This window comes from Anas acuta, chromosome 4, assembly GCF_963932015.1.
Source record: "Anas acuta chromosome 4, bAnaAcu1.1, whole genome shotgun sequence".
Classification (NCBI taxonomy): domain Eukaryota; kingdom Metazoa; phylum Chordata; class Aves; order Anseriformes; family Anatidae; genus Anas; species Anas acuta.
Window position 1 is genome coordinate 52,596,106 of NC_088982.1, and position 144,179 is coordinate 52,740,284.

A 144,179-nucleotide genomic window follows, 5' to 3' on the forward strand; every position below is an offset into this window, starting at 1 on the left:
AATTGCCACTTTGTCATGTGCTGCTCTCAGGAAAACTCCTCTTCCCTGTGCTCTGTGCATGAAAATTATGTTATGGAGTTTATCTTTGGACTTGTTTTTATTTCATAGTGTAACTTTTCCTTTCAGTTCTGGCCTTTAGGCTTCATTATAAAACCTTAAAAATACAGCCCCATCACATTTGCTGGAAGAATGTATGCCTGAGTCTGGTGAAGTAACAGTGAATAGTTACTTCCTGGAAGTAACTATTCACTGTTAAACTGAACTAGGGAAAAGCTAAGAAAATTACATGTTTGGCAAGACATTCAGCTAAATTATTTATTTTATTTCCAAAGGTTTTTCTCCTCTTTCCAAAATGTTATTCTGATAATGATTTAATTTCTGAAAAGCTTCCGTTTACTTGAAAATAACATAGGTGAACTGAATTCATGTGTTTGTTGCTGTTGTTGTTTTTTAGTATTTTTTCTTGATATTAAATTTAATTAAAATTTTCCATTTCAGTCACTAAGTATGCCTTTACAAAGGTACCAGACCATGAAGGGTTAAGGTTCTCATCTGCCCTAAAGAGCAACCCTTTATTAATAACCCTCAATTATTATTTTAGTAATTAATTTTGTTCATATTTGTAATAGTCATAGCCACTAATTAAAATTTTATTACTTCATATCTGTACTTTAATCATCTGTTAAGGGGAAATGTTCTATCAAGAGCAGTGCTATATGTGCAATGTATGTACACGCTGTTCCTCTGGCTGGGATCCTGTGAGAGCTGGAAGAGCCACAGATGGGTTTGCTTTTGTTGTCTTGACAAGGAGCCCAGACTAGAGGGCTGAGGCAGAGACAGCAGCAGCAAGGTTGGCTCTACAGCCTTTCCTGTGCTGAGAAGCCAGAGCCAAAACACTGGGGATCAAAAGATGTAAGAGTCAATTACCTAAATCTAGTAACTTAGTGTCATTGCGCATGTTTTAGCATATCTGATACCCTTCACAGTGCTAACAGGTGGAAGATATATCCTGTCTGAAACCCTATCTAGAGTGGCAGCTGAAGACCAGAAGAGAGAGCCTAGGGCATCCAAAATGACCATAGGCATCATCTGGTCTAGTCCCCTTAATGTTTAAGTTTCTAGTTATAACTCAACTTGTTTTTGAACAACTGTTTGACTACCTAGCTGTCGAGGTAACATGTAATTAACTTCCATGTCTGTGAAGGTAACACCACTTACTGCAATTCTTATGAAGCAGAGTTTTCTCATGGGATGTCACAATCTCATCACTTTTGTGAACCAACCACACCCACTGCTTCAAGTGAGTCTAGATTTTTGATTGTTGTTTTAATAGCAAATAAGGTTACATAAAATAGTGGATAGTGCCATACATTGATTTAAATTAAATGTATGTTTATTCCAGAAAGTGATAAAATAATTTTTCAAAAGCCATCATCCTTGCTTCCCATCAGCTAACATAAGTAATCATCATAAATACAATTTTTTAAATAAAAAACAACATATAAATTAATACTTTTTATTATTATTCAGATAATTTTCCTGCAACAATAACTATTAACAATTGTTATTTTTAAAGTAGGTGGGAAAAAAATGCTAAAAAATAAAAAATAAAAAAAAAAATAGAATAATAAGAAATGACAAGAAGTGAAGTTCACCACTGAAATTCTTTTATTATTCATTTCCTGAAAATTTACCAATTATGACTAAGACTTAAGGATAATTCTACCTATATACTTGTAGAAAGAAATACTGTTTTGACAGTTATTCCAAATTCCAAATATACAGAACTAGAAAAGGAATAGATTATAATAATCTACTGAGAGTCATTATTCCAAGTCATACTCTGAAAGTGACTAAATCTTCAAACACAGCTTTCTGCTTTAGGTGTTTTCTTCCACCAGATGTCAGTATTTTACAAATTTTATTGAGATTTAATAGTCTCCCATTCAGCCTCTTCATTATCATTAAGCTGCAAAATATTACCTTGCATGGATAATCTCCTTGTGCTGCGTTTTTTATGTAAATCATACGTAAATTTAGTATTGAATAAGCATGAAGATCAAAGACTTTATCTACAAGAGTGTCTTTTATTGCTTTTACTGGAACACTCATCTGTCATAAGGACAAAAAAATAAATATATTAATTCCATAATATTTTTACTGCTTTTAAGGAATTAATTGATGGTTATTTAACTTACATCAAACAGAGTGGTCATCAAGGGAGAAACTGCCTGAATTTCATAGGAAGGTTGTTTAAACAGCATATTGTTCCACAGGGCAGCTGCACCAAACACTGACATGTAGCTCAGAACAAACTTATATGTCTAGAATTTCTGTACTGCCACTGTACTTTTACTTGATCGCATCCGTTTTTGTGTAAATTAAATCATTTAGGTGAAAGATTCACTTTGAACTTCAGACACCTGAAAATTGTAATGCTTTAAAAGGAAATGGTAAGCACATTTAGTTAGATTTCTCAGAACAAATTCCTTGAAAGAAATAGACCTGAGACTCTTGATTTTTCAAAAATTTCATGTAGAAAAAAAATCTATTTCAAAAATAATCAACAATGGTTTTAAATGATGAGAAACTTCAGTATCAAACAAATGGAATCCCACTGAAAAAGTCTCCTTACAACCCAGAATAAATTAAATCAGGTCAGTATATGAAATCAGAACTGCAACTGTCAAAATGAAAAATATAAAATAAGGGAAGATACCTTCTTGCAGGAAAATGAGATTTCTGACACCATATTTTCAAGGCAATATAGTCTTTTATTCTGGTTGAACATGGTCTTTGCTTCATAATGAAGAAGAATAATCTCCAAAACATTTAAACATACAAAATGAATTGTAATATGAGGTTATGTATTTTTTGTGTATTTTTTTCTGAAAACAAATTTGTTTTCACTCAGAAGACTCTCTATAATTTATTTATTTATTCATTTTTTTTTAGGAAAAAGCATGACTACAAAGAATGGATGACCGTGGAGTTAAACCTCCTGGGAAAACCTGTACTGCTGAATTTAACAATAATTTTACTGCAACTTTTTATTTGCACACAGTCTCAAGTTCTGGACCATAAACAATCAAACTGTTTGCATGTCTATTCATAAATACCTGTTTTACAGATCTGGCCCATATCCTAGTCCAGGAGCTGAGTAGAGTTGTTTATCAAGAACTAAACCCTGTAAAGAGATTAACACAGATAAAAACCTCTCCATGAAACACAAAGAAACCTTAGGTAAGAGGAGATGACTTTCACGAAGTTTGATGGCTCCTTCAATGCATATGGTTCTCTATTCTATTTTAATGAAAGGAAATAGAAATGGATGTATGAATCTGTGTATTTATTGTTAAAATGCAAAAATATCACCTCCTACACAATTTATCAAAACATTACAATGTGTGTAATTCCTGAACACTGTTATCCAGTTCTGTATTTTAAACAGGGAGATTTTCTTCTTTTTTTTTTTTTTCCTTTTATATAAACATTTTTCTGAGATAAAACAATGAATATCTACTACTGTTCACTTAATTGTATCATATATCACTATATTGTATCTTATATCTTGTGGTATAAACTCACATTGTTACTTTCAACTAGTGTATTTTTTTTCATGAAAAAAAGTTTTGTTGTTTTGATTATCAGTTGCTTTGTCCCAGTGTAACTCTCCACCCAGTTTTATGAAAATAATCTATTTTCAAATCAAACAAAATCATACCTAATAATGACCTAACAATGTTAGAAAGAAAAGCAATGTTAGAAAGAAAATTCTGATTAATTGGGAATTAATCAGAATAGCATTTGCATAGTATCTAAGGTTTCTCTATTCCCCTCCTTCCTGATTTTCCCATGTTTTTACCTTAAGAATAATGAAGGACAATAGAAATTGCTTTAAGAGGCTCAGCTTTTTCTCCTTAGTTAACAGGTTCTCCATAGCATTCACAGGGTAACAACCTTACCATACTGAGCATATTCCCCAAATCTAAACAGTAAGGATGAGAACATTCAGGAAAAAAATATGATGAATGATTATGGCAGGGTCTTAACTGGGCACAGCTTCACATTTGCTCAATCAGGTAACATCAGTCTTGATACCATTTTCAGGTACCTGGGGCAGCCCTCACTTGCACAAATGAAGGTGACAGGCACAGCAATGGTTTGCCTGAGGACAGTGATGGTTTGGTGAAGGAGCTACCAGGAAAAGGACTGGACGCAAGTAAGCATGACGTTCCAGCACCCAGGGTTACCCCCCAGAGACTGTAAGGGAAGGGGAAGAACAGCATTTAGCTGGTTAAATTAAGACAGAAAAAAAAAATTTTGCTCATGCACATACACATTAAATTCTGGGAGAAATCCTAAGTAGTGGCATGCTTAACATAACTGTCAGGTGGTTTGGAAGAGCTAAAGGGGGAAAAAAGAAAAAAGAAAAAAGAAAAAAGAAAAAAGAAAAAAGAAAAAAGAAAAAAGAAAAAAGAAAAAAGAAAAAAGAAGAAAGAAAAAAGAAAAAAGAAAAAAGAAAAAAGAAAAAAAAAAGCATGAAGGATTAAGGTCTAGAGGCCTGCTATTAGCAGGAATCAAATCAAGCCGAATAGACCCATAGAGAGCCAAAGCTGCTATTATTTTTATAGATGATCATATCATTTGCACAAATATCTGATGATTATAATAGAGTAAACGCTATTTTTAATAAGAAAAAAAGTTCACCTTATCATTGAATTTTCTATGGCAATAGAAATGGTGGGTCTTCAGTGATGAATCTGGTTGCTGCTCACCACCCATAACACAAAGAGATCAAGAATGATAAAGATAAGACAAATTCAAACTAGGAACTACGAAAAGAGAACCACACTACCCAAAAGACTGAGAAGTCCAAAACAAACATCATTGTAAAACAGAAATGAATACTCCTTCTGAGAGAGAGGAATTTGTCCATGCAGCTGCAGGAATAACAATCCTCAATGATGAATCCAGAAACTGAAGTCCAAAAATGATCTTCCTCTCATTTAAGAACTGTCTGATTTATTACCTGTTAACATTTATTTTTTTTTTAACATGTATGAGAACTTTCCTATGGATAATTAATATTAAAATACTTTTGACAAGAAACCATGTGAAAATGATGTTTAAATAAATTGGGAATTAATCAGACTGTTGATATCCACATGGTTGCTGACACCTTCAAGGGACTCCAATAGGTTTGTTAATAGACTTCAATTTATAAAAAAAAAAAAAAGAAAAAAAAAAAAAAGCTGTATTTTCTCAGGTATCTGATTTATTCAGGTACCCATTAATTGTACCCATTTTTTGCTGTAGTTTCTAGAAAAAAAGGAAAACAAACAAACAAACAAACAAACTGATAACTGACCACTGGTTAATTGCATATTAAAAACAAATCAAACAGACATGTTTTATCAGACCATGTATTGTGTGTCTATGTAAATGATATGAATACATAATCACTTAACTTTTAACTATTACACTGCAAAAATCCTAATATTTGTTTTTCAGCAAATGATATAAAAAAACAGACCTCCCAGACTGCTGACCCTGAAACTCTGACTTTATTCATTTCTGTTCATAAAATGGACCCTTGCCACAGTGGGAGCAGGATTATGTCTGTGCAGTAGTAGCCCTCTTCTGCATCATCCACTGATCTGCTTTAAATGTCACAAGCTCCACCACAGGGGAAACCATGGCCACACCACCAGCTACTTGGTCCTACCGTGACAATTAAAGCTACAGCTTGCAGCTACAGGTTTCTCTCAGCCGTCTGTTCTTTTAAGGATAAATATGTATTATATCTTTTAAGGATAAATATGTACATTCAAATCTGTGGGATAAGGCTAGAGTTGTTTTTTTGTTTGCTTGTGGTTTTTTGTTTGTTTTCTTTTTGCTTTTTTTTTTTTTTTTTTTTTTGAGGGGGTGGGGAGTCATTCACCATTTCTACTTTTGCTAACATGAAACTAGCAAATTTCAGTGTCTCCTGTTTTTAACTATATAGACAAACTACATGATACATTGTAAGGCTGGCTTAAAAATCACCATTCTCTCCATGCTTGTTGTGGACATTCATCCCTGCATCTGTGGCGAATTTCATCATTGCCAAAATCATGATGATGTAGATTTCTGTGACTTTGCTGAAAACAGAAACACTGATGTGATCGTGTTGATATACAAAATACCTTGGAAGGTATTCTTCCCTTTTGGGAAGGGAAGGGAAGGGAAGGGAAGGGAAGGGAAGGGAAGGGAAGGGAAGGGAAGGGAAGGGAAGGGAAGGGAAGGGAAGGGAAGGGAAGGGAAGGGAAGGGAAGGGAAGGGAAGGGAAGGGAAGGGAAGGGAAGGGAAGGGAAGGGAAGGGAAGGGAAGGGAAGGGAAGGGAAGGGAAGGGAAGGGAAGGGAAGGGAAGGGAAGGTAGTGATAGGGATAGAGATAAACAGGTGGGAAGGTTTTGTAAATCAAGCAGTTTTTGCATCTATTTTTTAACATGCTATTAGCACTATTGATTATCCATCAATAGTGCTAATAATCAATAGTGCTAGTATGTTAATAATTGATTAGCAATGGTACTAATAACACTAATGGCAAACTATGAAGAAAATAAGAAACTGAGGACCTAGGGTTGGGAAATTCTTAAACTGGAGCCTTCATTGAAGTACATCCTTTTCTGCAGCAAATAAAATATAATAAACCAAATAAAATATTACTGTACCAAACATTTATCTACAATTGATTTCCTCATTTATGAAAAGCACAATAGCCACAGTTTGACTAAGCACAGAAGTGTCTATAGAAATCAAGACCCACGAAACCCACCGCAAGATAAGTTAGCCTTAGCTGCCAGGAAGCAGAAAAGAGTCCGGAATAAACCAAATATGTGTACACTTTGAAGTGAATCAATTATGACTGATGTGCTGTGTTATGGGAAGTTCTGCTGCTTCCTTGGCCTGTGCTACTGATGAAAAATTGCTATTATGGAACACGCTCTCATCAAGAGCACAAAAAGAGCTAAATAACAGCTAGTTAAATGAGAAGTAAACACATTTGGGATTTATATCATAATTACTTTTCCTTGTTATCATGTTAATTGACACAGACAGAGACAACATTTTCTTAACATTTTCTTAAATTACATTACATGCACACAAGTAATGCAGAAGTGTTATCAAGGTTTTAAAGTATTAGCTACTGTAACTTCCAGGTACCAGTATCTTCAGTACTCTCCATGTTGATGCCAGACCAGCTTCTTGTAAGCTGTTCCAAATGAGACCTCAGTAATGTCAATCTTGTGCAGTTCTCATGACTGACAGGTTAAAATTACAAGTATGCCCGTGCAACCTTACTCTTTCTAGACTATGGTATTCTGCTCTTTTATATATACATATATATTACTCTCTTATTCTTAGTATATATCATTTCTGATCTTAAATGTTCTTTAAGACATTTGAAGAAATTTACACATTGGGAATGGTCAGGAATTTTAATGAAGTACCCATATTACCTAGAACTGAATTTCACATCATGGGAAAGTTGCATATTTTATTTTTACTGTATGTGATTAGACAGAGGTACAGTCCAGAGAGAATTTAGAGTCAAGAAAGGTATGAAAATATCACTCTTGGTTTTGGATTTTCTTCCATTGAAATTATTTTTTTTTAATCATAAATTTGACAGAGACATGTTCTATAACACATGCGACATCTCCAGATCATTTTTTCTATTTTTTTTTTTTCTAATTTTATTTTTTGCTCTCATAATTTCTGCCAGAGGATCTATATCCTGCAACATCTGAAAGTGGACTGTACAAAAAATATATACAACTGAGAACACTGTTCCACTGTAGCAAGGGCAACAGAAGGAACTGGCTTCTTCCACTTTTGGTTACAGTGATTCGGTAAGTATAGGCAAAGAAAAAAATTACACAACACGAACAATTAATAAGTACACAAAGTACACAAGTGTGTTTATTACATTTTTGCAAGCACTTTGTTCTACATTTCAAAAACGCCACCATCAAGCTGTTGGCACATTTATGTACAAAACAGATTAATTGTAATGCCTGCTACAAAGCATTCTTTGTGAAAATACAAACTCTAATACCAGAGAAGAGCCAAAAGCATTAACATCATTACATGAGTTTAAAAGACATAGTTTTAAAAATCAGCACAAACGTTTTAAGACACAAAACTGAAACACTACAATATAGAATCCAAAAGAGAGGTTCCTAATACTTTTTGCAGAACTGTAATACTGGTACTGCACATTATCAGAAAACTGTTGACCCCAGTTGACAAAAAAAAAAAAAAAAAAGAAAAAAGAAAGAAAGAAAGAAAGAAAATAAAATATATATTAAAAAAAAAAAAAAGAAGAAAAAAATTCAATCAACTAATACTACTTATTGCATTATCATGCCACAAATAACTATAGTATTACCCTCCACTTACTACAAGAATTGTTAAAAATTACTGATGATGCATGACTAGTAATAGTACAAAGAAGAGTTTTACTCAAGAAATTTTATTAGAAATGCACTTACACTGAGAGAGAATTCACAATGGTCCAATAAGTGCACAAAACTACCTAAGATTTTTAACACTGACAAAAATGTCTTGTCAGGCTACATCACTTTAAAAGACACTTTACAGCATTCTTGTAGCATTAGAAATAGGCCAAAAAATAATAATAAAAAAATAATAAAAAAAAATCCACCAAATTTGGTCCAATAATACAGATTTTGTTTAAATAGGGGGTTTTGTTTCATTTTTGATACAGGTAATTCTTTCAAATTAAGATGACCTATCTTTCTGATACCATTTTCCTATCAAAATAAATGTTCAAATATATTACTACACTTTCAAATAATAAGCTCTGTAGTGGTCTTTCACCTTACTTTAACATAATACAGGTAAACAAATATGTGTAGGAAAGCTAGAAGCCAAGCTATAACATTTATGGAAGTATTCTTTAATATATCTTGTACAGCTCAGACAGGTGCAATCCATTTAAATTTTTAAAGCAGGTAAAAAGACTTCTGACTCCTATGGTCACTGTATTTTTGATATATTACTTTCATAAATGTAGCTAAGCAGTAATTTCTCACATCATCACATGAACAGCTCCAATTTAGCATAACCATCATTGAATTAATTAAAGAGAGATCATTCTGTAAAAAACTATGGATAACTATATCACTTAATTAACAATTGTCTATATACCATAACTCTTTAACAGGTAACCGTGGTATTGAATTCCTTCAAAAGGCAAGTGGCCATGCATTGTTAGCACCACGGTCTGCATGCTCACAATACAAACAGGAATTATCACCCATGGAACTTGGAACAAGAGAATATTCTTTAAAAACATCAATAATAATACAATGTTAACAAAGATAAGAAGCACTTTTTTCTTTTTTTTTTTTTCTTTTTTTGTCTTTTTCCTTTTTTTTTTCAATTTTTTACCCACTATTACAAATTTAGAAATTGCACCTTTGATTGTTTAAAACTTTCTTAGGACCTTCATTCACGTTGATCAGGGTCCACCTGGCAAGATTTCCAAATATAAAGGAAAGTCATTAGTGTTTTCTTTATATATTGTACATCATGTACAATGGTCCCTTTGAAGTATACCTGTAGTTAAAGTAGTTATTGAACTCAAAACTAAAAAGTATAAAAAGCTATCTTTTTTTTTTTTTCAAAAACATATAAGAAACAATGCAAAAGGTGTTATGCATAACACATACAAAGTGATTAAAAAAATCAAACACATATTTGTATTTGACAGTAGTTTAGTATCCTTCATCTAGCAGAACTAATTAGCTTAAAAGGATTCAGGAAAGGCTATTTAGGAGCTCTGTGGTAGAGTATGGTCACACAAAGTAAGAACTAATTAAGAAACCAAGTGCTAGACAACCAAGAATTGTATATGGGTGATATATCACCCAGACTATCTTTTGTGAGAAGCACTTTCAATTGTTTTTAAAATGGTTGGATGACCTTTAGTTAAACAACAAAGCATTCACATGTTAGAAAGTAAGAGAATGTTTCTTTTATGTGTAAGCATTGAGCCTCTCTTTAGAGCGAGTAGAATGAATATCATGAAGCTCTTGCTCTTCCTTTGACTTAATATCCTCATATTTTTGCATTCTGCAAGCATCTTTCACATAGGCCCAGTTGGCAGACAAGACCATGAGATAATGGACCTGTAAGAAAGGTAACATGGAGTTAGGCACCAACAGAATACATGTTCATGCTTCAAAAACTAGAGGATCGAGTTTGGGATTTTATCAGAAGGGAGGCATTGCTAAGTCAAGACCTAGTAGTACAGCAATATGACACAAAGTTCAAACCTGAGGGTTGTTAATCCTCAAATTACTTAGCTCATAGCTGAGTTAGTGTTAGTGTGACTAGCAGTTGGTAGCAATGAGTGTAAAAATTTAAAAGAATTGTAATTCAACAAATTTCACCAACTTAGTAAGTCTGTAAATCTATGTGGAAAAATGCATTCTGGTAATTTCTTTCAGAGTTTTACCTACTGAATTACTATTTGTTAAAGCAGTTGCTTAAGACTGAAACTTGCCATAGATATTCTGCAGCCTTATGACTACATAACCAATACAATTATGGAGATATCTGCATTTTTCTTAAAGTTAGCGTTGCCTTTCCATTTAGCCACAATTTCTTTCTTCCACCTATAGCTCTAGTTATTTCATCAACCTTTATTTATTTATGTATTTATTTATTTTTATGGGGAGTTTTCCAAGTGTTCCATCCAAAAACTAAATACAAAAAGATCTGAAAAGAAAGGGAAAACTTCCCCTTCTTCTGGTGGGTATTGGAGATTGGATCTGACTTGCTTGCAGCCATCACAAATCACTAGATGAGCTACAATGATATATTCACAAAAATCTTGGTTTATTTATACTAGCAAACAGGGAGGACAGGATGTCTATGAATACTTTTCAGGATTAAGCACCAGTTAAAGGATATTGGCAATTATGTCACATCAATAAATGTTTTCACTCAGCTTTGAGTAAATTTAATCTGAGAGTTAGTGAAAGGTATTTTAGCAGTAGAAAAACTACATTGTGCTCTTGTTTTCCATTACAAATAGAGGATGTAAAATAGCCAATTCCTTTTGAGATGGAGCTTAGTTGTTTTAAAAATCACACAGTATGGATGTTAGAGCTTAATGACCTGATGATGTCCAGTCTTCTGAACAGTGGCAATTAATAAACAAATGAGTGAAAAATTCTAACACGAAGTCACTAAAAAGGCTGAAGCTGTGGTCTCCAAGGAACTGCTGCCAAAAATACTTTTTTTGAAGTTTCTCCTTCAGAAGCTATCTGCATTCAGTCCCTTTTGTAGTTTTCTTAGTCTTCATAGCTGTGGCTGTCTACAGTTTAAATCTACAGTTTAAATCTACTCCAGCTATCTGTGAGAGCAAGCTGCTCTCCTGTTCTTCATTTGACACCTATCCGAGGAAAATGATCTGAGTTGCAGTGTCATAAAATAGAAACAACTGTTCAGAGAATCTGTCCTCTAGGAAAAAAAAAAAAAAAAAAAAAAAAAAAAAAGGTACACATCAGTATTTCTGTGTATCTTTCAAAGCTTCTTAATATCTATGGAACAATACAAGCAGCAAAACGTGACGATAGTGCAAGTGCTGGAGATGGCAGTGTATGCTGTGTTTCTGGTCATCATTTAGTGCACAGGAAAAAGAAATGCTTTGTATCAAGCTAAAGTATTGAACTATTGCAAAAGTTATCACCATGACTAGTATCTGGGTTCTAAATCAAACAAGAGACACTGTTGTCAAATCCCCATTAAGATGAATGAAATCCTTACCTTACCCACTGCTACTTCCCCTCCCTCCTCCCCAGTAAAACTCTTGACAAAATTCCAAAACTCAAAGGAACAGGCTGGTAATCCTAATCATTTTGTATTCTCAGAGAATTACAATTTGCAACGGATGAAAACAGATGCTATTTTTTTGAGGGCAAGATTTCAACTGAAAATAAAATATGAACCTCTCAAAAATAACATCTAAGTACACAGATAAGAATCCTAGAAGTGGAGGGTATCTGAGCAGTGCACTTACATCGTCCTGACTTTTTAAAGTATATAAACCACAAAACTTTGCAGCTGAAGATTATGATGAAAATGGCATGTAGGCCCCATGTGGGGAAAAATTCTTGTAGACTCAAAATATTTGGTAATATCCCAGTATGAGTCAAATTTAAAACAAATGTCTTGTATTTTCACTTGGCATTTTTCTTAAAAAAAAAATAATAATAATAAAAAAAAACACAAGTACATTGAAAGTGCATTGCCCATTGATCAAAACTCCCATTTTGTTGGAGTTGTTGGAAACAACTATCTTAGCCTATATAATGATGATAATCTCAAATACATATTTATGATTACCTATATATTAAAGAACCCCACCACTTTTTTTTTTCTTTTTTTTTTATTTCACAGAATCACAGAATTTCTAGGTTGGAAGAGACCTCAAGATCATCGAGTCCAACCTCTGACCTAACGCTAACAGTCCCCACTAAACCATATCCCTAAGCTCTACATCTAAACGTCTTTTAAAGACCTCCAGGGATGGTGACTCCACCACCTCCCTGGGCAGCCTGTTCCAGTGTCTAACAACCCTTTCAGTAAAGAAGTTCTTCCTAACATCTAACCTAAAGCTCCCCTGGTGCAACTTAAGCCCATTCCCCCTCGTCCTGTCACCAGGCACGTGGGAGAACAGGCCAACCCCCACCTCACTACAGCCTCCTTTGAGGTATCTGTAAAGAGCAATAAGGTCGCCCCTGAGCCTCCTCTTCTCCAGGCTGAACAAGCCCAGCTCCCTCAGCCACTCCTCATAGGACTTGTTCTCCAGGCCCCTCACCAGCTTCGTCACCCTTCTCTGGACCCGCTCAAGCACCTCGATGTCCTTCTTGTAGAGAGGGGCCCAAAACTGAACACAGTACTCGAGGTGCGGCCTCACCAGAGCCGAGTACAGGGGGACGATCACCTCCCTAGCCCTGCTGGTCACACTGTTAAACACCAAGTTCCTAGATAACATTATCACACAAAGGAGGTCATCTCTAAGTGGCTGTCTAATTGCATTTCACACTTCCCTGACCTGACTAGCCTGAAGCTAGCGGGGCCCTGTCAAGGCTTATTCAAATTGAAGCAGGGCAGCTTCCACAGTCTGCCTCGGGATGTTCAATTACAGACATACAAAAGACAACACAGGGTCCTTCCATACTCTATGAAATGTTCCTGCTTAGACTTCTTCCTGAAGATAAGGTATGCTTCAGCTTTTCAAATCTGTAGAATTTGCACCCAGTCTAGGAAGGGTTTGTTTGTGTTTTTCCTTTTTTTTTTTTCCTTTTTTTTTTTTTTTTTTTTTAGGGTTGTGTTGGGTTGGCTCGGGTTCTTGTTTTGCTTTGTTTCTTCCTTTCCTCAGCAGGGCAAAAGTCTGAAGAACTTCTTTTCCTCTTACCTGCAGTTAATATCTTTCAAAAGAACACAGTTACACCTGGAGGGGAGGAACTAGCCCGCTTATACATTTCCCTGCTTCTTTTTTTCAGGATAATTGATCACCTCTTCAGAGAACCTCTAGAGGACATAACTAAACTCAGTTTATGTGGAATTTTAGGCAGAAGAATACTGCTCAGATACAAACTTTCCCTTCCTTGAGAAGGAAAAATGTATATGTTATAATTCAGTTTTGGTGTAGTGGTGTAGTATATCACAGGTGGGATACTTAATAGCCAATCAACCCTTTGAGATGGCAATGTTTACGTTTAAACAACTTTAAACCGTCTGGTTTCTATCTGGCACAACATTGAGAACAATAAAACTAATATGCATTACTTCAATGATCATTTGTGTATCCTGTTATTTCTGTTCAGACACAAGTAAAAATAGTAATGTTCATAATCATACATAACCCAAATTTAGTATAGTTCAAAATCCTGACTAACTTTTCTGTGCTCAAGACTCACATATAGCACCTACAACATAAAGAACACTTTTAAGGATTTTTTTTCATGTCCTGCTGAAGTCTAAGAATGATAATTTTTCAAAATAAAATATTTGATATTTTCCTTCTCTGCAAAATCAAGTTTCCCCTGCCATATAATCTTGAAAGTATGAATTTTTCTATACTTCAACTAATTTATAGACCAGTTCTCTTTTTGAACCTAAAATAGCATTGTCTCTTGGAGACTAAACAGGTCTCCAATTAACTGTCCAAAAAATAAATAAATAAATCAACATTCCTATACAAACCTGAGACCAAAAAGGTTTAAAGTAATAGCTATGCAAAAATTGTTACTTATAACTAAATGTCTGCAAATTCTAACAATTTTTTGGTTGTTTTTGCAATAAACTTTTTCTAATATGTTGTATTTTAAAAATACAGACTAATGAAAAGTATCTTGCTGATAGATGGTCTTAATGTGTATGAGCAAACTGATTTCTTTGGTAAATTTTATGATGTCCATATCTCCAGAACTGATGATAGAGTGAAGTATATCAATGTAATGACCAAATGTCATTTAAAAGACATAACATGGTGATTTTACCATTTCAGTTATTCAGCAGTTTCATAGATGGTGCAGTATTACTGCTGGTTGATAACAGATACAAAATGCTTACTACTTCAGTCAGATGGGCTGTTCTTGTTTAAAGAAAATGTCTGTAAGAAATATTTTCAAGTTGCAATAAATTCACATGCTTTCCTTTTGTAAAGGACAGGTATTTTAATTTCAATTTTCTGTTAAGAAATCTCATTAAAATTCACAGACATGGAGACTTGCTACTTTTGTGAATATATACAAAGACACCAAACTAACTTCATCAACTTAATATATTCGTGTTTATTTCTGCAATAGCACATACAGGGAAGGATTTTGTTTCTCCAGTGACTTAAATGGCCTCTGCACACTTTGTTCCTTACCCTAGCCAACTGTTGACACCTTCTGCTGATTTGAGCACAGGATCTTTCTCCTTGCTATATGAGGCATTTAGGACACAAAATACATTCAGCTGCTTGTTGTGGTTTAGACTGGTGGGCAGCCATTTGCTCAGTCCCCTCCAGATAGAGGGGGAAGAGAACTGTGGGGAAAGGGAGGATAATAACCATGGGTTGAGGTAAGAATAGCTTAAAGAAAAAGAAATGAAAGCAAAAAAAAAAAAAACAAACAAACAAAAAAAAAAAAAACAAACAAACAAACAAAAAAAACCCAAGTAATAATAATAATAAAATATTTTTTAAAAAGAAATAAAATGATGCACAGTGCAATTTCTCACCACCTGCTGACCAATGCTCAGCCAGTCCACTGAGCAAGAGCAGCCCCCCTGCTAACATCTCCAGCTGTTATTGCTGAGCATGCCACCACATGGTGTGGGACATCACTTTGGGCAGCTGGGGCCAGCTGCCCTGGCTGCATCTCCTTCCAGTTCCTGGTGCTGGCAGGGCAGCATGATGAGCTGGAAAGGCCTTGGCTCTGTGCAAGCACTGCTGTGCAATAACTAAAACCACTAGTGTGTCATCACCACTATTTTAATAAAAAATCCAAAACACAATATCATATAAGCTACTAGGAAGGAAATTAATTCTGTCCCAGCTGAAACCAGGACACTGCCCTAAATTACTTCTCTCTTGAGAAATTAAACTTCCCTTAAAGAAAGGGAACCTGTTAATACCTGTTTATCCAACTAGATTCTGAGCTTTCCCTCTTGTTTTGTCCCCAGTCTTTGGGCTACCATTGAGGGTGAAGCACACTGCCCAATCTATAGAAGTGGTCTTGTTTTAAAATTATGACCATTGAAAAGTAGAATGTGCTAGTCTTTACTTTGAGCATCAAAAACAAAGTAACAAATTCATGAACAAATAAAAATACTTAAAACACAGCTTCAAACATAACGAAGGGTAAAAAGACATAAATCTTGCTAAACAAGCTTTTATCAGCATTTGAACTTTACTAGCATTTGAACTTTACTAGCACTTATGTCCTTAACTTATATTTCTTCTTCTTAACTTATATTTCTGTTGAAATCATCAGAGTGTTATCATGCTTGCTCCGTGCAGTCACAGAATCCAATAAAAAGCATATTTGGATAGGGGTAACCCTTAAAAATATGATAATAGATGGGAGCCATCAAAATGAATTCCTAGTGGATCAGTGCTTGGTGTAGCACATCTAGGGTATTTTTGATATGGTACTGTGAGCTTTTTTAAAGCTTTATTGAAAGTATCATGTATTTGAACTTACATGGCTCAATGTACATACTAAACTTGTTTCTATTGAAGGAAGGTATATTCAGTTCGTTTTCACTGAAAATCTTTTGGTAGCTGTACTGATTCAAAAATCTTATTTGAAATACATAATTGCTATCTGAACAAATTAGCATTTAATAATTACTAGTGAATATAGTTCAAAACAATAATGCAGCACCAGAGAAATAATATTTTCTTGGACATATTTTCATAATACTAATATATATATTACAATCATTACTATTTAGTCTTCATTTTCTTCAGCTGGAAGCAGAAAAAAAAAAAAACAGATTTAGGAAACTTGATGAAATTATTAGTATAAAACACTATTACAGAATCACAGAATTATCTAGGTTGGAAGAGACCTCAAGATCATCGAGTCCAACCTCTGACATAACACTAACAAGTCCTCCACTAAACCAAATTGCTAAAGTCAACATCTAAACGTCTTTTAAAGACCTCCAGGAATGGTGACTCCACCACTTCCCTGGGCAGCCCATTCCAATGCCTCACAACCCTCTCAGTAAAGAAGTTCTTCCTAATATCCAACCTAAAACACCCCTGGCATAAATGTCACCAGGCACATGGGAGAATAGACCAACCCCCACCTCTCTACAGCCTCTAATGTACTTATAAAGAGCGATAAGGTTGCCCCTGAGCTTCCTTTTGTCCAGGCTGAACAAACCCAGCTCCCTCAGTCCCTTATAGACCTCCCAAGTGGCCCGTCCTCTTTTCCAAAGGTTGTAAACCCTCTTTTTTCCTGCTAAGCTCAAGCCACAACTCTCTGTTCAGCCAGGCTGGTCTTCTTCCCTGACAGATCGTCTTTGGGCACATGGGGACAGACCGCCTCCCAAGGGACTCTACCAACCAGTGTCCTGAATAGTTCAGTCGGCCCTCCAGAAGTCCAATACAGCGGTTTTACTGGTCCCCTTCATGGCTTCTCCAAGAATGGAGAACTCCACCATTTCGTGGTCACTCTGCCCAAGACAGTTTCCAACCACCACATCTCCCACCAGTCCTTCTCTGTTTGTGAAGAGAAGGTCTAGTGGGGCACCTCCCCTGGTAGGGAGGTGCCAGCTGTGTCAGGAAGCTATCTTCCACACTCTCCAGAAACCTCCTAGACTGCTTTCTCTGGGCTGTGTTATGCTTCCAGGATAGTTGAAGTCCCCCACAAGAAAAACCGCTGATGATTTCACAACTTTTGTCAGCTGCCTGTAGAACTCCTCATCAGTCTCCTCATCCTGGTTTGGCAGTCTATAAAAGACCCCCACCAGGATGCTTGCCTTGTTGGCCTTCCCGCTGATCCTAACCCATAGGGACTCAACCTTATCATTTCCAGCCTCAAGTTCCACATCAAAACTCTCTCTGATATAGACAGCCGCACCACCACCCCTTCCATGCTGCCTGTCTCTTCTGAAGAGCCTATAGCCAGACATTGCAGCACTCCAGTCATGAGAGTGGTCCCACCATGTTTCCGTGAGGGCAACCAAGTCGTAGCCTGCCTGCCGCACGATGGCTTCCAGCTCTTCCTGTTTGTTACCCATGCTGCGTGCATTAGTGTAGATGCACTTCAGTTGGGCCATTGCCTTCTCTCCCAGCCTTGCCATTGTTACCCCTGGCACAGCTCTAACAAGCTTTGTTTCAGCCCCATCCCCCTTCTCACCTATTTAAAGTCCTCTCAATGAGCCCCACCAGCTCCTGGCCCAGGATCAGTTTTCCCCTTAGAGATAGGGACCCATCTATAGCCATCAGGCCGGGTGCCAAGTAAAGTGCCCCGTGGTCAAAAAAAAACAAAATTTTGTGTTGGCACCAGACCCTGAGCCATGTCTTTATCAGGCGGGCTTTCCGTGTTTTCTCTGTACCCCTCCCTGCCACCGTAGGGATGGACAAAAACACCAAAGTGTTTTTGGTGTTTTTGATGGACAAAGTACACTCCCACTCCATCCACTAACCGTCCCAGTCCCCTAAAGTCCCGTTTGATGGTCTTCAGGCTTCTCTCTTCAATGTCCTCACTGCCAGCCTGGACTATTAAAAGAGGATAATAGTCAGAGGGGCGAACCAGGTTGGGAAGCTTTCTGGCAATGTCCCTGACCCTGGCCCCAGGGAGGCAGCAGACTTCCCTCCAGGTAGGGTCAGGCCGACAAATAGGGCCCTCTGTTCCCCTGAGAAGGGAGTCGCCCACAACAATCACCCTTCTTTCTGTCCTAGTGGAGGCAGTCCTGAGGCATGGAGTCGACTTCCTCGCCGAAGGCTTCCTCCTGGGAAGACTTTCTACCTCTTCCTCAGCTACCGGTCTCTCAAGCTCCAGGGTCTCAAACCTGTTGTGTAAGGGCACCTGGGAAGGTGGGGCTGGTGGGGGAGGGCATCGCCTGCGATGTCGAGCAGGGACCTGTCTCCATTCCTCCTCAACTCCTAGGTCCCCTGCCTCTGCCCGACAGCAACAGGGCAGGGGGTCCACCCCCATTTGGGGTGTCTCACCCTGGGGCCTGTCCTTCACGCCGTGCAGGGAGTTGCTCCACCAGTCTATCTCCCGCTCACACTCCCTGATATCCCTCAACCTCTCCACCTCCTCCTTTAGCTCTGCCACCATGCGGACCAGGTCATCCACCTGCTCACACCTAATGCACACAGTCTCTTTGCCCCCTGCAGGTGGTAGTAACAGGCTCAGGCACTCCCTGCACCCGGAGACCTGAACTTCCGCAGTTTTGAGCGGGCAGTCGGTCTGGGTGTGTACAGACTTCCTGGAGAGCACTGTGCCTGGTGTACACCATTGCAGCTGAGTTAGCAGTAGACCGCCATTAGAGGAGGTGTTCATGTGGGCTGGGGGGAGCGCTCTGCCCTTCCTGCTCACCCTGCCTGCGCAAACTGCTGCGCCTCACCCTTCTGCCATGCCATGCCCTGTTTGCCCATCCTGGTCGCCACGCTGCTGGTCGCTCATGCTCCCTACAGGCAGCTTATGAACAGCCGGGGAGAGGGTGCTGCTGGCTCCACCTACGCCTCCTTCTTGCCTCGTTCACCCCTCTCACGAGGGCTGCCATGTCCTGGCGGCTCCCTTGAGTGGGCTCGGTGCCGGAAAAGTTAGCCCTGCCTATCCGATCCCCCGCTCCACTGCAGAACGTGTCTGTCCAAGAGCCAATAGCCTCACCAAGTGGCTCATTACACTATTGTACATATTATTTATGATTTGAAACAAACAACAACAACAACATTTTTAAAATATGTATTCTTCCTTCAGCTCTCTCTGCTTTGTTTTCAGGGTGCCATGTAATGTTGAAAATACGGCAGGGAAAGCCAAAAAAAATCAGTAATGCAACAGGAATACTAGCTTCATTGAATATTGTCTGGCTGTCTCTTTTTATACATGTAATTCTAGGGAGAACAAAAAATTTATGGCTTTAGGGTTCAATGAAAAAATACCAATAGCAATAGTAACAGCAATCACCACCACTAAAGGTTCTCTTATGAAACGCATCAGTGCAGAGTAATAGTACTTTTTCCTTCCATGTACCAACATGTACCGTAGCAACCTAGACCATACAGTACCGACTCTAAAATTATCTTGACATTTGGGCTTACAAAGCAGACAAAGACAGAAGATCAGGGCACTAGCTCACAGACTTTTTTTCTCACTGTAATATTCTCATTGGCAAGAGTGTTGTCAAATCCAAGGCAATCTTTGTTATAAAATGGCAGAAATTAGTCCTGAAAGAAAAGATGACACATTCACATGCATGTACATTACAGATAAAAAGACCCTGCTCTTAAAATAACAGCATGGTAATCCTATGAATACCCAGAAAGTATAGATCATAAAAGGATATTATTATAGTCATGAGAGAGACACAGGGTTTCAGACACTTGTTTGAATACAGCAACAGAGAGGTAAAAATTCTTAGCAGGTACTTGACAGTGTTTTGTATTGAAAGAGGTAGTCATGGTATTCTACTTCAAAGGGAATCCAACCATATAAATTAAAAAAAAATAATAAAATATAAGAGGTAGTATTGAATTACAGAAATATATTATACTAATAGCAGGTAAATTGAGTAACTGATACTAAGCAATAATCAGAATGTATGTGATTCAGATGACAAAGGAAATAAGTGGTTTTGGGAAGCTTACCATAGCAATGACTGCTGCTCCAGCTCCAGCAAGTGCCACAATGAACAAGTGGAATGTCATGTTTAGCTGCAGAGGGGGACAAAGAAAGGAACTTTTATGGTGGTAACATTAAACGAAAACTGAACAAAAATTTTGAATAACGTAGACCAAATAACTACCTTCCTGCTACTACAAAAATAATGATTGCTAATACTTTTTCCAAAAGATTGACATTACTACATGACATTGTACACGTGCCCGTGTTGTTACAATACTCATATTAAGGAAAAAATGTCATAGAACATTTTAAGAGTATATTATTTAAAAATAAACAGAGCCACTTTAAAAAAACAAATATTTTTGCAGTACTATAGTTTCTTTAGTGGCAATGACAGCCACTAAAGCCACAGTTCAGTCATTGTAGTTTTCTAGTCTCATATACTGATTTAATTCCCTCCCAATTTTTCCAGTAAAATTTGTGCACGGTGCTTTAATAGAAACCAATTTACTTAAGTAATCAAAGTTGACCACCTTCCCCATCCCATCTCAAACTAAATAATTACATCTCTTTTTCATTTCAGTGATCTGGTTTACTCAGAAGTCAACATAGTGAGTGTTGACTGAACAGCCAGGGTTACAGAGATGCTTTTGGTATAAAAGAAGGCTTATTGTGTAACTTCGTGCTAGGAATATTTATTCTGAGTAAGACCCAGTGAAACATTTAGTGAAGCACCTTCTCACTTCAGAGGGATTGAGACTTTAATTTCTCCTTTTGTTTTATAAAGGCATTATTTTGTCTGTCCTATCTTCATCCTGATCATATAAAAACAAAACCAAAAAACCCTGCTGCAATGAAATGGGAGGCCTTTGCCTAAAGGATAAACTACAAAGAAAAATGTATGAGGAATTATTATCCTAACACACTTCAAAATTTGGTCAAATCCGTTTGAAAACATTATTCTCTTGTCACAACGGTAATCAAGATCTTCAAATAGAGATTCCATATATAGACCTCTTCATCGTGTAGCAAGCGCATTAGCTTTCAAAAACATCACAGTAAAAATATACATGACAATGGAATTCTTAAAAAAAAAAAAAGGTATTTAGAAAACTAACGGCTGGAGAAACAACACTGAACAAATCCAGTACATAGAAAAAGAGCAGGAGAAGTACTTGATGACTATATTTTCCACTGGGAATTTTTTATCGTTCTAGGAAGAACTGGAATATAAAAAGTGAGAAGACATAAATATCAGTTATTTCCTATACAGATTTGACAAAAGCATCATCACATTTACTCACCTCATTAGAGTCACACATCTTGATAAAACTTTCTGATGTGGTGCAAACCTTCTTTTCCTCTCCAATTGTGACAATACCTGGAGCAGAATAGATATTCACGGCATTTAGTGTTCCTAGCGCATAACTTTCTTGGCTTTGAAGTAGGTTGCTAAGAAATACAAATTCCTGGCTCCTACACAGAAATTATTTAACAACAAAATAAAATTTTCCTAAAATCAGTCATCATAAAATTAACACATCATCTATTTAGTAAAAGCTTATTAGGAAACATATAGGCAATAATTTATTGGCCAATATATATATATATGTAAAAAAAAAAAAAAAAAAAAAAAGCACCTTTATTACTTTATTCCTTTATTCTAGATTTTAATCAGCACAATAATCAAAACACCAGAAAATAATCTGCAGCCAGTGTAAACACTTACCATGCCAGTATATTCATAAATATTCTCTACCCTCATGTTGGGAAATGTGCTGTATATTGTATTCAGATGCGTTGATCTGGTACAAAGCTTTCAAAAGTTATAAAAAAAAAAACAGCACTACCCAAACACATACTTTAGTTTAATAACAGTTTGTATCAGATAGAATAAACAGAATTTTTACTGCTTACTTCAGCTAATGTCCATGTACAAAATCAAAGCATGAAAAAAAATTGCTGTAACTGGTCAATCATGGAATATGGTATTTTTATTTCTTGTTAGGAATGAGCAAATTTTACGCTGAATTTATAGGAAACAGATATATTCACAGAACTTACATTTTACATGTAAGTATACATATGTTAATTTTCAATAAAATTAGTTTTTAAAAAATAGCAAAACAAAAGCTCAGAGAGAAGTACAAATACTTTTGATGAGATCTGTGCGGACAATTGCTTTTTCAAGTCACCTGTCATATCGAGGTGTGGGAGGGGGCAGGCAAGTATAAATAAATCTAAAAAATTCCTCAAGAAAACATCAAGAAAACAATAATTTTGAACTATTTTGTGTCAGGGTAAGTGAAATATTCAGCATGAACCAAACTCCTTCATTCTTAAGTAATCCAGCAGTTTTATATCTTGAGAGCAATTAAAAACATACCACACATTTATATTAGGTGAAGGAGAAAAAGGAACGAGACTCACAGAAGTGTCTGACAAGAATAAGATTCAACAAAGCTTTGTGGGCTGAGAAACAATCAAAACTAGAATATCTAGACTTAAGTCAGTCTTGTGGCAGAACAGAACTCAGTTATCATCACCACCCCAAGAATTCTCAGACTTTTTAAGATTCCAACCCCCCTTTTGTCCAAATTCCCCATCCTTCACAAACACACAAATGCCTATATTGCAAATTTTTTTTAAACTCTGTAGCTCATCCTGTAGCCACACTTTCTTCCTCCAGTAGCATCACAGAGAGTTACTATATGTATTGTTCTTCATCTTCATCAGGCCTGGAAGTGCAGTGGCTGATATAGTGCCTTGATTTGTGGGTAAAATGGTAGAAACAGGCATTTTGGAAAAATTGAAGCGGATCATTTCAGATACTTGGAAATAAAACAACATGACATTTTCTATTGTGAAATCTTGCACGTACCATACTGGCGAAGATCCAAGCAGAGATTAGCTCCATCCACTAAAGTGGCATTTCGGCAAATGGTCCACAGATTGAAGTACATGTAAACAGGCAGAGAAGTGAAAGCCGTAACGCCAAGCCAGGCCAACATAAAGATGTATGTCAGCATAATGAACTGCAGAAAAAGAGGGAAAAACAAAACTAGTGGTAAGTCAAAATTTAACTGACACAATTAAAAAAAAATAAATCACAAAGAAAAAAAGGCATTTCTGATTGTTTTCATCTTTTTCTTTGTTTACATTATGGTTTGGGTCTGATAATCAAATCATGATGTGATCAAAGTGAATGACAGAGCACTAACATGATGTTTCTGAAGAACAAAGCAGTGATACTTCCAGAAATGCAAGCTTATTCCACATCCTGTCATTCTTGGATCTATGATCGATGCAAAGCACCACACCTAAAGTACTGACAGCTTTGTGAAGCATAACTTTACATCTCTCCCATCATTACTTCTTTAAGATAAGAGACTACTGTGATTGGTTTTACTGCAATCTTTCATGATACAAAATAATGAAATAATGAAATACTATACACTGTGCTTGTTTTCACTATTAAAATCTGAGTCTTAACAAAAATGAGTCATCCATGGATATCACAGAATCTCACTAGCATTGAATCAGTGAGACCATCTATTTGTCACTTTGTTACTATATTTAGACATATGTGGGAAAGAAAGAAATACAAGAGAATTAATCACATTGAACAAACTAGGGTGCTTACTGCTGTTAGTAAGGAATACATTAAATTATATGCTTTTTAACACATATTCTCCAAAGGCTACACATTTTCTTTTTTTAGCTATAAGCCTCCAGAGTATAGCAATCTGCATGTATAGCAATCTGCCTGTAGGAAGCATTGAACTCTCTTTGCCTTCTGGGCTGGTAGTTGCTGGCACACCCTGCCTCTGTAAATGTGTAAGCATGCTACATTACTACTCTGCTGCTAACCTGAGACAACTACCAGACACATTCATCAGTAACAAATTACCTTCTCATTTTATACTGTGGAAAGCATACGAAGATGCTACATGGTTAAACGTGGAAGGTAAGTCAACTTCTAAATGTTGAATCCAAATAGCACCAAGATTTGATGGCTTCAGAAATGCTGATGAATCTAAACAGACTGCTGAAACAAAAAAATCAGCACACTGACTTTTTTGTAACTGCTTGCCACAGAAAAACATTGACTCCGAGAATAGGAAATAAGGTCTATTTTTGAAAGCAGAATAAGCCAGTCCACAATCTGCTTAAAATTAAACCTTAAACAGTAAATAAAGGGAAAATAGAAACCACTTTGTATTTCTGTCTAAAGCAAGATCTCTCGCATCAGGTGAGAAAGGGAAAAGCCTAATATAAATGCAGATTTTAGTTACTGAAACCAAATAATTTCAGATGCAAAGTGCTGTAAACAGTAGTGAAAATCATTAGAAGCATAGTTTGTCCATCTGGACCTGTTCAGGCAAAACAATCCAAAGCAACAAAAGGTTTGAATTTTAGGTGAGGAAGTTTTATTACTTTGATGATATGGGATGGGCATTGTCAAGCATTATTAAAGAGACCTTAATTTGATTTATCTTAACTCACTTCCAAAGAATACTAACTAAAAGCCATTTTCATTCTGAGGAAGTGTATTTACCTAGGGTTTTAATGTAGTTTAATTAATACATTTCCAAATTCGATTCAGATTAATTTTCTTGATTGTCCCTAGGTAGATGAGACTTTCAGCAGTAGTTTGAAAAGCTAGTGAATTTACAGCACTAAAAGTAACTATCAGAAGGATGCAAGAAAGTAAATGATGAAGGTGAATAAAGAAGAGAAGCATTTTTTCTTCTCTCCATGTTACAGCTGATGAGCCAACATCTGGTTCAATCCAGACACTCATTTACAAGTAATTACTTGGAAAATTACTTGGAAATATAGATTCACTTGGAAATATAGATTCACTTAAGGGCTATGAATTCTCAACTGAAATGTTATGTCTGATCTTAATTTATTATCAAGCTAAAGAGTTGCATATAGCTTTTCTAAAGTAGAAGCAACAAATAAGAAAGAATGTTCTCCATGTGTTCTCAGAACAAACTATAAATTCTCAGTTTACTATTTTATGTTCTCAGTTTACTGTTTTCTAGCAGTATTTTAAAGGTAAAGACAGCTTCCTTAGTTCATATGCTATGCATTTGTCAAAAGCAGGTAAATCTTAGGCCTTATTTTTGAGCCTTTTTCTAAAATTTTGGAATAGCATTTAAGAAATTTAGTACAGTACTTAGTGTAGAACTTGTATGATGATTTAACAAGCAGAAATAAATCCTTTATATTAGTTTTATTACTGAATCATTATTACTGTTTATAAGACTAGGATCCACACAAGTTCAGGAATCTTCCCAGTCTATGATTACCACCAAAAGGAATAAAAAGATGAAGCTTAATATGAAAGTAACAATTCCAGTTTAATATTGGTAGTTCTCTCTATCTCTCCATAGTCTAGAACAGGAAGAAAAATCTGTACTGACATAATGCAAAGCACTAGTATAACAAAGAGGAAAAAACAGGGCTCATTAGCCTTAAAAGAAAAAACAAAACAAAACAAAACAAACAAACAAAAAAAAAAAAAAAAAACACTTCCCTGGGGCATAGAATAAGAACAACAGAAATCTGTCAGATGATCACTGCTGGGAGTCACAGGAACTGCCTACGTAGAAATGCATGTTTATTTTCCTTTAAAAATATGAATCTTTGGTTTAGTGGCTCAGAAAAAGGGGATCAAATGTTGGTTTAATTAAAAAAAAAAAAAAAAAGAAGAACTTCATTTACTTCATTTTTCCCTCCTTTAGCCATTTTTTACTAATGAGATGGTGGCCAATTATGCACTCAAATCGATGTCATAATAAAATAGAGAAATTTCCTTCTTTTCACATATCTAAAGTGCAAAACTCCATATTAAATCTATTGGAAGTTAATAGCTTTCCCTGGAAGCTGCTACTACTGCTATCAGTGAAACAGTAATTAGTGAAGCAATGCTATCAGTGATCCGGGCAATAACACATTTTCTGTTCTAGAACACTTTCTGCTGTAGGAGCAGTAAAATACAAAAGGTTTACCTTGCACAAGTTATTATATTCTAGCAACAGAAGTTAGCTTGTAAATTCTTGTTATAGTTGAATGAAATTGTGAATATTTTTGTTTAAAAATCACAGGTGAAGGACAAAAACATATATATTTTTTAATAATTTCCTTTTTAATCTACTCTCTTTGCTCCAGAAGGCATATGAGAAATACTTCAGGAGCCTTTTCATTCTAGGAATTAAATTCAGAACTCAGACTCTGAGATTCATAGGGATCATTCTCCTTTGAAGCAGCATTCTAACATGTGACAAGCCAAAGACTCATGAAATAGTAGTACGTTATCTTTAAGAGGTACCACAGTTTGTTCTTTTCTACTCTGTGTATTTCATTTGTAGTGAAAATGACTTTCTCTGGTCAGCTCAGTTTTCAGTGTAAGAAGCCAAACACACAAAATAAAGTGGAAACAAAAGAGAAATTCATTTTACAAACAAGAATAACTGAAGTAGATAATCATGCTAATGAAACAAATCTTTACCCTTTGAAGCAGTTATTCTTGTATCACCTTCATGGCTGGTAAAACCCTCCCACCAGGTTTTACAAGCTTTCCATTGCTAATAACAGCTGTCATCAAAGCAAGCAAGTCATCAACCCTTTTGGAAATATTTTATTATAAAACCTCCACAGATAAGTGGAGATTTCATAGTACATTCTGAAATGATATGTATACAGCACAACTTTCATGGCAGTCACAGCTGGGTGTGATCCTGTTTCCACCAAAAACATTAACAAAACCCTGTCAGTTTTAATAACCTGATTTCAGGTACTCCTTTCTTTTTAAAATCTATGGATACCGGTCCCATGAAAAGCATATTGATTCACTTTCTAATACTGTTCTTATTTTAGTTTTGTTAAAAATATTTTAATACTCCCTAAAGAAACATTTTATGATTGCTTCAGTCACTATGGAGACAGAGATTACAAAATGTTTAAAAATTCTGTTACTACAAAGAGATGGATTGAAATGCAAACAAAGTAAACTTCAGTTGTTACTCTAGACATTTTACTGTATGAAGACATTGCTGCTCACTACAAAATAAATGAATCGATCTATATATACAGAAACATAGCAACAAATTCAGAAGTGCCTGAAAAATTGCTCAACTCTAAAAACCTGTTACTATGTAATTTTATCTGTTGCAAACCACTCAGTACTAACGTTTATACTTGCTCTTAATTTAGTCATACTCTAATTTTATATGAACTCCCTGACATGAGCTCTAAACCCAAAGAGTTGTGAAAAGATGGATGCCTTGCTGTGTTTATATCTCATTTAGATTTATTATCTACTGTGATACACCTATAAAATGTTCTTGTTTATTTTCAGCTTGATGATCTAAGATGTTCCTTCCAAAACTCTTCAAAGGCTTAGAAATTCTCTTTTGCAGTTTGCAGATGGCAAACCATAAGCGTTATCAGGAAGATCTTTTCAATTTCTTTCTAAATTGCTCTGTCTCTCTAATGTCACACTTGCATTCAATCATCTATAGGTTTGATTTCAATGCTAATAAAAACCTAATTATACAGATATCTTTAAACTCACTGATATATCAATGTTTAAGATGTTACAGATCATTGCTTGTCATCCTAGCCATCCTCCCTTGGCATTCAAATGCTTTCTTCTTAAGAAATCTAAATATGTTTAAGGACTGTTAAGGATCTGACAACCAAATGGACTCCCCTAGTATTCTTCATTCTGTGCTAACTAGCATTTCCTATATTCATGCCTCATGCCTCATTCCTGAATAGCAGTAAAAGATGAAACACGAATATTTCCACTTATCTCATTTTACATATAATGCTACTGGAATAAAGAGACGGATGTTTTGATAGTACTGCTAAATGTGCTATAAATCACAGAACATACACACTTGCAAAGTCTTTTCTGCTTGTTCTAGAATATCACACTCACTACTCCTAACACTCACTTGTTGGTCTTTTATTATTGCCTCTACAAAACATGTTCATCCTCTCTATCTCTGACATGTTATATTCCTAGGCAAAGCTCCAAGATTCTTGTTGAAACATGGTTACATTTCATGCTATGTTATTACTCTTGTGTAGTTGATTCTTCTTGGCTGGCATTCAAGTCAATTGTTTCAAGAAGGGAAAAAGAAAAAGAAAAAAAAAAGCCAGTAATATTGCAATATTAGTCCAAATTTCTTTTAATAGTGGGGCAGACTGTAACAGCCAAAATAACTTCTCGGATTTGCTTAATTGCAGTTCATTTACATAGTAAAGAGTTGCCAATGTGACATTCTCTAGATTGTTAAAATCTGTTACCTGAAAATAATCAAATCCTTGAAATTTAAACTTTTGAAGCATGCATTTAATGGGACTGTTTTTTAAACACTTATGTTTCATAAATATTTCAAATGGATGAAAAACTGATCATGATAAAATTAAAGTCAATTATCACCATTACTTTCCTCTTTTTGGCTGCATTAATTTTTTTTTTCTATAATTCCTTTAAATTCCTTCCCTTAAAGGTTAAAATATTCCAGACATGAGGTCTGATGCTTTGAAATGAGTTAGTACCTATAAAAATGTTTAAATTTCTGATGTACTCTGAATTTATTTACTGGTAGAAGTGGGGGAGAAAAATTCCACAGATGCATCACAAATATAAAAAGAAGATTTTCTAACAATTTCTTTCATGTTATTGAAATTTTGCTTTGTAAATAAGCATAACTACAAAACCATGAGAATGCATTCAGTTTTAAAAAGATCGATCTGCAATGATGGATGACTAGGTTTTCCCTGAAGATTTTATGATTTATCCCTGTGCTACTTTCTTGTAAACAATATATTTGATTTTATTATTTCTGAAATTTCTTTATTATGTTGATAGTTTTGTAGCATTTTGTAGCATGCTACTTAAAAATTTTAGCATTAGCTAAAATGACATTAAGCATATCATTTTTTGTAGTCTGATAGATTTCTGAAGTCCTACATAGAGCATTGGACCTTATCTGCTGTTTAACAACAGCAGAATTTCATGTCTAGTTTTGCAATCTTCCAGATAGGATTTTTTTTCTAACACAGTGATGGTTTCAAAACACTTCTTTCTCATAATTTGTTTGACATTTGTAATGACTTTTTCTCAAAATGTGTATGCTTACATTTTCACATTCTCAAAGTTTTCCTCTTCTTTTTCTTCTTTTCAGTGATCAGCTTGAGACTGGAGAAGCCTATCAGAGAATCAAGGGCTATGGACCTTCCCTTTTTTTGTTTGCTGGCTTCCCAAGCAGTGAAAGTCAGTGACTGAGCTTTTAATCAGCCAGAAGATTCTAAAAGTGTGACCATTCACACTTTTGAGAAGTATTACCTTCCTAAGACTGCAGGATCTTTTTATTGATGCTCATGCTACTAAGATTTTATTCATAACCACAGTATGATGGAACTTATTAGTCGATGTTTAGAAATTGTTAAAGCTCTTCAGATGAAAGAAGTATATTGTTAAAAATACTTGGTGTTGCTGACTTGGCCTAACCAGCTTAACCTGACTGCTAATCATTGCACATGACTAAAAGGATACAAGCAGTGAGGGAATAAATTTAGTCCACAAAATACTACAGGTTACCCCCTTCTTCCTTTTCTGGGCATGCAGGCCCAGAAAACATTTCTCAGTTATTACCAAGAAAACACACCTATAAATTTATGAGACACCAATAGCAAGATGCAGTTCATATGAAGAACAAAAAGCTGAATATGGTTTTGGCAGATTTTGGTGATAGCAGTTTTCTGTGGGAGAACTGAGAAACAAACAGGCCAGAAAGCACAGAGAGTGTATAAAGAATGCACCTTTGACCACTGAAGTGTGAATTTATGATAATGCCACTGACATTCACATGTTTAAAGAACTATAAAAAGAGTAAGATGTCTACATGGAGTGAAAAAGACAAAGGCAGCCAGGTGAGAACAAGGTTCAGTGATGATCATCTAATGAAGTATTCAAGTTAAAACTGAGAAAGATAATCTAAACCTGGTGGAAATAAAACTAACAGCTTGACTAGTTTTTGATGTCTCATAATAGAAAGACAGCGCCTGTGCAGAAAGGTACCAGACAGGTACCTGTGCAGACAGGTACCACAGTCAAGCAGACTTTGGAAACATATGACAGCACTTTTTCAGGAAACAGTTCCATTAACAAAAATTGCTTATTGACTGGGCTTACATGCCAAGGAAAAATGCTGTCTTCAAAGTGAAAGATGTACTTAGAGCACAGTTTAATGCTAAAACAATTTTGTCCAGTTTATCACCAACAATACAAATTCTGTCAGCAAGCAACAAGCACAAGAGAATCGGACAAGCTGCTAGCAAGGTATGTTATGTTGCCTCAGACACTCTATTGAAGGAAGCAATGAAGCCTGCAGGCAATAAAAGATCTCTGTATAAAATACACAGTTAGTTATGTGACAAAAGGAATGATCAAACAAAATTATGATTTTAAGTGTGATATCCCTGACTGTGAAAAACTGGAAATATAAAATAAAGAAAAAATAATCATTAAAAAAAAAAAAAAAACATAAAAAAATACAGAAATAAGACAGACTGAAGCCATTTATAAACATATAACAATTTTTGGAGCTCATTGCAGAAGATTTCTACAAAGTATATCAGACAGAGAAATAAAAAGAAAAAACTTACATTCACTTATTTTTAAGAAATCATATCTGTATTAACAAAGAAGTTGGAAAAGTAATGGCATAAAAATGAGAGGGACACTTAATAACCACTCAGCCTTGTCCTGAATTATTGCTAGGGCTTTTCCTTCCTATTTCAAGAATAAGAACAGAAGATTACAAGGAAGCCAGTCTTCTAAAGAAATTATAACACTGTTCTAGTATCCAGAACTAACAAGGCTTCCAGAAAACATAAAACCAACAATACATTTTATTTTTACTAATTCTAGAAGTGTTTAGATAGCAAGCATTATTTACCTAAACTTAAATTAGAGGGGTAAAGTGGGATATATCCTACCAAAATTCAGACAGTAGACTGAAGTGCTTAATTTAAAAGAACTAACTGATAAGAATTAAAGGCCATTATCTTTGCTGAAAATAAATAAATAAATAAATAAATAAATAAATATAGTCACTTGCAAAAAAAAAGGGGGGGGTCACTTAGCTTTAAACTAAAACAGGATAGATTTAGACAAGACATTAGGAAAAAAAAAATTACTCTAAGGTTGTGAGGCACTGGTATAGGTTGTACAGAGAAGTTGGAGATGCCCATTCTGGAAGGTTCCCTGGCCTTCAAGGTCAGGTTGGATGGGGCTTTGAGCAACTTGGTCTAGTGGAAGGCGTCTCTGCTCATGGCAGGGTGGTTTTTAAGGTCCCTTCCAACCCAAGTCATTCTATGATTCTATAACTACTGAAGAAGCATAGGCCCTTATCTTCGCAACCTCAGAGGCATTCCAAGTGAGGGGGGATACATCTGTGTCATAACATATTCCCTCTGAAAATGACTTTTCTGCTAGTTTCTGGATCATTTGTGACAATAATTTGTGATTTTGGTTTTGAACTATGCAATTTGAAAGGTCAGGTCAACATATGAAGCTCACCTTAACCATTTCTTGTCAGTGGCTGAGCTATTTAAAGCATTCATTAGCATCTATGTGAATAGGAGTTTTTGTTGTTGTTGTTGTTAAACGCTTTCCATAATGAAGACTGGATTAAGGGAGTTCAGACCCATAAATATATCTGCTTTATTAGAGAGAGCTTTTCTATTGCTATAAATGAAGGAGCATTCTGTATGAAGAAGCATTCTGCATCAGATACAGTAGTATTCAATCAGAAGGAAGATGCATCTGTCTGACAAGTCAGTATTTTGCCATGAGAATACCCAGATATGGTATCTGATTTTGAGAAATGAGCTTCATTTCTAGCATTCAGAAATGATGCAACTATTCTGGGTGGGAAAACCAGCTGAGCCTGCACTGAAATGCGTTCCTTCTGTTACACAAAGAATCAAATGTCAATATGGTGCAGTTTCACTGCCTCTAGAATAACTTGTCTGGTTAGGACAAGATGAAATGACACATTCACATCCCTCAGAGGTGTTTTTTCAAAACATTTGTGAATCTGTCATGGTTTTCCTTGCAAAGCAAAATCTGTAAATATTTCAGAAATTTCAAATTTTAGTTTAAACATTCGAAAAACCTGGACAAAAAAGCACACAGACATTTAGGTAGCCAATATAATTTTCAATGGCAGAAAAATCCCTTTCACACATTTAAATACAAGGTTCCTAAACGCTAATATACAGAAGATAGCACTAGTGAGTGCAACTCACAAGATTAAACATCTTTATGTAGAGACTTAACGTACATCTTTTGAAAGCTAAGATACAAAAAAAAAACATATATAAATAAATAAAAAGTAGAAATACAACTGCCAGGATGAAACTTTAACCCAACATTTTTGATGAGATAAAAAGAAATGCTTTCACATTTCAAAATATTACATTTTCATAACATAAATTCTGACAATTCTGGAAGGGCATGATAATAAACTCTATTATTTTATGTATTGTTATTGTTATTATAGCATGCTGTCCAGTGTACCTTAACACCCAGAGCTAGCTGGCTACATTTAACCATTTATCTTGCATCAGAACATATGACGTAATGATACTGATGTTTTTTGCAGAAATATCCAGCTCCAACAGCTAGCAAGTGTCCAGGCCTCTCACCTGAGATGCAGAATACTCAAACACCAAATAAATAAATAAATAAATAAATAAATAAATAATTTTGTAATAACTTACCTGATATTCTACAGGCCCACCTGGAGATCTTAAAATAATCCCAGGCCCAAATAGTCAGCCATTTCACTTTGAGAAACCTTCGTTTAAGTTCAAATTAGAATTTTTGGAATGAAGTATTCCAGTGTCATAAGTGAATGGTATCTTCAAACCAGAGATAATATAGGAGGAAATACTAGGCTCTTTCTCACTTAAAAACAAAACAAAACTTGATGACAGGACTCAACTCGTCCTAAAGAGGAATGGGCAAGATTTCTAAACTAAAAGTGAAAATATTAGTAAGAAAAATATTTCTTGCCTACTACAGATGAAGGCATCATAAACTTTTTGGTTGTGGCCCAACGAGCTTATATTGCTGAGAACGCATTTTCCTAATCAGATGTTAGAATTAATTTATTCCTAAGTAACTATAGTTACTTTCTGATTAACCAGTATAGAGAGCACTTCTAATACTCTATTATCCATTGCTATGATTCTTCATAGCAATGTGCTGCTACCACTGAAGTATCAGAAAATATTAAAGAAATAAAAATGAATAACATCACAATGCACTACAAACATACAAATCATGATGAAATTGTTGTAAGTACAAAAGTTGTCTTATCCACTTACCCAGGCACTGACACATCTGCCACAAGTGGTGATTTTGAAATCCCCATAGAGATCCTTGATGGCACCAGTTGTAAAGAATCCCTCCACCATCAGCAAAATGCCATATACAAAGAATGCAGCTGCTACACCATATATCACATACTTGAAGATGTCAATCCTGTATAGGAACAGCAAAAGTTATTTATCTGCATAACTGTTTAAAGCTGACTCTGAAATTTCAGGGTGAATTAATCAGATTCTAAGCAGCAACGTTTCTACTCTGGAGTCAGCCTAAGCACTGATTTCCTATAATAACAGCTGAAGCTGAGGGCAGGAGTGAGCTTTGGAATAAAATAACATTGATAGAAAAAAAATGGGACATTTAATTTAAAAAGTTAAAAGATGATTTGTGTAGGTTAGAGACCAATTTGTCAGAATAATTTGAAAAAAATATATTTTTCATCAGATAAAGTGGCAAAGTTAAAACAAAAGAAAAAGGAAACAAGCACCTGGCACATCCCTTGAGTCACACAGTGCACCTAGCACTGAGGTCTGACTTCATTATAGACAAGGTATTTTGTCACAGTCTTCAATAAATCTTACTATGTGTACAGGTAGTTCTCAAGTTGCAATGCCAATCACTGCTATCTTCTCCTCATTATTATCTTTCTGCTTATTACCCAACAGACAAAGTGTCTGACACATAATAATGAAGTCTTTAAAAGAGATCCCTAACTTCAAACCAGAAACATGTTTCTCAAAATCAGTAAGGTCAGATCATCTGACATTCTCATACAATGAGGCTTTAAAAACATTATTTCACGGACCCAAAGGTCAAGAAATGGAAGAACGGCATTCAGAGCCCAGAAGGCTAAAGATATTAAAAAGAAAATTAATTGGGCTGTGCTGATTGTCCTGCCTAGCACTGTCCAGAAGTTCATGACTCCTACAAGGAGATGCTGCCTACTAAATGTTCTCTCATGACAAAGATTTGTGAAGAGATACTTGAAAGGACCTCTCTTCTCTAAGTGTATTTTCTAAGCTTGGAAAAAATCTGTGACCTTTGCCTTGGATCACCAGTTTTCAATATTTCATGCTTGGATTTCTCTAAAAAACTAGCCAAGGTGAGTTTTTGGTTTATCCACATGATATGGCAGCAGTAATGTGCAGGCTTAAGGTGTTAGTAATTGCAGTCATATGGTCCAGGTCAAGATAAAACAGCTTATTTACAAGTATGATGCAAAAAAAGCCAGAGACCTACAAGATGAATTTTGACATGCTTCAAACAACTACCCAAACTGAGTTTCTCAAGACATAAAGATCAATATCTTAGCTGTTATGAAAAGAATTATTTAATAACAGTTCTTTAGAATCACACTTTTAATTGTCACCCAAAAGATAGAGTCACAGAGTGGTTGAGGTTGACAGATACCTCAGGATCTATCTAGTCCAAACCCCCTGCCAAACAGGGTCTCCTGGAGCACATTGCACAGTATCATGTCCAGACAGGTTTTGAATACCTTCAGAGAAAAAGACTCCACAATCTCTCTGGGCTGTTCCAGCACTCTCTCCCCCTCACAGTAAAGATATTTTTCCTCATATCAGATGGAACTTCCTCTGTTTCAGTTTGTGCCCTTTGTCTGTTATCTTGTTGCTGAGCACCCCTGAAAAAATCTGGCCCAATACTCTTGACACCCTCCCATAGCATATTGGTATACATTGATAAGAACCATTCTTAGTCTTCTCTTCTCCAGGCTAAATAGACCCAGCTCTCTTGGTCTTTTCTCATAAAAGAGATGCTCCAGTCCCCCCACTCATCTTCATAGTCCGCTGCTGGACCTTCTCTAGTCTCTATGTCTCTCTTGTACTGGAGAGCCCAAAAATGAATGCAGTACTCCAGGTGTGGCCTCACTGGGGCTGAGGAGAGGGGCAGTTCTCTTGACCTGCTGACAACACTCTTCCTAAAGCACTCCAGGATACCAATGGCCATGGCCACACGGGCACAATGCTGGCTCATGGATAACCTGCTGTCCACCAGAACTCCCAGGTCCTTCTCCACAGAGCTGCTTTCCATCAGGTCAGCCCCCAATCTGTACTGGTTCATGGGCTTATTCCTCCCTAGGTGCTGGACCCTGTATTTGCCTTTGAGGCTGTTCTCTGACGATCTCTCCAGCCTGTCCAGGTCCCTCTCAATGGCAGCACATCCCTCTGGGGTATCAGCCACTCCTCCTAGTTTTGTATTATCAGCAAACTTGCCAATGGTGCACTCCGACTCTTCATCCAGGTAATAGATGAATAGATGGAACAAGACTGAACCAAGTACTGACTGCTGGGGGACACCACCAGCTACAGGCATTCCAACTAGACTAGACTAGATCACAACCCTCTGAGCTCTGCCATCCAGCCAGTTCTCAATCTTCCTAACTGTCCACTCATCTAACCCATACTTCCTGAGCTTTCATATGAGAATGTTGTGGAATACAGTAGTGAAAGCTTTGCTGAAGTCCAGGTAGAAAACATCCACTGCTCTCCCCTCATATACCCAGCCAGTCATTCCATCATAGAGGCTATCAGGTTGGTTAAACATGATTTTCCCTTGATGAATCCATGCTGACTAGTCCTTTCTTTCCTTCACATGCTTAGAGGTGACATCCAGGATGAGCTGTTCCATCACCCTTCCAGGAATGGCTGACTGGATCCTCTTCCTTGCCTTTTTTTGAAGACTGGAGTGGGACTGTTGTTTTTTGTTGTTGTTTTGTTTTTACAGTTCTCAGGCACCCCTTCATAACCTTTCAAAGATGATGAAGAGTGGTTTAGCAATAATATCTGCCAGCTCCCCCAGCACTCATGGGTACATCCCATCAGTGACCATGGATTTGTGCACATCAAGTTTGCCTAAATGACCTCTAATCCAGTCCTCCTCAACTAAGGTAAAGTGGGCCCACATTTTCTCTAGTATTCCTTTTACTACTGTATTGAGAGAGATAACTCTCAACACACAATTTATAGTAACAAGGCTGGACAGCCCATTAACATATCTTCGAATTTGAATGGTTTTCAAGAGATTCAAAGTCAGATTCAAGTTTTCAGTTGATATTACAGATGTAGAAGTGTGACAAAAGTTTCAATGAATGCATCTTAAGCTTGCTTTATTCTCATAAAAACTCAGTTAAACTTATGACCTAGCTGGTGAGGGGTGGGATGGAATGTATAATAAATGAATGCTGTTAGCATCTGTTTTAGCATTTTTCACAGGGCAATAACAGACAGGTTCTAGGAATAAGAAAGAATACGTTTTTTTTCTTTTATTTCCCAATAACAAAGTCCTTTCAGCTTCTTTCCACATCACTCTTCATTTTATAGACAAGTGAAAACCAGGGTAAGTTGATATTTGTATGGAATAGATACAGAAACTATTCAAGATGGTGGAATAAATTTAGCACTGTTGACAGTATTAGATGATGCAAAGATTATATTAATTCAGCTGGTATAACACTGTTTTAATAGTGAAATTATGTTTTGAGCCTATCTTCCCATTACTGACAAAAGTTAAGTTACTGTAGGAAACCAACAGCAACTTTGTGACTATGCCATAGGATCTCTTCCAACTCTTATATTATACTCCTTATAAAGCATGACCTCCATCAGAGGCTGAAGTATGGGGGGTTATGCCACAAACAGCTCCTCACAGACCTCAGCGTGCTCAGTGCTGTAGAAAATACAAGCCAACATTGCCTTAACAGGATTAAGGCTTTGGAGAAGTCCAGAGACTATTTCACAGTCCTTGCAGCAGCTCTTTAAACCATCTGTGCTGAGCCTCCCACTGAGCTGCTCATAACAAAAAGGGTACCAAAAGATCTCTGCTTTTTCTTCAGCCTTATGTGCTACTAAAGGAATAACTTTCATTTAAGCCTTCTACAAGGAAAATATAATTAGCTACACACTAACCAAATATAGAAATCAATTTCTTCCTGATATACTCTCTACAGAGACAAGTAGGAAAATCTCCACTGATCAGGCTACACGAGATGAAACAGCCAGACTTACTGCAAGGAGAAAAGATCTCACATGATGTAAAGAGAAAAAAATAAACAACAGGAGTGAAATATTCACTCCACTACCTTTTAAGAAGTCAGATAGAATTGCATTGCAACATAACTACTAAGAATGCTATATTTAAAGAAAATATATTAAAACAGTAACAAGTTAATCACATATTAGTTTTGAAGACAGTGTTGGTATTAAAGTATTCTGCAGCATTTATATTAATGCTGCACATAAGTTCACATAAACTTTGATCTTCCAGTGAAATTATAATAGTTTATAAAATGTAATTCTTTGTGAATGAACTCAGGGAGATTAATTGCCATCTATGTTTTAGTAAAGCCCCAAATGCTGCAGATGAAGCCCCAGAGTAACCAGGGAGGTAAAGGGCAGAATGAATGATGAACAGAAGCCAGTGGGTGAGATGGACAAGGGCAAAGCAGAAGGACAAGCACAGCTCACAATTGTGCAGGCTGGAGTGGAAGGAAAGAGGTATATAACAAGCAAAGAAAGCAGAGACAAAATTATAGAGGTAAATTCTGTGCTTCTGATAGTATTGGAAAGACATACATCAGGTGAATACTAAGGATACTCTGAGAAGAACAATAAGAAATCTTGCATACTTATTCACTAAATGCTGGAGTCCTGTGGTTATTAAATAATGATATATTTATTCCTCAACTGTAGTCACTGATGGCAGCCATAAGTGCTAATATCTTAATGAACAGGTTGTCACTGAGTACATAGTAGACTATCCCAGCAGAGACAAGTCAGAGGTGAGTAAAAACATTCTCAGAGAGATGAATGTGACAAATTTCCTACTGAGTATTTTTATGGCGCTTTGACAAATACAAGATTGAAAAAGATATCAGCAAGCAATAAGATTAATTGATGAATGATCTTGTCTTTGAGTAGAAGACTTTTTTGTGGAGAGTGCTAAAAAAAAATAGTTATTTTGTTGTTGAGACTCCTTTAATCAAACGAACACATAAGTAATTATTCCATCTTGTTATAAGTGCATTTCAATATTCAAAACTAGCTCATGTTAACTATGTCTAGAAGTAATGTTTTGAGCTTGAGAAACTTGTTGCTTCACTGGAGTAAATCAGTACTGCTCCACTATAATAAATGTGTTTACTACCCCAACAGATAAGCCAAGAAGAACAGTTAACATTGACCTTTAATTCCAAAATGTATTACAATTTTAAGAACCCTGAAGCCTTTACACTATTCAGTCTAATCATGGTACATTTTACACCCTCAGTGCTAAAGATTGGCACTTAACTACTGCACACCACTATATACTTTTGTATCAAAATTATTTAATATTGTTTTGGAACAATCAACATATTATCTAGGGACACTTTTCTCTAATTTAGTTAAAATATGAACACATTCCAGACACTTATTTTCAATTAAGAGCAACAACAACCACCAAAATTGATCTATGACACGTGATGCTCCTGCTGCCCAGAAAACCTTTTTATTTGAACAATGTATGTGTACATTTCAGCTGGAATGTATCAGAAGTTTTGAATGGTCTAGCCCACCAGTATACCAGATATTACTGTGGAAGCAGATTTTTAGCATTTAGAATTCTGCTTCATATTTCTCTTCCTGAATCTATAACAAATTCTCCAAATATAGATAATGTCATTCAGATTCCACAGGTGCATGTAATTGACACCAAACTGTATGTATATTCAGTGAATGCAAGTACATTCAGACAATTATACATATTTTCAATATAATAATTTTAAAATAAGAAAAGTACCAAAGCTATCAAAGACACTAAAAAGCTAGTTAAATTATCACAATAAAATTTCTAATTTAACATTGCAGCTTTTTTTATAGCTGGACTAGACAGTTTAGAAAGATGAGTACTGATTGTAATTATCACCACTAGTGTCAGTCAGTTTTCCTATTTTTTATTATTATTTTTTCCCATCACAAGGAACTTTAATCTTCACACCTAGAATGCACACTAATCTCTGTTACTCTGTAAGAAAGAAAAACTGGCCTTTGTGATGATCCTTTTGCCCCCAGACATACTGATCCTAAAAGGCTGAGAGACTGAGATAGCAACCTGCTTCCTCAGGCTATCTCCAGCTTTTAGAATCAGTTTTGCAAATGTGTTTTTTGAAAATATAAAAGATATAAAGGGTAAGCAATGTTTGTACAAGATCTGCAGAAGTCATGGCTCATAGAAGTTTTTAATTTCTTAACATAAATTTAAGATACTATTCACTTAAACAGTTTAAGCAAATAAGATAGTACCATGAAGCACAGGGGAATTGTTAGCAAAGGGAGGAGACAAGCAGAAATTTTTTCCTTTTTTGAATAAAAATATACAGTCAGCAGGGAGAAAGAAGGGTTAATAGTCATGTACTACGTGCAGAGTAAGACTAAAAAACTCACTATAAATGAAGTAAGAGACCAAAATATCCTCAGTATGGAGAACAGAAAAATGAAACTGGTAAGAAAATGTCAGCACAGCTCCTTAAGGGATTTTTCAGAGATTAGGTTAATAAAAAATCTAAACTTCTAAAATACAGGTGGGAAGAGAACAAAATTGGAATATAAGATGTTCAATTAGAGTTTGTAGGAAAATGATAGAAGTAGAAAGAATTAAGAGCAGACAAAAGATAAGAGCAATGAAGGCCTAAGAGTATTTATTTTTGTTTAAGGAAGAAATAACATTCACTAAAAAGAAAACAGGTTGAGTAGTATGTCTTCTAGTTCTGTATTTCTGGAAGAACTTCTGCATAATATCATATGCAAATTTGCTCAAAGATAAAGCACATTGTTAGGACTACATAAGGAAAAGACCATAATTTTAGAATATGCAAGACACTTGCATTCTGCAAATGTCAAATTTTGTTATTTTACTCTGAATAGCAGCCATGTGCCACTGTTTTTAACAGATTAATTTGTGAATATATGTTGTGTGTGTACAACTCAGGGTAGAATTCTGCATTCCTACACAAAGTCATTCTACTCTAAAATTTTGTTGGTTGCTTCCTTAATAGGAAATGGACAGTTGAGCTGAGATTTCAAGGAACACTTCCAAAAGCAGCAGAATTCACAGCCTAATGGAAGAGGAGTAATAGCAGCACAAACCATATTTCTGCCCTTTGAATACTGTAATGTTCTTGGAACAAGAAAGGATCTTTAAATGTTTATTTAAGAATTTCAATGAACACTAACTGTTTGAGACTAAAACACAAAGTCTTGACTATAACGTGGATTAGAATGGGTGTCAAAGTTGTTTCTGATAATCAAGGCTTGTTCCATCTTCTCACCTCTAGCAAAACTACTTGGAAAAAATTTTAAAGATGATTACTACAGAGGAAATCTGGAACCCTCTTTGCCTGAAGAAGGACAAAAATAGATTGGAATCAGTGCACAGCAACACGCAGACTTCCAGAAGAATTGAATATGATTCTATGATTATATGGTGTTGTACACTGTGGATATTGAATTCCCATTCAACTTTCCATAGGAACATAGCACAAAAAGACATAGCAAATCCTAACACAGGATTTCTGTTTCATTATGACAAATGTAAATTTGGAGTCATGTGCAGTAAATAGTAATAGGATAAAACCAATAACTTGATACTAAAACTCTAGATTGGCATGGTAATGGTTAATTCTACTCTTTTCAAATCTTCTGCACAAAGACCAGTTGTCTTAGTTTTTCATGGCACATAAAGGATATAGCAATATGCACATTACATAGGTATATACATTTTCCATTTTATGTCTGTAAGATTAATTGGATAAAGTAAATTAGGACTAAATGGAAATAAAATTGCTTTAAAAAGTCATATGGAGATGAACTGCCTGCTCAGAAAGGCCTATTGCAAATGCTTCAAATCACAGGCACGCAGTGATAACAGTCAATCTAAATTCAAGACAACCAAGTAAAAAATCTGCTTAACAAAAATTAAATAATACATCTGACTGCTTAAAGCAGTGGACTGTATTGGCACCGATGAAGACTAAAACATTCTTTGTGTATTCGCTGCTGTTATTAACATGTGCTGCTAAGAATTCCATTATTCAACTGTTTGATGAAATGAGAAGCGCATTTTTCAGGTACCTTCCAAATACCACACTTTATTTACATAGCTACTGATTTTGCTTTTAACAGAACATTAGGCTACACAATATAGATGCATATGTAGCAAACATTACTTTTAATCACTGATTGAGAAGGTCATATTCTCAAGTGCTGGTGTGTTTTGTCATATTTGACACATCTACTAAATGATACCAGATCTGGACTGCTATGTTTTGCATCTAACCCTTAATACGCTGTTTTACTTTCTACATGTGACTGAACTATTCCAGGGAAATAGTGTCCTCCTAAGTAAAGTAAACTGCATTCTTTTGAATGGAAAATGCAACCTTCAATGATATTGTGCTCTCATTGGTGGTTCCAAATTATAAAAAACTAACAAGGTACATAGGTCAAAGATAGGCCTTCCTTCCAGAAACAATTGCATTCTCCTACACACAGTCAGAATCCAGACACAAGACCTCACACAGTGCTGTTAGTGGGAATTCTTATCAGCCTTATTAGCATTTTTACTGCTGACCTGAGTGAAGGTCAACCTTCAGACTTTCAGCAGTAGGGATTATGAGCTCACCCCCACTAATGTTTTGGCTCAGAAATTGATTTTTTTTTTTCCTTTTTACTGTGAGTCCCTCAGATGTCCCCACTTCTTGGGATATGATTTTCATTGTGTTTTAGAGTGTACAGTATAGATTCCTTTGTAATGAAACTAAATAGGATATATGCTCCAGGAGTGCTCCTTCTGAACTCCAGCTGCTAATGGATGTTCAGTGCATTGTATAAGACATGACTTCATCCAAAATAAATGAAATGAGTATAGTACAAACAAGACATTAGCACCAAGCATGGTCTACCCATCAGTTTCTGTAGGGCTGATACTACTTACAACTCCATTATGTAGATAAAATATACATATATATGAATAAATACAATATATACATAAATATAATATAAATATATAATATATACATATATTATATATAACAAGCTTATAACAAATTTAAGCACTGGACTTTTGTAACAGAACAAACATGTATAGGGAAAAACAGTATTACTGCATGCTAAATAGATGACTAAAACAGAAATATCATATGATCTAATGCAAATATTTATAAACGTATTTCATATCAGCTAATCTTTACTGCAGATCTCTCTGTAATATTTTTTACAGTATTCCATTAATATTAAGGCAATATTAATGACAAAAAGACTACTTTTAGTGGTACCAATATTTAACTTGTGATAACTGCAAAACCAACACAAAGAGAAGATCAGAATAGCGTTCCTTCATCTACCTGAAAAAACACTGTTTTCAAACAGTAAGGGGTAGATATAAAAGCTTCCATGAGTGCTCTTATTCTTCCTCAAATCAAAACAGCTGCAAACACTATTTTACTAGGCAATATCCTTTTAATAAACGATGACTATACACCAGCTAGTTATTAACAACCATCAAACCTGGACACTTCGACAACCAAATCTGGGGCTTCTGCATTTTGAAAAGAAGGAAATTTTTAGCTGTAAGAAGATGGCTCCTGTGGAGTATCTATAGCAGTTCCAATAGTGAGAATAGTGAATACAGATTTTCATATAGTAACTTCATTTAATATACTGTTTGGTATTGCACCTTTAAAAGGAAGTGAATTTACAATGACCTGAATTAGTTCTACTTGTAGTAGGAAAATGTTGCTAATGATACTGTCAGGAAGGTTTCTTCATTTTCTACTCTAAGAGCATGATTCCCTTGTTTCGTGGCCTATATATCACAAACGTGACAGATGGCACCAGCTGGCCCTGTACACTAAAAAGAAAGAGCTGTGAAAAGTTGCTATTGGGATATACAACAAACATACCTTGTGCTGCTTATTGCCTAAAACTATCTTCTGAAATTTGCTCCAAACACCAGAAAAACATGACAATTGAGTTCATACAATATAGTTTTGGACAATTGTCCATCAATTTCTCCTGACTTTGGAATCTTATCTAAGTCAGCTATTAAGTGAACCTAGCATCCATTACTTCACAGATACATTGTTCAATGCAGTTTATTAAGCCAGCAGAGAAATGACTGAACACCACATCTGCCTGAAGCAGATTTTCCAGTTTCAGTGAAGCCTACAGGGTTGTTAAATTCCAGAGCAGGCAACATAAACCATTGACCTTAGAGTTAAAATATTTTAAAGGCAGTTTTAAGGGTAAATTGAACCACCATACTTATGTTCTTAGAATCCCTCTGAATTACAAGGAGCTAAAATATCCACTCTACTTTCACTTGAAGGAATTTGCGTCCCAAACACAGCTTGTGACTTCTGTATTTTAATTCCCTGAACTTCTTCAGTTGGAGGAAAAAATAAATAAAAAAAAGAGGAAAAAAAAATAATGTATCCCCTAAAAAAGTTATAAAGTTGATAGTGAAGAAGTCTGGGAATGAAGTTTCACAAAAATGATTCAGAAACCAATGAAGCGATGTAATAGAAGGTAGTCCTTATCAAAAGTCCACTCACTGACAATTCAAAGTGTTTTGTTCTGGTTTTCAGTAAACATCCAATTTATTAAAGGTCCACACATTTAGAAATGACTGTAAAGAGTGAAGATCTACCCTCAGCTCTGTGATTTTTGAAGATATTCTCTATCTGTAAGGACTACCTGTTTGTACAATATGTACATGTATTTTAATACTTCTGATTTCTCTTAATTTCCAAGAGTTTAGAATATTTGATTTACCCACACCACTTTGAAGAATTTCAAATCAGTCTGTAATCCAGTACTCTGAGACAAAATTGCTTTTACAAAATCCTTGTTACTTTTTAGAACCTATTGGTTTTAGAACCATATTATAGACCAAGACTGTTTTTTTGTTTGTTTTCCAAACAAGTGTTCAAAAGGGAGTTCATTACTGTAACCCATTGCTATAAAAGCACTATTTCTACCCTACCCAGCATCTCTGCAGGATGTTTCCAGTATCTTAAAGTATTAACAATGATTACTCCATAATTTAACTTGGGAAATCATCAACTTGAGGAAATCAGTTTAACTGTCTGGTATTTAAGGAATTTTAAAACCACCTGGAAAACCCACTCTTAATCTTTCAAAATTATGAATATATGCTGCTCATTAATATTTTCAAAGCAAATATGAAATGCAGCTGATATGTACAACCTGACTGAGGGTTCATGAATCTGGAAGGAAAAAACATGTATGCTCTGCTGAGCTAGTGCTCAGACTGCCTCTTTTGCCTCACAGGGCTGCTGCTATTGGCTGAAGCCTCAAGGGCAGGTCCCTCCAAGGGGACTTGAAGGCCTCATTATAGGTTTTAAATTAATTCCACCCTTCCCAAGCATCAGAATACTATGTGGGATGGGGGCCATGAGCTGCTTCTCATGGGGCTGGTAGGGCAGGATTGTGGCCAAGGCCCATCCCAGCACCCCTCCTGGGGGCAGCCCTAGCCCCATCACCAAGTGTCCCTGTGAGGCACCAAGGGCTGTGTTGAAATGGGTAGGGTAAAGGGAGGCTGGGCCCTCATGGCCCTGACACTGAGTTTTTGCTGCTGTTACTGTGACACTGACCTTTCTGAATGCTTTGTTGTACTTTGGCTTTTCTTTCCAGGCACATCAAGTGTGCTTCAGACCTCCTTTGCTTATTCTCTAGAGAGAAGCTCCATTCTCTATAGGGGTCTGCTCCTTCTTTTAAATTGCAATGAGTAACTATATTGACAAAGATAAAGGATGCTTTGTGAGCTGTTATTGAGCTCAGAACAAACACAGTTGTGGTCACAGCTAAAAAAAACCCTTATCTCTTACCACCTGCACAAGTAGTTCTCAGATATGGATTGATTTTTATACTGAATGACATTTGAAATCCACCATGCTAATAAATATATATAGACAGCAACCATTAGCATGATGAAACAGAATCTAACACGCTTCACTCCACTGCAGCATTTCTCTCACACGTTTATCACTGAGGGACGGGCTTCAGGTCAGCCTGACACAGTTCAGAGCAGCAGAAACATTAAGAGACAAAATGGCTTACATAACCTAAGTGTAATTTAATATCACAACCTGTTAGATCTTTTTATTCCTATTATTTGTAAACAGAAAAAAAAATGTTGCTTTTCCATTTAAGTATGCATAGTTTTAAGAATGTAGAAACTGCACCATTTGTTTCTACTTTTCGGCCTTTCAAAAGAATAGAGTTACTGCAGGGCTTTTGCATTTCCAACTGTTAATCAAGAGTTATGACAAAATAACAAGCACTGCATCACCCTACAGTACTATTTATAAAGCAGAGTACTATCTGTTTAAGCCGGTAAAAATTTGACAATTGCATATTTCCTAGAGTTTATCCAGTTACCAACAATGGCTCATCTGCTTTTAAAAATACTACCTTCTCCTCCCTTTAAGACATAATTTTAGAGATATCTTTCACAAATGAATAAACTGATCTTTTGATCCCAGTATATCTTTCAAATAAATATTTTGTTTTAGTAAGTCTTTAAGTAAACAAATGGACAAACCAAAAAGCTCCTGGAAATGCCAAATAACTAAATGATAAGGAAAAAAAAAATCACCTTTACGCTCTGCTAATCATTTCCAGTGAAATTTGAACAATATCTCCAGTTTGATATTTTCATTATTTGATAGAGGGAAGCTAGAAAACTTGCTGTAAAGAGAAAGCATCAATTTGTGGCTGTTCTGCACTAATGGCTTCCTAGGGACTAATAAAATAAGTTAGAGCCTAGTAAGAAGATTGATCTTTCATTCAGGATAACAATGAACCTTAGCTGCCAAGTCAAGTCAGACCCATTATTTTAAATGACAAGCTCAAAGCAGAAGTCACATACTTCCCATCAACCTGATATATTATCATACAAGAACATTTAAATTCCTCAGTCCTAGACAGAAGAAATTTGCATGTGGTGAAGCAGTCATGTACTTATTTAGTAAATCCCTCCTTCTGGCTACTAGTTCCACAAATATTGCTAGGGTTCACAAAGAAGCTTTGTGAAGGATGTTGACATAGCACTGCACAAGTCAAGAGATTTCAGATTCATGAAATGTGATACATCATGAAAACAGTGGAACCAGGTCAGACTGTACACATCTCTTATTCAATTTCCTATCTGAAACAATGGATATAAAAGAGTAATAACTGGCAAGACAATAGGATAATTCCGCATTGCTCTTTCAGCATCTGGGACTTCCTGAGCTGGATAAGTCTATATGCCATTAGAAACTGTCAATGGATTTGTTTTCCAAGATTATCCATTATTTCCAAGATTTCCCTTGAAACCATATAAGATTTTGGCATCCACAGTACCCAGTTAGTTCCACAGGTCTGCTATACAATTGAAAAAACATCACTTCTTCTGCCTTTTGATCCTGACACCTGCTAGTTTCCTCTGATACCTCCTACTTCTTGTACTGGAAGAGAAACAATACATCCTTACTTCCTTCAGGACATTTACAGACCTCTTACTCACCTTTCCTCTAGCTCTAGTGTAATTAATGTTTGACTATATAGCCTCTATTACAGAACTCTAATCATTCTTTTTTGCTTTCTGTGGTGTATCAAATTTGGGGGGACAAGAACTGTGCACAGTATTCGGGATATGGATGAAAGATGGATTTATACCATACATTTACCATTATAAAATTCAGTTTCTCTATGACTTTCCCAGTAATTCTTGTATTTGATTTGACTTTTGACAACAGCTAAGCCCTGAGATTACATGGAAGTATCCATTGCAAGATATCAATGTTTTGATGGATGATCAAATCACTTCTCCAAAAAACATATAAGGAAAATGCTTACAAAAGTGTGGGTAGGATTCTTCCACTTTAGTTAGGAATATTAGCAGCCAGATAGGAATTTGGATTTCAAATACACAGGAAAATCACATTTGAGCGAGACAATACGATGATAATGTTTAGAGTAAACTTCTTTATTAAATGCTATTAATTTACTTAAGTGAAGGAGACTCCCAACAAAAGTCACATTGAAAAATTTTCACAAAGGCCTTCCATAAATAAGTTTCAAGAGTAGAAAAGCATGAAAGCTTCAAAACAGATGAATTCTAGGAAAACCAGAGGCAACAAAAGTTTGACACTACAAGCAGTAAGGTTCTGCACAACACTTCAGTCACTTCCCTGTTGCATTTATTCCCAAAATTGATCTGTTACTTGTTATACACTCCTGCTTCATTTTCTTGGACTGCAGAGTAGAAAATTTTACGCGTTTCAGCAAATAATTATCACAGGATAAAAACAAACATGTTGTATGGAACAGGCCTGTCAATATATGAAGTACTCTTAGTATTAAATGATAGTAAATTGCATTAAAAATTGCTTGTAATTAGCAAAAAAAAAAAAAAATCAGCTCTATCAAAACTTCATCTGAGCTTATCCAACATTAAATAATTCTACAATTTTCATTACAACAAAATTTCTTGAGTTAAATTTATATGCCACATGGAATTTTTCAGCAGTTTTCACAGAAAAGGAAAAAAATAAAATAAAGAATTAACTTACATGGTAAAGACATCAATAACATCTCCTGCAACTCTTGTCATCTCAAAGTAGGTTTGCAGAATGTTGACAGTTCCTGAAAGTGCTTCATGTCCACAACCACAGAACAGCGCAACGCCAGCATACAGCAAGATGGTAGCAATCAAAGATGCATAGGGAATACCTCCCAGGCATTTGATGCAACATTCAAAGCACCCTACATGAAAAGAAAGTTGTACGTTAACATATTCTAACAAGGAAGGAAAAAAAATAAAGACAAAGAAAAGAAAAAACCTTTTTGTTTTGAGAAATGCTTCTGAAAAGTGAAGAGAGTTTTGATCAGGTATAATAATCCATCATTTCAGAAAAATCTGTGAGAGGACAAATGTTAATTGAACTTTTGAGTTTTCTCAGTTGATACTTGACCTATTAAATGTAGAAGACCAGCTGATTAACATGAAATTTTAAATAGTGAGTTCCTTGTACAGTTTCATGTTTTTTCTCAGAGCAGATTAGTGTCAGTTCCAGGCTATTCCAATATTCACAATACAGCTGTTGGATTACTGAGGAGGTTCCTCAATAATAGGGAACCACAGAGAGTGTCCTATCCAATTCCTTCCATCACCATAGATTTACTCCATGTCTTTCATTTGCACATACCGACAACAGAATTTCTCCACCCCATAGTACCATTTTGAGGGTGTAACTAAGTGTTCACTTTCTGGAATACCTCACAATAATAGATGAAGATATGCACTCAAACGGCACAGATTAAGAAACAGTTGTAGAAGCTGAATTTTCTTGCCACTCATTTACCTTACTAAGTGAGGGCAATTGCTCTTGATTTAGACCAGGACAACCCTTCCTCCAGCCATCGATCTCTAAATTGATGCTTAGTTCCACAACAAACCCTCTCCCCAGCATGCATGCTCAGGTTTCTGGCACTACTTTGCCTAGTTTGACAAGCAGCTTCACAAATGCAAAATCTCTACCAAATCTCTCCAGTTCCATAACAACTTTTACATCCTGTAGAGCCCTTCTTATTACCTTCTGGAAGGACAGAAAAGACAAAAAGGAACCTGTGGCAGAGGTAGAGCAGACAGCATTGAGTAAATACTCCTTTATCATTTATCTAGTTCTTCCACAGGCCTACTGACTACTTACTTAATGAGCAATTCTAGAGTTTTCAGTGTTGTCAAACCAACACAAAACTAAAGAAAAGCAATGAATCTTACAAATCAGATTTTAAAATGGATATCACGTATCATTCATAAACCACAAAAGGTAATGAGCTGTAGGTAACATTTGCTCCAATTCTTTTCTTTAAGCTGTTCAGAATGGGAAAATAGCTGTTTAATAACAGAACAAAAGAAATGCTATTTTAACTAGCAAAATGCTTTTGAACCACCAGTACAGAATGTGACTCAGCTGTACCATGTATGTATATGTCTGTACGACAGTGACAGCCATTCAGAGCTCTGAACACCATATTCACAAGGTAGCTACAACACACAGAAATAATTGCTAGAAAAGATTTTTAAAATTGTATAGGGTTTTGATGCTTGTTTTCCTCTGGCACTAGTACTTTCAAACTTTTTACTCTGCAAAATGAGCCTATTTAACCTCATACAGTTCAGCATTTATACTTACTATTCTTAAATTTACCAATATTTTTCCTCAGGCAAAAATCTAGATCTGCTGGGACTATGTATTTCTACACAAATGATAGGAAGTAATTCAAAGTACCATTCTTCTTTGGTACTTGAAACAGGAAGAACTGCACTGATCATTTTTTTTATGTCATTCCACAGAGAAAATGTAGTAGCGAAATACATAGTTTTTGACAAGACAAGGAATTTTATTTTAAGTGGATAATGTTGAACTCCAAATACTGGCTATATTTAGCTACCAAAATTAATGTTTCATTGCATACATCCATTATCCAGTCAGAGAAGATCTCATAGGCAGCTACCTCAGCTCCTCTTAGTAGAATCTTTACTGTCTGTTGTTAGTAATACTCTTGGTATAGGTATATAAACTTCTGTTTTAAAAGGCTTGTAAAGTGTTCTTTACACAGTCTTTGCCTAGACAAATCTGTGCACTATGCTACTAGTTTACACTTTTTGTGTGTATGTGTGCAAGTATTCTAACGTACCTCCAAGCGCACCAGCCAAACTTAATTTGACCTCATCTGTTTATGTGATCTTTTTTCTACATTAAGGAAAGAAATTATTCAGACCTTGAGCAGAAGCAGAAGTTGTGATTGTGATTTGCTAATTATCCACACAAATCGCATCATCACAATCATTTCCTTTCTTGTGCTTGAGTGATATCTGAACTCTTTCTCCTCAGTGCAGGATATATAACCGACAAATAATTTTCTTTCTATTTCTAATTCTTCTTTCTATTCTTCTTTCTATTTCTAATTCTCCTAAATTTTCTTTTACGTTTGCAAAACCTCCTTGTGAAAGCGCCAACAATAGTTAAAAGGGAAAAATGTATTGGAAAGCATATTTTTTCTATGGGAAAACAGTAGCACAGTCATCACCACAACCTTCAAAGAATTACTTTGCAAACCAATTTAAGACTACCTTTTTAATTCTAAGTGCATGTACAGATTGTGACATTATTTCTGTTCACTATTATTTTCATTGAAAAGTGTGGGAAACTGTAGGTTATAGAGCATTTTAGTAGTGTAATTATTACAAAACAAAACAAACAAACAAACCAATGCACTCCCTCAACTCATATTGATAGTCTCTTGTTCTTAGACATGGATAACAATGGCAGCTAAAACGTAAGAAGGGCAACAGACTTTGTTATTTTTGTACACTACTTAAAATTAGCTATAATTTCATCCAGAACTGTCCCTTGTTTTTATGAACTATTCAAAATTCCAGTTACAATTACACATTGGAAAAAAAAAAAAAAAGTATTTGCTAGAGAAAAAAACCCAGTCCAGTAAGATCATTAATAATCTATCACAGTACATTCTATATCAGAAGTATAAATTAGAATTGCATTTTCATCAGATGCCTTCAACATATTTGTTCAATTATATTCAGGGTAATTAAATCTCAAATGGATTGCTTAAATGGGTTCCAAATAATTCAGTTTTAATGCACAGTGGTACTAATATGAAATATGCTTCCCAGTCAAAAAGAAGAAATATTATTTCAAGAAGCCCACAATAGAATAACTATGCTGTTCAAACAACTATATTTAGCAAATCCACCTGTCAGAGATCTATAATTTCTGTGTTACCATCATTTGATATAACAAACTTCCAAAGACAAATTAAAGATGTATAATTGGGCTAAAAGATATTTAAAAGACAGTTTTCAACTAATATTAAAGACACACCTAAATTTAGTAAACATGGTTTTAATTCTTACCAAGCACACAGCATGGCAATTTACACAGCAAGTAATAAAAGGTACTTTCTTTCTCCTACATTAGGAGTGACGTATATGCCATTACTTCTCCCAGAGATAACAAACATGTTTCTGTTGTGTTCCATCCTCCTGAACTATACTGAAATCTGAAAAAAAATGACTGCCTCTCTTCCTGGGAAACTGATACAGATTTGGATATGGGTAATATATATACATAGTTCTATCATAATTTTCAACATGGAATAGTAATAAATTTATATATATATATATATATATACATACACACACATTGAATTGAATATATCTACAAAAGTAAATAGGGATTAACAAGTACATACTGAGCCCCCCCACCTCTCAACCCCCTCCCAGAGGACTGTGTTCAGTTCTGGGGCCCCTGACACAGGAAGGACATGGAAGTATTAGAATGAGTTCAGAGGAGAGCCACAAAGATGATCAAGGGGCTGGAGAACCTCTCCTGCAAAAACAGGCTGATAGAGTTGGTGTTATACAGCCTGGAGAAGAGAAGACTCCAGGGAGACCTTAGAGCAGCCTTCCAGTACCTAAAGGGGGCCTACAGGAAGGCTGGAGAGGGACACTTTGTCAAAGAGGGTAGTGGTGGGACAAAGGGTAATGGCTTTAAACTGAAAGAAGGTAGATTTAGATTAGGTATAAGGAAAAAAATCTTTACTATGAGGGTGGTGAGGCACTGGAACAGGTTGCCTAGAGAAGCTGTGGATGACCCATCCCTGGAGGCGTTCAAGGCCAAGTTGGATGGGACTCTGGGCAACCTGATCTAGTGGGAGGTGTCCCTGCCTATAGCAGGGTGTTGGAACTGGTTGGGACCTTAAAAGTTGGAACCTTTAAGGTCCCTTCCAACACAAGCCATTTTATGATACAACAGTTTCACTGGATCTTTCATCTTAGCCATATTCCAGCAATAATCAATGTTGGGAATACAAAAATTCATACTCTGTCACACTAGCCTGTACTCCTTCATCAGGCCAGATGTTTTAAGAATAAATACCTTGCTGGTTTCCTCTGTGGCACCAAAGTACTCTGATAAAGTATTCTTTGTACTTGGACATCTTTCTAAAAAATGGTAAGAATTACTAGATACCAAAATGTCAACAAAAGAGAAGGCTACATGATTTGCCCTTCTTAGCAGAACACAGATCTAAGCTATTGTGATAGCAGAGAATCAATGATTTGGCAGTAGAGGTTCATCATGAGTCATGACCAAAGGCCTAGATTTCATGTAGTGAAGATGCATTTAAAGCTTTAGCTGGGTAACATCACAAAGAGCCACTCTCTGTACCTCTTCTACTACACAAGTCTTGGCAACATGGGAAAGCTGTCTTGAATTGACTGGAACTACATGTTTAAAGCAAAATGCCTTATCAACCTTTCTAGTCAAACTGGAATTTAGCCTTTCTTTTCATCACTTTTTTTTTTTCATATTATTTGACAGGTAAATGATCATCCTACATGCTGTATGCTTCCTTTAAGGTACCAGTGCCACCTTTCCCAACCCTGTCATTTGTAATTGTAACAAAGAACTTAAATAAGTGAAAGCTCCTGGCTGCACATCTCACAGCTTGTCAAGGAAATTGGCTCAGTTACCATTTAGGTGACTACACAAACCTCCATTTGGTAAGGTATTGAGAATGAGCTTGACTGCAAACATGTGGCCTGTCTCATCAACTTAAAATCAAATTAACACTATAACTTCAATAAAAGACAGAATAGGAGACAAATATCTGACAGATATCAGAATAGGAGACAGACAGATATATATCACAACTATGTCCAAATAGTATGACCTCATCCTTGAATAAATTGTTCTTTTTAGTAATCACCTATGAAAACACTTAAAGTCCACAAATATAAGTGACAATAAACAGTACTAGTTTATAAGTGTTTTTATGCCAATAACTTTTTTTTTCTTTCTTTTTAAACTTATTGGAATGAAGCCCCTATAAAACACTTCCTATCTCCTTGTCCTTTTATCCAACTGCCACCATCTTAGCTGCTTTTCCTTAAGCCTATTTATATTATTTGACAGTTTTATTGTATAAGTAGCTGCAAAATCTAATAAGAATGAGAACCTGTCTGCTCTATATAAAGAATAATTATAAAAGTGGACACAATCTGGACTTTTCCTAACATATTTAACATACTAGGACACTTCCATTATTACCAGGTACTTACCAGCTAATGAAAACTGTTGTGTAGCTCAGAGCTCACCTATGATCTGAACTGTGCTTTGAAATTGTCTTGTTTCTATTTTTCAGAGAAGGAACAGGAGTGACTCCCATTCTTTATTCAGTGCCTGGAGTTGTAATGGAAAAAATTGAGGCCTAAAAAACTGTAACCCTAATTTTGTTTTTCCAAAATATCAAAATCAAGTCTCTGCCTCTGTTTCCTTCCAGATTTTTCAGGCAGTCAGCTCAAGTTTTAATAATGCCTTGAAGACTACAGGCAATTTCAGTGGTGGCTCTATGGTAGACTTTTTGCTTGAGGGACAATATGTATTTGAATGATGGAATGGTTCTACAATGATACTGTTTTATAGTGACAATATTAATGATGTTGAAATCACAGCTCAACAGAATTTATTCTTAATGTTGACTGCTGATGGTTTAGCAGAATGGCGTAGGGATCTGTACATGCTTCAGATTTTTTTTTTTCTTTTTTTCATTATTTTTTTTATACCTGGACAAATACATTTTGCAGTGTGAACTAATGCAAAATTTCCAGAGAAAGTACTAATTCAAATCTTTGATGTAAATACATATAAAAACGTATTCACTCACACCTTTGAATTAATCTATGAACATAAATGAAGACTCATATTTATGGGACACTGACAATTGTGACAATATACAAAAAACTGGGTTGTGATTAGCTGTTATATACTCTTCAGTACATTAGGTTTATTGCTGTTTAATGAGTCAAATCTTAAACTAACAGTTCATAAGCATTCAAGGTATGGACACAGAGCAGTCCCCTCCTGACACACAAGCCCATAGGGTATAACATGGTCAATCTATGTTATTTTTAAAAGATACTACTGCTTGAGTTAACACACAACAATTGTCAGCTTCAAAATCACTCTAAAGCTAAAGGGAATGAAGGAAAGTAATTCCTCAAAATGCGATACAAATAATTTGGTCCAATTTTCACACTAACAAAGTTTCACACTAACAAAATATTGCAATTAAAATGCTTTGCCCATTACATTTACATTTTATATCATGCAATTTAGATTTGTGTGGTGAATAAATTGGCAATTTGTTATTAATAAATAAGTTAAAAACTTGTTATATGTATCAGTAATGCATAGATGATGACTGAAACTATTGTAGATGCCTATAACCATGTTTTTGATCTGCTGGAAACAATAACGATTTGTAAGAGAACTAATTTTATATAACATTAAGAATTGTATTCTCATTATAAAGTGAATGGCAATGTTACAGAACACAAAACTAGAAAATAAGTATTCTTTTCATCCCTCTCACTTAGAGTTCATAGAACTAATTCCACCTCCTCATCCCTGAACAAAGCTATTTCTCCCAAATGGAAAACTACTATGTAGCATGTACTGAAATGTGTGATTCTGCACTATTTTTTCCTCATTCACAAACAGGCTGAGTTCCACTGGGCTTTAAGCAACTTTTTTTTTTTTTTTTTTTTTTTAGCTCATTATCCAAATCTTGCAATACAGAGAACATTCTTCCATGAATTTTCTGTGCATTCATCTGTTTAAGTAGAACATTCTATAAACTTTCAGTGGTATCATAAATTACAACTTTTAGAGAAGGTAACTTCCCCTTTCTTTCAGGTGGTGGAATAGAGGAACAAATAGGGTATTTAGCAAATGACTTTTCATGGTAGTCCTCATGATAGTATCATAGAATGGCTCTGAGTTGGAAGAGACCTTAAAGATCATCTAACTCCAACCACGCTGCCATAGGAAGGGATGCCACCCACTAGGTCAGATCCCCATCCAGCCTGTCCAGGGATGGGGATAGCTTGAATATGATTTTTCACAGTACTTACATTTATATAAGACCTTTATGTGATCAAATCACACTTTACTGATGTCATTTACAGTTGTACATGCTTAACATTCAGAAATAATGAAAATGCAATTAGAGGATTTGTGAGTACTTTGTTCTCAGCAGCTGTTCAGGACATAGAGGAAATAAGTATATAAGGACAATACCAAATATTCAGCTGCTTTAAATGATCTCTAATTCTTTATAAACTTTTCCACTACTAAATCTGATAGTGCATGTAGGTTTTGCAGTTGTTAGCTGATAGCAGTGAAATGCTGCATCTCAGAAATACTGAGCTCTTGGATGTGGTAGTGAGTGAGAATTTCTTTCATCTGGTATCACATAGACCTTGCTTTTTATTCCACATCACGGGCAATTTCTGATCCTATATCCTCCTATTTTCCATTGTTCTTATCTCAAAATCATCTCTTTGACTTTATCTGCTCCCTTTACCTGCAGACTGTCTCCACCCTACTTTCATCCCTTTGAACACATATTTGCCTGAGAAACAACCATAACAGATAATCATGCTCATTCTCTGCAAAGCTGAGAGAGAGCAGGATCATCTGCTCTGTGGGATGAGTGGTGGAAATGCAGCTTCATCTCCCTCTTTTCCCCCAGCCTTTGTTCTACCTACCTAATTCCATCACTCCTCTCCGAAGCACTGAGATACTCCTCAATGAAACATGTACACAGTTTTTATTTATTATCCAAAAGCACAGAATAATGTCAACTAAAACAGAAAGAAAAAAAAAAGAAAAAAAAAAAGTAGTAGCATAGAAAGCTCCTGTCTGAAATTTTGAATATTCTGAACATTTAGGTCTGGCAATAAAACTATAGTCTTTTAATGGAAGCATTAAGTAACTTTATATATGACTGTCATTTCAACACCTCAAGAAAAAAAAATAATAATAAAAAAAAAATAAGATGAAGGAATAGACAATGATGGGACAGACAACTGTCAACCTTCTGTGTTGTCTGAATAATCCAGTCATGACCTGACCAGTTTTAAGGACAACAGTTCCATAAAACTAATGAATGCCACTTTGTCTATTTTTCAGAATAAGTATGTGAAAATGTGTGAAACTTTGAATGTGTGTTACATTTCTCTATATGGCAAATAATTCTTTAATCCCATTTAACACAAACTTTTGAATCTATCAATAAACAGTTTTGCAGACAAATAAAACACAGAAATCAAAGTGCAATGAATTTAGAATAAACAATTTAAAGGTATGATTTACTCAATACAAATTTATCCATTCACTTTTTTTCAGTGATAACAACTATAACCATACAGGTCATAACCAAAGTCTCTAATGATCATATTAACCTCAAAAAAAAATCACTTGAATTGAGTCATTATTGACCAATTCCTCTACCAAGATCTTGAAATAAGTTAAGTCTGGCTTCAAAACAGACAATACATATAAAACCTAAGCCAGATCTCACTAGAGTTAAACAGCATCTATTACTGACTCCAGCAGGAACAGTAATTTCAGCAAGTACTCAGTGAAGGGACAATTTTTAAAGAGTAAGTGTATAAAAATCTGTATCAAGGAAAATGACCCTAGATTATAACTAGATGCATAAGCTCTCATTTACTATGTATCTCCTGTTCCACTGATGTGCTATACAGCATATTTCCTCTGTAGATCTTCACAGTTATTCCACTGCTATGGGATGCTCTCTAATCTCACTTTTCACAGCCAAACATACCTACCTTCCTGTAAATTATTTCATTGAAGTAATTCCAGAAAAAGAAATTAAGCAAAAATCAAGACATATGCAAAATAAAACCAGGGGTATAATGAAGCAAATATTAGGACTTGAGCAGAGGCAGTCTTAAATTCTGTTAATAATGTGTAATATCTGCATTAGATTTCCCTTATTTAAAACATTTTCATTTTTTTTAAAGTTTTTATTTATTTATTTGTAAACCAAAGAAAATTTCCAGGTAGTGTGCCAGTCTGCCTTTGAGGTACAGATGACTTTTGCTTATTCTCTCAAAAGGTTTGAGCTTAAAAGATTTCTAATGTAATATATTATCCCATCAAACACACTGGTGATTCAAAATAAGGTCACTACAGAAAGTGAACAGCTGCTTTAGGAATACATAGCTTTTATCGTCCATAAAAAAAATAACAGACATTTCTCTTTCTTACAGCAGTGATTTTTACCTAACAATGTTTTTGCAAGCCCCACGGTGAATACGGTCAACCAGTACTTGATGAGTATTACATTTGTATTATCTACATTTTATAAGTCTTTACTTATTCAGAAATCACAAACTGAATAATGTGAACTCCTATTTAAAATATAATTTTAATATTATGTATAGCTTAATTAAAGCAGACAAATGAAACAGAAACTTTAAAATTTTAAAAATCAATGGCATATATACGTATACATATTTCCTGAAAAGACTAATTGTTTAGTGGAAAGGAAAATATATAATTCTCTAACCTAAAATTAAAACTGTATAAGTCACTATGTAAAAACGATTTTAAAAGAAAAAACAAACAAACAAACAAAAAACTTCAAGTGTTACTGAGATCATGTATTATAGTCTCTTCAACACCATTCTAATAGTAGTATATTTTACTACTGGAAAATTTTTCTGGAAAATTAAAAAAAAAAAAGTGAAAAGGTCATGAGACAGAAAGGTTTGAAAAATATGAAGAGATAAGCATATTTGAAAAAAAAATTCTTAAAGTAAAAGATATATATCTGTTACTATCGTACTTACCTATAAGTATCTACATAATTTAAATTGTATTTTTAACAAAGAGAATGTGTGTCTTTTATGCTGTAGCATTTTTGTGCTCTAATGAAACTAAGTAATCCAAAATACTGACCTGTCAAAGACAGGATATAAAAGTTTAATCACAGGAAAAACTTTTTAATTATTTTTTTAAGACTCAAACAAAATTTTAATTTATTAATTCCATAGATTTTTTTCTAACTAATATTAATGAGGCATCAGTTATATAACTTTGTCAAATTCTCCATGCCAACTCAATTACTACGTATTTTACAGATTGTTTATTTATGTATTTCTTCTACAAAGAGTACTGCCATTTTACCATTGATGATAAACAGAATATATTTTCATCAGGACTTCCTTTGCGGCAGTCCTTTTAGCTTCATTTTTTCCTCCTTATTTCTTTTTCAGCTTTTTCTATGGCTAACCTCTTCACCTCCTGTTCATGTTAATTTTTTTAAAACTTCCATATGAAATTCTTCCATTAAAATGCATTATTTATAATTAGCAATTAAACTGCCTTTATATTTAATAACAAAGCAGAGGCATAGTGCTCATAATACCACAGGATTCTTATAAAATGCAAAGGTCAAATTCTGTCCTTAACTGACTTTGGTGTTTTGACTTAGATAAACATTTATGCAAAATGTGGCCCTTAATTTACTGATCTGTATTTTTTTTCACTGTAAATACAGAAGAAAAGGAAAGAAGCCAAGTTCTGCATCCTTGTTCCTTAAAGTAATGGATAGAAACTGTAAAATCCTATGCAGGTTTGGTGCAAACACTCTTGAAAAATCTGTTCATAAAAGGTCACAGTACAGTCACTGCTGTTCAAGGAAAAATAGCAAGAAGACTTCACAATTGTTAGGTCTAGATTTGGGAACACAAGAATGAATCCTACCTCCAGGGATTATGAGTATGCCTCTTCATTACTGCAGGCACACACCTTTTGTGGGAATGGGAAACTCATTGTGCACAAGAAAAGAACTATGTTGCACTGCCTGCAGTGTGCCAAGAGGATACAGTCAGGGCACCCACATTTGCAAATAGAAAAATGCAAATGGAAGGCTTTTCTGCCTAATATCATCCCCACACACCAAAATTAGAGAATATTCTTATCCTGACTGCCTCTAGACATTTTTTTTTTTTTTAAGTGAGGGGATATTCATAATGCCATACAGTCTGGCAAGAAAGAATTCTGTCCATATTTAATGATATTTTAATACCTTCCCCCACCCCTTAAAACTCCAGAAAATATTAAAAAACAAACAAACAAACAAACAAACAAAAAAAAAAGTTTGAAGGGAAAAATATGATGTTAAGATGTTTTTCAGACCTTTTGTCTTTCAGGACATACAAATTTTATATGAGGTGTACAACTCCTGTTCTCCTGTTCCTTTTATTTTAAGACACTGAGAAAACACTATGGGAACAGATTTTGGGACATTATGAAAGTATGTATTATTGGTTTTCTCTGATGATTTATAAAACAAAGTATTAAAATTAAGATAACCTTGCTACTTTGCCTCTTCCATTACCTGTTCTGTGTGAAGATACTTGAAGAGTACTGAACTTCTCATCTGTAATTACACACATTAGCTGGATCTCAGAAAAGCTTGTTCTAGTTTACTTGCTAATACTTGGACTCCATCTTCCATGAATGGGCAACACAGAACAGAGCCCTAAACTTCACATTGGGAGGTACTTAAGAAGTTGGAAGAGGGCTGTCTGGCAGATAAAATCCTATACACATGGGAAATGAAACAGAATTTGTAGAAATCTTTCTTATTAAATTTATCGGTGCCATTGTCATTCATGCTATTTCAGAACACAACTCATTATTTTTCTTCATTTTGCTAACACCTACAAACATATTTCCCAGGACAGGCAACTCCTTCTTTCTCGTGCTCTGCAGTCAAATTCTTATCCCTTTAGCTAAAGGGAAATGGTTGCAAGTGGAAGGAAACAAAAAAAATCAGGTCTCATTTTATAAATGACATACAAAGCTAGGCCCCAGATGCAATGAAAAAGCAGAGACTGTGCTCAAGCAGGGCAACAATACAACATCTGAAATTTAGTCCTCATCTTCTCCAATGATGAAAAGCATTTTCACCTTTGAAAAGAGCTAATAGTTTTCATTATGTTAGATGTCACCTTCAAGAAATTGCTGGTAAGTCAACTATCAGTATTTTGTCGATTTGTCTAGGGAATGGTTCTTTAAAGGTAACACAGTCTTGAATTTTCAGTGAACTGTAGTTATTCTGATTAGATATCAACAACGCTGAGAGCATGCCAACAAGCAGAATACTAAATATGCATAAGAGAAAAAGACAAGTTAATGGCATTCATATTCTGACTGACAGTTTACAACATGACATCTGAGAAGACAACAGAAACCAGTACACACATTTTCTACTTTTTTTTTTTTTTTTTTGAAACACTGTTGATTTGAGAATTTACATTGTATGAACAGGATATTATCCAATATTGAAAGCTGCAAATGTCTGTTTGCTAAGATACACAAAACACAAGCAAATTGCAAACAGCTCATGCTTTAAGTGTTATGATAAAGAATATTTGAATTGTACATTCTTTGCTGATAACAACGACTTTCAGTGACTTACAAGTTTGTTTCCACAGTTTACTAAAGACAATGTCTTTTTCATTACAGACAGCCAAATCTAAGAGCACCTGAGTGCTGAAGAATGCATGCAAGTTCTCTCCAAAGTCAGTGATCTCTCTCCCTAAGCAAGGATTTCAGATTTGTATGTGCTGCCGGCAAACATCACCAGGGAGTACTATGAAAAGTGCTCTAACTACTATTGTAACAAGTGGAATTGACTATAATTCCACATGCTGCAGATAAACATCATTGGAAATTTTCAAAATTATGCTCAGATCACTGCTAGTCATTCCACTACATTTTTATAAAAATTAGAATCTGATATTCAATTTTATTTTAATTCAGGGAGCATATCCAGTAAGTTACATGCAGTAGCAGAAAGGTTTTTGCAAATTGCTTTTCAATCATGCATTAATTGTAATTGGGCTTGGTTACAGCCACAGGCACACTGGGGACAAGAATTCAGCTGCCTCCAAGGATTTCATCAGTTTCCTGACCTAGCAGAATTCACCCAAAGAGATGATGGGGAAAAAAAAAGTCAATTTGTGGTAAACGATTCCATCACTGAACACCCAGAGCAGAGTCACTTTTTGAATAGCTACACAATTCCTGGTGGGCAAGTCTCAGTGTGGCTGCAGAACGTATGGTCAGGGAGGCAGCTACATATGCACAGAATTTTTAAAGGGAAAATATTTAGAGAAACAGCAATGCTACAAGTTTACCTGAAAAATAACATCCCAGATAAAGTCTCCAAACAGACACTACCAACTAGTTTCCATACTGAACACACAAACACTTAGGGAAGCTGGAAGCAATATATTTCATGGTTACATAATTTCTCACATGCCTTTGCTTATCCTTGTTTCAACATTTCATGCCAGGAGGTTTATACAGCTAAAGATACAAAGAAAAAAAAAAAAAAAATATATATATATATATATATATATATATTTGCTTTTCCATGTATGAAAAAGCACCAATTTTTTTCATCAGACTTTGAAATCTGAAAATTTAGGCCACTAGCAGTGGACTCAGCTATATGCCCAATTATTTACAATTATGGGAAAATAATTTTGTGTCCGTTGTTTCATTTTGTTTTTAAAGACAGGTTCATGAAAATCAGATTTTTAATAAACAGTCAAAATATGCTGAGTAGGGTAAGATATTGCAAATTATGCTTTTTCCTTAAAGAGTCAGTGATGACTGTGTCACAAAACATTTAGCAGAAATAAATATGTATGTATATATATATGTTTATATATATGTATTTTATGTAGAAGTCATGAACTACCTAAAGTGCAATCACCACTCTAGGAAGGATCTTGTGAAGTGACTAAGTCCATTCTCAGATTCTCAAGGATACAAGGATAACTTGTGACAGTTATTTACCTTATATGTTCTTCTTTTGTACTTTAGTACTCTGGAGTTTACCTATTTTTTGTGTTGTTTTTTTTTTGTTTGTTTGTTTGTTTGTTTGTTGTTTTTTTTTTTTCCCCAGAGAACATGATAGCAAAAATTCATATTTGTTTAGTGACCCACAAGCACATACAAATTAACAGAACTCTGTTATTCTAGTCAGTTGCTTTATACCGTGTATTTGCATGGTCAGTAGTGCTGCCTTGCATTTGACATTGCTGAATTTTCCATATCATTTAAAATTTATTTTGACAAATTCAATAAATCTAAGTTTATTCTCCATCATCCTGCCAGTCTGGTATTAATTTTGGTATTTTCTAAATATATCAGAAAACATCTGTATCAGAAAACATCTGTGCAAAGGTGAAGGAATGCTATAAAGATAAAATATATACTATTTTGTATGCAAGGGATCAGAGATGGTTGCAATCTAAATAAATAGAAAATAATATAGTACAGAATTAAACTCATCAAATATTTATCATCCTCAAGTGTATGATAGACATGGAACTGCACAGCCTGAGAATGTTCTCTATTGATACAGTGTAGGTATTTTTTATTGTATGTTCAGTTCTCAAGCATAGATTTCCTAGCAGGCCTCATACATTTACATGTGTTATGTTTTGCATTAATGATGAATTTTGACAGTTTACACTATATGTAATTAAAACAATGTTGACAAAGTCCAGATATTCAAAAACTGTACTTCCTAAGAGAACAGAACTAGTAAATGTTATTTGTAACAAAGAAAAGAACTCTAATGCAATTAGGGAAAAAAAAAAAAAAAAAAAAAAACTATTCAATCAGTGTTGTTAAGGTTGGAGGAATTGTAAAGTGAATTTTAGTGATACTTTAAGATTCCTGTCCAGACAAACCTCATCAGTACATAAATGATTTAAATAAGTAATTAAGTAGGCAAAGTATTACAATATTTAAAACTTGCAGAACCCAGACAAGTTAATGAAGTAGTACATTTATGTATAATTTCCCATCCTTCCCTATTCCCCCACTATCCTAAGCATTCGGCTTTTCTTTCTATGGAGCTGGATCAAAGCTACTTTTTTTATTTTTATTTTTTTTGCTCATCTGCCAAGGTTGCAGAATGATGTGGAATAAATGAACACCTGCTCTTGAAAAGGAAGCTATCTGAAATGCCAGGCTTTGGCATGATCACTGTAGAATGTGCATTATCACCCAGAAAATCTGTTACAATGGCCAGTTGCCAAAACATTTGTTCCCAATGAAGCACAGGTCAAAATTGCTGTCAATAATTTGTCTTTATAAGACAAAGAATCAAGTAGAAACCAGCCAAAGTGAGTGCATATACATTTGTGCAAATAAATTAATAGAAAGATCTGAGATCCTTCACTCCTACTAACACTAAATAGATAGGAAACAGCGTATTTTCATTGACACACCGAGTAATGATTATGTCAGAACTGAGTCATGAGTTCATTATTCTCCTTGGGGAAGGAAAAATGAAACTACTTTATTAAAAAATAAAAAATAAAAAAATAAAAGAAACAACCTTTGATAGCAAAAAAAAGTGGTACAACATCTGCCTTAATTTGCAGTTAAAAATATGTATATAAAGTTTATTTTAATTACCTGTTTTGTTCTAGTAATGAGACATGCAGTCTTCCTTGTCTGTTCTGATACCCCATGTGTGTAGCACTTTGTTAAAGATTAGTGTAGGATAAGCTGTAAGATTTCAACGCTTTCTGGCTTTCTTAATTCAGAAAAAATGAGTTCTTACACTCTATCATTTCCTGATAGAGCACTGGCAAATAACTTCAGGAATCTTAGGAATTATATTTGTAAGTATATTTGAATTCAAAAGCTACTTCTGCAACGATGAACAGTGGTCTAGCAACTTTTATGAAAATCATACTTCTAAAGTGATGTTTTGAATGTCAGAAACTACTTAAACTTAATGGGGACATATACTTTGAGTCAATAACTAATTTTTGGTTCTCAAAAGCTATGTTTTTTTAGTACACAATGACTTTAAAGCCACATACCATGTATGCTTAGAAGTCTTATATTTAATGGCTTGGATTATTCATTCAAGCAGATTAATTTAGTCAAATATATCAAAAATTTAATATAAGAACTTCTTTTCCTATGGATGTTTATTCAGAAAATAATTGTGCATCTCATAGCACTCCATATTTATAATTTATTTTGATCATAGCAATGGTCAAAATAAATTGACCATTACCTTACAAAAATTCCTAATGGAATTTTTCCTAATTAGGAAAACATTCCTAATGGAAACTCTAAGAATAAGTAGAGCAAAACCAGGTACCCTAAGGAACAATTTACAAAGCAACTTTCAAGGAGTAAAGGGAAAGACAAATTTTTGTATACTTATTATCAAAATTATCAATATTCAGCTAAGGGATTCATTAGGCAAGGGTAACAGATTCATGCTAACAGGATGATACTTCTGTATTAACAGGTAAATTATGTTCATGGATCATTATCAAATTTCTTCTGGCTTAGTATTTCTTTAAAGATAGAGTCTGCTCTGTCAGTATCTTTCAGAAATCTAGTTGTCTTGGAAGTTTGCAAAGAATACAACTTTCCAGGACCTGTTTGGCATCCATAAATGTGATACAGACTCTTAAATCTTATTTTGAAGACATCAAAAGCATAAGCATTTTTCTCCCTGTTTTAAAAAGAACAGTATTAAATAAAACAGTAACTTTATTCTAAAGATGATAACAGTAACTTCTCTTCCTTAGCTGAAGAAAGAAGACAGTTAAGGGTTTTTGGTTTTGATCTTGATAAAAGCATTTGCTGTATTCAAGATTAAGTGATGAGCTGGCTTAGCTGAGCATTATTTCCAGTCTTCAGCCAATGGTCTGACACTAATGCTTTAGCAAAATTCCACCAACTTTTTTTTTGAATCTGAGAGCTCCTTATCTACTGATTTTTTTTTCCACAAAACCTCTATGTCTTGATGACTGAAAAACCAGGTCATTGCAGAGTTTGGCTAACTGTAAGACACATCATTGACATCATTGTCATATAAACCTCTGGTAGTCTATACAAAACTTTAAAGAGAGCACAAAGACATGTACAAGAAAAGAACCTGAATGACAGTCCATCTCCATCATTTCAGGAGGGGAGGGGAGGGGGGAGGAGTATGGGTGTGCTCTCCTACAAGTAAAGGAGCTTATTAGAAATGTTAGTGTTTGTCAGATTTGTTTGCTATACTAATTATTTCCTTCCCTTAATCTAGTCGACATACTATTTGCCTTGGGACAATTAATTACACACCTTCTACCACAGAAGAACACTACATTTCTCACTGACCATCAAAGATGAGTATGATAGATGTTGATTTCACAGGTAATAGCTTAAAGGTATCTCAGGGCTTCCAATTGAGTAATTAGCTCAAACTCTAACCCTTATGGATTCCTAGTTGTGGCAATCTTGCCTCTTACTTGTAAATCTGATTTCATTCTAACCTCTACACTATCATTATATCAAACTTTAGTTTTGAATATTTTTTCTTTAATGTTCTTCTTGTTCAAAGGATTTAACAGCTTTATCATTCAAAACAGTTCTATTGGTCAGAGCATGGACTACACAGCTATGTCTGAATAGATGTTTTTTTTGCTTTCTCAGCTATGGCAGTTATAAAAACAAAGAGGTTCCTGGCACTTCACAAACTGTGAAGAGCAGATTTTGTACTAGCTTTTTACTTTTTCACACAGTTAAAAGAAGCATAGTGACCTACCAAGCTTGTATGGGATATAGGTTATTTCCAGTGCTAGCATTCTGATGACACAGAGTTGTAAAGCTCTACTAGATGTCATGAGAAAGGTATAAAAGGAGTAAAATATGCTGATTCTCTCTTTACTCCCTAACCTTGAAGGGAACAACAGAGCTGTCTGGAACATCTACACTAAGTATAGTAATATCTGGGATGTGGAGATTTTCACTCTATCATAAGATAGAAAATGAGAAAGAATACACCTCCAGAAGCCATCTAGACCATTTCCTGATTAAATAAGTCACTAAACAAGTTTTCATGTTTAAAACAATTTCTGTAAGCATGCAAATATTTCGTTGTCAGCATTTATACATCCACTAATTTAAGGATGTTCCTGGTGTGGAAAATTGAATGTCCAAGATCTTACAAATCAACAATGAAATACATTTGTGGAAACTAATAGCAAACACACACCTTGAAATTCAATAAAATATTTTCATGTGAATATTTTCATGGATATTTATACATCTAGAACAGTTAAATAACTGGTTCTTCATCACAGATGAACATAACAGTGACACACCTCCTTGATTTTGAAATGATAAAGAATGTTCTGTAGGAATACAACTTAACTTTAGATAAGCAAGAATTAAGATAATTCTTTGAAGGTCAATGTTATTCTATCACTCTTTACTAGTGTGTCATTATTACAACAAAAATACATGAAGGCTTTGAATGTACTTTGGAGAGTAACAGAATGGAAAGCTCTTGTGCTTTTCTCAGCTGAAATGTTATAAATAAACAACCTCCTGACACCTAAATTCTAGATATGTCAAAGCTCTCCTTCTGCATTAGATGCCATTTAATATATATCCTATTAGATGATATCAAGGGTGGTATAAGCACTACTCTGTCCTGTAAGATACAGGATGCAACAACTGAAATTTTAGCAATAGCTTTGCCTGCAAAAAGTACACATTAATTGCAAGGCAAGATCTGGAACCTACATTCATTTCCAGAAGGTCACAGAGTGCAGATATTTTCACTTGCACAGTCCAATGAAATGGGGCAGTGGAAGAGCTGTTTTATTAAGGTCTCTACAGCTGCAACCTAGAAAGAAAAAGGCTTTAATAGACAGGACAATTCTGTTCCAGCTGTTCACTCACTTACAGGGAAATCTGCTAGCAGAATAATGTGAAAATGCTTTGTAAAATGCTGAATGAGAACTCCTAAACATCTATTGTTAGGAGAGAAATAATTCTTCAAGAGGAAGGGATAATGTGGGTTGGATTTTTGCAAGTTGGCAATATGCACAGTTCAGTAATTTACTGTCCTTCTAGGAAGTTTAGAACTCTATCAAGCCCATAATAGTACGTATAGAGTACAGAAGGCTTATTTGTACTTCAGGGTATTTAAATCATATAAAATAAAAATAATTCTTTAGCAGGAGAAGTACAAACTAGAAAAAAAAATATGTATATTTCTGGAAGCTGAAGACTTCAGGCTGCACTCTGTAAAATATAATAAACCACAATGCTACCTACTTTACTGCAAATACACTGCAGAACTTAAGTAAACAGTTCCTGAAGAGTCAGAAAAACCTCTAGGTATTTTCTCAACTGTCAGGAACACTGCAGTATTTCAAACTTCAGATATTTTAGTTTGAGGATATTTAAACAGCTTTTGCTGCAAAATCCATTCATTTATCAGACTCCTTCATTTTCTGCCCCAATCATTTCTATCTAAAATCATTGAATGCTCAGAGTTACAACAGCCAGTTTTATTTTTGTTATACTGATGGAAACTGGCATCCAACACAACCAGAATACTTTGTTACCAGCTGTTTTAATGTCCTTCACTGCATCAAGTCACCAAATCATTCACATATCTAGCATCAATATATTTCTGCAACTAGCTTTTTTTGGAAATACAGCTTTAAAGAAACTTCAAAAATATCCAATAATAATCCCAGATACTGCTATAACTTTCCCTGAATATGTTTGTTCCTTGCTTGTGCCTATCTGATATGCAGTGTATCCAAGGAAATCTGTAGAAAACAAAATAAAATCCCTCAACCCAAAATAAACCTCCCAAAGTGTTCATAAAGATTTGTGTTCACTAGGAACCTTCAGAAATAGTGGCAATGAGGAAGAACAAAATTGAAATCAACATACTTGGTTGTGTTTTGTTTTGTTTTGTTTTGTTTTAATTCAGGAGTTGGCCTAGTAATGGTGGTAGTTTTATTATCATGCATAAAAAAACCTGAACAGTCATGATGTTTACAAAAATTACTCATGATAATATGCATGCAAATTCAATTGTCTTTGCAAATAGCAAGCTATGATGGAAACCCTGAAAACAGAATCTGTTTTTTACATTCAGCATTAATGAGAAAAAAAAAAAGAGAGAAAAAAAAAGAAATATTAGAAACTTGATTATGTACTATACTGATATTGTAATCAATTTATGAAATATAAATTCCATAGAAAAACATTCAAGTTTTTATTCATATCGGTGAAGGCAGAAGACAAGACAAGCATCAGACTTTTAGTCAGTGTTCACTAACCTAGGCATAGTTTGGAAGAATTCTGGTTAATCATAAATAAATAAATAAATAAATAAATAAATGATTTTTTCATGCTCATTTATTGAAATACATCATCCTCTAATGCTTGATATATAAAAAATCGAAAGCAGTAGATACTCTTCTTTATACATAATTACTTAATGGCTAAAATCATGGACAAGCTGCAAGTAACACAGCTTTATGCCTGAAATTATTTGACTGGATTCATTTCAGCTGCCACTGGGGATATGACCAGAATATTAATTCTCTCTAACACAACCTACTTGTATGAATTTTTCCTGTAGGAGTACTTTTTCTTAAAAATTAGAATTTGGAAGTGTATTATAGAACAGTGGTAAAATAAATAAACAAACAAAATTAAAAATAGTAATAAAAAAAAATAAAGGTTTATAAATAAACAAAAGATTGCTAATTAACTGCCAAAAATGGTGGCAAAGATCCCTATACACTCACTTGATGTCAGTAGGCTTTTCTGAGTAATTCTTTGGACATCAGATATCTTTTTAATGCACCAAAGCGTCTATAAAAAGGTTATAAATGCACATTGTCAAATACACAAGCATGTGCAGTTATAAGATACAAAGGATATTTGTACCTTACAAAGACTGTATCTGAGATAAATGCAGATTGGTAACTCTCAATGGAAGACATTGATATACAACCAGTATTTTATTAAATATTCATATTTCTCACGCAACATGAAAAGAGAAATTGCAACATTTTATTTCCAAGCACATTTTTGCACTTATAAGAAACTAGAAAAAATAGTCTTAATTGTTTTGATTATCATTACAAAATATGAAAATGTTTTCTTGCTTCATCAACTACCATTTAACAAGGTGAAAAAAGAAGAAAAAAAAATCTTACAGTGATAACACTGTGAACTGTCCTACCCATATATTCTAGGGCCAGAGGTGTGTGAACATTTGTATTTCTTCACTAAGGCGCTTCATAGTTCCAAGATTATACAATGTGTATACAACACTTCCTCCTCACTCCAGGCTCTGCAGGATTACAAGTCTGCCTACCCCAGCTTAGTTCCCCTTGAGGGAAACACAGACTTCTAGCAAGTCACTGCTCTACATTCAGTGTTCCTTTCTGGGACACGGGGACCATACACATGGATCCATCACTTAACTCTTCACCCATCATATGTTGTATTTATCCATCTGTATGCTGGACACGCTGTTCAGAAGGGTACTGAGATTTGTTTTGATCTATAGGCAAAAGGTGAGTGTATGGCCAACACCACACCACCCTGACCATGACATAAGCAGAGAGCCCTGAGAGAGTCTGCACCACGAAACTCTAGGGAAAAATGTGGAGCAGTGGTTCAGCCATCAGTGTGAGTCTAGGCCAGACTGCAGGTGGTACAATCTTAGCAGTACCACTACCAGTCCTAGGTGGAAAAAAAATAATAATAAAAAAATCCTTCTGCTTAAACTGAACACTAACAGGTGGCACGTAATTGGGTGTATCTGTGTGGGAGGGTTCAATGTCCAAAACTGAATTTTTGAACTATTAGGCAGAAGCTTGCAACTTGCCAGCTGCTGTCAGTACCAGCTGATTGTAAATTTTGATAACACCTGGACTAAAAGTGGCATGTCCCAAATCCTCCAGTGTTTACACATATGAGACTATCACAAATTAGGAGGCTGACCCCATGCACCATGGGTTTTTGCACAACGGCTGCTTAGACTGGGAAATCTGGGGTCCTGGGATTGTAGGTAGAAAAGGAGGTCAAAAAGAAAAAGGAAGTCTGGAAAAGATGAAGATTCTGGCTGAAGGAAAGATACTGGAAATAGGAGAAGATACAGGAGATCAGCAAACTGGATGAAGGCAAATGCTGGGGTACTTTCAGGGTCCTCAGTCTATGATGCCCAATATATATATGTGCAGGCAACACAGACACCAGCACAACTTTCTGCCCAACCATGATGGGCCAGCAGCAACCTTTGAACAAGGAAATTGAGATTTACTGAAAATTGTGCTGGGAGGTGGTGGGATGGACCTCATTACTGGGTGGACACAATACTGAGTGAGAGTGTGAGATAATAAAGCATGGGAAAAGCTCTAGTCCTGCTGTTTCTTAAATAAATCCTGGTACTCAGATCCACTATGAGCTGTCTTTATACCAGTAACATGTATTCATATATCAATTTCAAGTAACATGAGTATAAATCTATGGATTTTTTTTTAAATGCAAGTAATTTCAAAAACACAAAGCATGTACTCTGATATGAATTACAAATGGACATAACCAGAACTGTAAAATGACATAAAATAAAGGGTTTTTCATAGGGTTTTTCTGCCTTACCAACCAGGGAATTCTACTAAAGTAAATATTGAAATGCATTTTAGTCCCATACTATATTAATTATACTTTCTTTACCAATTTTCCCTTTATATATACATTTCATCCTGAAACAAGACAAAAACAAGAGAAATTCAGGGAAAATTAAAATCCAAGCCTTATCAGGATTCTAGTCAGGTACAACAATTGCTGCTCTGCCCTCCTGCTCCTCATTTGCAGATTTTCACAGCTGCAGGAGCTTAGAAGAGCACAGGAATTCACAATGTACAACCAGAGTATACTGAAAGCCTTCTGGAAAAAACTGTCTCAGGCTTCCTGAGATCATGGTCAGGAAAGATATTTTTATTTCCAGTGATTTTGGCTACTGGGAGGAAGATATTTCTGGTACTACAATTGACTTTGCTTTCAAGGCTGGTGATTAATGGTGTTCAAAATATCTAAATGGCTCCTGACTAATCTGGGGACAGTGACATCTATATCTCAGATGGACGCTTTTCTTTCTACTGCATATCTACAGGCACTCGAAACAAACAGCAACAACAAAACCAAACACAAGCAACCAACAAAAAATAACTCTTTTCAAACAGAAGAAACAGACAAACTCATATTTCATATAAATTTCATTATTTCATATAAATGATGTGCTTACTTTGGGGAATACTTTTACTGGATGAGCCTGGGGACAAAATGTATGCCAGCTAAGAGAGCTGGTAGATATCAATCTGTTCACTTTACTTTTTATTCTGATCAGTCACCACTGTCTCATTCAGCTCAAACAACAGCAAATATAATAGGGACTTATGACAGCAGGTATCTGAAATGATGGGCTTTGTTAAAAACCATGTGCAAGAGATGCCTTGCGCACCTCTAAATGCCAGCATAGCTGACCCTTTAAAATGTTCCTTGAAAAGCATAACTAATGTCACACCCAAAAACACCGATAGAGCCATGTATTACTCGAATACAGAATTAAATATCAAAGACACAATATTTAAATAAAGTATCACAGTTGCATCATGCTTCATTATGTTATACTATATAAGCTCACTGTCATAAGAATCTCATTTCAATTCCAAAGACCTTCAGTTTCAACGCACATCAGAATTTGTGAAATCCAGCATGTACTGGATTTGTAATAAAATATGAGTGAGTGACACTCTCACTGCAATTAAAATAACTTTCTCTTTGCCTTTAGATGATTTAGATGGAGCAAACTTACAACAATTAAGATTATAAAAGATTGTGAGCACCATCTAAACATACAGAGAAGTGTTTGGTTAAAAAACAGTTTATAAATTCTGACCTAAAAGCCTGGACCAACATTAATTTTGCTTAAGTCTACAAAAAAAAAAAAAAAACAAAACAAAACAAAAAAAAACAAAAAAAAACCACTTTGGTCAAACTCTTCCATGTTGTGAACCTTCAACAAAATGAACAGATTAGTTCCTTAGTTCCTTTGTTCATTTTGAGTGAAAGGCAAATCTGCCTCTGAGAATAGAGGCAAATTTTCAGAAGCAAAGTTTCATTTCTAGGTCTCACACTAAGATTCAGTTTAATCAGTAAGGTGATATGGGCAATCATATTTGCCAGCCCTTTTCCAGAAACCAGCTGTGTTGTGTGTGTACCCCTGGGGCTAGTGCTTAGTTTCCATGTCGTTCTGAGTAAGCTCGGACTGCCTACAAAATCAGTGGTAGGTATCTTGAATCTCTTGGGAAGGATGCAGGGCACCCTTTTGTAAATGTCAGCCCTGTGAGGCTGGTGGCTTCCTGGACATATGGGCATGGCAGAGAAGTCCACCCAATCCAGTAAACAGCAGACCTTTGTAAAGAGAAATTTCAATCAAATAATAGAGAGCCAGTTCAGGATGCATTTTCAAGGGCAGATATTACAGAAAGGCAACTATTTTGTCCTTGAGGCATCCCTGGAGGCCCCTCTGCATGTGAAGTGTATGCCAGCTAAGGGAGAGTGTTGATGCATCCACTATGCTGCGATTCCATGTTCTCAACAGATGACAGCCATGTAATTGAGAGCCAACAGTGATGCATTATAATGTTGGACTAGGCTGGAAACTCATTCTGCCTTGCATAAAGCTTATTTAAATGGAAGTTGCAAGATTTATTTATTTTTCCCCACAAAAGACCACCTGAAACCATAAACAGTCCACAGTAGCATTTCAGTATATACAAAGTTTAAGCTATTAGATACACACACAGCAAAATCTACCTGAGATTGCCTGCATCGTCCATATCTACCTAACTTAAACTTGAGTTTGCTCCCATCAAATTTCTTCATCGCAAATCATTGGAATCAGATAGCATTTCAACTCAACTTTAACTCTTGCAAAACATTAGGAGAGTGTCAGGAATGTATAGGTATCTTTGACTTCCCCATTCAGCAATTAATCTCTCTCATAAAGATATTTTTTCTGATCTGCCAAGTGAATTTACAATAGAGAAAAAAAAAGTGGGGGGGAGGGGGGAAGAACACAAATACTCATATCTCATGATCTTTGTATAGTTACAAGGCAAGCAAGAAAGTAAAGGCTTACTTTCAAGATGTCTTACATAAACTCATGCCAAAAAAGCCTTCTAGAACAAAAATTACATAGCAGAGAGGAATTACAGTTCCATTTCAAATTACTCACAAAAATAATGTTCCATTGGAAAATCTGTTCCATTAAGGGGAGGAAAGAGATAATATATGCATGAGGTAGTGATGTAAAAACTGTCAGCATGCTCTCTTACAAAGCACTAATGATCTTTCTAAATACATATGTTTAACCCACTGCATGTCACCTTCTATTTTATGTCCCATGTTTTCAAATTATTTTATGATTTAAAATTATTTTATGAATACTAAAATATAAAATGTATGTGTTCACATTACTCTGTGTGTGTAAAGTCAAGGTCTTGCCTACCCAAAATGCAATGTACAGCCATGTGCCCAGGCACCAGGACCTTCTGTTCAGCAAATCCACTGACCAATGACTTCGGGCACTCAGCATTCATACATGACTTGTATGCCCACAGCAATCTAAGTGCTGATGCCTTCTGGGGACATACCAAAACAGGGAGGGTATACAAATTCCCTTCTGTGACAATGCTACTGGCAGTAAGTTTTTCACTAGTGGAAGGAGTTTTTCACCAAAGGAAGAATTTGGGAAAGCAACTCAAACTTCTTGTCATGTTAAATGGCAACTGTCTCCTCCTGAAGGAAACACATGAAAGAATTTCAGGAAAAAAAGATTAAATCAGTCAAAATCCCTGAGAAGACTTGAAAGTGATTGGCTATAAAATCTAAACACTTCAAGAAATAAAAATGCATGGAAAAAATGCCAAAACATCTGCTAACAGTCAGGAGGGAAACAAAGCAAGATGAAAAATGAAGAGGAAGAGTCATATATACCATTACAGTAATAGATTAAGAGCAATTTTTGTTATGATTCTGTACACAAGCATCATTTTTTCTGCCTGTTTTAAGTTTGTATAAATAAATGCTTATACTTGCCTTTTTATTTACTTTGGTTTGAGTAAAATACGATTTCAGGGAATAGATAATAGCAAGGAAATTCACACAAAAGAGTTTGGATATAAGCTTATAAGCTTGATATTGGAAAACCTTAATATATCCCTCATATCCTCAGCACATCCTCCACAGTATCAATTAGGTAACAATGCAGGTCCCCACTGGAGCTGCACAGGCCATGTAAAAGCTGATATAGCAGTGGTCAAAAGTAAAAGAGACTTGGGTAAGGTTTGAGACACACTGGCATTCAATAAAATGCTCAGATAAATCCTTGAATCTCAAGTACAACAGAAACAGAATGGGGGTAAGGGGTAAGCGGTCCACAAACCACTGCAATGAGTTGAACTACACAGAAGGTCACTACCACAGGTTTTCCAGCAATGAATTGCAGAATTTGTGTCTTCTGGACATCAGCATGCCATATCCAGAATAAGAGAAAGCATATTATAAGTTAATAATATAACTAACAAAAAATAGACTAAATTGGTTCAAATTGTATTTCTTCAAGACTTTCCCATTTTCTCAATTTCTGCTGGTTTCCAGTAGTTTGGAACTGGAAAGTGAATACTGGCATATTAAAAAAAAAAAAAATCTCAGTCCATTCTATTAGAAAAAATAAAATAAAATGTAAATAAAATAATAAAATAAAAAGGAAGAAGAACAAATAATAAAGAAATCTGAGGTAAGATGTAATACATGACTGTTAATAAAAGCATATCCTGAACTCTTGCTCTGCAACAAGCTTTTAGAGCAACTCACTCAAATAACACGTCAGGAAACAAGGTGTGGAAAATGAAACCCATGAAACCCTGCATCTCCCAAAATAAAACCAAAAGCAAATCTTTCACTCACATGTAAAAGCTTTTTCTTTTTTAATTTTAAGAGTTATCATCCCTGTGGGAGTTGGTGGAGAAAAGAGAGAGAAAAGGGAGAGAAAATTCAAGACCAAATTTTGTTTCAATTTTCCACAAGAAAAAGACAATGCAAAATTCAAGTGATTAACACCTTAGGATTTGGCTCTCATCCTTTTTTTTTTAAACATCATTAATCTTACCTATTTAATATCAGTTCTAATTTCTCTTTATCTCTTCATAATTAACTAAAAGCTTTTATTTCCCTTACCTTTCCCCTTATCATTTCACTAAAATGAATTCATTTTGCTTTTATAATCTCCTGATATTTTTTTCTTTTCCAGTTTAACTCATGCTGATATTATTTTTATTGTTGCTTGCTTTCCTTTTCTTTCAGGAGCTATTTTTTTCTCAGCCTTACATCTCTAACAGTGTATCATGAAGGCACTTGGCTTTTTTCCTGTTTCTTTCATTCTGTTCACTTAGAGATGTGATCAGTCATGCCTTAACCAGTGTGCTTTTTAAGACTGCTCAACTGTGTTCCATTTTGGCAGAATTTTCTTTCTCATTTTTCACTTTACTAACTGAATTCCTCAATGCCTTTCATATTTGCTTCTCAGATTCTATGTGTGACTATTTGTTATTATAGCAATTGCTTTTAGGTTGAATCCAAGATGACTGTAAAAGCTAAGAGATGTCCTAATTTCATGTTGTTTAAGTAATCCATAAGAATTTATTTTATGATCATTTTCAACAGTTTGCCTGTTATTTACATATTTTGTAATAAAATTTTCCTGTGAAGTTTAATCTCCCCTTCCCCTCTAGAGTATTGTAACTTAAAATAAAGAAAGAGTAAAAAACCAAATGTTCAATCATACTACAAATATTCAGTCCTACTACCATATGCTGAGAACATGATGTCATAAACTTAAAACATGATATAAAAATAAAAATTCAAACAAATTTGACAACAATTTAAATAGTACGTAAATAAAGGAAAGGTTTGTTTAAAAAATAAAAATAAAAGAATTCAATTTCTACTTCACAAACTACTTTTGTAGATTTTTTCTGTTATTATTCAGATAGCACCATTACTGTGCTTGGCACTTTACAGATGTCTTTGAAAATGAGGTCACTGCCTTGAAGAGCTTATAATTAAAACCCCTGTGAGTTATATACTGAGTAAGTGAGGGTAGAGCATCTATCTGCCTGTGAGCTACACAGACAGCATTATTCAGTGTTACATATTACATATTTATATTACTTTGGGTTCCAGGTTTTGTGTTATCTGGCGTGAACATAAAAACAAGTAAATCATTGAAGATTTAAGAAACCATTCTAGTCAGGTTACCGTTTTCTCATTTGCTTTTTCATAGATGTAAGCAAAATGAATGGGTTACCAAGACAACCATTTGTAAAAATCAGATTGTCAAAACCTGTTAGGAAAGAAGAACTCTATAAAATGAGCCTTTGGCTAAAAGAAGTCAGCTGATATGATGTAACTCTCAAATTATTTCACAATTTCATTTAAAGCTACTTCAAGTCTGCAAGTGCTGACCATTATCACAGTCCACAACTGTCATTCTCCAAATTATTAGCATTGAACGTAAATAGTCCAAACTCTAGGGAATTTATAAAATCACAGCAGTTCAGCTATTCCTTTTTCCTTCCCACTCTTCTTCAATACTAATTTTCAGTGCTGAGCACCACAACTGAAAGCATGCTTTTGCAGAGCTAGAAGAAAAAAAAAGGTTACAATTTTCCCAGCCAGAAAGCTGAACTGAAGAGATTGTTTAGTATTCATAATATCACTTCTTCTCCTTCCTTACCCTGTCCAGGCAGCTAGGGACTTTGATCGTGTATATGTAAGCCAAAGAGAATAGGCTAAGAAATATAAAGGGCTTGCAATTTTGTCATCCTATTTTTGCTTGTCTTTTTCAAATTTTCACATCTAAAATCAGCATAAAGTTGTAACTTGCCAATACTATAAATTTGGAATCAGTATTGCTATCAATAAATAGAATGATGTACTGAGATCATCACAGACTAAATATCCAAGGGAATATATAGCATTTTTTATTTTTATTTTTATTTATTTTTTGATGCTAGCTCATTACGCTGACCTCTTTTAAATGTAAAGATCATTTGATATATAAAAACACAGAAATACACACACACACATATATACAGAGCTTTAAAATTATGTGCTTCTTATCTTACAATGCTCAGAGGATGTTCTCCTTTAAAAATATATTTCGGCTTAACTATAGGATCTGAAACATTCTGGAATTTCTTTTGGTAGTATTTGTGAAGTCTCTTGAAAACACTAAGAGCTCCAGATGGAAGAATTTTTTGAAAAGCTTGATTCAAAAGACTTCTGAATTTTGGCAGATAAATGCTGCATATGTTGTGTGGAGGTGATCTCCTGTGGGGGACAGGAAGATGATCTCTTAATGCACATTCACCAACTGTCATAAGGCTGAAAAGAACATGCCTGTATTGTATGAAGATACTTATCAAAATTTCCAGCCCCTGTTTTTCAGTGCAAAAGCTGAAAGAAATCCTAAAAAGGAACTATCTTATTCTTAAGAGGATGTATTAAACATGCTGTTAAGCCTATACACTGTTTAAAAAAATAAAAAAGGTCTTTTTTACCCCATATTTTTCTCTTCCTCTCTAAAAAAATAAAATAAAATAAAATAAAATAAAATAAAATAAAATAAAATAAAATAAAATAAAATAAAATAAAATAAATAATACACTTCCAGCAGTGTGTTGTTTTACTAGGTGAAACAAAATCTAAGCATGCCAACATCACATGCAACAATGCAGCTGGGATTTTCAGCCTACGTGAAGGTAGTGACAATTCTAAACTAAAAGTAAAATAAGCAAACAAAATAGCCTGGGACAAAAAAAATAAAAAATAAAAATAAAAATCTGTTTAAACATGTGTAGTACACTAAACCCTCTACCTAAAAGTTTAAATATGTGTAATTATGACTTAAATATGATTTAAATATGTGTAATCCTTTAAAAGCATTTAGAAATCTGTGTGTAAACCTGTAAAAATTTCACAGTAAAAAACACCATAATTTCCTGTGGGACATTTCTATTGCAGTAATACACAGAACTCCCATTAGGACAAAACCAGATTTCAATCTGATTCAATTGTGCCACTTCTAGATGATACACACAGATTTCCCTCCTTAACCAGTAGGTCAAATCTTTAGTCAATAGGTCAAACCTCTATACCAGGATTCAGTGGCACAGCATATAAAACTGTTTTGGAAAACATTAATAAATATGTTTTTACTTAGAAGCCACTGTATGCTCTTAGAGGATGCAGAAGTAGGAACCCTATAGCACATGTGGATCTCACTGCTCACAAAGAGACATTATTAGTCCCCAGATGGCCATCTAACTCTTAACAGTGTCCTGTAAACTCTTTCAGTATAGTCATCAAATCCTTTCCTGTTCAGAAGAGCTATACACGAAATTGGTAAATAGCTTTTGAAAAACTAAAATCATTTAATAGAGCCACCCCCACTGCAGACTTTTTATTATCACAGGTTTTTTGCTCTGCATCATCACCTTTTGAATTCATTCTGAATTCTTTGGTTTTCATTACTTCTGTAGGCTTCTGTTAGCTATTTCCCCAGGTACCCATTTCACATCTCCTGTAAGAATAAAATGCCTTTCTCATAAGTGGTCCTATGTGAAAGCCAGTTAAGTGAAAATACTGGTTTTAAGATACTTGGATTCAATATGCAGCTTTTGTTACTTGCTTTTCTTTCAGAGCACCGAGGAAAAAAACAATGGGTACTGCATGTACCCAAACTCATCTCAAAATCAAGAGCATACAAATGACCTTGAAGCAACGGCTTATGCTCCACAGAGAGAATAAACTTGATGCCTCAGGCCATTAAATGAAGCTTATACCTTACCAATTCTCTCTTAGCAAGAAACTGTACTCACAGTACAGAACCAAAACATGCAAAATTTGGAGAGTTCTTATACAACAACTCAGTCACTGCGCAAATTTCCAGAGAAATCCATAAACTCATTACAACAAACAGCCTTACTGCCTCCTTTGCATATCACTATTTCATGCAGTATACAGCAGGCAGAAGAAAGAAAAAAAAAAAAAAAAGCTTCAATCATCAACTTTCTGTTTAAATTCAAAACTTCTAGAGTCCAATTAGTATAACTTGTTGTTGATAAACACACTATTCCAGCATATATTGTATCTCCTATGAACATGAAGAGCATAGAAAACAGAAAAATAGGTACCTGTCATAAAAGCTTCCTCTAAGTCTCCATGAAGTTAACATATGGAAAGAAGTCTCATTGAGAGGAATTATACTGCACATACAGAAAATTAATTATCCATTATTGTAATAGTAAATTAAATTAACAAATTATTCCCAAAATTCAGAATAAACATTTTTTAGACATGAATTTTATTTTTCTCAATTTGAGTTACAATGCTTGTATAGCACATTAAAGAAAGTGTTCAAAGTGAACATCCCTGAAGAATGAATGAAGATCCCTGAAGAGGTTCAGTAGCTTTATCACCTTTGGTCTATTATTATCCTGAAATTCATTGTGAAATAAGCCTGGTCAGCGTGCCTATAAGGAAATGTGCAATAAACCAGTTTGAAAAGAGAAGCTGTAATAACTGCCAATTGTACTTGAAACATGAGGTTATGGGGAAGATCCAACAGAAGATACAAGGTATTCACTCCAACACGGATTTAAAATCTATACATTTGAAAATTTCCAGGCAGCTTTAAAAGATGGTGTCATCTAAACCAGGCTCAGCTGCTGTCTTGGTTTCCAACACAGCCAAGATGACTCAGGGAGATCCATCATGGACCACAACATGTGACAAAGAAAACAATGTCCCCAAAAGACAAACTTTGGGAACTACTTCTCTAATGGCTACAAGGCAGTATAGAACTGTACAATAAGGACCTATGTTGCAATAAAGGTTTTTCTACAAATCTCAATATCCTAAACTTTTGACACCCAGTGTGTGAAAAGTGACCACTATGAAAGATATTGTTTGTACAGGAAGGTTGAAGCAACCTGAAATATATAGTTCAATGAAATATTTTTTTCCACAACTTCATTTACAAGGCTAAAATAGTATTACCAAAAATAAATAAATAAATAAATGCATAAAACTTTTATGAAAAATCAAGATTTTTCAACAACTAGGCATACTAGGCATATGACACCTTTACTAAATACATCCAAAAAAAAAAAAAAAAAAAAAAATGAATCTTATGTCTCTTACCTACACGAATGCTCAGACATTTAACTAAAGCAAGAATGTTATTTTCTGAGTGAAAAATCATGTACCTTTAGAAAGATTCAAAGGAAACAAAATGCAATTTCCTTAAACAACATATGCCAAGATTATTTTTCAAAGGGCAAGTGCCTTTAGTTATTTGGCAATAAAATTTCATTGCCATGCAGTTCATTTCTAAAGCACTTGAGGCAATTTACAAATTGCTTATAAACATGAGATATATCCCAATTATTGTTTATGTTAAAGTTATTAAAATAGAACCTGAAATAAACCCCTTTCTCCCAAAGGTTTTAGATCAGAATATCCACTTTTTAAACACTGGATTACACTTTTTAAACATTCTGGATTATTTGCACAGAAATCAAAGTAAACCTTTTTATTCAAGATAATTTTATGAATGTCCGTGTTTAGTTCAGGCCAGAGACCCTATGGCATGACCTCTACAACCTGCTGTTGGCACCTGTTTCCAAAATAAACATTTTGGAAACAAGGTAAGGGTTTTCTGGTCTTTCCTTTCCCTAGTTTTCTATGCTTTGTGCAAGGTAATGGAAATCTCACTAGAGCAGTCCTGCCCCTTTTCCCCTCTGTCCTCTCTGTTAACTCTCTCCAGTCAAACAGTGTGTTTGTAACTACAGTTCAGAAGAATTTGTCCGTAATTTGTCCATAAGAATGAGTTTAAAATTAATGGTATTCGTACAAAATCACTACATTGATTTGACTGGACCATTCTGCCTACATAGCTTAGAATGCTGTTAGATATAGGAGAAAGAGGCAACAGTTTCTATAGCAACGAAACTACGGCTGGAGCACATCTTGCTAATGCCATTCTTCTATTTGCTGACAATGCAGATGACTGTTGTGTGGTTAAGTACACAAGAAGAAATAGCAACAAAAGAAATATTTTTAAATTTTACTGTTTCTAAGCTATGAATATATTAAATAGTAGGTCTGAAGTCTTTTCTTCTGAGCAATTTACACTTATCATAAATGAAATTCAAGTGCCAGAAAACTGGTACTCCCTGAGAATTGGCCACATTTCAGCCACCTAATGTCCGTTCTTCTAATTTTCAAAATATGATCAAATTAATGGCAATTAATATCACAAACACAAAGCTTTAAGAGCTGTAACTAGCTAATACAGACACTGTCTTAATATTTATTACTTAAAGGAATAGAATATTCTAATACATAGAAATATGAAGATTTTCCAGAAAAAGCTAAATAAAAAATAAGTTAAAGTTTAAAAGCACATGTGCAAAGACTTCCAAATTATTTTAAAACAGCTTACTACATTAACACAGGTATTGCAGCTTATTGAAATAAACATTTACATCCATGTGTTGGTCATATATGCATTTGTACTTTGCCTTATCATCTCTTCCTCTTACATACAAATCAGTGTCTCATTAAGAGATGACACTTTACTTCTGGTATACGATATTACAACTAGGAAAGAGAGAGTTACTGCCACTAAATATCTTAAATAGACATCAAAATAAGTTTGGTAATAGCAAATATATTTAAATAAGTATAATACTTAATGGCATTCTTCAAGGAAAAATCGACCAGTTTTTTGCTGCAGTCAGCCAATTGATAACAACTATAAGCTGAGTAAATAATAATGTAGTGTCTTATTTTACAAGCAATATCAGTGAGAAAGTAGTGCAAATTGTATACCCTAGGAGAATTTTAGAATTACAGGTTACTCACTATGTCTTATTTATGATTTAGGGCTAAAAGTAAATTTAAATTAAAAAAAAAAAAAATACTAAAATAATACGGTACAATAAGGCTTTGTTTTGTTTTGTTTTGTTTTAATAGTACTTCTGGAAGTATTGGACAACAAGAAACAAACATGCACTTGTACTTTTATTGCTGCTTGTACTTGGATTTTATGTCTACATCTGTGTCTTTTCTGAGCTTATTGTTTAAGCAGGAAAAAAAATAAAAAATTGTTTCCCAACTTCAAAACAAGGTATAAAACCAGCACATCTTAGATATTACTCGGTTGTTAAGTGCTGGCAAAAGCCTTTTTTTGTTTTAGTAATGACTACATTTTAGTTCAGAAAGAAACTGTTCCACATAGGTTGAAAATGTAACCTTCATTAGACAGATCTCCCAGCCTTGGGGTCCTGGCACATAATCTAGCAATGATTTTATGTATTTTTTTTTAGTTTTAATTTCCAAGATGATGGTTTTCCAATACAAACACCTATCTAAAACATGAAACTGCAGCAGTAACAAAACCATAAAATAGGCAAGGTAAAAGGAAGTGATATTGTTATACAAGCTGCAAGGAGAAAAATCTTGGATGGAACAGAACAATTAAGAAAGGGAGAGAAATGGTGGAGATGTTACTACGCTGTAATGTCTTTATCAGAGAACACGTGTACTATGTGGTCTCTGTCCCAATAACTGTTATTACAGGAATGCTGTACACAGGACGACAGTTTATCAAGAACACTTGCCCAACACTTTTTAAGACCTTTTAACCTGGTTGCTTTAAAAAGCTCAGAGATCTTTTTAAATGGTACACTCACTGGTTAGTAATTATTTGTGGAAAGCAGAGAAAACCAAGAAAATAATCTGAATGCTTGAAAACATAGCTTGGACTTTTATGCTTAGGTTAGTTAAACATCCAGAAGTAATTTCATCTGCTGGTGAAAAAATAAAATAAAATAAACAAACACGGGGAATTGTATACTTTTCAGCTAAAATATACTGAATTTTTTTCTTCTAAAAAACATTTTGACTTGTTGAAGCTGGCCTCTCTGAAGATGGCCAGAATATGAGCAAGTTTTGCAATCTGAACTCCCTTAGCAAAATCCAGAGAGAAGCACAAATGGTATTGTTTCCTGGAATACCACTGAACAGCGAAATTCCCTATCACCTACTATTGTGTATTTTAGGAACTGCTTACACACTTATAAGATATAAAACGTCTAAAGCTTCTTATTCAAGAAGGCATACTTAAGCTATATTAAAGCACTGAACAGATTCATTTCCAAAATTCAAAGCTACCATGATGCAAAACCTTGAAAGCCACAATAACGGTATCCAAGTCTTTTTAGAAAGACAGAAGATCTTAATTTTAAGGCCATGTATCTGTTCTGTTGGAATGCAAATGCGACTCTAGGTATGCTTGTCTGTATCTTCATGAATTCATGTATCTTTAAGAAAGTACAAAAATACTCTTTCCATATTCTAAATGACTTTTACTTTCTGTGGCAAATGTTTAGTTGTATTAATGATAATTCAATTGTATGTAACAGAAGGCAAGAAAATGACTTTTTTGCATATTAACTAGTAGTTAATTTCAAAAGAAAAATGAAAAAAATCGTGTCTTTTTTCATATAACTCATTCAAAGTGGGTATTTATCATAACATTTGGCATACAGACAGTGACTCAGCTACTTGAGAGCACAAAAGAGGTGAATCCAGATGCAGCTGAAAAAAAAAAAGTGGGATTTAGACTAATTAGCACAGTTCAGAAAACCAAATTTTGGATTGGTTCCAAAGGGAGTCAGATGTGAAAAAATCTCTCTGTGATGCCTTAATTTAGTTTATGTATAGCTTATTCAGATACTGACCCTAGGAACATTACAAAGATGGGCTTTAAAAAATAAAATTAAATAAGTGTCCTCGAATAAAATATCCTCTTTATTAGTCTACAGACAGCCTTTCCTTCAAGGGCAAAGTATGAATACATTGAATATTCTACCTACTGCTTTTCATCCTGGAAATCTCTGAGATGGGCAACATCAGAGTAGTACAAGAGTGCTACTAGAAGAGGAGTATTAGTATTCAATTGTAATTTGGTGTTTTCATGTTTTCATCCTCTTTAGACAAGAACTATATATGCTATAACATTTAGTGTCCTAGCACGACATGGTAATCACAGCTGAGTTAATTACTGATATGTTCATCTCTATCATCTGTGAAGTGAAAGACAGATTTTCCCAAAACCATCACCTTTCACAATTTATTTAGACCTATCTTTTTCACATGCTAAGAATTCATGCCTGGGGTGGGGAGTTCAACATAATTTATTCAGGTCACTTAGTTAACATTGGCACACCATCCAGTCAGGATGCTAATATATTCTAAAATTCATAGACTCATATAAAAGGTGATTCTAGCAAATAATCACTAGTGAGTACTGCATTAATAATACCTGCCAGATGACCAAAAATGTTCTATGTGTGTTTAAAAAAGGTGACCAAGAATGCAGCCAACAACTAGGACGGCAGCTGCATGGCACCAGTGGTGGTATTTACAAAGACAAGTCTTCTTTATGGGTCTTAGAAGAATCGGTGTAAGGATTATTGACATGAACAAAACATGAAGAGGTAGCTCTTAAAAAGTCAGCCATAAATGCAAATTGATTTGGTCTTGAATGAGCTGCTGCCCATACGCTTCTGATATCTATGCAAAATAGGAGCTTTACCATATGCTAATGCAGATAGAATACCAGACATGCTAATGCAGAGGAAGAGCAGACTAGCACTTGACTTTACAGTTTAAATTAAATAGACAGGACTTAAATGGATTATATCACAAGTATTTTGTGCATACAGAATGCCTTCAAAACCTCCCTAGAAAAGCAAGACAAGTGTGAAGCAACTTTAAGGTAAAAAAATACTTTATTTTACTAGTAAGCCCTAAAGAGTTAATCCAGATAAATATATTCAATAATTTATCAGGCCAGCATTTCAAAACAATAAACGTAGAATGCACATGCTGAGCAACTTCGTGTTACTTCTGAAATTTTTAGTAAGTGCTGCATACCTAAAAAATTTAACGTGTAGTGTTTTGAAAGTGATAAGTACATCACTGTCTGCTGTAAGTAACTACTACATATATGTATATCAAACCACAACTCATAGAAAAACAATATTTGATTATTTGATTATGAGATCGACACAAAACACCAGCAATTGATAAATAGATAGAATGGACATCCCAACCAAAAGCTGAAATAAATGTCTAACGCTAATATACATGCACTAAATGTTTGCTTTATTGTCATTAAAATGGCAGGCTGATAGGTTCATCACCAGATGAGCCTGTCATCATCACTGTTAACTACAAGATTTCTAGGAGGAAGACAGTGGATAAACAGAGTTAATTGGGAAAGACAAATGTTAGGTACCTGTAACTAACAATTTCATAAACATTATTTTGTTTTTGTATTTTGTGCTTCTTCAACAAGAAAAACAACTTGAAGAACTGTATTTGGTTCTTCCTCTGGAAGTACAAACCAGCAGTGCCACCATCACATGCAGTAGTTTTACAATGGCAAGCACAAGAGAAGTGTCAGTTGTCAAAAAGACAATCCAAGCTTCTTAGGAAAAAGAAAAAAAAAAGATGCAAACCCGGAAGTCAGTAAGACAGCTCAACAAGCAGCATGCAAGCACATCAATCTACATGTCAATATGTCTATCACAGCTCTGCACTGCGAGCATATTTACAGAGAATTAAATTGAATCATATACTTGGATGAAAAATACTGAATACCAAGTACTAAAAATACTTAAGAAAAAGAAATCAATACAATTACGGAGAGAGTTCCAGGTCCAGATTGCAGATGGACAACCACAGTATTTTTGAGCAGTTATTACTATTTCCACATGTACTGGCCAAAATTTTTAAAAAATAAAATAAAATAAAATAAAATAAAATAAAATAAAATAAAATAAAATAAAATAAAATAAAATAAAATAAAATAAAATAAAATAAAATAAAATAAAAAATAAAAAGAGCTACCCAGTATCTCTATTAGCCAGCTTCAGACTAATTTAAGTCTAGGTCCACAGCTTGATTATGTCCAAAGCTTAAGGTTATTTGCCTTGTGTTTTTTTTAAGTTAGTAAAGAAAAGCAGAAATCCACGTTAAGTTAGTAAAGAAAAGGAGAGATCTCCGTCTTAGATCAGTGGCATGGCTCTCACCAGAGGCTCTCCTATTAAGGCTGGATTAAGGAACAGTTTGGGGACTTTCATATTCTGATGCAGCAGAAATTAAATCACCAAAGAGAGTGCAACAATGGACTCTACAGGAGGTGAAGGGCAATATGCTTTTCTGCACTAGCTTCTTGTATCAGTTGACACTTAGGTCAAGAAACTGAAACTCAGAAATGAATTTTAAATGAAGAAGAAAAAAAAAAATCCACCACGCTAGCTACTGTCCTGAATAAATTCCTGAGAAACTTATCTGCTTTGGCAGCCCAGCTCCATAAAGCATGCCAGTAAACATAACACCACTGCAACGCTAATGCTGGATGAACAAATCAACCAGTGAAGGAATTAAAATTACAGATTACTCAACAGTCTGGGAGAGGCACAGTCATATACTTGCACAACTTTGGCTCAAACCATTGAAACCTAAGTAGACCTAACCAGTTAAATAATATTGAATGTATTTGGAGCAATCTAATCAGTATTTATCTTACATTCTTGTAAATTTTCATGTAATAACATAAAATATAAGTATATACAAGACTGGTTCTTAATCCAGTTTTGATCGTTTCTAGTAGTTTTTTGTTTGCTTAAAAGGCCAACTTCTAGGCAGACTTTACTGATCCCTGTTTTATTTACACAAACTTTTAATAACAGCAACATATATACAAATGAAGCAAAGCAATATACATATACATAGCCTATTTTAAGAAGGGTATGTGTGATTTGAAGGTGATTTAAAGTCTTTTTATTATCATGACATTTCTACAATCTTCTATATTAAAACTAACTCTATAAAATTTAATGATGGAAAACTAAAATATTTTGAAAATTTGTGAAGGTTGCAAAGATACAACTAGCAAATAACTGAGGACACCCAGATTGTGCACAGAATTAAGCCTTTATTTCCAGCTATCAAAGTTCACTGCAGCAAGCTGCATCTTGCAGAATGCTTACATCAGCAAATTCAGATAATGCTAGAACAAGGAGGAAAACTTGTAATGAAGTATTGCATAGAACAGAGGTGCAACTACTCATAACAACAGAATTTAATAAGAAATCTGGACATAATAATGACAGTCACAACTACTGTTGATTATGCTGATGTTATAGCAGATACTGCTTTTGCACAGTTTGTTTACAGATTTACAGGTGTGTGTATATGTGCGTGTGTATATATATATATACACACACAGCCTGTCAGCCACCCTAGGCACATAAAGGATTGTTACTCTGATTTAATATTTCTCTTGCTACGTTAGGCTAAGGTATGAGTAAGTTGTCTTCAGTGCATATTAAATCTTTCTGCACTTGGAAAGAATTGTTCTATGCAATCATAATAATGTATTTTTTACTGGCAAACTAAGCACCTTCAGTTCAATTAACATAAAGTACTGCTTCATATTTTCTGGACAGTCAGTAAAATTAGGCTTTATTTTTACTATTACTGATGAAAATAATGATCAATTGTGATCAGTGTAGCTGAACTTCTCCAGACCGACAGAAAATAAATTCTGACCACAGGAAAGTCATGAACAGTGGTATGAACCCCAGTTAGGACTACATTGGAATGAACTAGCTACTCAGACCATAAGAAGACTGGTAAGTATAGCTGTAATAGTAATCATTTAAAAACAAACAAACAAAAAATATTTAAGTTATTTTCCTTCTTCCATGTTGGTTTGCTTTCTTTTTAAGCTCAATATGAGTTATTTTGGATGTTAACAAAGCCATTCTCTTCCAGTCTCCTCATCCTATTTAATACCAGTCACCGAAAAAAAGAGTCTTAAAGTGATTTGGAATGCATTTACATAAAAAGAAAAGAGATAGAAAATGACAGAACAAACAACAATTTAAACTTTACAGAACTTTGTTACTTTATCACATTTCACAGAATTATTCAAGCCTCATTTATGAATACTTCATTTAACAATGAGCTATAAATAAACCAACTTCATATGGAAGATGTCAGAAAAAAATGTTTTTCAGTTTCCTTTGTTATGTCTCACTCGTTATATGAGCTTTGTTTTTCCCCCAGCATATTCACCTTAAAATATCTTCCATTAACTACTATGAACTACTACTTTTATTTTTCTGCATCTCAAAGGAAAAAATACATTAAATATTAAAATGCCTAATATTTGCATGGGGAAAGTGTCAACAAGATGAGTACATATTTCATTTACAGTATCATTTAAGATTTAAGCTGTTTAGGCAAGAGGTTATGTTTTATTATATATTTAGCCAGAGTGAAAGTGCTTTAATAATATATACAAAATGCACCCATTAAGATCTTGAGTGCTTTGTCCAGTGTATTCTAATGTGATGGAAAAGACTGAAACTAGGTGTGCATGCTAATTGAACCCCATTTTAAAGATTTTAAAAGAGTAACAACCACAGAAGCTGAGTATCTGAGAGTAATTAGCTGTATTTTTAGAGGGCTTCACATTCATCATATTACATTTCCAAAAAACAAAACAACAAAACACAACCCTCAAGACACACTTATTATGATACACAGTGACTACTATTTCTACATTACAAATGAACTTGACAGATTCTTTTGTTTTAGATATACCTAGATACACGTCCAAAGTGAACCTTGGTATCTCATCTCTTTTACAGTACCCCTGAAATCCTCAGAAGATACAGTTTACAGAGGGCTAGGGCAAGAATTACAAGCATCAGAAGTGGGATATCACCATCGGAGAGCCCAGCACAATAAGCAAACTTTGAAATTCTTATTTCAATAAATTAATTTAGGGACAGTTTATTTAAAACATGCATGCAAACACTAGGCTTCATAATAATGCTCTCTACACCTCCATACTCTTTATTTTATTTTATTTAATCCACTGAATCTACATACAGTCCTTTTCAGTAGAATCCAACATCAGTAGAGATGGAAGGAGTCCCATTGTAAGCTGACCTACAGCTAGATTGTTAGAACATACTCAGGGACAGGGAACATGCGGGTGAGAAAGACATGTCAAGCACATTCTGTAGCCATTAACTTAGCACTCCCCATCCCCAATGTATTTTTGGATCACACTTCACAGGCTAAAACCTGTAAGAGAGCACAGGCAAAGCAACACCCTGCACACAGATGAACTGCCTAAAGATGTGAAACCTGCTAATCTAGTTACTGGCAGTTCCACCTCTAGGATGTCTCTAATGTAGCTTAAATATTTTGGTACATACAGATTTTAGAAGCCTCCAGGATTAGGCAAAACTTTGTGAGCTTTATTGAGAAGTTTAAAATGCACATAACCTAAATTCTAACTCCATTTGAATGGGTCCTGAATTGTCCACGTGTTTTACATGAACAACTGCAAGAGATTGAGCTGAGAACCTGAAAATACAGAGCTACTGTCCACCATAGCCACACGAACCACTGCCACAGATACCACTCTGTGGACAAGCACCTTGGAGCCTTTGGAGAAGATGAAGAAGGAAAAGAATAAATCAAATGGTTTTAAATCTTCTTGTTGGTATTAGATAGCTTATATTCACACATTTGCATAGAGTAGAAATAGCTTTAATTTATCCTAAATCATAGATATGCTTTAAAATTAGACTGTTTGGAAGTCAAACATGCAAACACTTGATGTAAACCACTGAGGAGCAGAGTTGAGTAACTTGTGGAAGAAAACGTCAAGATTTACAACTAATATATTTGTGGTTTAAAGCTGCATACATGCAAATATATTTCTACTTTCATATGTACTGTGACAAAACTATGGTCAAAACCCAGCATCTGTATTTCAGAAAGCTATCTCAAAAAGAAAAACTACTCTTCCTCTTATTCCATTCATATTTTTTACTTCATTTTTAATTCTGTCCTGATACAGAAGCAAAATGAAAAGAGGAACTTCAAGTTTCCAAGAAAACTTGAAAAATAGAAGACTACTGTAGGATATGTTCCAATAATATATCTACCGTGAAAATGAGAAATGAGGAGACAGATGATTACTGGCTTTCCATTAACTTCAGTAATATCTCAAAATACAGAAAAATGTAAACAGACCCTGTGATATTTAAATCCATTAGGCTATGGGCTCTTTCCCCAAGAATACAGCAGAAGTCATATCTAACACTTTCAAAACCACCAATCCAACTAAACATAACTGGAAAATACACTGTAAGAAGTTCTGCCTTATGGGATCTCAGGCTCTACAGGGAAAAAAGGGTCTTCACATCTCTTGTAGAGTGCCTTAAATTTCTTTCTGGTTTAACTTTCACTTCCAGTAAGCTATTCAACAGACATTACAACCAGCCCCAGGAGAAAAAAAAAAAAAAAAATTATATTAATAATAATATTTAACAAAAAATATAATTTTAATTTGAAAATACCTTTTTTTCCTGAAAAAATGAATGCATTATTTTAAATATACAGCAAATCACTCATCAAAATTGAAAGTGCTAGGATTTTTAGGCTTATTTTGTTTGGGGGCCTGGGCATTTTTATTGAAGAAGAAAGTTATTTTCCTTAACCTCTTAATGATATCCTTGTCCCTAAGACACTTTGCTAATTGGGAGCTGGTATCACCTTCATGTATGCTCACTGTTGTCCATCTGTTAAAACAAGATATTCAGTGAGTACTGAATATACATCTTGCTACAGGTACTAGTCATCTCTAAATATGCTAACTGAAGGAGGACAATGCATCACTATAGGTGAACAAGATCAAATTCCCAAATCTTCTGTAAATCAAAAGTTCATTTTGGAAGTACATAACGCATTGGAAGTTATGAAGCTACAAACAGGAAATAAAAGGGAGAGAAGCTGTGAGATTTAAGACTGTGCCGTATGTCCTGTGCTATCCTGTGCACCCACTTGAACATAAACTCCTTAAGCATGGCCTCCAGAAATCTGAGGCCCTCCTGCAAACAACTGGAATTGTGGCTTGTTTTATTTACTGACCCTGTCATTTTTGCAGCTCTGTCCCTCCCATTCTTTAACTTGTTCCAATGAAATAAAATGTACCTATTCCTGGCCTTAAAGAAATTCAAAGCACTGCAGAGGCATATTATTTAAGGTCTGACTACATAATAGTGGGAAAAAAAAAAAAAAGAAAAGAAAAAAAAGAGAAAAAAAAAGTGGTAGTCAAAAGCTGAAAATGTTTTTAGAAAAGATTTCCGCCCACTTATTCAAGGAATACTTAATTATTTCAAATGACATGGAGTTCCTCCAAACACGCACCCAAAATGAATGAGAAGAATTTTCTTTGATCTATTGACTAAGGAAAACAAATAGACTAGTTAATATGTGTATACTGGCCTTTTTATACTGGTATAAAAATGCTTATATATTGTTGTTTATACTTTTTTTTTTTTAATTAAGAAGTTTTTAATAGGCTAGGTAGTAGTTAGGCAATAAAGGTGAAAGGTTAAAATAGACAATTTAACTACTTTAGAAACCGTAATAACGTTAAAAAAATAATAATAATAAAAATCTGAATGCCCTGTTCTCCCTAAACCTTGTCTATTACTAAAAAAAAAAAAAAAAAAAAAAAAAATCAACTAATTTTAAAATTATTTTATTAAAAGGTGGGTTTATTTAACTATGCAGAGCAAGAACCAAGTCAGACAGGGATAGTTTCTGAGAAAATAAAAGAGAGAGAACCTAAAAAAAAGTATTGAGTGGACCAAAACTTGTTAACTCCACATTCTTCCCCCTTTTGCCTAAAGTATATGCAGAGCATGAAGTGGCATTGCACCAGTGGCATTGACTTGGTGTTCATCCACCCTCAGTTCTTAAGTTTTATAAATATCTTTCTCACTCTCAATTTTCAGATATTTTGAATTGGAGCTTACCTACTTCTTGGCTGTCCAGTGTGCTCTTTGTTTATAAGCATGGATGTTTTGAAATATTTTAAAACCCTTCTAAAATCCCCAGTAGTTTCAACTTTTGTTTATATAAAACAGGGTTCCAAACTGTATTTTTTATGCTAGTTCCAAAACATCTGCAGGTGTGAAGGGTCGAGAATGCTGGTTACCTCTTCAGCAAAAATAAGTGATATTGGATAAGCTGATAGAAAAACGAAGCACTGCGAAGGCGACAAGAGTTACATGCTCTGTAAGGTCCAGACATGCAACATTACCACACTGTATTTCCCAGTGGTTTGGACTAGCTGATTTATGCAAAAGGTATAGGAAAGCCTGGGTCCGTATGCCAGTAGTAATGGTAAAATAGAGCTGCAAGCTGCTGCTACTGTAACCAGTGCAAAACTAATAGTGGCAATTCCTTTTTATTTTTTTAAATAAACAAGTAAGAAAAAATAAAAATTAAAAAAATATATAACTACAGAACCTGATATGCCCCTCAGCTTAGTACAATACTTTTAAGTTGATTTTACCAATGCCTGTCAAATTAACAGTAATACCCGCTCCTCCAGTTACCAGCAACTCGACTGAAGCAGATGAACACATAGTCCATGGAGCAATGTCATTAACAAAGCCAGCTTCCTGTAGATGCGAGATTTTCATTGATGCCTTGAATTGGTCAAGGGAAAGATTTCAATCTCCATTCAATTACAAACCTCCTTCTGCTTCCATTCACAGCCCTTCTCTTGCAAAGTATTTTAGTGGTAATATTCAAGTTTAATCTTCGACTGTAGAAATCAGTTAATTTGATCAGCTATGAACTTATGGATGTTGAAATCAGTTTCCTCTGTACTTGAACTACTTTTAGGAAACTGGTATGAATTCAATTATTGCCAATTGCTTTTGAACGTTGGATGCCTTGTTTAAATTATCTTATATTAAAGATTACGATAAATGGCAGTTCTTTCTACACTGGGCTTTTCCAGCTAAATCAAAATATTCAGCTTATAGTATTAATATATATGCTAATAATAAATAGAAAGTGCTAGCAACTTATATTACCTTTGCAGAATTTTGCAATTTTCTACCCATTTGAGAAAAGCAACTAGAACAGCAATGAACAACACTACTAATTCTCATCTTCACTTGCAAGTGAAGATGCTTAACCTATGGAGAGATAAGCATCTGCGGTACAAAAAAAGACAAGTATCTCTTTTCCAGAGGAGTCCAGAGGAGGGCCATAAAGATGATACAGGCCCTGGAGCATCTTCCCTATGAAGAAAGGCTGAGAGACCTGGGTCTGTTCAGCCTCGAGAAAAGACTGTGAGGGAATCTTATTAATGTTTATAAATACCTGAAGTGTGGGAGATAGAGGGATATAGCCAACCTCTTTTCAGTGGTTTGTGGGGACAGGACAAGGGGCAATGGCACACAGGAAGTTCCGCACCAACGTGCAAAAGAACTTCTTCATGGTGAGGGTGATGGGGCACTGGAACTGGCTGCCCAAGGAGGTTATGGAGTCTCCTTCTCTGGAGATATTCAAGGCCTGCCTGGACGCCTACCCAGGCAATCTGCTCTAAGGAACCTGCTTTGGCAGGGGGGTTGGACCCGATGCATCTCTTGAGGTCCCTTCCAACCCCCACAATTCTGTGAGTCTGTGATCTGCACTATGCAGTTTAAGAGCATTTCCCATGCATTTCTGCCCATTTAAGTTCTAAACTGGTACAAGAGACTCTGAAAATACTGACAAACCTGTAATTTTCAGGAAGGTAAGTATTTTATCTATTATGGTTCTGAAATATTTAACTAATTTTGGATATGTTGCTGGGACAGAGGATTCCTCTTCAGTAAGATACAAAGGAATTTCTCTCCTTGCTTGAGATTTTTGGAGCCACAGATTCCAAACCTATTTCAGTTAAGCAAAGATACTACATAGCTCCCGTCTTTATATTTCACCATGCAGACACGTAGCGTCCACCTTGTGCTGCCTCTTACAAAGGTGGCTTTACACAAGTGATTTTTATTTAACTGGTGTTTTAGCTGCTGTCTCTAAGGATATCAAGAACACACTACTACAAACACTGAAGATGAAACCAGTCCTAGCTTTATGGCGTGTTTTCAGTTTTATTCTGGAATACCATTTCAATAGCATATATTGATGTAAACATAAGAAGGGAAGGATAAACGCGCACAGCCTGACAGACGGACGGACAGGCCGCCTGCGCGCATGCGCGGCGGGGCGCTGCGGTTGCCGCGGCAACGGGCGGCGAGGAGGGCCCGGCCGCAGCGCCCTGACCCAGTTTCGGCCCGGCTCGGCCCGGCCCCTGCAGCGGGTGGGGACGACAGTACTGGGGCCTCAAAAACTGCACAAATACTGCGCCCTGAATTCACATTTCAAAACGATCTGTGGTTAGCGGGTTAGCTACGTGTTCCCCATGGTGTGCTGCACCTTCACAGGCACGTTACCACAGGCGTGTTCAGGCTTTAAAGCTTCCCCCATCGTTTCCCTGTTGCCTTCTGCTACTTCCATTCTCCGCATCCAGATTGTTCAATTTAAATAATTTGCTTTATGAAACTGGCAACCATCAAGAGAAAGAATTGTACATAATGGCATATTGCCAAATGCAAAGATACATATTTAATATATATTTACCTACATTCTTTAGTTTCTTAGCAATATTGCCCCGGCACTTTAAATGAAAATCAGCAATTTCTTGTTTTGTTTTGGAGGCATTTAATTCCGTATAGTAACTGGTGGCATCTGAGGAGCCGTGCAGAGAGCAAAACAGAGCTGCAGCCTTCTGCAGTCTCTGTAGAGCATGCTATTTTTTAAACCACTGAGGGTTTATTTACATATTTATTCCTAATATTTTGCATATATGTCTTAGTTGCCTGACAACATGAACGCATACTGCAGCAATCTGATGTTACCACAATTACATAATCTTCCTGCAGCACTAACAGTTCAGTTAGTTGACATAGACGGCGAGCCATTCACAATCCTTTCACTTCCAGCCACCTTTCTTTCGATCCAACACTAGTGAGCATTTAGTCCTTCCTCTGTGCTTCTGACTTCCTTCCTTTCTTTTTTTTTTTTTTCCTCCAGAATTAAATCCACACTGTTATATCTTGAAAACGCTCCCTAGGCCCATGTTACTATGCCATGCAAAATTAAGACATGGGCTCTCCTTTCTGGCTTCCAGGAGGATTATTTTTGTCTACAGTCTTGCCTTGTTCCCTACACAGCGTATTCATCTCCATATTTGCTGTTCAGAACATCAAAATATTATAGTGCTTTATAACATTATACACATTAATAGTTTACACAACATATATTTTATCAAACCCATAACCTCTCATTCTTCACAGATATTCCACACCAGCAATACAGATACATACCTATGTTAATTTGCTATTCCCATGCCTTTTGCCCGCTTCTTTATGCTCAACTTCTCTCAGAATTAGGGACTTCCATCATTCTGCCAATATTTTCCATGGTAAAACACTTGAGTTTATTTAGTCGTTTTTCTAAATCAATTATTTAGGGTGAAACTGTTTATGTAGGGTATCCCTCTAGGCTAAAGTCTTTAAAGTTTCAGCCAAAAAAACTCCTGCTATTCCAAAGAGTGAAGTTAAAGGAAAACACGTTAATTTGCCCTCAGGGTGGGAAACCTAGCAAGCTTTTCTTTCAAAACTTTAGGATTTCCTTTAGTTTTGAAAGGAAAAAAAAATAACAGGAGGGACTTGAAAATAGCAATAGGACAGACTTAATTTGTTCTTTGAAGCATTCCTAAATACCGCCTTGGAATTGGTCCATGAAATTTGTGGTACACACACACAAATATCCAGCAGTGATTTGCTGTGTCTGTGCAAATTCTGTCAGGAGTCCAGTCCATGTCAGATGGGGCACAGCATGGTTTCTCCTGCATCTCTGCAAAACTGGGCACTGGAAGAATTACCTGAACTGACTGCATCATGTTCAAAGCCTATGGTGCCCTCGTAAAGAGGGAGTATCTGCTAGTTTATATTAAAAAATAAAAAATAAAAAAAAATCACCATGATTTCCAATTCTTGTTGATTCGGTAAGAATTTGTGCAGCACAGTCTGCTGTCCTTGACTGCATGTGAAGCTTCTACATATTTCCATAAGATCACCTTACTTTAATTTGCCATTGACTAAAAGCCAGTACCTTGGTTTCCCTTCAACATATCGCTAAATGAGAATCATTGTGAGAGAATGATTTCAGAATTTTTGATTGCCTCCATGGAAACAAAGCTTCACAAATTTTGCTTGGCATTGATGTTCACAGAAGCACTTGGGAAGGGAAGAAGGTACTACAGCTTTCTTTCCACTTCTGAAACCCCATGTAGAAGGGAAAATCAGACTCTGTCTGCTTTCACTGTTAAGTAGCTTTCTCCTCTCCCCTATGCAACTCTGACCCGTCTTCCTAGTTAGCCGCTCAGGGAGAAATCCCAGCAGATCCCAATCCAATGCCTCCAATCTCCATGAGAAACCACAGAAAATACATTCACCAGTAACAAATGCTTTCTGACACTGTGCTGCATTTCCCAAAGCCAAAGGCTGAGGGCAGTAAAAATGAGATAATTTACTCTTTTGTACTAGAGGAACACTTTATGATTGATTGCACATGCTGCACTCAGCTTTTGGCAAGTATCACCAAACAGTTTTATCATTGGACTATGTTTAAGACTTATTGCTCAAAGCAAAGCAATGCTTTTATAAAAATTAATGTGCACATCCTACACAGCACTACAAGGTAACTAGTGATACAGGGCCAAGAGTTCATGGGAACTCTTCAGCTAGAAGCAGACGTAGCATTTTCTCTCTCTCTTCTGTTGTTGCCCAGGGGAAATGCTAAAGTCCTCAAGGCTTCCTCTCTGGCTAAAGTCACAGTGCCAGTGCCGCCCCCGACACAGCTTTGCACAGATTCAGCGTAACTGCTACAGAAACACCTTCTAGCTGAAGAGGGATTCTGGCTTTCTTCTCTCAGCTTCGTGCTTTGATAGCAAATAGCAAGAGTAAAATATCATGTAGATACCCTATCACATCCCCTAGACACAGAATAAAAGACAAGAGACCCTCTAATTTAATGGCTCTATTTTTACATTAAACACTTCTAAGCCATCTATTTATGTCAGAAACTCCAGCAGCTCCCTCTCAACCATATAACACCATACAACCCTGGCAGTCTCTGAGCTGTCAGACATGCTTCATTTTCCAGCGGCTGCAAGGTCTTCACTGAACAGATATAATGGCCTAACGTTATACGCTCAGTATCTATCCACCCACTGCATTTTACAGCTCCCACAGACACACAGCCTCTGAGTAGATCTGTTATTACCTGCTTTAGGAGCCAGAAAGTCCGTGTCTCAGTGAAAGGAACAAGTGAAGGACAGCTCTCACCCAAGCAGCAGCAGCAGGGTCACAAGCTTTGCTGTTGTAGACTAATTATCTGTGTAAGACTACATTAATTGCCATAAACTGTAAAGATACCAGGGCTCCATATCCCAGATCCCCAAAGTGGATGCTGAATACTTAAAACAAAACATTTTTTTAATTGAAAATGAAAGAAAAGGTTGCTTGTACTCTTTTTCTGATTCCTGAGCCTTCAGAATCCATCTGCTTCATAATGTCATAAATGTAGAAAACATCTTGAAAATAAGACTGATATTTGCATTTAATCCTTATTACTTGGAAATTTTGAAAACTTAAGCAGCCATGCCGTACAACTCCAGGCAGCAGCCACCTTGTGTGCTGCATAGCTGCTCAAAATTTCCTCATGATGGAAGTCCTATTCACTCTGTGTTTTTTGTTCTCAAGTGGCAATGAATAATGGCAATCATTTCTTTCTTCCAGATTAGCTCACCCCCAGACCTACTTGGCTTTGCTGAACAGTAGAGCATGGGAAAGCTGTGATCACTTTCCATTTTCCTCTCTCCTGATTTAATTTGGCAAGAAATACCAACAATCAATTGTGCTCTATGCATGCTGCTAGTAGAGAAAGACTTATTGGTCTCTTCGATATCACAACTCTGAAACACCTAACACTTGGTACACAAGAAAGGCAGGTACTCTACAAAATGCACTTTTTCCTCCAAATATTTTTTTAAAGGTGTATTCATCGTCATTTATAGGACTTAGTTGGTACCACAGAATCTAGAAAAAAAAAAATATTCTGCAAAAACTTGTGCATGCTGCTTTTCTGGCAACTGCAGTATTTACGAAATGGTATACAATAGTTACTGCATACCTAGTACAACCTAACATGTACTATGACTCAAGAGATGTGTCACCAAGTAATTTTATCACCAAGGAGGTACAGAATGTTTCCTTTAATGAAAAAAATGTATTAGTAAACAGAAATCCAGGCCATGACATGTAATAAACATGTAGTCACCTCTAAACAATTTCAGATAACAATCTGTGTGTAAAATAAGTCAGGACATTAATGTAATCCCTGTCCCACATAGTATAAAATCTGTCAGAGAAATAGAAAAAAAAAATAGGGTACAACTAGTACTAGTTGTATAGTACTAGTAAGTACTATTTGGATCTACTAAACCACAGTTTCTCCTTGTTGATAGATATGAACAAAGTCTCACAAAATACTGAAATCCCCAAAACCTCAAAATTATGAGGCATAAGACAAAGGGTTGTGGGTTTTGTTGTTGTTTTTCTGCTATTTCTTTCAGAGCAGATAAGAAACCCTTCCCAGATCTTTTTTAGCAAGTACATTTTCTGTCTCTTTTGAACAGAGCCTTCATCTCATCTCATCTCCCAATTACCAATTAAACTCTGTTGCCTACCATCACATACAGCCACCTTTCTTCCTCATTTTCCATCCTCCTTCTTGCATATCCCCTTCAGCTGCTTTCTCTCTGTGATCTCCAGATCATTCATGAGAAGCTCCAGCTAAGCCACCCCCACTGTGCCTCAGCCGGAAACAACCTGTCTTTAAACTTGCTATCCAGTGAGTGTGCAAAGCTGCTACTCTCTAGAAAGCATTGCCTTCAGAGAACAGAAATGAGGAGGTTCGACCTCAGCTACATTACACCTGTTCCACAGCCCTGTTAAATATGGTAACTTTTATGGATGGGGCCCTTAGCTTCCTATAAGGCATTTGAGGAAATGAGGGGTGCATCCTTGCTTAGTTTTGATATAGCCAGGAAAATTTATTTCATGTTTATATATTACTGGTTGGGAGACAGAAGGTGCATGAAAAATAAAATTGCCATGACTTCCCACTCACCTAGCATATCTAGGTGAAAGACCGCAGGCCCATATTACATTTCTATTCTGAAAACCTTCATATATACCTCTGCTCAGAAAAGCATTCTTGGTTTGTTTGTTGTTTTTTTTTATGACTAAGCCAATCTGCTGTATATTTACTGCCCCTTTCTGCAATGTATCTGTCTCTCAGGAATGGCAGTGTTTACTTATGGACAAATAACAGTTTGTGTGTGTGAAAATATAAAGACAGAACTTACAGCAGGAAAAAATAAAAATAAAAATAAAAATAAAACTTTCAGCCTTCCCAAGAAACTGCCATAAGATTAGATAGAATTTCTAAGAGAATTGTGTTTTTCCAAAATTTTTGAATTACGAAAAGTAATTCAAATTACACAAGTCTGTAGGTTTGTGTCAAAATTATATGAAATTCATGCAAAGCTTTCCTTTGAGTTCTTGAGGAAAAAAAAAAAAATGGAAATACTTGGAAAAACAATTTTTCCACTTGCTTTGTCCTTTTGCCACTCCCATTCTCCTCCTTCACATTTCTAGCAGAATCAAGTACTTAGTTGTACAGTATTTCAGGGTACTGACATTTAAAGGCCACTGCAATTTATGTGTTACAAAACCTCCTTTTTAGACCCCTTAAGGAAATGTTTATTATCTCTGTAATCTAAGATGTCTAAGATGTTGAACATATAGCAAAACAAAATGTATCGATAAAGAAAAAAGCTGGCTTTGCAGAAAGGAGACAATTCCGCAAGATTATCAACAAGTATTTGCTGACGAATAACATGCTGATGAATATCACTTCATTACTCAAAATGATCTAGCATGACCAAATAACTTACTTGTGGTTCTACTGTTTGTGAGCAATGAACCATTCCAAGTTCACAACTTTAAAAGCTTCCTTTTGCTTGCTTTTGGTAATCTGCCTTTCAGGCATAGCAATTTCTTCATGTTTTCTTGTGATTTACAGGATTTAAAAAGGCCACATCCTTCTACTGTCACCAGAATACTAATTCAAAGAGCTCATCCTGAAAGTGATTGGATCAACTTTCAGGTAATCATTACAAGCAGTGGCAAATACGCCAATATATTATGACTAGTCTACATTCAGATATTGGATTATAATAAAAGCTCTGCCATTCACTTCTTTTGTTTGTTTGTTTTTCCTAAAATTTACCTCCCCATCATGCAAGGAAACAAATGCTTATGGACTAAATAAAATTACAAATGTAGGAAATTCACAGTCCTCATCAAACAGCAGAAGGAGAAGAATTCTAACTCCTTCTGCGAAAATCACAGCGGGAAGCCACTTCCCACTGACACTCTAAGACAGTTGACCAGCAGAAACAAAGTCATACAGCTGTTCCCCTCCCTTGTCTCCCACTTGAAAGATGTACCTTTAAAAAGCATTTTTGTTTTCCAGAGCATAAGGAAATAGTGTTGAGACAAGACTCACATACACAGTCCTCACATACACATCTGGGATGTGGCACATGAATTGGTGATTTAGTGGACTGACTGGTTAGCATTATTGTTAATATTCTCCAGCAAGTTTCTTCTGCTTTTATTATTCTTGACTGGATATTGAAACAAAGTTCCATCCTCTTTTCCCTCATACTAGAGATCCTAATTTCAGAGACCTAATTTCTACTGTTTCCTTTGTAATAAATCCTACCTTCTTATTTCTGTGTTTAGGGAAATTGATAATAGTTTGACATTGTTTTCAGTCATTCTGTTCTTGACACTTACTGTATGCAATCAGACCCCAAGGAAGGTAGAATTGTTTGTCACTGTTGTACAGTGTCTTAGCTGCAAAGGCTAGGTCCATCACGTGCTTTGGCCCTAAAATTAAATTAAAATCCAAAACCCTGAGAACTACACTTATCACAAACAAACAAAAACAGTATTTCAAGTTATTTGGAAGCATAAGTATAGGGCATATGCACTTAACCAGGATGGTCAAAACTTCTGCATAATGTGTCCCATGGATGGAATAAGGTACATACATAAGTTTAAGAACAACTTTTCCTTTGAAGTCTTGAAGTGCACACTTGAACTGCAGAAATTTGCCTTTAAAATGAAATTGCCAAGATTTTCTTCGTATCATGTGACTTCAAGAGCTGCTATTTAAGAGTACTTCAGACTTACAACAAAACGAGGGGCAGGACATGCAGAAGGCTGCTTATTTCAACACTTAATCTAGGCATACATCTTGTTAGACAGCAGTGTTAAAGAAAGATGTATAAACAACCTTTAAACAAGATAGCTTAAAGAACAAAAACAAATCTTGCTCTAACACTACAGAGCTCAACACAGTATATCCACTAAGATAAATTAGATGGTGGTATTGTTTTGGGTTCTGGGTGGAGGCTGCCGTCATGGCGGCCTGATGGGGCACTCATCCTGTACCCAGCTGGGGAAGATGCTTAGAGTCCCTTCTGGTGAGGGCAGTGTGCCAAATGGATTTACCTACTTTCTTTGAATACAAGAAACAGTCTATTGAAGATATTTCTAATGAGTTAGGTCTGCTAATCTCCTTCAGTCTGAAATTTTCTTTGTATTTGATGTTAAGTTCAATCATGGTGTTAACAGAGAGTCTACATGTATGTTTTCAGCTGCTAAAGACAAAACAAACTTGTCCATCATTAAACAAAAACATAATCACCTTTGTAAAGAGAAAAATATTCTTGAGAAAATGCATTATTTAAACAAACTAGCAAGCAACATGGGCCCGTTTGTCACCATTAGGCATGCATCAGTTCCATGAAATGAGCAAAAAGATACACTGATCATATTTGTTCTGGACTTTTCATATCACATGTCTATTATCACTAAGAAATGAAGTTCTACTGAAAGGGAACTGAAAGGGAACTGAAAGTTACAACTTTCTGAACTGTTCCTTCTTTTGGCATACTGAACAGACATCCGCCATATGTATATCACACCATTCTGCTTAGATTATGTCTCTGCTAAAAATCAAGGTCTATCACTCTTCATTTTAACGACACATATGCCATGTGCATAATGATTGCAACTCCTTTAGTTTTGTTCAATTGAATACAATATTTGGTTAGAAACTCTAAAGTGGGACAGTCCAGACAAGATACTTCAGTTACCCTTTATTTCACCTTTAATACAAAAAGAACACTAATTAATGGCTGTACTTTTTTTAAACAAATCAGTAAGTGCTCCCTTGCATACTTTATCTTTCTGTAGTATGTAGAGGCCTCAACTAAAATGAGAGTCCCACTGTAGAAATGGGAAGATTATGACCTACTAAAGCAATAAGCAAATCATAGAAGAGGTGGAAGAAAAAAAAAAAAAAAAGTTCTGTTTATTTTTGACAGGTGGGAAACAAAGGCACAGTGAGATTTTTTTCAAAGACACAATTTTGTAGTAATTCCTATTGGTCAAATTGAAGAATGCAGAACATACATAAGCCATAATCCATACAAACAAAATCTTTCATATCTTGATCCAGTATCTTAACATTTTGTGAAATTTCTTAGGACACCATTATCTCTAAAACAGTAATGTGTAAGTTACTAGCTTACTTTTTAATCCAATAATACAATTTTTGATTGTATTATTGTATCACTACTGCAATGATTTCATTCAGTGAGTATTATCAACCACGCTGGAAATTATTGCTGTAATGTTTTTAATAGTTTACTCTTACTGAGGTTTCATACTTTGGACAAGCTGCCAGACCTTGAACCAATGTCAGGAGCACAGGGCCCAACAGAAGATGCCACTGACATTCTGGGCCACAGGATTCTTTTTGTCCTGCTACAGGTGAGTGAGGTGGATTTCAATCATTTCAAAGTTGCAGTTTACCAGCTTCTGCATTATCCTAAAGTTTCATTTAAAGCTATTTTTCCTTCATATTTGCCGTTAATAAGAATAGGATTAAAGAATCAGAAAACAATATTTTAAACAAACTGTCCTAAGGTGTTATATTTTCCAGTACAAAAAATAGCTTTGGAACTGTGAACTGTTTAGAGGTTTTCTTTAATAATATGGTTATCAGTTCTTTGAATATTCATACCTGTTTTTGAACCTTCCTGCACTGCTAAGTAATAAGCAAGACCTGCTGATTATAAATGCTGAGCATCTCAGTTCCTTAGCTTGCAGATATTACACCATCACCACTGGAGGTAAAAAGGACCAGCTGGTACCAGCTGCAAACACAACCCACCCCTTAGAACTTTCTAAAACATCAGACATGAGGGCAGATATTTATCCTCTACCCATAAAAGCCCAGTTCTTTCTTTATTTAATACCTTAGATTTATAATGGCTTTGTTGGAACATACAAGAAATATAGGGCTGGACATATTTTATTAACTATAGTCCTAAAACTGTACATTGACAGGAGTATTTGCCAAGCATTATGCCAGAGAAATCTAGTTTCAAACCATTGCAGATTATGGAATGAGAGCAGAAGAGGGAGAATGAATTAGTCATTTCCATTAAAACTATGAAGTAGAATTGCCTAGCAACCAAGAAAATTAATTCAGAGACTAAAATAAACACTGTGACACTGACAGAGCAACTGCTATTCTATCCCAACAACCATAAAGGCACTTAGAAAACAGACCACTGTTTCCTCAATTTTTCTTAACAAAAAAAAATAAAAAATAAATAAAAAATAAAAAATAAAAATTAAGGACAGTAAGGCTGACTGTAGTAATTTAGTTTAATGACTGCTACTCTTATATTGGTTGTTACATTTGGACCCCTGTGTAACTCATTGTCCCTGAAGGACTACAAAAAGCCTAGTAAAATTATCCCTTTAGAAATAAAACAACCACATTCTGTAGGAACTCTGAAGTCTATTGCATTGGCAGGATATTAGATTAAAGGAATGATTACAGATCAGCTATTTTTGAATGGCAGTACCTTCAGATCTCTAGTAGTAGACAGTCTTTCCAACTTAAAGTACCGAGTTTGTACACACTCAAAACAAATCAGGAATTACGAGGGCAAGAACAACCAAAATAGAAAAATGAGATCCCAGAGGACATCACAAGATTTAGTAACTGCAGAAGCTATGTCAAATCTAGTTGAGTCTACATTAAAAGGTAATAATAATAAAAATAAAACTATATGAGAAATAAATCAAGGAAGACAAGTAGGAATAACCATAAGTTAAAAGAGAACTCCACAAACATGTACATAACTGCATTCCTCTCTCAGGAATAGAGAACAGAATATTTCAGCTCTCTGAACATCTGTAATATTCACAAAATACATCAACAGACAGCTACAGGTACTTTAAAATCTTTAAACCTGCATATTTCAGATGCATTCATGAAAGGTAGTGGTGCTTGAGCTGGATTCTGAAAGTAACAAGGCTGTTAATAAATATTTAAGAAAATACCTGTTTTCATGTAGCATGGGGTATGACAGGTAATAACAGAAAGATATCTGTTGGAAGCACAGGCAGTACAGATGATGGTATGGGACGTGTGTCAAAATGAAGAAAAAAATTAACAGCAAAAGTCCCCCATGTGCAAACACGTCCACAAAACCGATAAAGGACCCCCAACGTACATAACAGGTTCCCCTGTGTCTTAAATATTTAATGACTGCAGCAGATGGGTTAGGCAAAAAACATATCTTGTCTGAACCATTAGCATAAACACAGCTGACCTGACAGGCCTACTCACCACTAGGTTATAATTACTCCAGTGTTTTCACTAGTGAACACTGTTCATAAACCTATAATAATTTTGAAAGATGACATCTTTGAGAAATGGTAGCCTCCATATTTTGTTGAACAGCTGCAATAAATTTCCTTTCATTTTCTGGCCTTGGCACTACACGCCCTGGGTGTGATTGTAGATACATGTTTTACTAAACTTTGGTTAGCCACATTGACAAGCATCTTTTGCTGATTAATTTTATCTGCATAATAGAATGGTATTATAAAACTAGAAGTTTTATATTGCTATTTCTACAAATAGTTGAAATTTGTTATATTTTTTTTCTTTTTGAGATTTTAATAGGACAGTTAATTAACATGGCAAAAAAAAAAAAAATCTCAAATATCCATTTTCTGTGTTCACATCAGACATTGATGTCAGAGTCCACTAATCACAGGCAACCATGTAACAGACACTCAATTCAGAAGGCTTTAAAATCAAAGATCTACTGCACTCTTCCCCACAAAGCACAGGCAACCAACCAGCATGCTGCATCAGATCTGCATTGAAAGAGAGAAAGTCTCACTTATAATGCATTACAGGATAATAAGAAGTATAACACCAGTTTTGCATGTGCTTGCACTAGCAGCATGAACTTTATAACTTTATGAAATTAAGCTCCCAGATAATCTTAGAAAGCAGACCATTCCCATATTACAGGAGAAAGGTAAAAAGAAGGTCACTAGCAGCCTGCCTTGGGCAGAATTCCATCTGCATGGTAAATTTGATGATCAGCTTCGCCTAAGTGTGTGAACAAGATACACCAGCAAAACATTTCAATATTGCTAGAAGGTCCAATGTACTCTGCCCAATAGTGTGTCCAACGTCTAGTAATTCAAAGGAAAAACATAAACAAAAATTAAACCAGCCAGAGAAAAAGAATAGCATTTCTTGGAACCTACAGATGGTCCCTGTAGACCTCAAAGCATATTAATTTACTGTAATACCATGCAAACAAGCAAAAAAAAAAAAAATATATATATATATTAAAATCTCAAATTCCATTCAGCCTTCCTTCCAGTCTCCTCCCAGACCCCATTTAATTGCTTCACCATGTCCTCTCACAGATTTCCTGCCAAAAACCTGACAGCTACATGTAAATTACTCTGTGGCAACGTTAGGACCTAATCTTAAAACCGTGCACATGCTTCATTTTTGCATAAGTGAATAATCTGCATAAAAACTATGGGATTACTGACAGTGCATGACAGCAAAAACATATATGTAAGTCTTAGGATCAGAGCCCTGGTTACTGATTTTCCAGATACTGAAGGTACTTAGGTCTATTATTTCAGTGTCATTACATTACACTAAAATCAAGAGCAATATATGAATCTACAATCAAATGGTACTCATTTTTACAACAGTGCTGGGTAGTGTGAATCAAAGTGTTCCTTAATATGTACTAGGACCATGAATTTTCCAGCAAAAAGAGAAGTATTATGTAGCAAATGCAGTCAAGACAAAATGGAAGAAGCGTTTTATGGCTTGAAAAGGAGCAGATCTCAAGCCAGTTATGAAGGAACACTTGGAAGACAAAAGATTGTTCCCTCTTCCAGTCTAGTTCAGCAATCTTGTTAGGCCACATGGTATTAAGATGCTTTTGAAGAGCATGACAACTACAAACAGAATCTGCAGAGGTTTATAACAAAATACAACCTATGAAGAGGAAAGGCAGGGAAAGATCATGGATATGCTTGTTTATTATTTTGAAAGAGTTTAAGAAGGATCAGAATGACTGGTTGATCAGAGGTAGCCAATAACCTCTCAATGAGAAATCACAAGGCTGGGAAATCTCTGAAGACAAATGTACTGCTATATTGACGCACCCCAACAAATAGGAAAAACAGTTTATAAATCAAACACGCTCAGATTATTTCACAAGAAAGTAAATCACTGTATCACTGTACCACTGAGCTAGAAATGTAAGCTTCCTTATCTATATATTGTGGAAAATCAGCAAGTCATGAATGCAAGCAAACCACATATAGTGGGAAGCATTTCCTGCTAAAGCTACTCTGTTTTAAAATCAATAATACACCATTCAATAATATAAATGAATATCTTTATGAACAACAGCAGCCAGTAGTCAGCGGTCCTTTTCTCAAGGCAATTTCAAACATTTACTTCCATCCTCATCTATGCATATTCTGTTACTATTTACATTAACTTAGCAAACTACTATCCCCATAAATTCAACATGTATGTGCTTGTTAATGGTATAACCCTTATTTAAACACTATCCTTTAAAAGTTTGTCAGTTCTTTTATGCCACATGTAGGATTCAAAATGGTATTATTTACCATTATTATTATCAGTAAAAATAACTATAAAGATCTGCTCAGGGAAGTCTGCTCAGTTAAACGTTTTTCCAGAATGGACCAATCCAATGGCCCAGTAGCAGCTACTTCATCCCCTTTCTTCTACAGCATCTATCTGCCGTATTTAACATTGTACTCAGGTAAGGTCTAGAAGCATGGGTCTGTTCAAAATAGCTGTAGCACCTTCTGCTCAGTTGTTCCCTGTCTCCCTATTAAAAAGGGAGCATATCAGGTGTAAGCATCCCTGAGAAAAGACTCAACCTCCACAAAGAAATAAAAACACCATCAGAAAGAAAATAAAAACACCCCAAACTGCAGATGCTTACTAATGTGAAATGTTAAGGAATATCCCTAAGAGTCAGGACTTAATTACTGACAGAACAGAAGTAAGAGAACTAGCAACAGTGCCAGATTTCCATAGCCTTTCCATAACCTCCAGTACAGTCTTGGAGGATTCACTCAGAGTAGCTGCAACAATGTCTTGCCCACCACAGTCCATATTCTCTTTGTGGTAACAGAGAAACTTATGACAGCATCCACTATGAACTTCTGCATGCAGATTCTAGCCTATAAATATTAAGTACAACGAAAGCATCCAACATACTGTTGGTAACCTGCACTTTATAAAAGTAGAAGAGCTTTTGAAGGTGAAGGGTTGTCTGAGATGAGATTTCTAGTAGAAAGTTAGAGAAGATGGAAAGCAAGTGATTTGGTAGGTGGAAGCAGAACATGACAAGATGTATGCATTAGCTATTTTGTTCTGGAAAGGCAAGAATCGAAGCACTGTGTCATCCAAATATTGGCATGAGGACCTGGCTCTGTTAGACTTCATATATCCCCTGAGATAGACCAGATCCATGTCATCATGATCTCATGATCTTCTGCTATTTCCCTCCAGTATAAAAATTTGGAAGTCTAAATTTTTAGCTACAGCCAAACATGTTCCAGTACAGCTCACTTAAGAGTTGTAAAGAGACACCAGACTCTTCCCATGGTAGATTTCTAAAGGCTTTTAAATTGATCTAAAACTGTGCCAGCTGCTTGCTATTGCATATAGCCTAACAGAGTCCGAGAAGATTTGGTGGAAAATCAGGGGGTGGCAAGTTTTAATGAATTGCACACAAAAAGCTTAAGCTGATTCACCAGTAGTAGATGGTGCCACTACAGTGTGGAACCTCCCACACTGGCTACATCACCTTGCTAGGCGGGGTGTGCAGGCTGGCTTCCTTCCCCAGAGAATCTAGGCCAACAGGTCAACTGTGATCACATTACTGTGGAAGTTAAGTGATATACCCTCCTTTTCCAAGCAAGAAAGTCTTCCCTATCTCTCATAATTCTGAGTTAAGGTAAAAGCAAATTTGCTCTCCCTCTTTTCGTTACCTATGCATCAATTCAAAGTACTAAGACATTGCTTACTGTCACAATATTATTCATATATGCAGCTGCCATGAATGTAGCATGTTACAGGTTACTCTCAGAAGGAAAACACAAACAAGCAAACAAAAACTGTTAAGCTACACATGCTCTATTTTAAAAAGAAAATCTGAACTTATGCTTCTAACTTTTTTTGTGTGTAAAACTTCTCAAATGATTCATTTACCAACATTAATCCACAAATGTCAATCTATTACTACTCTGATCAGAATGCTTGTGTTTGTGTTGTTTTGTACTAAAAATTAATGAATATGATATATGATATCAACACCTTAACAGGTTTTTGTTTGTTGTTTTTTGTTTTTTTTTTTTTTTCCTTCAAAGACAAAATGTAAAGATTTGGAAGCCATTTAAAAACACACCACATCAAAACACAAGTTCTGTGCATAAAGTACAAGAATTCCCATTATGGTCTTCTACACATCTGGTCTGAAAGACTAAATGTATCTTTCATTCTTTCTAGTCAAATACTGTCTTCCAATCTTTCCATAGCATTTTCAAGCTTCTGAATCCCTTCAAAGGTGTTTCAAGTCATACCTCTTTTTCCTTCCCTTTTTCCATCATACCGCCTCACTTTAACCTCTACCAGCATAATTACCTCTTCTTTTTTCCCCACTGTGCCTTAATACAAAGCAATCCCTGCTAAATCACTTTGCTATGCTACTATACTGTCTTCCTTCATATTTCTCCATAATGTGTGATTACCTTCATAAATTACCTATGGAAAAATCACCCTGTTGCAGTTAGAGGAGTGGGATGTGAGCAGCTATGACTTGCTTAATAAAGATTAAAACTCCAGATCACCTAAGATTCTTGTACTTTATTATAACCCTCTCCTTCAGTCCTTCGTATAGTACTTGTTTTGATTTCTTCTGCGAACATGTAATACAAGACGCTGTAGGATTTCATTTCCATGCATTCCAGATGGTAAGAAGAAAAGGGTTCCACAGAAACAGAAAAGCAGGACAGTAACCTCAAAGATCTTTGGCTTTGGTTTTGTTTATGAATAGGAAGAAGAAAAACAAAACATTCTTTGGGGTACAAATGGGAAGATACTAAGAAGTGAGGGATACTTATTGGAGCTGCAAATACTATACTTTGAGTTTTATTTATACTCCAGCAGTAGCAACTTCCTGCAAAGGTATACACCAAAACTGCAGCAAATGCACCTTCTGCTAAAAAGTCTGAAGTCACAAGTGCAGCAAATGCATAGCTTCCCTCACACCCCAGTTAAAATGACAGATTTTTGCTAAAATTGATACTGACTTTAATAATTCATTTATTTCACTGATGTATTGTTATCACCACCAGGGAACAAAAAACAAAACTACTAGAAACCTCTACAATGTGAACCAAATGAAAATTCTTCAGAAACTGTTCAAGTGCAAATATCAGGAGTATTTTAAATGCAAACAGAAAAATAAATTCTTGTACTCAGTAGTAGCTGATGATTTTCTACTTCCTACACCATATGAGGCCTAACAGGAAAGACCAGATTCTCACCAGTTGCAGAAGACAGATTGAAAAATCACATTGGCAAAATTGTTTAAAGTGCTGATCAGAAATGAAGGCATAGTCAGAATATAAAAGAAATAATTTTAGATGTATCAATTCCATTTAGCGCCTAACCACTAAACTGAATCTAATTTATTTTTGGTATATGTGAAGAATTTTGTCATAATTAAATGCTGATTTTTTTCAGAGTAATTAGAAAAAGAGCATACTGTTTTTCCCCCAATTGTGGTGCAAAATCGTGCAAAGTTTTGCACAGATTTATAGTACTATTTTGATACCATATATTTTAAACAATTGGTTTAAATTAGACATTTGGAATACATTTGACGCTTTTTTCTAAACATTTGCATATCTTTCATATGAAAGAACTTTCTTCTAAAATAGCTTATTTATGAAGTTGACACATAAGTGTCAAAATTACCAAGAAGTCTTAAATTCTCACACATTGAAAGAAAGATTCATTTGAATACTTTTGCCCTGTAAGAATTCATAGAAAAGTACAATTAGGTCATATTAATGCTGGATTTTCATGTCTATGACTAGTATCACATTAAGTCAATAAGAAATACTGTTTTCTGCTATTAAGAGAGACACTTCAATGTTAAAGATTAAATAAACAAGGAAGACTAAATTTATTTGCATCATTGATTATCTGTGGATAACAGCACAATTTATTGAATAACAACAGATATTCAAATTACAGTTCCTAACATAAGAATCTTAAGTAATGTATCCAGTAGTTATTACATTAAAGGAGAATAACGTACAATTTTAGAACAATTAATTCCAAATTCATATTGAATGATGTCATGGCATTTTTATTTAATAAAAATAATTGATTAACCACTAAGGAGTATTAATCAAGAAATATAATGAGAGACTTTGCCAGATGCTAAAATTTTCTTCCATATTTAACATTGATTAAGAAGGAAAATTACTCTGTTAGTGGCTTTGCAATTGTCAAGTGAGTATTTTATCTGACTCTTACTATACACACACATATATTTTTAAGAGCAGGTTAATAAATATGTTGAAAGTTTAGACCATGCTACTCTGAAGGAACCTGTAAAAATCCAGCCTGAACACAAGCTTAGATCTTAAAACATATTCCAAAGGAAAGAGATATTGACCTCTGCCCATCAGGTTTTCTTCAAGAAGCAGTGCAAATCCCCGTTTTGAATGAAATCATCACCTGGAAAAATTCTTGTACTTGCTACTTATAAGACCAAATTAAAAATATATATATATATAAAAGTTTCAAAATTACTTGTAAAACTGATTATAGTTCAAAGGTCCTAGAAGGCCAAACAGAGTGCTAATAACATAAGAATCTAACTGAAGATAGAAGAGTGGCTCACACTTGTTTAGCATTTATATTACAGGATGGAAATTAACTCTGGTTTTATTTACAAATATAGGCACCCACAAAAATCTAAGTGCCAAATATTGTGATTTGTTCATTTTTGTTTTAACCTACTTAAGAGCAGTAGTCAAATGAAAAACTGGATGACAACTCTCTTTCAGAAGTAAAAAGATTTAAAAGACTAACTTGCAAAGGATGTCAGCAATGGTTTGACTATTTCTACTGTTATTTTATTTCTGAATAGGAAATAAAAGTCACTTTCAGCATGTTTATATTATCCTACCAATTCACTCCATATACCAGAGTAAAAGGAAGCAGTTAAGCTCTTTCTCATGACTGAAGAAACAGAGTATGTGTGTACACACTAATGAGATAGCACCCTAGACTCCATGACATTCTTCTGAAACTGCTTAAAGCTCTCCTTCACTGGCATGCTGTGGACCAAACCAAAAGAGCTTTGGTAATAGACTACAAATCCACTGAGATCACTAATTCAGACCAAATGCTAACTCACTAATTCTAGTATACAACCATTACCTGTCACAATAAGATTATGTACTTCTTCTCTATGCTACCAGTGTAACCTTTTCCATCTTTGTCAGGTATGCTACAGCCAAGAGAGCTAAAAAAAAAAATCATCTCTTCCCTGTGCTTGCTGCTACTCAAACATAGATGCTCTGTCCATTCCCAATAGTTTATTTTATAAAGGAATTCAAACTACTAAAGTTATGGATGAGCCATAAAAAGCATATTTGTTTTCAAGTGGTGTATATTTTGCTGTGCTATAGATTTTTTTTTCTCCTGAAATAGATATGTAGTGAGAATAACTCTAAACTCCACACTGCTAAGTCCCACACAATGCAAAAATTACAGTGCCTGCCCTCTGAAGTTTTCTATCATGGTGAATGACTGGGGTGGGGGACATCATTGCACTCAGTGCTTTCGTGGAGGGAGGACCTGTTCTGCAGGAGCTGGAGCTTTTTCCACATAGCATAGCTGACAGTTTGACGTCATTGTCTTTCAGACACTGGCAGTTGAGACCTACCACTAACACACATGCTAATTTATGCATGAGATTTTCAAAATTAGCATGCATCCCTAAAGACATGACTTAAACTTATGCTTCTAAGTCGACCTGATCATTTCTGAATAATAAGCCAGTCACCAAAATTACAGGCTTTAGTTATCTTGGATTATCCAGACAGCAAATTTGCAATCAAAGTTATAGTTCCTAGGCATGAAGCATAATGTCAGTGTTATGGAAATTGTTAACAAGTTGATATTTCTGAGATGTTGTGACTTTTTACTTTCTTAGAATATTTTAGCATTTTTAGCATATTGTAGCACACAGTTCATCCAGACTTTCTATGCACCTTCATTTCTTGGACAGCTACAGATAGCTGACTAGGAAATATATTTGAAACGTCCTCCCTGACCTGCACTGTCTTACAAACCAAAAAAACATGATACCAACAAAGGAAAGGAAAAAAAAAAATCCAATACTTTAAAGCAGAAATATAAATACAGATTATACGTGGTTTAGATTTTAACAGTCTCACACATGAAAACTGCTGGACAACAGCATTATTTCAGCATTATTTCCATTTACCAAATGAAGGATACTGATGCAAAAAGACAACATTTTCCAAGGCCAATATAAGAAAATATCGGTGGAAAAAAAATAGGTCAGTTTCTCATTTCTGATCCTTATTCGAACTGTATCATTTCCAGTAGTGCATTATTTACAGAAACAAGATGTGATACATTCCCCGGCTGACAATTGTACAAGTTAAAGCCATAAACAAATTGTAAGTGTTAAACGCTAGAATGTACAGAGATTGTGTAAGACAGAAAATCATTATTTGGAATCACTATGGTAAGAATTATGTTTTCACATATCAATATCTTATTGCATAACATACTGTAAAATAACAAGACTCCTGAAACTGCAAGGCTCTTATTAGGACTATCGTTATCATATTTATGAAATGCATCAAACTATTCACTTTCATCATGGCTGCTAGGAAGACGTAATGCTGTTCAGTGGGAGGTTCAAAACATCTGCTGTGAAGAGCACAGGAGTTAGTAAGCAGTGGCAATTTACACTCCCATTGATTTTGTAGGAAGCAGAGGAGGAAGAAAGAAACAAACAGTTCCACTCAAAATGGCAGAAAGATGAAAATCAGAACATAAGAATTAAAGTTCTTAGGGCACTATAGTCAGAAGAACTAGTCTGGAACTATACTGAAGATATCAGTAAAACACATAATAGATAGATTAGGCTAAGTAAAAGCAGAAAACAGGCACTATGAGAGGGGAGTATCAAGTAGTCAACAACAATCAACACTTTTCAAGTACAAAAGTTCAAACCTTAAAGGGATCCATGATTTCATGATCATCCCCTATACTTTGCTAAAATTCCAACATCTGCATTCAAGCATCCCCCAAAATTTATTTCTCAGGAATTTTTCTTTTTGATTCTAAACCATACATTTTCTTCAAACTCTAAATAAATTTTAAAAGTCATCAGAATCCAAAGTAGGAACACGACAGGTTGAAATGACAGGTTCACAAATATGGTGACAGCAACTAAGCAGTACCCCCTTCCACACCAGTAAGGAAGAAGAAATATAATTTGTCAGCTCTTATCATTCTCTTGTCACTGTCCATGATGACAGCTGGGTACCAATAAAGGGGAAAAAAGGCGAAACACATGGCTTTGTAAATGGGAAGGGGGGGGGGGGGAGGCAGAATAAGTAGTGTTAGCTGTTGTAATCACACTATTAATCACACCATTTTGCCTGGCTATTTGGTCATTCAACTGCTTACCATATGAACAATGAGGACACAGTTCATCAATAACATGTGCTTTTAATATACAAATTGATTCATTTTTTTTCTCTGATTTTTCCCCCCATTAAGATTTAGAAATTTTGCATTTCACACTGTTTATTCAGGCAATAACAATGAAACATTTTGATTCAGTGATCAAACATTTGGATTTACTTGTTCTAAAGAGAAAAAAAAAATGTCTTTCAGACTTAAAAAAAAAAAAGCGTATCTTCAATTTCTAAATGAAAACCTAAGTAATTCAAACATGTAATGAAAGCACCGATTTTATATGCAGAAAAGTTTTATTTTCCTGTTAAGTCTGCTATTTGCAAATAAAATTTAACCGAAGGAACTGCTGAAATCACCTGCAGATACTAATCTATTTATATATAAGTATGCATACACCAAGGGTGCAGATTTACCCTTAGTGTTCTCTTTATATGTACTGTGCATCTAGACAAAATTAAGAGCATAAACAATCCAAAGCTGTATTCTGTATAAATGGGTCACTTATAATGAGAAAGCATGACATTTACATGTAGCAAGCAGATTGATCAGGGAGCAGAAAACAGAGTATGTCATCAGCTCAGAAAAATATGCCTTTGCAGGCAATTTATATTAACCAACTTGGTGAGTTCTTAAATCCTCCTCAGAAATGGAAATAAATGTAAAATGAAGAGCATACATGATTTAATGTAGCAAATATTCATCAGGATTACCCTTTGTGCTTGCACTGAAGTGAAAGGAGAAAAAAAAAATCTTGATTCCTTTGACTGTAATGCTTCTTGTACAGAATAGCATTTAAGTATAGTGACATTATGAACACTGTTTTTCAGAGATTCACCAATTAATAAACAATCAGCAATAACCTTAAATTGCATCTTTAAGTGCTAACATCCCCTTGTGTTCAGTTATTATCAACTTGACTAGAAACCTTAGAACAGAAATGCTCTGAATGTGCTACGTACATCTTGCTAAAGCAATTTCAGCTGCAATGTGCAAAATGAAATTCAACAAGATCCAAATTTGCACAATGTAAATAGCAAAGCTGCTTCAACACATAGTAAAACAAAAGTGGAAAAAATGCAGAGAGAAATATCAGTACTGCCTAACTATATACAACATATATCCCATGTCTTTGTTCAGACTGGATTCTCATTCAAGGTGTAAATACTGGTTACATTGTTAGATATTCAACAGCAACTAGCTCCAAATATTGTGTGAGTAGCTCTCTCATAGTTCACACTAGGCTCCCTTGACCCAGCCAGACAAGCGTGAAAACATGAAATAAATGAAGGTTAACAAAGACTGGTCTGGCAGGCAGTCTGCACCAAATGCTTGCAAAATTATAAGTATAAATGTGAAATTTGATATTTAGATCTGTTTAATATTAAATATAAGATGACAATCACTATATTAATGCTAGGTGCTACTGCAGAGAGATAAATGAACGTAAGTGATACAGGGGAAAAAAAAAAAAGGCAACCTTTCCCCATCTGCCACATAAGGATATTCACTAACCTTACAGCATGCTGCTAAAGCAAACAAGGAACTGCAAAATAATTATCTCCTCACAAACAGAAAGCAATTTTATCACAATACCTTTCTGTGTTTGTCCCTCTTCCATATTCTCTTCCATGGCTACCTTTCTTCACTAGAAACAGCTACACAGAATTAATCAAAAGCTTCAGTCAGATGTAGGAAAAAGTGTGGATTTTTTTTTCCCTGGGAAGCTCCAACAGCAGAGGCTTAGGCAAGTCCTCAGAGCTTAGCTAAGGCTCCCTCACTCTCCTTGTTTGCTTGGAGACGGGCTGTCAAGTGTAATTTCATTCAAATTACTCTTCCGTGAAGATTATCAATTTTTCTTCTCAAAGCTGCCCATTGTGTACCACTGTAAGCAGGTATTCAAATGAACAGCCTGTGAATTTTGGGGGGAAATTTGGTCTGAGCCCTTATGGCAATGACACCGATTTGTAAACCTCACTTTGCATATAAAATGGAGAAAAGAGATTGAGGTTTGCATTGAAATCTGTGTTTTAAATTGGAAACAGACTGTACTGAGAACAGATGGAGGGGTGCCCTCTTAATGTGAAGCAGACCACCAACCCATAATTCCCCCTATTTGCTACAGAAGTGGGAAAGCCCAGATGCCTGTGGGTTCTTTATGCTGTATTACTTGTCTGTCTTTCTCTCTCTCTCTCTCTCTCCCTCCCTCCCTCTCCCCTCCCGTATCAGCACATTTAAGAATAATATGACTCTTCATTTCCCCCTTCTCACATATCGATATCATCTGGAACTAACAACAAATGTACACTATTACACTTTTATTTTAATATCCTAGAAAACCTCTTTATAAGACTATCATTTTGTATAAACACACACATGCAAGCACAATTTAATACAATATTAATCACCGCAAATTATATGCACTCCATATATTATTTGTCATCAATGTTGCAATAAAAAGGAATTCGGGGGTGGCTCAGATTTAAAACAACGCTTGCACCAATTCTTTCTCTGATTGCTAATATCCAAAATTATCCGAACACTTGAATTCCCTGTTAAAAAATTTGACCTTCTTAAAATGGTGAAGCACCACATGTGTGAGTGTACATGAGGAAGCACATAGAAATATGCACAGTTATGAATTTACTCAGGAAAATCATAGGTTAAATACACTGTGAGGGCACCTACTCATTTGGGGAGCTCTGCAGTCTGATTTGGAATGCAAATTGGACACTGCAGTCTAGCAATAAATTAGCATTTTTGTACCTTAGTCTATGGGTAATGTAACATTTTTAAAGTCTCATCATTTCACCAAAACTGCAATGAGAACACAAATTACACTTTTTCTGTAGAATTTGCACTTCTCATCCTTCTGGGGAAAAATGTGATTAAAACTTACCCACAAATAAAAACTACTATGGCTGAAAATTCCTATTTACATATAAATGATAACTTTCTCATTCATTTTCTTCATGCTGCATAAATAGAAGGAAGCAATAGGTCAATCTATGTCACTAAACAAAAAAAAAAAGAAAAAAGTTTTTGATAAATTTTATATATAAACCTGTTAAAAATGATTCATACCAGAATAATTTCTATATATTAAGTTACATTTCTATATATAAATTAAATAATTGAATGCATAGTTATTTAGTTAGCCAGTGCATTTTCTACCCCTCTTTTCCCCTCTTAACTGACCTTTCTAGGCTTCTATTTTCTGGACTAATTGAAGAGCAATGTAGTTTTAGCACTCATATCTAATTGATTGTCTCGAACTTAACACATCGACACTGCCTATACACATGGAAGTGCTCTGACATCATAGCATCTCAGTGTCTTCCCCCTTTCTAGGAATAATTTGAATAATTTGTTCATTCAGATTAAATATATATACATATATATATATATATTTTTTTTTAAGAGAAGATCTGTGCAAATCTCCCCTGCTATAGAAGTGACATTTACCTCAATCTCTCCAGCCCCTCAACTCTTTTGGGAAAAAAAAATAATAATAATATCTATACACACACACACACACACACACACGTGTGTGTGTGTGTGTGTGTATATATATAGATATTATAGTATATATATATTAGTGTATATATATATAAGATCATATGTGTATTCATATGTGCATATATATGATCTGACAGAATCCTGGGTTTGGAAAAAATTAGGAGTTTTGTACAGAAACAAAGAGGAATGGAGGAACTTGTCTTGAGAAGAGAACAAGTCTAGAAGACAACATGACTTTTATTCCCTCTCTGCACTGCATTCTTTTAATCCCATACACATGCAAAACACAAACAGCCACTAACTTAAACAATGTTACTGGTACTTTTTCATGCATTTTCTTACATAAATATTAGTAAATCTTCATATTTACAAAAAGTCTGGAGAATATTTTTATTACGCTGGTACTTTCTTCTAGAGTTTGTTTCCTGTTGGCAGTACCAAATACTGAGATAACCAACATCTTTAGCAGGGATGTTTGGAATAATTGAATCTATAGGTTGCTTATGACACCAAACAGCCTTGTTCCTTTACACAATTGAATAATGACTTATTGTTTAAATTTTACAAGCATCCAAAATAGAAAATAGGCTAGAAAGACTAATTGGAAGAGGATACAGCATATATCTGTATAATCATGAGTGACATAGGAAGGGCAAATAAGAAAAACTTGTTTTAGTTCAATAAAGGGAGAGGGCTGAAAAAAAAAAAAAAGGAGACAGAAGAAAAGAAAGGTGTAGTAACACAGCATGTAGTTAAACTGTGGACATTGTTGCAGCAGGGTACAGTGGAAAAAAAAAAAAGGAAAAAAAAGGAGAGAAATGGGAATCTGGATCACATAAAAAAATCACAGATCTGAAGATGCACCTCTGGATCAGAAGATCCCTGAGGCGCTAACTATTGGATGGTAGAGAAATATTTTGTAGAAAAAAAAATATATATATATATTATTTTTCCTGTATTACTTCCAGGAGTATCTGCATTGGGACACAAGAAGATGAAATGTTGGGTTAAGTGAATCCTTGATCTAGTTCCTGTATTCATTTTCATATCAGGTTCACACACACCTTGATTTTTATGATGGAACTTTTCACTTCCTAAAAAGACTGCATTTTTGTATCAAAAGTTAAGCTGAAATCACAGTGACTGGTGAAGCAAAACTCAGCACTGTCAAATAATGGCTTTGAGGTGTGTTTTTTTCCCCCTTGCAATGATCAATTTTTCTGTACATATATTAATATAATAATGGCACTAAGAGCTTCACCTGGTAAAGATCAAATCCTCCAAACTACATGAGTGTTGAAGTTCCTTCTTAAGAGGACTCTGATAAGTTTCAGGTGTTATTAACTGACATCCATACAGAGAGAGAGATTTTATATCAGCTTCCTTCACATTTAGCTGCATTTTATTGATATATTCACTCTACAACATAAGTCTGTCTTTCTAGACATGTAAGAACTGTTCTGAGAACCTTTGCAGGTGAAATTATGACTAGGTGTTAATCCTAAATCAAACAGCAGAAGAGTTCTGCAAGCATTAAGAGTAACAACAGAAAACAGAAAATGCTAACTTTATGCAACTAAGGTATATCAACAGAGACTTTCATTCTTCATTGTATTGTGAAAATTGTTTGCCACTAGTAACATACAAGCTACATTAAAACCATAACCAGAAACCACCCAAAGCTGCTAGCTTCCTCTTGCTGGGCATGCTTCTGGTATGGAAAGAAGTTATTTTGGTAGGAACTACAGATGACTGCCTAAAATGCCTTTCTAGTATGAGATGAGATTACTGGTGCAAGTGATCATTGGACACCCATGCCATGTGTAAGCAGCAAAGCAAGACAGAACATCCAACTGTATAATGAGACTAAATAAACAGTTAATCAAGAGAATAATTGGAAGCTGATGACATTAACAGATCCCCTGGTATCCATTATGATATTATGAAATGTGGTTGAGCACTTACAGCTTTAAACAGCATGACAAGACACCTGACTTTTACTCCCAGTTTTATATGGCCTACAAATCAGTTTATCACTCCATCCCTTAATCCTATTGATTTCCAACTACGTAATAAGAATAATGCTGTGGTGCAATGATGTCTTGATCAACACATGAAAATATTATTTAAAGAGCACGATGTTATTTATGTTGCTAATACCGCTACCTCAATAACCGAGAAAGAAAAATCAAAAGCCAGCTAGAGTTATCCCAGCTGCATTGTAGCACCTTGCCCATGACTGCATGAGCAAGTTGCAAAGTTTAGCTGGATGGATCTGGGGAGTGAAGCAATACCAGTTCTGCACATTTCAGGGGAACTAACTTCAGACTAACTCCAGACTGGTCCCATGGATTCATTGCCCCTAAGGTGTTAAGAGGTATTAAGTACGCTCCTGAAAAGCATGCTCTGATTTTATTATATGAAAAACAATCTAATTTATGGTCTCAGGGGACATTCCATGATACGAGCCCAAATACAGCAGGTGGAGAAAATCAGGGCTTTCATTTTAAAACTCACTTCTGATGTGAATCAAAACACTAACACAGATACACATGTAGTAGTTATTTTATGAAAATTAGGCATCGGCTTAGGGAAATCTGTGAAAGTCTCACAGAATAATTAAAATGTAATGATCAAATTTGGTATTTAGAGTGTGCCACAATTAATATTCCTATTTTTTTATTCAAAATATTAGTATAACTATCAAATACATTAACAAGAGATTTCATCTTTGGATACCCAACAGAGTAGATTTAGTGGAAGCACTGAAAACTTTAAGATTTGTCCAATTACACATTCTAGGATGCCAATTTCTTATCTACAACTTCACAATGTACTTGTCAAATAAATAGCACACAGTCCATCCCAGAGTTTAACTCATGCCGGACATTCATGCATGTGTCTGGGGAAAGGAGAAATACTTAATGATATACTTGCTGATGACACCAAACTTGGAGGAGTTGTGGACTCGAATGAGGGTGGAAAGGCCTTGCAGAGGGATCTGGATAGGTTGGAGAGCTGGGCGATCACCAACCGCATGAAGTTCAATAAGAGCAAGTGCCGGGTCCTGCACCTGGGACGGGGAAACCCTGGCTGCACGTACAGACTGGGCGATGAGACGCTGGAGAGCAGCCTAGAAGAGAGGGATCTGGGGGTCGTGGTAGACAGCAAGTTGAATATGAGCCGGCAGTGTGCCCTGGCAGCCAGGAGGGCCAACTGTGTCCTGGGGTGCATCAAGCACGGCATCGCTAGTAGGTCAAGGGAGGTGATTGTCCCACTCTACTCTGCGCTGGTGCGGCCTCACCTCGAGTACTGTGTGCAGTTCTGGGCACCACAGTATAAAAAGGACATGAAACTGTTGGAGAGTGTCCAGAGGAGGGCTACGAAGATGGTGAAAGGCCTGGAGGGGAAGACGTACGAGGAACGGCTGAGGGCACTGGGCCTGTTCAGCCTGGAGAAGAGGAGGCTGAGGGGAGACCTCATCGCAGTCTACAACTTCCTCGTAAGGGGGTGTCGAGAGGCAGGAGACCTTTTCTCCATTAACACCAGTGACAGGACCCGCGGGAACGGGGTTAAGCTGAGGCAGGGGAAATTTAGGTTTGACATCAGGAGGGGGTTCTTCACAGAGAGAGTGGTTGCACACTGGAACAGGCTCCCCAGGGAAGTGGTCACTGCACCGAGCCTGTCTGAATTTAAGAAGAGATTGGACTGTGCACTTAGTCACATGGTCTGAACTTTTGGGTAGACCTGTGCGGTGTCAAGAGTTGGACTTGATGATCCTTAAGGGTCCCTTCCAACTCAGGATATTCTATGATTCTATGATATGACAAATTATCAGACTTAGTAGGGAAATGGTATGTTAACAGAGAAAGGAAGGAAGCAGAAGGTAAAAATGTAACTTTGGTTGAATGTTGTTGATCATCCCAGTTATGGTATTGTGTATAGCTCTATTAATCCCCCAAAAATATTTTAATGAAATGAAAACATATTCATCCAGATGAAAAGAGTAGCAATTTAAATCAGGCCATTATCAAAGAAATATAATCTAAAGACATTTCAGAACAGGCCTTTACTTGATACAAGTCCATTGCTATTTAAAGAAATATTCAGGTTCTGACTAGTATCAATCACTGACTGCTAAACAGAGAGAAAAAAGAAGTGACATTCAAATGCAGAATACCATAAAAGAGGTTAAAGAGGTTATTATATTCCTATTTTGCTCAAGTCTGGATTTTACAACTGACAGCCTAATGGACATCCTTCAACATCCTTATTCTCATTTCCTTTTAAATCTTTCTTTAACCTAATGCTTCTAGCAGCAGGGATTTTATTGAAGGGTAGGGTATGAAGGGGATATCCTTGCATGTGGCTTTATTATGCTTGAAACTAATAGATATTAATATAATTATCGTGTTCAGGAAAAAAAAAAAAAAATGAGAAGTTTTCATCTGGTTGAAAAAAATTCTTCAGTGAGAAACTCTTTCACCACCATTATGACACCCTACCTTAAAACACAATAGCTAAGAATTTGTTTCTCTCAGTACTTAAATCTTTTTTATGTGCTTTATTAATCAAGAGGAAAATTATACTAAAAGACTGATTAATAGGACCTTTGAATCAGTCTTAATACACTTCTGATTATTATCTGTAACTATTAATAGTATTAACTACATCTTAAAACCTTCACTTTTGACTATATGTGTTCCATGACTGTAATTAGTAAGGTTTTATTTTTGGAAATAAGCAAAAAATTCCAAATTAAAAAGAGTTAACGTTGCTAATACTATCCCCAAAGATTCTTAAGATTCTTGACTCACTTTGTCAGATAAAAATAAGAACATGATGCCTTTTTTAATAGGCTAAGTGTGAAGTAAAACCTTTAGGAACAAGAATAGTAAGCCACATTTCCAAAGGACATTGTTATTCAAACCATAAACTGAAAAGATGCCAACAGAGAAGAGATTTATGGAGGACAGAACATGAATGCTGGACAACAGAATTCAGGGACACCCCACCAGCACCACCACTTTTAAACATAAGGTACTCTAAATTGCTAGATTTTCCAACACAGGCACTCTAAATCAGAATAATCGGAATTATATTTTAACTGAACATTTGAGTGCATTCACAGCCCAACAGCAGCTTGCTGTTGGCATCACCTTTCAAAACTGGAGGCCATCCTGTAAGTACAGTGATGTGATCTTTCAATAGAGTTCTTTCCATCAAAACAGTATTGTGTGTATTGGATGTTCAAAGAACATTTCACAAAGTAGCATATATACACGTTCTAGTTGACGCTGCTTTTTATCAGAAAACTTGAACTACACAGTTTCCAGAAGTTTTCAGCCACCTCAGCCATCCTGTAATTCTATTCTATTATCCCCTACTACAGAATATTATTGAAATATCCCATACACTTTTTGGTGTCAGCAATGTAAAGTTGCTTCTATAAAAACTGGAGATACTTCCAAAAATGCACATGGTTCCATAAAACATCCTTTCACTTTTTAAACCTCAAGGTAATTAGTCTGGTAAATTTAACAAAAAGGTTAAGGAGCATCCACATTACAGTCAAAGTATCTGCAGGGAAATAGATCTAATTGAAAGCTATTCATTTTAATCAATATTGCTGGAATTTGAAAGACAGATTCATAACAAAATAACATCTTTTTTTTTTTTTCTTTAAAACACTAGAGAAATTTGTGAAGATTGATTTGTTTTTATTATTATTATCATTATTTTTGGTGATAAATGATCCAATCAAGATCTAATATTTTCCTAGTTACATTACAGTTTAATTTGATCATAGGAATTCTCTGATTGATTCTTGCATTATGCAGAATTTTGGTCTAGATGACCACACTAGTCCCTTCTGGCTTTTTAATCATTAAATTAATTAAAGCTGTAATGAAGTTTGCTGAGAAATTTCTTATCGTAATGTGGTGAGAAGCTCTGAGATTCCCTTGACTTCTGTGGTTTATGCACACCAAAGTCCACGTTGACACAGCTTCAAAATCTACATTCTGATGTACATGTATGTAAGAGTTAGTTACTACGAACGCTTCTGCTTTGTCTTCTCTTCCCAACAATCTTTAGGTGCATGTTGCTGACACACTGTGATGACAGATATTATTTATCTGCAGAACTCAAGGAGGAGGTCAAGAGGTTGAGGGATATCAGAGAGTGTGAGCATGAGATAGACTTGTGGAGCGACTCCCTGCATGGCCTGAAGGACCGGCCCCGGGGTGAGACACCCCAAATGGGGGTGGACCCTCTGCCCTTTACTGTCGGGCAGAGGCAGGGGACCTAGGAGTTGAGGAGGAATGGAAACAGGTCCCTGCTCGACATCACAGCCCCACCTTCCCAGGTGCCCTTACACAACAGGTTTGAGACCCTGGAGCTTGAGAGACCTGTAGCTGAGGAAGAGGTAGAAAGTCTTCCCAGGAGGATGCCTAGGGCAAGGAAGTCGACTCCACACCTCAGGACTGCCTCCACCAGGACAGAAAGAAGGGTGATTGTTGTGGGCGACTCCCTTCTCAGGGGAACAGAGAGCCCTATTTGTCGGCCTGACCCTACCCATAGGGAAGTCTGCTGCCTCCCTGGGGCCAGGGTCAGGGACATTGCCAGAAAGCTTCCCAACCTGGTTCGCCCCTCTGACTATTATCCTCGTTTAATAGTCCAGGCTGGCAGTTATGACATTGAAGAGAGAAGCCTGAAGACCATCAAATGGGACGTTAGGGGACTGGGACGGTTAGTGGATGGAGCGGGAGTACAGGTGGTGTTTTCGTCCATCCCTACAGTGGCAGGGAGGGGTACAGAGAGGACACGGAAAGCCCACCTGATAAAGACATGGCTCAGGGGCTGGTGCCAACACAGAAATTTTGTTTTTTTTGACCATGGGGTGATTTACTCGGCACCCGACCTGATGGCCACAGAGGGGTCCCTATCTCTAAGGGGAAAACGGATCCTTGGCCAGGAGCTGGCGGGGCTCATTGAGAGGACTTTAAACTAGGTGTGAAGGGGGATGGGGCTGAAACAATGCTTGTTAGAGCTGTGCCAGGGGTAACAATGGCAAGGCTGGGAGAGAAGGCAGTGGCCCAACTGAAGTGCATCTACACTAATGCACGCAGCATGGGTAACAAACAGGAGGAGCTGGAAGCCATCGTGCGGCAGGCAGGCTACGACTTGGTCGCCCTCACGGAAACATGGTGGGACCACTCTCATGACTGGAGTGCTGCAATGTCTGGCTATAGGCTCTTCAGAAGGGACAGGCAGCAAGGAAGGGGTGGTGGTGTGGCTCTCTATATCAGAGAGAGTTTTGATGTGGAACTTGAGGCTGGGTATGATAAGGTTGAGTCCCTATGGGTTAGGATCAGCGGGAAGGTCAACAAGGCAAGCATCCTGGTGGGGGGTCTGTTATAGACTGCGAAACCAGGATGAGAAGACTGATGAGGAGTTCTACAGTCAGCTGACAAAAGTTGTGAAATTATCAGCGTTTTTTCTTGTGGGGGACTTCAACTTCCCAGATATATCCTGGAAGCACAACACAGCCCAGAGAAAGCAGTCTAGGAGGTTTCTGGAGAGTGTGGAAGATAGCTTCCTGACACAGCTGGCTCCTCCCTACCAGGGAAGGTGCCCCACTAGACCTGCTCTTCACAAACAGAGAAGGACTGGTGGGAGATGTGGTGGTTGGAAACTGTCTTGGGCAGAGTGACCATGAAATGGTAGAGTTCTCCATTCTTGAAGAAGCCAGGAAGGGGACCAGTAAATCCGCTGTATTGGACTTCCAGAGGGCTGACTTTGAACTGTTCAGGACACTGGTTGGTAGAGTCCCTTGGGAGGCAGTTCTAAAGGGCAGAGGAGTCCAGGAAGGCTGGGCGCTCTTCAAGAAGGAAATCTTAATGGTGCAGGAGTAGTCTGTCCCCACGTGCCCAAAGACAATCCGTCAGGGAAGAAGACCGGCCTGGCTGAACAGAGAGTTGTGGCTTGAGCTTAGCAGGAAAAAGAGGGTTTACAATCTTTGGAAAAGAGGGCGGGCTACTTGGGAGGACTATAAGGATGTTGCGAGGCAGTGCAGGGACAAAATTAGAAAGGCCAAAGCTCATCTGGAGCTCAATCTGGCTACTGCCATCAAAGACAACAAAAAAATTTTTTTTTCAAATACATTAATGCAAAACAGAGGACTAAGGAGAATCTCCAGTCTTTATTGGATGCGGGGGCTAACTTAGTTATGAAATATAAGGAAAAGGCAGAGGTGCTTAATGCCTTCTTTGCCTCAGTCTTTAGCGGCAAAACCAGTTGCTCTCTGGATATCCAATACACTGAACTGGTGGAAGGGGATGGGGAGCAGAATGTGGCCCTCACTATCCATGAAGAAATGGTTGGCGACCTGCTATGGCACTTGGATGTATGCAGGTTGATGGGGCCAGATGGGATCCACCCGAGGATACTGAGAGAACTGGTGGAGGAGCTGGCCAAGCCGCTTACCATCATTTATCAGCAGTCCTGGCTATTGGGGGAGGTCCCAGTTGACTGGCAGTTAGCAAATGTGACGCCCATCTACAAGAAGGGCCGGAGGGCACACCCAGGAAACTATAGGCCTGTCAGTTTGACCTCAGTGCCAGGGAAACTCATGGAGAAGATCATTTTGAGGGTCATCACCCGGCAGTTACAGGGCAACCAGGTGATCAGGCCCAGTCAGCATGGGTTTATGAAAGGCAGGTCCTGCTTTTTGAACCTGATCTTCTTCTATGACAAAGTGACGTGCTTGGTGGATGAGGGAAAGGCTGTGGATGTGGTCTACCTTGACTTCAGCAAGGCTTTTGACACCATTTCCCACAGCATTCTCCTCAAGAAACTGTGTGCTCGTGGCTTGGACTGTCGTACGCTTCGTTGGGTTAAAAACTGGCTGGATAGCCAGGCCCAAAGAGTCGTGGTGAATGGAGTCAAATCCAGAGGGAGGCCGGTCACTAGGGGCATTCCGCAGGGCTCGGTACTGGGGCTGGTCCTCTTTATTATCTTTATCAATGATCTGGATGAGGGGATCTTGTGCACCCTCAGTAAGTTTGCAGATGACACCAAGTTAGGTGTGTGTGTCGACCTGCTTGAGGGTAGGAAGGCTCTGCAGGAGGATCTGGATAGGCTGGACCGATGGGCTGAGGTCAACTGTATGAAGTTCAACAAGGCCAAGTGCCGGGTCCTGCACCTGGGGCGCAATAACCCCAAGCAGAGCTACAGGCTGGGAGATGAGTGGTTGGAAAGCTGCCTGACACAGAAGGACCTGGGAGTATGGGTGGATAGTCAGCTGAATATGAGCCAGCAGTGTGCTCAGGTGGCCAAGGCCAATGGCATCCTGGCTTGCATAAGAAGCAGTGTGGCCAGCAGGTCTAGGGAAGTGATTGTCCCCCTGTACTCGGCTCTGACGAGGCTGCACCTAGAGTACTGTGTTCCGTTTTGGGCCCCTCGCTACAAGAAGGACATGGAGGTGCTCGAAAGAATCCAGAGAATGGCAACAAAGCTGGTGAGGGGTCTGGAGAACAAGTCCTACGATGAGCAGTTGAAGGAGCTGGGTTTGTTCAGCCTGGAGAAAAGGAGGTTCAGGGGCGACCTTATCACTCTTTGTAAGTACATTAAAGGAGGCTGTAGAGAGGCGGGGGTTGATCTATTCTCCCATGTGCCTGGTGACAGGATGAGGGGGAACAGGGTAAAGTTTCATCAGAGGTGTTTTAGGTTGGATATTAGGAAGAACTTCTTTACTGAGAGGGTTGTGAGGCATTGGAATGGGCTGCCCAGGGAAGTGGTGGAGTCACCATTCCTGGAGGTCTTTAAAAGACGTTTAGATGTTGACTTTAGCAATTTGGTTTAGTGGAGGACTTGTTAGTGTTAGGTCAGAGGTTGGACTTGATGATCTTGAGGTCTCTTCCAACCTAGACAATTCTGTGATTCTGTGATCTTTCCAGCTGAATTCATGCTCCTTCACTTCCATCACTATTTGGTGTGTTCAAGTGTAAGCAACAAATTTTGAGTTAGCACTAGAACATAATTCTTCTTTAAACCTTAACTTAAGGCTCACTCTTTGTTACCCATATCCTGCCTACAAGATTCAAATGGAAGAGTTTATTTACATTTAGTGATGGGGGGGCATATGCTGTTAAATATATATATATATTAGTTTAAGTCTAAATGACTCAGACTTATGACTCAACCTCATGACCTACAAAAAGCAAAAGATTAATCTATATAATTTTGTGATGCACTGCTTTTTGTGATGTACTTCTTTTACCTTTGTCTTCCTAGCTTTATGCTCGTCTGTTCCATCTGCTTTACACTTCAGGTTCTATGCTTTCTCTACAAGAAACAATGCAGAAGAAATAGCCAAACTTCTGTACATGTGAAACAGACAAACCACAGAACCAACAGACTAAGCTACCCCATAGAACACCTGCAGTACCCTGGCCAGTTGAAGTTATCTCTGTCATTCTACAAGTTGTAATTTACACTTCTTAGTTGTAGTTTAGTCTTTGTTCACACATTATCTGACACAAAAACAGTCTTTATAAACCTTTGCAATTAAGACTTCTGATATCACAAGACATAAGAATAATAACAAGGAATTACCAATGCTTGGCTTTTCATGTACTGGAGTAAAAAGTTGTGTGACATAATATGAATGCAAAATATAATTATGAATGATACCATGATACTGCCAGATATTAAATCAGAAGTCCATAGAGAAAAAAAAGAAAAATCTTCCAAGCAGTCAAAGTTGTTATTTTTTTCCCCTCAAGACATACTCAGAAAACACAGAAATGAAATATATTATCTCAAACTATGTTCTGACAGTTGCTTTTTTGAAACTGAAATATATAGTCACACATTTGAAAAGGAATACTACAATCACTTTTGAGACTTTTTCTACTATAGTCATGATTTTCTCAGGAAAAGAGAAGCGCATTATGGCTTCTAATGAACCACATGGAAACACTAATGAAAATTATGCATCTAAGACCATCCGCACATCACAAGTGTGTGGGAGGCACAGGCAGGGTGCTGAAGATGTCATTTTGCTTCAGAGAGTCGTCATGTCAGCTAATACAATATTTTATGGAAGATTCAGCCGGGCTTTATGCAATATAAGTTTGAGAAAGAAAAAATAGTAATAATACAACAAACAAGATGTCCTTGCAGAGGCAGTAAATATTTGGTTGCTAACGAGTTCAGATGCCCAACTGTGGACTCTTTACTTCAAGGTCTGGCTAAGGAGCAACTACAGTAGATTCTTTGTGTAGGTGCCAGCTACATTTTTGCTACCACTGGCCTTCCCTCCAACTGCATCCATTTCATCCAAGAGCTGAAGGGAATAAGAAAAACAGCCAAAAAAGGGGGGGTGGGGAGGGGTGGAATTAACAGTAATGTGAAAAAAGAGAAACAAAAGACTGCTGGGTGAGTCCTCCCACTGGCACAGAAAGCTCAAGGTTTTTGGACAATTGTGAAGCTGACAAAAATTCTAGATGTTGAATGCTTTATTTCAAGGTCAAGTTTAGTTGCCTGTGTATAGTTGTTAAAACTGGAGAGAACACAAATCAGTGATTCGCAAAATAATGCAAGTTGAACTGTGCTTATAACAATTTACCAGCAAGCTTTTTACTCCTTAGTATATCCTCTGATGAGCAATGCATCACTCTCTCTGATGGTCTATAGGTGACAAACAAAAGCAGTCTTAAACAGACATCACTGTCATTCTCTTAAAGTAACTGTCACGACAAAACTAAATAAAAAAAAACCTTAACTTTGCTAAGAAAGTGATAGATATTCACTAGTTGCAATCTGTTTTTTCCTGTGTTAGAAGAGAGAGAGGACACATACATAAAACATGCATACACATATGCATATAGGTATATACATATGTATATGAACGTATGTATATATTTTATGTATCTGAACAGAACTCTGTAGGCATTTTCTATGTATACACATGTATATAGATACACAAATATATAAGCCACACACACTCCTATGTAGTTCTATTTAGCTCCAAAGTATTCAACAAATCAGGGTTTTTGGCAATATGGATGCCCAGCAACAAACAAAAGGCATGTAAATCATGTCCTAACAGACCATACGGTATGTGAAGTGCTGCGCTACATCTCTCACCCCACCCCTTTATCATTCCTAGAAAATCAGAGAAAGATTTAGAAACCATAACTAAAATGGACCATGCTACACAGGCTACAAAAGAACAGTTTATAAATATCTTCCATGAGCACTGATTTAATGATGCTGGTTCAGCAAACTCTCTGAATCCTCTAATCCCTTTTTTAATCTCTGTTATATACTTAGTGCCTTTGAAAGGATTGAAGTAGCATACAATATCCTTATTACACAGCAGCACTATAACAGCACAGCTTGGGGGAAAAGGAAAGATTAAGAAAACATTTCTGAAGTTGTACATTTTAGGTGGTATTCAAGCTAGGATTCCTTTACAAACTCTAATTGCAATTGGTTAACACAACATGATTAGAGGATCTTCCTAATCTGGAAATCTAAATCACATAAAAGGATTGCAGATCAGTTTTCAGATGACCAAAAAAGAAAAAGATCCTATGAAGAGAGTAAAAGCAGGTGATCAAAAACAAAACAAACAAACAAGCCAACAAACGATGCCAAAACAAAATACATTTCCTGAACCATCTCCTTTCCTGAGAAAATTCTAAAAGATTTTAGATATAATACATCTATTACTTCTTTGTACTGATTAAACTGCAATATTTTGACAAGGGAAGAGTTGTAATCTCTTCTAGAAATTTGGCCAAATAAAATGTAATAAAAATATGTTTTCATGAATCCTTGGATAAATATAATAATTTTAAATCCAACACTTATTTTTATTACAGACTCTAAAGAAGTTTTTCTAGCCTCTCTCTCAAATTATGGTCCAAAGTATAATTAAAAAAGAAAATTCTGGCTGAACAAAACTTTAGTTGTTGTTATGCTCATGACATCTATCCTACTAGCATAAAACCAAGTGATTTTGTTTTTCCATCAATGCTTCAGATGTGGGTCAGAGTAATTTGATCACTATTTCCTAAATCGAGCAATACATTGAAAATATGAAGATTCTTTAAGTCTTTCCGAATTTATCTTTTAGATTAATAGAATGCCTATCCAATTCATAAACTATTTTCTAACCATTTCTAAAATGTCTTGTATACTTAACAGGCAGCACCTGAAAGAAGTAATATGAGATGTTCACAGGTGTGAAATAGTCACCTGCACAACCTTTTTAAAAAAAAAAGTTTAAGGCAATACTATCCTATTAGCACACTTTTTCAAATTATAGCTATCAGAATTTTCCCCCACATTTTCCTTCCTCCAAACAGTTAGGTAAAATTAACATATAGTGTCACATCTGCAAGATCTACCTCTTAGAATTCAGCTGTAGCCATCATTCACAACTACCATTAAAACAGAAATTTAGAAGAAGGTCTGAAATACCATATCAGAGCAAAAGCAACCATAGATACAACAGGAAGAAAGTCTCCCTTGGAAGAAGAGACATTACGTAGTTTACTTCTGAAGTATGATCCCTTTTAACATTTCATACTTTCTCAGAAGTAACACATACCTTCACAGTAGAGACACAAATTCTGTAGTCTGAATCATGCTTAGTCTCCTTCTGAATAAGCACAAAAATATGTTTATTTATTTTTACAGATATCACATTCTTACAATGCGTCAGTTCATCTTATTGTATACTTACAGCAAAAGTGTTGTAGTGGGAACCATGTTGGAAGATGTTATAACAAGGAGAAAGTGGTCCTGATGTCTATGCTGACCCCTCTAAGCCTCCCTAGCTAGTGCCCATACTTAGCCTGAGTGGCTGCAGAATGACACCACCCCCACACCCTGTTACGCTAGCTTGCAGGTATTGTGGAGGATGTGCAGATGTTACAAGAGGATGTACAGATGGTCCTACCTGATGTTCTGACATGTATGACCTGTCCTTTGCCAACATTTCACGCTCTTTAGGTGAGAAATTAGTGGTGGGAAAAAAGATCACCTTTAGCTGAGAGATTAGTGGTTGCCTGGTGAGGAAAAGGATTCTAGAAGTGTGGCAGGTGCCAAGGTGTGCTGAACCTCTCCACAGATGGGAATTCTGTGCAGCATGCCATGGCCACCTTTAAGAGGATTAATGCTGACACACCTCAGCAGTCTTGGCATCAGAAGGGACATAGGGTGCCTCTGTCTTTCTATTCAGTAAATAGTGTTTAACCACACATGTTTAAGTCACCTTTCTTACTGAGAAAGACCCAGTCTGAAAAATAAATAAATAAATAAATAAATAAAAATAAATAAATAACTTTCTTTCTTAAAAGCACAAAAGCTTTTGTAGCAGGAAGTATCTTTTCTTCAGTCAATGAAAGAAGAGACAATAAAAATTGTATTTTTTCATCAGTAACTTAACTCTGCAATTCACACATATCTGTAAAGGGATGAGCTACCTTTTTGTCATGCAATTTTTATTCATTTATTTCTAATTCATTCTTCCTTGAAATCATGACCTCTTTTTTCACAGCAGACAGACTAACTGTTTCTACATGGTAAAATACACTCCTGGTGTCTTCATATCTGCCAATATTAGTTTCTTCCTCAGACTTTTCAGCATCAACTTCTAATGGACATAGAAGTAAAAGGATGATAAAGAAAGGATGGCTGTTCTTCCATGAAGTACAACACTTCCAGTACAAAACCAAACTTACAATGATGGGTAGACTAAAAAGAAAAGCAGAACAAAGAAACCTACTAAAAAAAAGAAAAAATTCCATGACAACAGAAATACATGTACATCATTAAGGGCCAGAATACTTCAGAAGAATTTGTTTTCCTTTAACAGAGAGTACACTGGTTTCATTTTTTATTTTTAAACCAAAAAAACTCCTCCTCTGGAGTCTTCCCATTAAAAAATAAGAGAATACAAGAAAAATAGTTTCTTTTGATATGTAAGCAAGAAAACCTTACTGCACTTAAAGGGAAGAAACAGTCATTGCAAGCAAAACTGAACACATTTGTCTCCTAGAAGTCCACCAATTAATTAAATACAACTAGAAAAGCAACAAAGTTCTCACAAGCTCTCACAAGCATTCTAATCAGCTTTAGAATTTAAAGAAAAATTAACTTTAATTTTAGAATTTAAAGCATGTTCATTTAAAAAGTACATCCATATAGTTTTGCTGCTGAGATTGTTGTACATTGTTAGTTATAGGTACATAAATTTCCCTTCTCTTTGTGCATTAAATGTGCACAGCCACCATCTCTTCATGATATGTGTGCCCCACCATTTTACACATTTATCTAAGTGCACAGCAAGACAAACAGGATCATTTTTCCCTAACTTGGAAAGTATACACCAGTCTTATTTTATCTATACATCCCCTTAACAGAGATCCCTCCTGGGAACAAAAATGATCTTTTAAGTTTTAGTTACCAAAACACATAATGCCTTTCTTTACACTGTTAAAAGAGAAACACATGCCTCCTTCGTAATGCTTTCTTCATCTTGTTATTCTCCCTGATTTCTTCCAGCCTTACACAATTAAAGAATTTTAGCTATATACCAGGTTCACTAGCTGGACAACATCATTTGCTGAATGAAAGTTTTCTGCTATATCCTGATAGTAACATAATTTTAGAACCCAATCCAACTTCTACATTGCTAGTACCTCTTTTCATCTTACCAATGCCATTCAAGAAGAAAAATCTCATCTCACTTCATAGCTTTTTCATTTCTTGTTCTTCCAATTTCTTACATATAAACTGTTATTTCTGGAATTCACTTCTATCTCTGTTGCGCAAAGTGACCATTTAATTTCTTTCCTCCTCCTTCAGTTTTTATCCTCTCTTCAAAAACAAAATGTACAACTTCCACTACTCTGAAATACTGGTATACAATCATAAAATGCAGGCATTTTTTAAACATGCTGGGAAAATATGCTGCTAAACTTGCAAAGCAATGTACTCTAGGTTGGAATTGTTAATGTGTTCCACTTGAATAGATGTCTGCTTGAGACCTGGAAACTTTTGGAAACAAATAAGACTGCTACATTTGTAATATGACATAACAACACATTATAGAAGTCCTGCATTCGTGAGACACCTGTTAACATGAGCAGATAGGTTTACTATCCCCACTGTTTGTCACTAGCAGTTCGAGCTTTGTGTGGAGTAATAGTGTCTCTGTTTTGTTCAATGGAAAATGTCAGTGTTCAAACAAGATAAATGGACCAAAACACATATCCGTAACTTAAAAACAAATTATCCACTGTAAAACAGCAGAAAATACTAAACCACAAAAGATATCCCTGTAACAGATAATGACACATCCATGTTATCAATCCTGTTAAATGTAATGATGGAGAATAATGACCACCTACAAAGAAGTCTGTTTAAATTTTCTGAGATACAGGAAAGGCATGAAATACATCTCTGGACCAGAGAACTGGGTGACAATGACAAAAAGTGGTGAGGTCAGACATGACTGAAAAAACACCAGGACTGAAAAGTTATTCAAATCTTATTTAAATTAAATAACTACAAGTGCGTAACTTTGGATAATTAGCAGTCAGTAGTACATTCTGTCCATTCAGTGGTGGGATTTTTATCTTTTGGAGGGTATACAAATCCTTCTGAGTCTGACCAAAGAATGCTATAAAAATAGTGGGGTTTTTTGTTTGTTTTTCAGTTTCTTAGTTTTAACAACTCCATATAGGACATTGGTCACTCAAGTTCATTTAAGTACTGCCTGACAATGATGAACTTCCTTCAAAATACCTTCCCAGGCTTCATGAAGCATCAACTCTGACTGAAACCTAATGAGCTACGTGCTACAAAGTTGAAGAGAACTGCTGTTATGTTCTCGTTATAGTCTTCATTGGAATATATGAATATTTGGGTGTAGAAAATTTAATAAAATAGTAATTCCATTAAATCTAAGTAAACTACCAATCTGTTATCTTAAATCCTAAATACGTAATTGAAACTCACTTTACTACCACTCACTTTGCAATGCAATAGTATATAGAAAAATCTCTCTATTTCAGAAATGAGAGAATGAGAGTGAGGACATTTGAGTAAAGACTCAGCAATTGAAGTCCAAAGTAGTTCTTGCTGTCATTTTGTATTTTATATATATATGTAAATATAATATATATCATATGTATTCAAGTAGTAAAAAAATACTTCAGAGAGAAAAAGATTTTTCTTCTCCTTTTCTTGGAAAAGGAGTATAAAGCACTAAATCAAACCAGCAAATATGGCAACTTATTATGAAGTAGAATACAAGTTTTCTTCTCTAGTAGAGTTGCACACAAAAAGTAATCTATTTCATTGATAAATAAACAATGAAGCATAATGTTCAGGTTTTTATCTCTACATCATCTTCTATCACTTGTTCACTCTGACAGGAAGAGTTTAAAATTATAGATTTTTTTTCTTAAATGAATAGAAACACTTGCATGGTAAATTGAGGCAACTTTCTCACCAGGCAATAGCTACAGCAAAATACATGTGCGCGTCTTGAATTTCATCATACATGCTTAGAATGTGTAAAGAAAAAAAACAAGACAGGCAAGACAGTAAACATAAATGCCACTTCTATCTTTTCTGTTGTGCTATCAGGTCTACTCAGTAACGTGGATACAGGCCAGTAAAAACAGACACAAGTCACTCAAGACATACTGTGCATGCCAGAACTCTAATTCTGCCCTCTGCTACACAACTTCAGACCACTCTTCTTTTTGAAACAGTAAACACACTAAAATTTACGCCACAGATAAATGTGAATTCATCTTAGAAAGCCTGAAGTCACAAGACAACAGTCTTACAGAAGGAGGTATAGAAGTACTGCATACTCTTATATTTGGATATAAAACTTATAGGGGGAAAAAATGACGTGCAAAGTGTTGGAACACCACCACTGTTTAGTTTCTTCTGTAATACCCCTGTTAAGCATTACTGAATTTAAATCTTTTCTCTGAATACCACATAACAACATTTTTATATCTAGAAAATCGGGGGTAGGGGGTTTGGGGGAGGGAGGGGGAGACTAAGTTTTAAAAACAAACAAAAAACTATACCCACATTAGGGTGTTAATTTACATATTGTGTTAAGTACCATTAACAAATTAGAGGTCTGCATTAAAAATTGAATACATGATGTAGAAAGAGATATCCTGTAATTTGAATACTGTCAGTGCTGGGGGAGGCACATTTTTATCTTAAAAAGGACAAATCTGCTCAGGCCCTATCAAAGCATCAAAGTCATTAGTGGTCCACTTTCTATCTAACTAGAGAAAAGTCACGCTTTCCAAATAACCCCTGAGCAGTAGAGGACAAGCAACATTGCAGTAAAAACTGAAACCGCTTCCTAACTGAATTATAACTTTAGAGCTTTAAACAGAGAAGAAAGAGAAAAATAAAGAAGAGAATGTCTGAAATTGATTGCGTAACAGTATCAGTTTGGGGTCATAATAAAAAGATGACACCTCCAAATCCACATACCATTCCATAAAGACAACCTAAGGATGTAGGGATGCTGAAGAATGAAATCCTTGGCCAGAAAAACTGAGCATCTCATAGCACATCAGCTAGAATTTACTGTACAAAAACCACTTCTGGAACCAATCCAATATATAGACATATGCAAGCCTTTCATATCTGTTTAAATGCTTTGATGAACATTGCAAAGTTCTATTTAGACTTTCAAAATTAGTTATTTAATTAAATTCTGCTTTTTACCATATTATTTTTACACATATGCAACCACATTAGTTTTAAGCCAATGATAAAGAATCTACCAATATTTATTTTCCCTTATTTAAAGGGTTTATGTGAGGAAACTATATGAGTATCTTCAGGGCATTTTTTGCCACTTCACATTTGTGAGGACAGCCCAATATCTACCTCCTTTTTTCAAACCACAGTCCCAATTTCCTTGACTAGCACAGTGCCTGCAGCTATCTTTACTGAACAATTGTCAAAACAAGCTATAACCCAGTGACTCTGAAAAGCTTCTTTCTAAAGTAGTGCTTTGTGAAATGTTCATAGCAGTATAGTTTTAGAGGCAAAGTTACTGGCTGGCTGTTCAGTTTGGCTGGGCTCTCAAGCACTGCTATCCAGCAAAGCAGGCCTATTGCTATATACTCAACACCAAGAGTTTTATGTTTTCTGAACACCTGTTCATTTCCAATAATGCCCTAATCTGCCAAATGACATACTACTCCTGAGGCTGCTGGCCTGTTTAAGACAACATCATGAACTGTGATGGATAGCACCTGCTTCAGTTATTGGTTCACTGCTTGTTATCTGTAAGCTCTACTTACATATGGGCCCTAGATGAGTATAGCTGAGCTGTGGACAGGGGGGTTGTCCATTTGCCTTGCATTTGCTGCTGCTAATGGGGAAAAATTGAGCTTTTTGGAGGTTGAAAAGATTGCTTCAGTGAGCAACTGTGCACATTCATTTGGCAAATGCTTACATAGAGCACAACGGGGGCAGGCTGTGGCTGCGAAACAAGGCAGGCAGGAAAGCTGCCAGGGTATGCACCGAGGGAACCTAAAAAGGAGAAAGGAGCACGCTGCCAGCCGAGCCTTAGAGATGGCTGTAAAAGCTTTGCCCAGGGAACCCAGCAGTGCCTGCATTGCTTTCTGCAACCAAGAATGTCATTGAGACATATCGGGCTCACAAGGAAGGGGGAGGAAAAGATTCATCACTCATTTTCACTTTAAACTGTGATACCCAACAGATCTGAATTTCTATTTCAAAAGCTACCATATTTTAGCTTTTGTCTCAATAAAATACATCTTCACATTTACAAATTTGTTTGGTGTACACACTTTTAGTGATTTTCTGTCAAAGAGTCTCAACAAACAGAACCGAAGAAAGTGATCCAAAGATCTCTGACATCCAAATAATGCCTGAATTCAGACACATGCCCACCTGTGAAAAGGAACCTGATGTCCAACACCTGTGCTTATGACCATTTAAAACTACCCCCTTTTCACAAACTGCTAGGATACTATTTCCTCATTTGAACTCTGAAATAATTGTTCACGTTCAGAAAATTGACTAGAATTTTAACTGATGCTAAGTTTACCTCCCAGGATGCCATTTTCTTGAGCATTTTCATCAACAGCAGCACGATGCAATGGAAATCACACTAATTCTATTTGCACATGTCATACAAATTGAAGGGACTACAAGTATCTTAGAGGACAGAAACAGAATACAAAGTGATTTTTATGTACTGGATAAGTTTTCTGAAAAAAATTGTAAATAACTGCATTAAGGTCAAATGTAAGATGTTACAGAATCAGCTGCAGAAAGACTACAGTTCCACTGAAAAGCTTTAGGTGATTGTAGTGAATCACAAAACTGAGCACCAGTAGGTACAATACTGAGAGAAAGATAGACATCATATTGGGATGTATAAATAGGATTTGTAGGCAAGAGAGAAACTCTCCTCTGTTTAGCATTCCTAATACCACAGCTGGAATATCACTTCCAGCACTTTGCTTCCAAGAACGATGCTAAAAGTCCAAAAAGAGAATTGGTATGATTAGGGTTTAAAAAAAATGTAAAGTACAAACAGAAAGATCAAAGAAAAAAGAAAAAAAAAAAAAAAAAAAAAGGAATGCATAAGTATTAAAGAGAAGAACCTCATGTTACATTTTTCTAGAACATGAAAAACAATAGTAAAAAAAAAGAAAACACTTCATTTTCGTTGTTTGTCTATTGTAAATTTTATGGAAATAGTGGCTAACCTTTGTTAAAGTCATGTTAGATATCTTGGAAATCTTGGCACTGGCAAAACCAGTGGAGTGGAGTCATGGCACCCATGTCAGTTGTAGAGTTTCCATCCAACTGATGTCTTCAAGAACAGATCAAAAACAGATGCTCACCTAACATAGTTCAATCTGCTTTGTAAAAAGGAGGTGGACCTCACAGCATCTTTTCCATTCCTTTTCTATGCTAGCAGGAGACCATGTTTCCAAACAAGATATGTAAGAGGCAAATGACTGGCCTTGGTACATTCACATTATATAAAACCTTTTTCATTACTGCCAAGATCTGAATCTCCATTCCTCCATTCACAGCATCTCTGGGCTTTGGAGAATGAGATAGGCAAAACCCTTATTATAATTATTCCTTTACATCTTTACCTCATCATTTCCTACTCATATACATTTTCTATGTAAAAATTGATTGGAACTGTAAAAAAAAGGGGGGGGGGGGGAAGAAATGAGATGGTGGGGAGGCAGGAAAAGTACAGGAAAAAATATTTTTGAGACATGTTTATTTTTCTTACTAAGTATTTCAAATATTTTCTAGGATATTATTTAAATTCTTAAATTAAAATGATTTACCATAATCTGGAGTAACTCTACTAATAATACCTTAATACTAGATTTTTTCCCCTACCTGATACATAAAAAGTAACATCAAATCCAACACTTCTATGAATTACAACAGGGTTCAAACATAGACATTTAGCTAACTAGGAAAAGATGCACATTTCACATCCTCCCACAATTGTTTTTGTTGAAGACGACGTTAAAAGGAATAGCATATCATACATGAAAACCCACATACCTAACCTGTGACTGACTGACTGGTTCACCCTTCCCTCCTTCTTCCTTCCCCACTCTCTCTCAAAAATTTTGGTTCCATCAATGCTTTTTTTTTCTTCATTCTGAAAGGGCTCCCAAGGTGTATGACCATCTCACACAGACCTATCATTGCCTTGCTAACCACTTACTCTTAGTGATATCTTACTGCATTATAGTCAAATTTTCTGCTATAGTTCTACCGTGAAAGGAAAAACATCACTAATTGCAGTACAGCAGCTTCAAAATACAATCAGGAGATAACTACTGAAGTTTTGTCAATTGCTACTTTGAAAAAGAAATGAGACCCCTGCAGACCCATGTTTGGGAGTATTGTTTTGAGAAATGAATAAACATCTTTCACTTCTTCCCATTGACATCAAGCAGAAATGATAAAGGGAAGTTGACAGAGGTCACACACTAATGTGAAGAGCTCTGTAGAAAAATCTCTGGATTGTAATCCAGACTGACAGCCATCCTATTCTTCACCAGTGTTACTTACAATACACACACAGCTCCTATTTCAGAGTCAGAATAGCCCTCTAACTCTCTGAAGGCAGAATTACTAGGCTTCATCCCAGTCTCCTGAGCCAAACTACATGTGAATCAACTATTTACTTGCCCATCTGGTAGTCCAAGACAGCATGCTTAAAAAAAAAAAAAAAAAAAAAAAGCACAAATACTCAATATGCATTGTATTATTTACACGGTTCCAAAGGGCTGGGCGGGGGGTGTATTCTCAGCTACAGCTTATATCTGCCACACATCTTTCCTATCAATTTTCAGTTCCACTAATTCCTACACTCTCTACTGGAGACCAAAACTGATACAAAGCAAGTGTAGAGAATGGAACATTCCTACCAAAGGCTTAAAAGAATCACTTAGAAGGATTCACAATAACCTTGCTATTGCCAATTAAGTGCTGATAGTTACTTCTACGGTGATGCAACAACAGTGATGGAGTAATAACCCCATTTTACTGAATTTTGAACCTCTGAGTTCTTTCGAGCATGGATAATTTGACTAGCTACAATGCTTGTAACCAAACTGACAGCATTTTATACAATGAGAATGTAGACTTTTCATTGTGTTGCTCAAAGGGAAAACTATTTAGTAAGCACATTCATCCACTTATTGGAAATGTGGTTAGAGAACTAGCAGGCTTAGTCTTCCTCTTCCCTGCTTCTATTTATAAATCAGAAGCTACTCAGAGTTTACATTGTAATAAGAACCATTGGGGGTCCAGTCTCATAAAAGAAAAAAAAAAAAGCTATTGTAAATTAACATTAAGAGAAGACAAGGGGCTTGTCTAGGAATAAAATTAGTGTCTCAAATGAGAATCAATCCATACATTTAAAGTGAATCTAAAACACCCTCATTCACCTCACTCCTATAATCCATCTGTTTATCATAACAGTTTATCATAAAGCAAAGTCTTTGATTCCTTGCAATTAGGTGTTTGTCATTCCTATTATGTAATTGAAGCCAGAAAGCATGTGTGTTGTAGAATAACAATGAACTATTTTTTTTTAATCTTCTCTCCCTTCCCTATAAACAGCAAAGGACCTTAGGTCAACCAAGATGATGTTGCATGAGAAAATAACAAAGTAAACAAAAAATTTGTTTCATAATTTGTTTCATGAAAACTTTGCTCATGGTCTGGAAATTCTAATCTTTATTATATGCCCACGATCTCACACAAAACTCTGAAAAAATACCCATAGAGGCTTTTCTGAAAACATATGCATTTTTTCTTCAGCAGTTACAACAAATTCTGGAATTCCTTTTCAATGCAATAAATAAATGATAAGAACAGTTATAACTTGTGCCAGGAACTTAACCCAACTAGCTCATAAAAAAAAAAAAGACTTGATTAACCATATGTTCCTTGGCATAGAGAAGACAATAAACTATTTGGGCATAATACATTCAGAATTCAGCAAACATTTTAACTGCTGCCACAAGTTACTTGAAAATTTACAGTCATAGGCACTTTAATTATTTGACCTTAGGAAGTTATTAGCTGCAATGAATTGCACAAAACATAGGGTAAAAAGTGAGTGAAATGGGAATACCACAAAATATTCCTAGAACTTCCTTTTCATTCCTCAGAGTTTTCAGGTTTAGGATATAGGTGTGAGAGTGTTACCATTAAAAAAAAAAAAAAAAGCTTCAAAAGGGAATGGAGGGGAAAGATAGTGTAAGAAAAGCAATTCTTTTCTTTGCAAATACTATGTGCCAGAATAGACATGGTAACAGACAATAGTCATGGCTCTGACAAAATCCTGAAATTCAATATTCCAATATATAAGCCACATAAACCAGATTTTCTTATCAGCTCTACAGCATGTATGCACAGCAAACTAATGAAATGGATATTTGTTTATTATATCATACTTCAGGATGTGACTGGGTCATCTCAGATCCTCTTCCTTCTAGCTAAATGGGGCACTGCATTATCATCATGTTTCATTATAATTGTTGATTTTATATTTTGCTCCAGATCCCTGATAAAAATGTTAAGCAGTATATAATCAATCCCTTCAGTCCTGCTTAAAACACAGGACATAGGTACCTATTCCCTCTTTAAAATTAATATGAGATCCATCAGCCAAGTCCTGTTTAAAAAGTGTACCATTTCAAATTTGTATCACATCTTTTTTTAATCAAAATGTCAAGTTCCAAAAAAAATTGATTTTGATTTCCAGTGTCCCCTGCCTGCTTTTAAACACATCCTTACATCACTTTTGTCAAGCAAGATCTACTTTCCATTAACCCCAACTGACTGCATTAATTATACTATATTCTTTCAGTTTCCGATTAACCAAGTCACATAAGAACCATTTAATCACTTACCTTGGATCAGCATTACACTGGTAAGAATACAAATACTTTCTTTCACTCATTGCTTTTCCAATATTAGAACACTTCCAACATTATGCCACTTTTTGGAAGCTACTAGTTCTGTTTTACAAACAAGGTATTTGAAGGTGGTTTTTGTTTGTTTGTTTTCCTGTTGTGGTTTGGTTTTATGAAACCTAACAGGGCTGTTTTTTAAAAACTATAAGTCTTTTGCAGGCTACTATTTCATCTCTTACTTTTATTTTATCTCTCAGTATAAGAGAGTAATTGCAAAATGCACATAAACAGGATGCTTGCTTTGACAGTCAGAAGGGTCTCCAAGCATCATCTCCTCCAAGCATGGAGAATAAAACTAGAATACTATGAATTCACAAAAGCTGGAGTTTATTAATATGTCTTTGAAAACAAAACGTCAGATTTTCAATGATACCTGACTACATAAAAAGTAAGTCTGACATCAACAAACCCGGCTGCCAAGCAAAATTTACAAGCTCTTAGGATCAACTCCATCATTTAGAAGTTGCATTATATTTCATGACCAGTAATGACTCCATGTAATTATTCAGCTTTTCTTATAACTTAAGTTCACTACATACAAATTAGTCTGGAAATATCAGTCTATAAAGCATACCTGTACATTTAAGAGTATGATCAGGCCAATTGTTTTTGATAGAACAATTCACACAACCATCTTATCTTACCGAGTTGGAGACACAATGGATTTAAGAAATAATAATAATAATTTAGTGACTATTCTATTGAATTAATAATGCGATAAATGTTGTCCTTGATTATATTTCCAGAAAAAATAATCATGTACTTCCTATATTCTCTGCAATAGCAAACACTAACTAAACAGTACAGACATTAGAAATAATTCAGTTTTTTAGGTGACGCTGATATAAACCTGAGAGGCTCTTGGGATTTGAAATTAAA

At 35.8% G+C, this 144,179-nt stretch overlaps 1 protein-coding gene across 1 annotated transcript; it reads right to left on the bottom strand.

Annotated features, from left to right (window-relative positions):
* Window positions 1–7,937: 7,937 nt before the first annotated feature.
* On the bottom strand, window positions 7,938–117,353 carry GPM6A (glycoprotein M6A). Its single transcript, XM_068681248.1, has 7 exons — window positions 116,800–117,353; window positions 48,439–48,631; window positions 33,806–33,962; window positions 23,265–23,418; window positions 21,688–21,764; window positions 20,407–20,472; window positions 7,938–10,201 (listed from the first exon to the last, which is right to left on the bottom strand). The coding sequence occupies exons 1-7, from the start codon at window positions 116,834–116,836 to the stop codon at window positions 10,049–10,051; spliced, it is 837 nt and encodes a 278-aa protein (XP_068537349.1). The 5' UTR covers window positions 116,837–117,353; the 3' UTR covers window positions 7,938–10,048.
* Window positions 117,354–144,179: the final 26,826 nt, after the last annotated feature.

Bases quoted from the DNA above. Each gene is read 5' to 3' on its own strand.
- GPM6A (XM_068681248.1), bottom strand. From the start codon at position 116,836: ATGGAAGAGAATATGGAAGAGGGACAAACACAGAAAG. The intron at 23,419-33,805 runs GTAAGTGGATAA...CTTTTTCTGCAG, and splicing joins GCAGATGTGTCAGTGCCTGG to TTCATTATGCTGACATACAT. The intron at 20,473-21,687 runs GTGAGTAAATGT...CCCCCTCTGCAG, and splicing joins AGATGTGTGACTCTAATGAG to CTAAACATGACATTCCACTT.